Source organism: Spinacia oleracea, chromosome 2 (genome assembly GCF_020520425.1).
Source record: "Spinacia oleracea cultivar Varoflay chromosome 2, BTI_SOV_V1, whole genome shotgun sequence".
Classification (NCBI taxonomy): domain Eukaryota; kingdom Viridiplantae; phylum Streptophyta; class Magnoliopsida; order Caryophyllales; family Amaranthaceae; genus Spinacia; species Spinacia oleracea.
This window is the reverse complement of record NC_079488.1, coordinates 96,661,098-96,787,163: the sequence shown is the minus strand read 5'-3', so window position 1 is coordinate 96,787,163 and position 126,066 is coordinate 96,661,098. Positions and strand designations below refer to the sequence as shown.

Sequence of the window (126,066 nt, the reverse complement as noted above, 5' to 3'; positions counted from 1 at the left end):
CACATTTTCAAACCATACCTTGACGAGTTTGTAGTTGTTTCCATTGATGATATTTTGGTACATTCTAAGAGTAATGAGGAACACGAGGAGCACCGGAGAAAAGTGTTAGATATGTTGATTGAAAACCAGTTATATGCTAAGTTGTCAAGTGTAAATTCTGGCTTAAGGAAATATCGTTTTTAGGTCATATTATTTCTGAGAAAGGTGTATCTGTTGATCATGAGAAAGTAAAAGCAATCGTGGAATACCCTAGACCAACCAATGTCCCTGAAGTATGAAATTTTATGGGTTTAGCTGAAGGTTATCAAAAATTTATCTAAGATTTCTCTAAGGTTGCCTTACCCACAATCCGATGGGTTAGAAAGAATATCAAATTTATGGGGAATGATGATTGTAAATCTGCAATTTCAGAACTTAATAGACGTATCACAATTCCTATATCCTTGCCTTCCATCCGGAACTAAGAGATTTGTTATTTATATTAATACTTCTAAACATGGAATATGATGTGTCGAAATGGAACAGGAAGGTCATAGATGATTCTCTCGCCAACTCCAAGTCCCTGAATAGAACTACCTTAATTATGATCTTGATATACAATACCCTACCAGAAAAGCTAATGTTATTATAGATGCTTGAGTCAAAATCTTACCTAAATTCGATCCTACCTTTCTACGAGCCAACCAAGATGATCTGTAAAACCTAGAAGTTAAGATGTTAAGAATAAAGGAAATGTTTGTCTAAATGCGTTAAGTCAGTACCGAGACCAACTTTGATTGATGAGACTAAGGAAATATTTGTTAGGGAAGTCAAGTTCCTTAAGGATAAAGGAAACGTTTGCTTAAATGCGAGGCCAACTTTGAATTATGAGATTAGGAAAGCACAAATTAAGGATTTGCAATAGGAACAAATGATCGTTGTGAGAGTCATGACCATTAGGTTCGAGATTATTCTGAGCTATCACCATCAGCTACACGTACTAAAAGATCGTCTATTGACAACGAACATAGAACCATTGACATTGTTAGCATGCTTCAGGAACCCATGATTGGAGAAGATTCTTTGGCAAAACCACATGAAAAAGGCAGAAATGTTACCAATGGTCCTTGTAATTCTCTTTTCTAATTATTTTGTATGATATTCGTTGGCATTCCTTCATTTATTTATTATTTGTCATACATGTTTAGAGTTTATACCAAATAGGTTGACATGTGTATGATAGTGAGTACTGAGTAACCTGAGAGTTCAGGCATATTGAGATGATGTAATGAAAGGATGATAGGTTAGAGATTATGAAGAAGATTGACATTGATGCGTATGAGAGAATAAGAGTAAATTACTCCAATGACTAAGAGACAAAAGGGTCGAAAATGAAAGGTTATCAGACAACTAGGGGAGAGAGAAAATTTTAGTTGCCTATAGTAAGTGCCCAAATATATTTCGAGAAGGAACCATGATAGACCTTTAATAAGAGAACAAGATTTTAGTTTTCAATGAGATGAGAAGAGTTAATTTGCGGAAATCATTTTAAGAATGATAACATGAAAATGTTACCTTGGGAACCCCAATCTTACGTGCAAGAAACGATAATGTATGAGTATTATTGAGGATTAAGGTAAGTTATCATTATGCGTCATATTCTGGTATCAATGGAATTGGTGTAAAAGTATTTTTGAAGGTTCGTTGAGCTATTAAGAATATAGTAGAGGTTGTAAACCAAATACCATAAAGTTAGCTGAAATTATTTTGGGATTATCAATTGTATGAGATATCTTGACGAATCACAATTAAGACCTGTGCTTTGATACATTTAGTAAACCTGCCTACGTATAGTTTAAGAATTATGGAGGAAACAAATTTGAGGAAAATACAGGAGTTCATGAAGTTTTGAAATATGTCAAATTGGCAAGAAAGTAGTTTCGAAGGCTATGAAATGGCAATCTAGAGTGAACAACCTAGACTAATCTATGCTAAAGTATATACCGTATATTTTGAGTATATGTAGAAATCTAAACCAGGCTATGCTCAAAGACATAGTCACGTAATTTGGGCTGAGCCCTCCATTGTGAAAGAATTTGACTTAGGTGGGAAATTGTTGAACACCATTGTTTTGAAGTGAAATCAAAGAAACGCATGTTGAAGGACTAAAAGATGATTGATATGCCTCTAGTAAGGAAGCTAAGAAGTTAAGTAGAAATGTTATGAACCCAACATGAGTTATGACAAAAGACCCATCTGAGTTGACACATGGATAAGATCTTGAGGATTCTACCAAAATAAGTTATCAAGAATTAATCTGTCAATAAGGTTGATGATATCAATGAATGTTAGAAATTCGAAAAGAATTATGAATGATTGAGGAATGCAATGGAATTGGGATTAGGAAATCAACATATGACATGTCTATAGGACCAGGTAATATGAACTAAGTTTTCTGGGAGCAAGATTGTTCCAAATAAAGGCACGCTTGAGGGCTTAGCATTCTCCTAAAAAGGATAAGTAGCAACGCCACATGTCTAACGATGTATTTTTAGTCACGTGATTGGACTCAAACCCCTGCAACGAACGTGGTCAACGAAGTTATTTAACGTAGAAGAAAAGATCGAATATCGAAATCTAAACGAGTGAAGTAATGAAACTCAACGACAAGATCTCTGAAACAAAGAAGCCCAGTAGCAAATGAAAGCGAAATATCTTCAAATAGTTGCCAGAGAACGATATGATGTACGAATCTCCATGTTTTCTGTGAATGTGTAATATATCAACCATGCTTATGCGTGAGATCAAATGATTGGTTATGACATGCATGTTTTCGATTAGTGAATGACGAGTAGAACAATTAAATATGACTCGTATGATTTTAAGAATGGCAAGATCGACTGAGCTCCAGTTTCGAGGACGAAACTTTTTCTAAGGGGGTAAGGATGTAATACCCCGAAATTTTTAAACATGATTTTATTAAAATTAAAAATATTTATTAGCTTGATTTTGTTTTAAATAATTACGAATAATCAAATTTCGTTATTTTAATCGTTTTTACGATTTATTTTAAACGATAAATTTATAAACGAAAATTTATTTATTTTTCGTTAACGATAAATTTTATAAAGAATTATTTTAATTAAACATTTCTATTTTTAGTAAGTTTCAAAAATAGCAACAATTTCTGAAATTTTGGCCAAATAATGTGAAATTACCAAATTGCCCTTAGAAGAGCCAAAAACCCCTTTTTCCCTTTCTCTGCTTGCTCTCCACGTACAGAAGAAGAAGGAACATTTTCCTTCCTTCCCCTTTTCCTCCCAATTCAGTCTTGATTCATTTGCTTGAGCCCCAAGGCCTTCTCCCTTCTAGAATCATACCTAAATTACAAATTCCATCAAATTTCTGATACATTTCAATACCAAAATCAATTCCAAAACTGAAAATAAACACTCCTTAGTTCTTCCTTAATTCAAACCACCACCACCACCGGCAGCCACTGCCACCACCGTCCACCATCTGCCTCCGTTCAATACCACAATCACCACCGCAATCACCATCGCACAACCACCGTAGACCCCCCCTTCCCCCTCTCTCCTCCTCGCGATCCCCTGCCCCTCCCCTGTTTCCTCCCCCTTCTCTACCTCACAGCACCACCAACAACAACCACCTCACCCACCACTACCATCATCACTTAACCTTGCTGCAACCACCCCGCATCACCTTGACCACCGACCACCGCCACACACGCACCACCGTCGCCTGCTTCTCCTCATTCGCAGCTCCCCTGCCTCCATCTCTTTCTCTCGCTGCTCCACCAGCACCACGCCGCCACCACGCCGAAACCACCTCACCACCTATGGAGCAATCCCCCGCCTCCACCTTCACCGCGAACCACCACCCCTCCTCCCAGAATCGGCCGAAAATCACCCACAAACCTCCCCTGCTTCTCCCTTCTTCGAGCAACTCACCACCTTCCCTTCACTGCTACGCCGCCGCAAACCACCCACCATCACCGTCTCACCTTCGGCGCTACGCCGAACCACCGAGCCCATTCCAGCCGCCTCCTCCCTCCTCTTCGTGCCTTGCCCCTCCGTGCTCCCTCCCCTCTGTTCATACCTCTCCTTAAACAAAAAGGGAGAGAATCAGTTTCATTTGAAACCTGATTCATTTTCCTCCAACCCAAATTTAAGTTGGGCCAATTTAACCATTTGGGCTTTATGTAAGACCAATTTAAGTTTTCAGAATTTCTATGGTAGTTATGTTCTAATAAATTGATTTTATAATATAATTATTTACTAATAAATCGTTATTATTTTTCATGTTTAATTATCGATTTTAATAAAGTAAATTACTAGCTTTATGTAACAAAGATGGAATTTTAATAATATTCATGAAAAACGATTTATGAATTAATTAAATATATATTTCGATTGAAATTCCGATTAATAATATTTTCGAAAAGCATATTTTCATTAAAATTCGTTATTTATAAAATACTTTACTTATATAATTTATTAATTATAAAGTATTGATTTTAAATTATTTATCGATCTAGTACTAATTCAATTATTTACTATTTTTAAAGAAATTGGACTCGGAGCTCAGGACGAACGAACCAGCGAAAATCCTTAGCCAAAATCGTGGAAGTGAGGTAACGGCTATTGCTAGTACCCGCAATTCCCTTATAAATGCGTTTATGAAAATACAATGTTATGATTTATTTATGAATTGAATGCTTTGACATGTTTTATGAATTGCGGGAAATGAAATGTGATTTGATTGAATTATTTATTATAATATGATTGATTGAAATTCTTATAAAACGATCTTTATAAGAAACCATGAATGAAATGATGTCTCTATGATGCCAGGAAAGAAATGATATTTTATGGATCCCAGGATCTAAATGATGTTTTATCATGATCTCATGATCTAAAGGAATTATGTTACTTCTACTGAAGTAAAAAGGCTAAAACGTAAAATTAAACGAAACATGATAAATGAAAGTGAAATTCCTAGTCCGTTTGGCAGTATATGTTCACAGGTTACGATTCTCGGTCATGCATGTACCCATGGGGCATCCGCCCATTGAGCCAAGGCTCTCATGTTTTCGGGCCAAGGCCCCATGTTTATGGACAGCGGTCCATCGTGGAAGACGTTCCACCATGTCATACTTGCCACGACTAGCATGTGCATCCTAAAGTTATGAATGAATTAAATAAAGGACTTTATAAAATGTTTTACATTATTCTATTCTCCCTGTGTTATTAAATAAAATGAATTGAAATGAATTTACGTTGCTAGAATAGTTCGTTACTGAGTCTTCGGCTCACCGTTATTTTGTTTTCTGTTTTAGGTACCGCTGGGAACGATGGGAACGAGTAGTGGCGAGGTTTTCACTTCAATAATATTCACTTAGTTTATGCTTAATGTTTTAATAGTTTAATTAAAGACTCGTAGTAAGTTATGTACTTTTACCTTGGGAATACAAAACAAGTATTATGTTAATTTTGGAGTTTAAATAGCTTATGATTGATGGTTGCCTTGTAATTCCCAAGAGGGAGTTACGGCAGGTAATGTCCCGACCGAATTAGGTTAATTCCGCTGCTAATTATTCCCTAATAATTGAATTAGAGGTCGGGGCGTTACACGCTGACTACATCCTAAGGGAAATCCACCTCGGGATATGCGGAAACCACATCGGAGGCAGGACATTGGCACATAAAGCCCTTCGGGCTGGGTACTGGTGGCCCACTATGGTTTCCGAGGCAAAGCAGATGGCAAGGAAATGCGAGAAATGCCAAAAGTTCGCACCAGCCATCCATCAACCAGCTCAAACCCTACAATCAACACTGTATCCATTACCATTCGCACAGTGGGGGTTAGACATCATTGGTCCCTTCCCCTCAGCGACGAACCAGAAGAAGTGGTTGATTGTAGGAGTCGACTATTTTAGCAAATGGATCGAAGCCGAAGCTGTCTCCTCCATCACCGAACCTCAGGTCCGCAAGTTCATATGGCAGAACATCATCACAAGGTTCGGCATACCAAGACTGATGGTCTTCGACCACGGGAAACAGTTCGACAACACCCCGTTGCAAAAGTGGTGCAAACAGTTCGGCATACACCTAGCGTACTCGGCAGTCTGTCACCCACAAAGCAACGGGCAAGCCGAAGCTGCTAACAAACTCATCCTCAATGCACTCAAGAAAAGAGTCGAGGATGACAAAAACAAATGGTTAGAAGAGCTACCCGGAACGCTATGGTCCCTTCGGACCACTGAGAAAGAAGCTACCGGGCAAACACCGTTCCACCTTGTATATGGATCCGAAGCTGTAATCCCTGTGGAAATCGGAACAGAAAGCCTGAGGATCCAGGCATACAACAGGTATGATGGGCTCCAAGGAGAAAGCAACAACCAACTTCTGTCTGAAGCTCTCGATCTACTGGACGAAGCTCGGAACGATGCAAGGACACTCAACGCAACCTATTTGCAGAGGGTCAACAAGCATTATAACCGAAGAGTCAACGCCAGACCCCTAAAAGTCGGTGATCTAGTGCTCAGAAACGCCGCCTCGGTTCAGAAAGGACGGATCCATGGCAAACTCTCAGCCACCTGGGAAGGACCATACATCATCCATTCCGAAAAAAGGCCAGGCACGTTTATGCTGAAACAGTTAGATGGAACAATTTTGAAGAACCATTGGAATACCGATGTTCTCAAGAAATATTTTGTATGATCTCTGTCTGTAAACCAAGTAAGTTGTTTAATGAGAAGAGGAAAGCCATTGGCACCATGTGTTTCATTAAACTTATCTCTATATTTATTGTCCCCTTATATATATGCAGCCTCGGATCTGATCAATCCGAGACTAAAAACAGGTTGACTTTGCCCATTCCTTGATAAAATGCAAGAAATGACCAAATCATACACTTCAGGGAATCGTCCAGAATCCTCGGATTCGCGATAACCAAATAAAACTTGTTCGCCACAAACAGTTGCTCGAATCAAGTTATAAAACTCCGGCTCAGATCCACGGATCGCCGAAGGCATAACTAAGAGGCAGACTAGCGATCTCTTGCCCAGGTTTCCGAACCACAAGAGATGGGAAGAACAATCCAGACCTCTGAGCAGATCGACGGATTTGAAGAGTCTGGAAACTAAAGAGTCTCTTAGCAGATCTACGGATTTGAAGAACTCGCAAAACTAAAGAGTCTCTTAGCAGATCTACGGATTTGAAGAACTCGCAAAACTAAAGAGTCTCTTAGCAGATCTACGGATTTGAAGAACTCGCAAAGTTAAAGAGTCTCTTAGCAGATCTACGGATTTGAAGAACTCACAAAGTTAAAAAGTCTCTTAACAAAATCTACGGATTTAAAGAGCTCGCAAGATCAAAAGGTTTTCAGCAAGTCTACGGATTCAAAGAAAAGCTCGAAAGTACAAAATTGAAAAGCAGCCAAGTAACAAACACTCATTTTTCATTCAATATTTGGGGAAGTACAAATACATTGAAGACCTCAAAAATTGAAAACAAAATGAAACAGTTAAAATCGGCAGCCATCAACAGACAATACCGGCCTACCGAAGTACTAAGAAAGCAAAAAGAAATGAGTACAACGCAGCGCCGAGGCAAAAGGGGGAAAAGCAAGCACATATTCGGAAGTCCTCAACTGGAACCGACCGACTCTGAAGAAGACGACTGCCCGAATCCCTAACTCTTGGGAGTCTCAGGAGCGGCCCCTAGGGGAGCATCCTTCGAAGAACCCCCAGCAGTAGTATCACCCTCGGAAGTCGCCTTCTGGGCCCGAGCCTCTGCAAGAGCAGCTTGGCGTTCAGCTTCAGCTTCATCTCGATCAGCTTGGCATTCCACCAAGTGGTCCTCGGCCTGCATCCATAGGGGAACTTTCTCGTTCCAAGGGAAGTGAGGCATGTGCTTCGCAAACATGCGCCGAGCGCCCAGGATGCCGTTCCAGTACTGCTCTCTACACTGATCAGCAGTGTAGAGGTCGACCCGCTCCTGCTCCAACTTCCGAATATAGTCATCCTTTTCCCGAAGCTTCAGCCGAAGGACAGGCACCTTATCAGCTTGCTGCTGGATCAGCTCCCGATGCTGGACAAAATGGCAAAGCCTCAACTCTGCCTCTTTATGCTCCTTATCGGCCGCTTCAAATTTAGACTTCATCTCCTGGAAGAGTCTATCTTTTTCCTCAAGTTCGCTAGCGAACTTAGCGGCCAGATCCTTCTTTTCCTCAGCAAAGGAAGCGATCTTCTCAGCATCCTCTTCAACTCGGAAGATGAGCTGGCCAACCTCGGCCCCAATCTTCTCAGCAGACTCCCTAGCCTCGCGACTATACTGAAGGTATAGCTGCTTGACTTCCGTAAGCTCGGAGAGGAGTTGCCCAGCCTTCTGGTCCAAAATGGGAATATTACGAGCATAAGCCTCACGATATTTCCTCAATTGTTTCTCCTCAACCGAGCTACACTCGGAAGCGAACGAGGACCAGAAAACAGCCTGGGAACGAGAGAAAGATAAGCAAAAATAGGGAAAGCATAAAACAAAAACACAACTCAAAGAGAAAAACCTAGCAATTACCTCGTTCAGATAGTACTGGGCCATCATAGCTGGATTCCTCTCTTCAGCCCCAGGAACCCTCCACTGCGGGTTAGCACGAAGCAGATTCTCCCGAGCAGCTTCGGGGCCCACCAAGGATCCCACGTGAGCCAAGGGGTCCTCTCCCAAAATCGGAGCCCTGGCATACCGAGCCATCGCCTCCCTTACTTCTTCGGGGATCCGTTTTAGCGGAACATCCGAACAGGGATCAGCATGGATCAGCCTATCCAGGGCCGAGGTAGAAGTAGAACCCAAAGTTGAGTGGCGCCTCTTCCTCGTCAAACCTTGCTCGGGCTGCTCCTCCTCTCCAGCAGAGGGAACCTCCTTCTGAACCTCGGGAACCGCAGCTTCGGGGCCCGAGAGATCTATCATCTCCTTGTCTGGACTCTTCCCTCTCTCGAAGGGAAGATCAGCAAACTCCTTCTTCTCCTCAGCTACCTCAGGGACATCCGAACCAGGAACAAAATCGGCTTCAATCGCCTCCATCACCTCGGTGATATCCTGGATTTCGATCCCCAAAGCAGCAGATGGTTTCAGTGGAGAGGGGATGATATCTTCCTCGATCAGCGGCTGGTCCACGGGCGGCGGTTCAGCAACCACCACACTCTTTAACTTCTGCCCTGGCAAGGGCATGAAGTGAAGAAGATTCTTAGGAGGAGGCATGACTTCCGAAACCGCTTCCTACATAGCAAGCGTTCAAAGATTAGTTTCGGAAAAAGGGAGAAACGAACTACAAAAAACTCCAAGTCAGAACAAATACCTTCTCCGAGGGCTGAGAAGCCTTTGCTTTCTTCGGATGCGTGGAAGGCCTCAAAAGAGTGCTACCCTTCCTTTTGCGTTGATCCTAAAAAGGGGAGACCAAGGGTCAAAAAATGTAAAAGAAGAAAAAGGAAGAAATAGAGAAAAAAGCGTGAAATACCCGGTTCCTAGATAAAGAGATATCTATCCGAGCCGGAGATGAAACCGAAGGAACGGCACGCGGCACAGCGTCAGTCCCAGGACCCTAAAAAGATGGTCCAGGACCAAGACGTTAGCCGACGGCCAACCGAAAAGAAGAAGACAAACAGAAAATCGAGCCTATAAATGAACACTCACCGGGTCCGAAGTTGTCTTCAACACAGGAAGCACAACCTTCACAGGAACAGCTTCAACAGAGGAGGCAGAATCCCACGGATCAGCTCGAACTTCGGATATCCGAGCAACCCCCGAAGGAGACAACACGTAATCCTTCAGGCGAGGATTACGAGGGTTATCTTTTCCGAACTTGTACTCGGGAGCCGGGTCGTGAATAGTCTTCAAATCCAAAGAAATGCCCAACTTCTTAGGATCAATGCAGCTAAAGCCGTACTCTGCAAAAACAAAGCACAAAATATGTCAGCAAAACGAAGCAGGAAAGAGAAGGACAAACTCACTGAAAAAACGGTCTCAGCCGAAAGACACCTACCCCTGTCAAAAATCCTGCTGAGACCGGCAACAGCAAGAATGTCCTCCCGCAAAATGTAATTGAGATTCGGGAGCCAGCTAGACGGCAGTCGATAGTTATCCTCTTGAGCCAAGAACCACTGGAGGAGGTCCACATAGTGGCGATGATTCCGATCTGGAGCTGCCACACCCCTCATATCAGGATCAGGAGCCACGAACCACTTCGGAGGACGATAAAAGTTGGGATGCTTCGGATCCGTCGGCACACGAACGAGCAACCACTCCGTCTTCCAATTGTGGTCAGAGCTAAGGTAAGGGTACGCCGTGATGTAGTTCGGCTCCCCCCTCTTTCGGGACTTCTTGTTGACAATGGTCCACCAACCATACCCATCACCCTTGGAAGCATGGTTGAGAACCAGATCGTGAAGATCCCGAAAAATAGCGACAGAGCAAGGGAAATTGACGAAGTCACACACCCATCTAAATCCGATTATGTGCCTCATAGATTTGGGTGTGAGCTGGGCCAAACTAATGTTGTACGACACCAAAAGCTCGGATACGAACGGATCCAAAGGAAAGCGGAGACCATTCTCCAAATGATGAGTGTACACGGAAATGAACCCCCTCGGTGGATGAGTCACCCGAGGACGCTCTTGTTCAGGAAGCTCGCACCAGTACCCCAAGGCATGCTGAATTCCGTATAGCTCCTCGGCCTTCCGATGATAATTCCCCAACTTCGCTTCCACCAACCAGTCACCGCTGACCGATTTCTCCAACGGACCGTCGATCTTGGTGGTCTCGTGCAAAATTGAGGCATACCTGCCCTTCGGATCAGCTTCCGTCCAATGAACTGGAAACTCGGGGTAACGACGACGAGCACCCGAAAAGCCAGCTCTCTCACCAGAGGTTGCGCGTTCAGACACGCCAGACCCACCAACTACATCGTCTTCAGAAGCATCCCAACCAATCGAACGCTTCTCCAACGGCCTCGCCGAAGGCCGACCCCTCGAAGTTTTCGGTAACCTCCCCGAAGGCACGTTCTCCCTCTCACTAGAGGAGCCAACGACGAACTTGCTTTTGCCCCTATTCTTTGCCATGGTCGCGAAATCTCGATCTAGGGTTTAGATTGAGGGGTAGAAGGAAGAACGAAGAAAAAAGGAGAACTCAGAAACAAATTACCTTTTTCCGAAGCGGAATTCGCCGATAAAACGAACAACACAAGTTCCCGAAGTCTAAAGTTGGCCGAATTTCGTAGATCTGAAGAAACAAATTGCACTGCGATCGCCGGAATTTAGAGAGAGAATGGGTTTGAAAGAAGGAGTAAAAAGTTCGAAAAGAGCAAAGCACCCAGTATTTATAGAAAAGAAAAGGGGCGCATCAACTTCCTCAACCCACGATCTCCACGACACAATACAACTCCCAACACTTGTCATCAATGCAAATCATCCCTTTTCAAAAAAGAGAGGGAACTTTCGGACTTCTGACAGCTGGAAACCCACCCATTTAATTCTAAATGGACCGGGTCTGGGGGGCATGTTGTTTGGGGCTCCCAATTGATTCTCAATTGGGCCACTAAGTCCAAAGCCCAATGGCTCTAAACAAACAGCATCAAACCTACCAATGGCTAGTCATCCATCCATCAAGGCCCAAGGCCCAAAAGCAATAAATGACCTATGGGCATTTATTATGCAAACACTATAAATAGGCCGCCAAGGCTCACACCTCAAGGTACGTCCATTTTATCGCCTTAAGACTACTCTTCTAGAGAACTTCTCTCTAGAATCCGAGCATCGTTCTTACTTAGGCATCGGAGGGGCTTTCCTCGGAAACACCCCCGAGGCTAGTGACTTTGCTCTTGTGCAGGTGAATTCGGACTCTACTCATTCAAACAAGCAAGATCTTCAACACATACAAAAGGGCCTTCATTCGAAGCCCATTGTTTCCATATTTACAAAAAAATACTTACAAAAAATTGACGCAATTTTAAAACGTTTAATAAAAGAAATGTTATGTTAAGAATTCAATTATAATTTACACATTTAAATTAAACTGTTCAAACTTTGTCACTGTTTATCTTTTTCAGAAAGGAAAAACACAACCGAAATTAAAACTTAATAGGGAAGCTGTTATTTTTTAGTCAATTAATAGTAACCGAGGGTAGTTTAGTTTTTTAGATACGGGACACCAAAAGTGTGATTAGTGAAATTAATAACCCCACATCTTCCCTTATACTTCCTCCGTTCTTTTTTAAATAATACAATTATTTAGACACGTTTGCCAATACACAATTTCAAACATTAATATCTCTAATTGTGGATCGGAAAAAATTATAAAAAGTTGATATTAAAATAATATTTACTGATACGAATCTAATAAGACCCAAACGATTATGTTTTTTCTTATGTAAAAACCACTAAAAGAAGTCAAAGGTGCTTGTGTGAATAGTGTCAAAAACCTCATTGTGTCATGTAAATAAGAACAGAGGAAGTATAATAGAGATAAACTTTACAATTTTAATTTGAAATGTTAACATTTCACTATTTTGTATGTACATAATTTTATCTTATTACTGTACAGAGAATTAACATTTAACTTATACATAACTATAAACTATACGGAGTACAATTGAAATGTTATTTAGGTCCTATTCTTAATATGAATAATATTTTTTCTCACAAAAATTGCAATCGCAAGAAAATTATTTGATGAATGGTCAATGAATTAATGTCAAATAAAATATACCGATCTCTCAGTCGTTGATGATGTTATCGACTCCCAACTCTCGACGACAACTTCAACATTGTGCTTGTAGTTTTTGGCATCAAATTTTGTTAATGTTGTAGTTTGGGTTTTGGATCCTCTAGAGTTCTAAAATAACTCTACAAGGTAGAGTTGAACAATATCAACCATTGGATGAAAAATCATTGGCTCATATATTATCTTTCCAAAATCTTCCATATTTTTTCTCATCAATATCTACCTCATGATTTTCCCTTACCACTAATATGAGCCATTGATTTTAAAATGTATGGTTTAGATACAACTCTACCTTGTAAAGTTTTATTAAAACTCCAGAGGATTCGGACTCGTAGTTTGGTATGAGGGTTTGTGAGTGATTGTGAAGTATGATTGTTATTAGGTGATTTGAATATAATCATTCTATCTCTCTTTTAGTCAAATATAAATCATTGATGAACTGAGACCTTTCAATGTTCATATACATGCGCACGCATCGCGTGCATATAAGACTAGAGATGGCCAGTGGGTCGGGTTTGACTCAACCTACCCTGACACAACCCATAGTGTTTCACATGGGTCGGACACACTTATGACCCATGACACAACCCAACCCAACCTGAATATTTTTTTGATGTGTTGTGGGTCGGATTTTTTCAACACAGCCCATTTCGACCCACCCCATCGGACCCGACACAACCCGCCACGGCACACCCTACACACCTAACCCAACCCGCAAAACTCATCCTAATTTAAACAAATTTGTAAGTTTAAAATGCTAATAAATTCTAATTTTATTGTGTAAATATACATTAACCACATTTATGTGAGTAAGCGAATAACATAAAAATTAATTAATTTAGTTCATACAATTTTTATAACTTTTTATCGCTTGATTCATCGTCCAAACCCACATGATCCAAATCAATCCTAAAACACTAGTAAACCCACCTGACCCACCAGAATCACATCTGTCGTAACCCACCAAACCCTTTAGACCACCCGACCCGCACAATCCACCTCATCCCACGATCCACGTAACCCACGATCCATCATGTACTGTGTCCATTTTTTCCGACACAGCCCACGACTCGACCCACCCTAGGTTAACTGAGGTGGGTTGTGTGTCAACTATCCCATACCCACGACCCATCAAACCCACCCACCCACAACCCACCCAACCCGCCACGTTGACCATCTATATATAAGACTATAAGTATGGCAAAGTTCTCTACTTGTGTTATGGGAACTGCTAAGCAATATTGGGCACAAGCCGTACAAGCCGTGCAAATGTACATAGTGGACTATGTTTAGAACAACAAACCCAACACTAACCCCAATGTAAATTGGGAAGTACTGAAATGGCCCTGAACCCAAAATGGCAAAAACCCATTTTCTTCCTCACGCTTTCTAAAAAGTAAAAGTATAATTTCAAAAAGAAAAAATAAAATCATTAAAAAGCAGACACGTACTTCATTACGTGCCACCGTCTTACGACTCCAGAATGCCACGAGTCGTTTCCTAAATCCTACCCGATAAACCGAACCACCGAAACCCAATTAAAAACCCGGGACGCCAACCGCTTTGATATAATAATAATAACTGAAAATCTGAGAAAACAGAGAAAGAAAAACAGAGTAAGATTAAGAAGAAAAAAAAAAAGGTTGTGCAAAAATGATGAATTTGTTAGCTATAAGTTTGATTGCAACTTCAATTGTAGTTTCTGGGTTATTCTCACCAAATCCACAAAACAACGGTGGGAATAGTGACCAAATCATCGTTAAAGGAGGCCACAGAGCGGTTGTTGTTGAATACGGCGATGACGTCGGCGATGGAAAAACAAAAGTTTCTATTTCTTCACCAAAGTCTTCTGAAGGTACGGGTTCGGTCCCGATTGATGAGCAGATTTCCCGGGCAGCAGCTTCGGTGGCGGGGGTTGCCCAAGACGTGAAGGGGAAGGCTCGTGAAGTGGTAACGGACCAAAATGTGCCTCATGGGGCTCGGCCGAGGGAGCTTATATGTGATGCTTATGGGAAGTGTAAGCATAAGATTGCTGGAGTGTGGAGTAAGACGAAAGAGAAGGCGGCCGAGGCGGAGGAGACGGTTGAGGAAGTGGTGGAGGATGTAGTGTATAAGGCTAAGGATTTAGCTTCCAGGGCGGGTCATAAGGCGGAGGAAAGCGCTGAGGGTGTTCGAGATAATGCGAGAAAAGCAGGGGAGGCTGCAGAGAGAGTGAAGGATAAAACAGGTGAGAAGATAAGAGAAACAGGGGAGAAAATAAAAGAAAAAACAGGGGAGAAAATGAGAGAAACAGGGGAAAAAGTGAGAGAAACAGGAGAAATTGCAAGAGAAAAGGTGGAGAAAATGAAGGGGAAAACAGAGGAAATGGTGGAAGAAACAGGGGAGAAGATTAAGGAAAAGGGTAGGAAGGGGAAGAAAGAATTTTTCGATATCGCAAGGCGAGGGAAGGAAGTTATAAGCGATGCAATGTGGTATACAAGTTCAATTGGGTATGTTTTAGTGAAGGAGATATTGGGTTCAGTATTGGGTGTGGCTCAATTAATGGGGATTGCAACAGCATATGGGATAGGAGTGTGGGTGACATTTATAAATAGCCATGTATTAGCAGGGATTTTGGGAAGACAGCAATTTGGTATGGTGCAGAGTAAGATTTACCCTGTTTATTTTAAGGCAATGGTGGGGAGTATTGGGTTGGCTTTACTTGGACATTTACTGGGACACGGGGGTAACATGTTTCATAACAAGGCTCATATGCTTCAGGGTTATAATCTTATGACTAGTCTACTTTTTGTTTTGGGTAATTTGCTGTTCTTGGAGCCTCGTGCCACTAAGGTAAACTATTCAACAACTTAACTAATGTAATTTACCATAATCATGCATAAAGTGTAATTTGATTATTTGTGCAGGCTATGTTTGACAGGATGAAACTAGAGAAAGAGGAAGGGAGGGGAAGAAACCGTACTGCCTCCCCTACAAGAGTCATAGACACTGTGGTCACTGATTCTGCTGGTCCTGTTCCAACAACCACCACCACGACCGCCGCCACCACCACCACAACACCACCGGAAAGCATCACACCTGTGGGAAGATCTGAAGAAGATAAAGCCAAGTCCAAGCTAGCCAGGCTAGATGAGAGACTGAAGAAGCTCAACTCATTCTCATCCCTTATGAACATCATGACTTTGATGGGTCTCACTTGGCATCTCGTTTATCTTAGCCAACGCCTTCGAGCAAACACTTGCTGAATTTCCATTACATATGAATCAAGTTTTGAAGTTTGCTATAACTGTGACTCGGTGGATGTCCATATGTTTGTATCATGCTATGTATATGGCTTTTTCCAGGGGTTTAGGGATGTATTTTCTGTTGTTTGTTTTGCAAAATCTAACAGGTTTGATGTAGCAGTTTGTGCAGAATAACAGTTAGTCTTGGATTTGTAGTTTCTTGTGAATTTGTGATGTAGTAATGTTACAATTTCTCCGAGTTCTAACTACTTGTATGTGGTGTAGCAATTTTACATCTTGTGTTTCCAACTGAAATTCTAAATGTGACGGAACTTATGAAGCAGTTCATTGAAGCGTGCTCAATTGGTAATATAAATGTCAATATGTACAATTAGGGAATACAAGGAAATGTCAGTCATAAAAATAACAAAAATTGTGCGAGGAAGGAGGAAAAAACATCCAAATATTGACTAAACTCCCACCGCAATACCCCAAAGAGACTATACAGTTAATGGGCGATGATCCCGTTCCAAGTTCCAACCTAAACCAGGTTCCTGACATGCCGGATATTAGCCCGAGGCTCGGAGGAGGTGAACAAACATCTTGAGCAGAGGAGGAGGTCGACAAACACAGGTGAAGAGCTTCTCAATTATGAACGTGTAATCTAAATGTTGTCCATGTGCCTGTCATGGTTAGAGAGAACTCAATAAGATACAGATAATATACTCCGTATCATACACTATATAAACATAGATTGCTCGTACTCTAAAACAAAACAATACAATAGTGAACTGGAAGTTTTAGAGGTCATGGAAATGCTTCAACATATAAAAGCTGAAGAAAGTTCAATACAATATAAGCTCTTTGTAGCTGATGGGGACATAATATGACCTACAGTTGTATGAAGATAACAGTCTCCAACCTACTGGGTTATAGGAATTGCAGATCATTCACCAAATCAGCAAAAGAGCAGAGGAATCAAGGCAGGCTAAAAATAACAGCGCTTCCGTCTCTTGGAATTTGGGAGACTGTCATATTCCTATTACAGCCAATTGTTAGGGAAGAACAATATTGTATTTTATTTATGTCTCTTAAGCAGTCATTCCTTATTTGAGCAAACTAGAGATAGTTGGGTACAATGTAAATGTCACATAAGCACTAAGCAGGGTAGGGATTCGAAAACGTATGCAGTCCTGTACTCCTGTCCTTCCGATACCACAGGCTAATTCTTAATTTGACACAGTTCATTATGCAATGACAATCTACTACAAATAATCTACTATAAATAATCTTCCAAAGAAACAAGCAATGCAACAGGACACAAGGATGTCATAGTGATTAGTAAAAGAAATACATGAAAGAGTTGATGCTGAAGGCATTATGGCAGGAATCAAGTTTGTTAATACTTTTTTTGGTGTAGAGAGAGCTACAAAGGGCAAGGTAACAAATGACGTAGACGGGATTTGAAACCCAGGTCTTGGGTACCAGCCCCTCAATACTTTACCTAGTTGGCATCACAAGTTTGTTAATATTTGATTCGGCTTTTAAATGAACCCGGCTATTTAAGTAACTCCGTCTTTTCAACAATAAAAAAAAAGTGCTACAAAATATGTTCTAAGCGGAACAGAAAATAAACCTCAAAGAGATGCAAGTGTTCAATTCGTACCTGAAGCCCTTGTCCACGAGGCTTGCATAACAAGCTGCACTGCAGCAGTAAGAACTCCAACAAAGATGATGCGACAGGGGGCCAAGCATACTGAAGTCAGTTTAAATAGATTCAAGACCTTCTCTCGCATCCAAGCTATGAGTAACTTGAGATCATCAAATACACGATATCTTCAACTTATCTGATATCATAGAAGTCCAAGAAATAATATCTTGCTAGGGTTTTGAGTAGGAAAACAATCAATGTAATGTGAACAGATCCGAAGAAGCAAAAAGCTTGAGAAACTAATAACACTTGGATAATGTGCGGATGAGCTAGTTTAGCCCGGACAATCAACAGTAAGTGTCATTGTCTAGAGATACACAATCCTGATTTGGTGATTGCTCCATAATATTGGCCTACATTCTTGAAGCACATCACACTGTTGTCAGGATCTCCAACTTGATAGACATGGTCTCTCGCACCAGGCACCAGCTATCTTATAATGCTATATTATATTTTACACTCATCTCCATCATTATTTACAAGGGACCAAGAGTTCATCCAAATACTTCACTATATACAAAATCAGTTTTTTACTTACAAAACAGCACATTTCAAATGTCGGTGTCGCATCAATCCATAAGTATCACCGAGGGGCGAATGAAACAGTGATTTCATCAGGAAGACCAATATTTTGAGCCCAGGTTTTAGACTCCAAGTAATACTTAGAAATCCAACCAGCCACTCGACCCATGTCTGGCCTTCTGCCAGGATCCTCAAGAACACACTCTAATGCGACCCGGGCCAACCCATCCGCCACCTCAACTGGATACGAGTCTCTCAACCTCCTATCAACCCACTGTCTCAACCTCCCAGTTCCACTTCCCACCGCTTCTCTCGCTGTTTCAATCAAAGAAACCTTCCGAAAAGCCCCACTTCCTGAATCAACATGCACCTTCATAGGCTCCTCACCGGACAATAACTCTAACAGCACCACCCCAAAGGCAAAAACATCTGATTTCAATGTGGGAATCCCTGTCGTCTGAAACTCAGGCGACATATACCCTCTCGTCCCCACAAACTTCCCCACCGCGCTACCCACCCGTTTCAAAACATGGTAATTCGAACTATCATCATCATCTTCTCCACTGATTGCCTCAGGAACCTCTCCACATAATTGGGCAGTCCCAAAATGACAAATCTTTGCAACTAAAGCAGGCTCCTCACAAATAACAATTGAGCTACTTTTAACATGATTATGAATAAAACCATTCTTAAACCCAGCACAATTATGCATATAATCTAACCCATCAGCAATCCCAGCTATAATTTGAACCCGGGAAATCCAATTCGACAGAACTGTAAAATTAGGGTTTCTAGGGTTCCTCAAACAATCACTCAAATTTGCACCACAAATAAACTCATAAACAAGATATAAATAATTCCCACTAACTGAAGCACCGTGAAGCTTCACCAAACTAGCATGATGAGACTTACAGAGGAGAGACAGTTTTCGCCGAAGCTCCGAATTGTCAATGGGCCGTCGAAGCTTGCGCTGGGTAACAATCAATTGCTTCTTATCAATTAAACATTTCCAAGAGGTTGAAGAAGAGGAAGATGAAAAGGGTCTCAACAGGAAATTGCTGGTTGCAGATCGAATTTCAGAGAGATCATAAATATGGGGATTTTCAGGGAGTGAATCTTTGAGACTTGATAACGAAGCCCTGCTGGAAATTGAAGATGATTTTGAGTTGAATTCGTTGCTTCTGCTTTTGCTTTGGCTGTGGCTTCTGCTTGAGGGTGAATTTAGTGCAGTAGGATTAATATTTGTATTTGATGGGGTGAATTTTCCGGGTTGAATGATGCTTGAGTTCTTAGATTTTGATCTGAACATAGAGAAACACATTAGATTAAATCTGGGTTTTTGTATTATAGTGAAGAATGAAAATGGAACATGGGGATTTTGAAACTCGGAATGACATTAAAAAAAAAATGAAGTTTGATGATTTGATGAAACAGAGGAATGGAGGAAGGAGTAGGAGAAGTAGTTGGTCAAACATTCCCGTGACACAAGAGAAGAGGAAACTTGGGAGAAGATTCCAGCTTGCCCAAGGAGACGACTCATGTTTCTTTATCAAAGATTACGGGTAGATATTACTGGATCCGTTTCTTTTTGTTCTTTACGTTTTACTTTTATCAAAATTTGTGTCCAATGATTATTTTAATCAATAAAATTCATTTGGTCAAATCTCTCACATTTTTTTTTATTGGGGCACTAATTTTTTCTCATTTTCCAAATCATGTTTTTAATAAAAGTGAAAACATTATAAATAAACCTAATTTTCCTTGTTTAAATAAAAAAAATAGAGGAATCTCAATGCACATTAATTAGAGGTTAATAAACATGCAAAAGGCCAAATGTAAAGACCAAAAAGAAACGGAGGGAGTATTTTGTCCGTTTTAAAATAATAGGTACACTTACGCATTTTATAACAACCAAGATCAATGATTGAAAAGTAGAATAAATATGGGAAAAGTGAAATGTAGAAAATTAAAAAGAAAAAAAAAAGATTGAGTGGTATGATGTAAGAAAAGATGAATAAAAGAACAGGTTAATTAACTGGAAAATTATGAGAAAAAAAATAACATAAAAAATAGATTGAGTAGAATGTTGTAGGTAATATTTGGGAAAAAGAATAGTATGAATGCATTTGGGTGTACAATCTAAATCGTGAGATGGATATGGGTTGTGCATCGTGCTAATCATGTGTGCCTTGACAAGCTTGACCCATGCCCTATCCATTAGCTACATGCGGACTAGGGATGTTAATGGGCCAGATTTATACCGAGTCAATCTTCACCAACATCCATATGTTTTTCGAATGGCTCCACCATGTCACCCGCTTAATCCATCATCCACATCAATGTGTCACCCCCATCCATCCATCCATCCATCCATCCATCCATCCATCCATCTGTCATCAACAGATGAAATGGGGGTATCGAGTGACTAAGCTAATAGATGAATACTTTATATCTTAAAAAAATTACATCAACTCTAACATATATACTTCAACAATGAAAAAATATTTATAAGATCGATCTATTTTGAGATCCTGATGCCTAGTAGGTATTGTGCTTCTCCTAGATACTTGATCGAAAAACATTTCCCAAGCCAAATCTTGACAGAATACAACATAAGAATGTTATTCCAGACAAATAATATGTCGTCGTCATACAATACTAGGTAAGAAATATTTCTTCCACTAACCTTGTTGAATACACAAGATTCGTCTGCATTCTTGATAAAGTCAAACTTGCTTACTGATTCATCAAAACGTATGTATCAGCTCCTTGATACTTGCTTTAACCTATAAATTGTTTTCTTAAGCTTGCATATCTTTTTAGAAGTCTTTGGATCCTCAAAGCCCTCAAGTTGTGTCATAAACACAGTATATGTTAAAACGCTGTTTAAGAAGGCAATTTTGACATCCATTTGTCATATTTCATAATCGTAATATGCATCGTTTGCTAAAATGATTCGAACGGACTTTAGCATTGCAACTAGTGAAAATGTTTCATCATAATCCATATCGTGGACTTGCATGTACCCTTTTGCAACCAATCTAACTTTAAAAACTTCTAGTTTTCCATCTTTGTCCTTTTTTAACTTGAAAACCCTATGGCTTGATAGCCATATGACAATCGACCAAATCTCATGCTTGGTTTGACATGGAGTCTATTTCGGATTGCATGGATCCTCGCCATTCCTTAATTGGATCTAGGGTTAGTGATAACTTGTTTGCAAGGTCGCAGGCTCATCGTTATCTAGCAATAGAATTTCATGGCTTTCATTCATCATGATCATGTCGTATCTATCTGGCTGAACCCTATAACTTTGCGATCTACGCGGGGTAATACAACTCCAGATGATTCTTGATCCTAACCAGACACTTCTAAAGTTTTGTGAGTTTCATCCTAAATTCCATTTCACCATTCGATAGATTTTATTGTTTTAGGTTATGGACAATCTAATCGTCTTGCGGAATAAACCTAAATGCCAAGATCCAAGTATAATCACATAAACAATTAGCATAATTAGGAAACCATACATAAGTGATGCGTTTCTTCCCTAAGCTACGCCCGAATCAAACAAGAACCTAGTTTTTTACTCCAAACGCCGACCCTCCAAGGTAATCACAGTATGTTCATACCCGCCTTGGTATTACTAGATTAGATTAATAGTCAAGGTAAAGTGTATAGGATTCGGGTTCTCACTTAAATATAGAGCCCTAGGTCTATATTTATAGAAGTAGGAAAACTATAATTCAATTAGGAATAGAATTCCGGTAGAACTAGGATTTAGGAAGTCTATCCAAAATACAATTCTACCTTTCGTTGAATTAGGAAACAACACAAAAACCCACACACTCCTTGCACACGGAAAGGAGTGGATTGCCGCAAGTTACATGAGCGGCAAATGACTTGAGGCCCAAGCATATGGCACGCCCGCCCATGTGATGTGCATGCGCGTCGCATGCGTTGAGATGCGCATGCGTACTGTGCCCATGCTGCTACTTTGTGTGCTCATGGGCATGTGCGCTAGGTAGCCCATTGTCACGTGCTGACTATTTCCAAGCCTTTTGCACGCTGCCCACTAGCGTCACAGTCCCGTCGGATCACTAGTCAAGGCTACCCGATGTTTTAGCTATGCTAAGTGTGCTACGAAAATGGCTAAGTAAGGAAACTTTGTAAGCAAGAGAGTTTGGAAAGGTTTTTCTATTGCTTGAGAATGAATACACTTGTGTTGGATGATTTGTACAAATGAATGGGGAAGCCTATTTATAGGCACCCAAGTCCCTAGCCTAGAACATTCTACACTCTAGAATATTCTACACTACTCTTTACAAAGAATACCCTACACTATTCTAGAATGTTCCCACCTCCAAAGGGAACCCTCTATACATGGAGGTCTCTAGAATACTCTCCCTAATCTGTACAGCAAGGTTCTAGACCCTTCCCATCTAGAACCATCATCATCCAAGCAAGCTACACACTTCCGGACCCATCTAGAAGTTTTCGGTGCACTCTCGTGCATAGCTGCTGTAAACCGGGCCCATCCGGGCCTCAAACCCAAAATATGGCCCAACCATTGTCTTCATTGGGCCAAAATACATGAGACCCCAAAGTTTCAGACCATTTGGATATCGTTTGGTCCCCCAAACGACCCATTATCCGATGGACCATCGCGTTGCCCGATGGTGCCCAACGACCTTGCCGCCACCCTTGGCGGTGCACCGCGTTGCCTTGCGATGCTTGTTGCCTTGCATGCTGCCACATCCGATGGTGTGGGAGGCCATCCGTGACATTCTCCCCCACCTAAATTCTTGACGCCCTCGTCAAGACATCCCGTTGTGCGTGCACACGACCCGTACCATGCACCTCGTCCAATGCTTTGCCGCTGCACGACCCCAACCTTGGGCACCTCGCCCATACGATAGGCACCATGCCTACCTTCCTTGCTCCTCCCATGGAGCTTCACACGATCAGCTGTCTCTCGTGCCCATGACCCGAACCACACGTCCCTTTTCCTTGGACGTCCCTTGGTTGCCGTTGCACGAGCCTTCAAGGAAGAGATTCTCATGCATTCTTCCTTGTCCCTTGCGAGTCGAATGTCGACGTCGCTGCCCTTGTGTGTGATGGTTAGCACGCCATCACCCACTCGAAATGGTAGGACCGAGTCTAGGAACTCCATGCCTAGCACCACATCCTCATCATCCATGTCGACCACCATAAAGTCGACCTTGCCCTTCCACTTCCCCAAGCGGATATGGACGTCCCATGCCTTGCCGTAGACCAGCGTTGCCTTTGAATTGACGGCCTTCATCTCGCCGCCGACCCGAGTGAACTTCACCCCTAGTTTCTTGGCTGCTCCCCGCGCAAGAAAGTTGTGGGTTGCCCCTGTATCAACGAGCACCCGACTTGGTTCCTCGTTCACTTCTCCGTGCACGACCATCAAGTTTCCACCCGACTTGATGCTCGCTCCCTTCATTGTCGTGGGTGCCATCTCCCGTGGCACGACTATGTCCTTAGGCCTGCTTTCCACGACCCCATCATTACGGAGCCTCATGTTTGCGAGCTGGACCTCCTCGTCCACTTGCATCGCCCCTAGCCTTCTCTCGGCAGTTGGCTCCTCCTCCGTAGTGCCGACCATGGCACTCATCTTTTCCAACTTTGGTCGGACGGGGCAGTTCCTTGCAAAATGTTCACCTTCACAAAGATAACATTTCAAAGGCCTAAACGACTTACCTCCGTCACGACTGTCCCTCTTCGCTTGGGCCTTATCCTTTCCATGCTCCGCATGCTTGGCCCTCGGTTGATGCGATGCTTCCTCGTCGCCTTCGTCCTCCTCAAACCTCCGACCCTTGTCCCGTCTCGAACTTGGCAACTCATATAGGGACTCTGCCACTGCTATGGCCTCGGCAAGATCCTTGGCTCCTCGTCGCCGCACCTCTTGCTCCGCCCATCGTTGTAGCCCATCCATAAAGTAAATGAGTTGGGTCTTCTCCGGAAGATCCGATATCTCTAGCATGAGTGAAGTAAACTCCTTCACATACTCCTTGATTGATCCGATATGCTTCAACCCACGCAGCTTCTTCATCGCGATTTCTTCGGAATTCTCCGGATAGAACTGCCTCTTGAAGTCGGCCTTGAACTCGTCCCACGTCTTGATCGAGCAAAGACCCTTCTGGATGTCCAACTCACGCCTCCTCCACCAAAGGATGGCATCCTCCGAAAAGTACATGGTGGCGGTGGAGATTCTTGTAGCATCGTCATCCAAATGCATGGCCTCGAAGTATCTCTCGATGCTCCACAAGAAATTATCGATAGCCTTCGAGTCACGCTTGCCCTCGAACTTAGACGGCTCCGGAACCTTCATCCTTGGTCCCTCCCGCATAGTAGCACCCCCGGCCACTGCCGCCTTTAGTAGAACCACGTCCCCCTTGACGGATTCTAGTTGCTCCTTCATGGCATTGTAACGCCCCATAATGGCATCCCTTAGTTGTGCCACCTCTCCCCGAAGTGTGGCAGCAACCTCATTAATGAGGACGTTCACGGCTTCCCTTGCCTCCTCGGCCGCCGTCGTAGCCCCCAACTCCAACACTTGGACTCGACTATCGAACCCCTCGATGTCTTGCCCATGGCTAGCAGCAAGCCCTTTCAACTCTTCGAGTTGCTGCTCCGCAATTCCCATGCTGTCGACGAGGTCCGCTGTCGCCAGCTGCACTTTATCCAAGCGACCATCAAGATCTGTGGTCGATGGCTTCCTCTTCTTGGTGGGATCCTCCACCACGCCAGATGCACCAACACTATCCTTGATCGATGCCATCCGATCAGCCCTCCGATCAGAATTTCGTCCACACAACAGCTAGCACTTCAACGACAACGATGTTGCGTCCCAACGAACGTTCCCGCTCTGATACCACGTGTCAAGTGCTGACTATTTCCAAGCCTTTTGCACGCTTTAGCTATGCTACCCGATGTTTTAGCTATGCTAAGTGTGCTACGAAAATGGCTAAGTAAGGAAACTTTGTAAGCAAGAGAGTTTGGAAAGGTTTTTCTATTGCTTGAGAATGAATACACTTGTGTTGGTTGATTTGTACAAATGAATGGGGAAGCCTATTTATAGGCACCCAAGTCCCTAGCCTAGAACATTCTACACTCTAGAATATTCTACACTACTCTTTACAAAGAATACCCTACACTATTCTAGAATGTTCCCATCTCCAAAGGGAACCCTCTATACATGGAGGTCTCTAGAATACTCTCCCTAATATGTACAGCAAGGTTCTAGACCCTTCCCATCTAGAACCATCATCATCCAAGCAAGCTACACACTTCCGGACCCATCTAGAAGTTTCCGGTGCACTCTCGTGCATAGCTGCTGTAAACCGGGCCCATCCGGGCCTCAAACCCAAAATATGGCCCGACCATTGTCTTAATTGGGCCAAAATACATGGGACCCCCAAGTTTCAGCCCATTTGGATATCGTTTGGTCCCCCAAACGACCCATTATCCGATGGACCATCGCGTTGCCCGATGGTGCCCAACGACCTTGCCGCCACCCTTGGCGGTGCACCGCGTTGCCTTGCGATGCTTGTTGCCTTGCATGCTGCCACATGAGATGTTGTGGGAGGCCATCCGTGACACCATGCACTTGTTGCAGCATTGCTTCGACCATGGACGCGTGCATGCGGCCTATGTCCTGTGCTTCCTGCTCATGGTTCGAGATTCGTGTTTCCGATTCTATTTTCATTGCAATATTATATCTGATTCAGAAAATGTTTTTGTTTCCGGTAATATTCCATTTTCAGCAATATTTCCGTTTCAGGTAATATTTTCGTTTTTTTTCGGTTGGCCCACTGAGCCCAACATCCATCATTTTCGAATACATACGACTTCTAGACTTTTTACCGAATATTATTTTGTTCGTCTAAATGTTTGATCCGTTCACATACTACTTGTGCGACCCCATGAATACAATTAAGTGTAAGTTGTGTAATTAATTATATTAATTCCATTTGATCTAAAGCGGCCTACAACTAGGCATTCCGATCACTTGATCTCACTATATAATTAACTCATTAATTAATCTGAACCGCATTTACTAGACTTCGCATAAAAACATTAAATGCATATTTGAAGCAAGGACATATTTTCTTCAATCTCCCACTTGTCCATGTATTTCCTAATTCTAAATTGTTTCACTTGATGTATACTCATTAACATAAGGTGAAACTAGTCATCCTTATTATGTTTAGGGTTATTTTTCGATGCCAGAGTTCAACTGATCAAGTAAACAGATGATTATAGCTTATGTTCTGTTGTGGGGTTTTTCCGGTGAGATACCTTGGAGGTTTCTTGGTAACTTTTAAAGATTAAACAAGATTGTATTTTTATAGAGAGAGAAAGTAGAGAGAAGGCAGAGCAGCAATTGCTCTAGAATGTATTGATTGTGACCCCTTTTTCTAGGGAAGTGGGAATATTTATAGTACTAGGTTTTTGTGGGAATGACCTAATATTCCCCTTACATGATTGGCTGGGGAATGGGAAAAGGACACGTGTCCTTTCTCCTTACAATTCTCTGATCCCTTGTAGCAATAGTGGGCTATTTGGGCCTATTGTGCTTAGTAATTCACTTGGGATACATACTAATTAAGCCCTTTTCCAGGTATAGGTTTTATACGTACATTTATACATACTTAAATACATACATTGTAGATACCTAGATTAATACTCATGCCCCGGAGTAGACTTTGCATGATTTCTGCTTAGGGGGCGCAATACGTGCCAGGTGTCACATCTTCATTGGTGCACGAAGGCATGGTAATTTTGCCCACAACATTTGCCCCTCAAGAAGGGCATTTCTGGAAACACTTTCCGGGTATCGCTTCTTGATCTTTGATTTGCATCTTCATCTTTGGGTCAGGTGTTGAGGGGGTGACACGTGTCACCTTTCTCTATTTTGCCCCTCCCTATATATAGAGGGGGGGGTAAATTTCATTTTTTTACATTTCGTTTTCACAGAGCTTTCATAGGCGATTTCCGGCGTGTTCCTACCACCATCAGGCGATTTCCGGCCACCACGAGACTCATCCTTTTCCTCGTCAAACTCATCCTGTTCTTCGCGAAATTCATCCCGTTCTTCGCGATACTCATCCTGTTCTTCACCAAGTACTTCGCAGATCTTTCAAGGTTAGTTTTCGCCATTCTTGTTTTTGTTATCCTCTCGTCATTTTTCTCTTTGTTAGCGGCCGACCTCTTAGTACTAGGTAAGGGTTTAAAGGTTTCATTTAAGATTTTTCCGCCGTTCATCTTTTGTCGGGGCGGACGTCCAATCGCGTCTTTTTCTTCATTGTTGGTCACCCCTAAGCCGTGCTTCGTTCACTATGCAGAAGGCATGGCTAGAACCAAGCAAACGGCAGATCCTACGCGCCTGCGCTTGCGGGAAGGAGCATCGACACCTCCTAGGGAGAGATATTCTTCCACCGCCTCGGCAGTCGACGAAGAATTTGCCGAATTCTTTCAAGAGATCGACGAGTACGTCGAGGCGGGGGAGCAGGCGGCAAGCTCGTCGGAGGGTACAGCGAGCCAGGCAGTGGGGGAGCCAAGCGTCGCTCCATTGTCATCGGCCGCCGAGGAGCAAGAAGCTGCTCCCCAGCTTATTAGGCCCAGAGGACGGGAGGAGGCCCAATTGCTTCCGTCAGAAATTCACCCAGACGTGGGCTGGATGCGGTGGCTAGACAGGCACGGAGCCAAGATGAGGGATGACCTCTGCGTGGGGGAAGGGTACCAAATGCGCGTGCCGGCCGGTCTGGACTCGACCGTCAGCCTGCTTGCCGAGGGAGAATTCCCTGTGTATGCCGCGTCAATCAAACTCGGCATGAGATTCCCTCCACACCCCTTCGTTGTGGAGGTGTTAGATGGTTTTAATATTGGGGTGGCCCAGCTGACCCCCAACTCATGGGCGGATATCTTTGGCTACATTGCCAAATGTGCGCTGAACGACGTGGAGCCGTCCTTCAATGCCTTTCTGCATCTGGTCTCCCTCTCTCGTTCCCCCAGTGCCGCCAAAGGGTGGTTTAATCTGAGCAGCCGTGGTACCTACCAGACAGTGGTCGGCAAGCTCAGCAAGTGGCATATGTGGAGGAAGAGGTGGGTCGTGTTTTACACGGACGACCAGGAGATGTATGAGCAAATGAGCCGTTGGAACTGTAACGCCAACTTCATGGATCGTGACGAGCCCCTTCCACCCCTTACTGCCGAAGAGTGGGATCAGATAATGGTCCTGTTCAGGGCCAACACTTACCACTTAACAGTGGATAAGAGTTTCCATGTGCCGGTCGAGTGGTTGCCGCACATTAGCCAGTTTCGGAACGAGGCTTTTCTAGCGGCCGTAGGCTTAGGATATTCCATGACTCGAGGTTGTATGCCAATTTATGTGCCGCTCTGCCTTGGTCTTATTCATTTTTCTAACTTTGGATTTCTTTTGTTCTCAGAGGAAGGAATGAGCAAGTTGTCGGCGGTGGATACCGGGAAAGGCGATATGACCGATTGGATGGCGGACATCTATGAGGCCAAGATGCAGAAAGCCAAGGCCGAGTTGGAGGAGAAGGTGAGTATTCTCTTAGGTTGTTTTTTGCAAGTTAAGCTTCCTTCGTCCATTGTCTATAGTGGACGTCTATTTAGTGACGAGCCGATATCCTGACATGTGACCCATGTTTGCTAATGTTGGCCTCGTCACTTTTTAATGACGGGCCCCTTTGTGAGTGTTTTTCCTGTGGTTGCCAAGGTGCGCCTCGTCACCTTTTAAGACGGGCCACCCCCACCCCTTTTTTACAAGTGACTCGTGGTTGATAGGGTACGCCTCGTCATTTTCGAGACGGGCGTCCTTTTTTATGACGAGCCATTTTTATATGAGTGTTGCACTTGATAAGGTACGCCTCGTCATTTTTAAGACGGGCGTCCTTTTTTAATGACGAGCCACTATTTAATGACTTGTGATTGATAAGGTACGCCCCGTCATTTTTAAGACGGGCGTCCTTTTTCAATGACGAGCCACTATTTAATGACTTGTGATTGATAAGGTACGCCCCGTCATTTTTAAGACGGGCGTCCTTTTTCAATGACGAGCCACTGTTCTGTGAGTGACTTGTGATTGAAAAGGTACGCCTCGTCATTTTTGAGACGGGCGTCCTTTTTAATGACGAGCCACTGTTCTGTGAGTGACTTGTGATTGATGAGGTACGCCTCGTCATTTTTGAGACGGGCGTCCTTTTTAATGACGAGCCACTGTTCTGTGAGTGACTGGTGATTGATGAGGTACGCCTCGTCATTTTTGAGATGGGCGTCCTTTTTAATGACGAGCCACTACATGGTGAGTGACTTGTGATTGATGAGGTACGCCTCGTCATTTTTGAGATGGGCGTCCTTTTTAATGACGAGCCACTACATGGTGAGTGACTTGTGATTGATGAGGTACGCCTCGTCATTTTTGAGATGGGCGTCCTTTTTAATGACGAGCCACTACATGGTGAGTGACTTGTGATTGATCAGGTACGCCGTCATTTTTAAGATGGGCGTCCTTTTTAATGACGAGCCACTATATGGTGAGTGACTTGCGATAGATGACGAGGCCTAATATTTGACTGTCCTTTCTTTTTTAGCAAGCTAAGGACGCGGCTAGGGCGTCAGGGAAGAAGAAGGGGACGACTCTGTCCCAGCTGAAGAAGAGAGCTGTGCCGGCTGGCTCGGAGACTCCGAGTACCTTCAAGAAGCCAAAACCCCTACCTCGCCGTCTCGTGAAGAAAGACGAGTCGAAGGTTGCTGAGGGGGGATGCCCTGATGACGAAGAGATGGGCGTGGACAAGCCGTCTCTGGTGGTGGACTTGGTGTCCAAATCGAGGTCCGGTGGGCATCCGGACGAGCTGGAGGACCCTCTTTCGGGAATCCCGGCCGACGTCCGCTCTCAGATACCGGCGGAGGTGGCCCGCCGAGCTAGGTCTTCGGGCGGTAAGTATTATTCGAACGTCGTTCAGACGTATCGAGCCTCCTCTGGCAGTTCTTCTTACTCTCCGCGTCATCCTAAGGCCGTTGTTTTTCCTATAGCCAAAGACAAAGGGAAGGATGCAGCTGCTGCCGAGGATGAGAACGTACCTGCTACTCCCCACTATTCGTCAAAGGATAGGGTGGCTATATGCCGCAAGGTTTTTAAGGCCGTCCCCGCAGAGTATGTTGCTTCTCTTCCTGGCCGCAAGACTGACGCCCAGTTTGGTGCGATCCAGGCCACTCTTCTCGACGTAAGTCTATTTCCAACTTGCTTGTACTTGTCTTCTCTTTTAGAGTCATTTACTAATATGTAGCTTCTTTTGCAGTTGTTCTGCCGCATGGAATTCTGCAAGAGTTGGAAGACCCGCACTGCTGAGGAGCTCAAAGCTCAGGTGGCTGAGTCCACCCACCATGGCGACTATGCGTTCAAGTCCATTGAAGAGGTCCGCCTGCAGATGCAGACGACCATAGACCTTCAAGCGAAGGAGGTGGCTGCGTTGAGATCTGACAAGGCCGAGCTGCTTAAGAAGATCTTGGCGCAGGACAAGGACATGGTGGCAATGGTCGAGGAGGCCAAGACAGCGGCGGCGGAAATACGGGCGCTTCAGGACCAGTTGCGGGAGTACCCTCAGGTCAAAGAGGCGGCTGAGGAAGCCGAGCATCTTCGTGGGGAGCTAGAGACGGCCAGATCGCAAGTTCGCACCTTGCGTGAGCGTCTTCTGGAATCCTATGATCAGGGGGAACAAGCGACCAAGGACGCTGTTAAGCACGCCTGGGAGAGCCACATGTCAGAGTATGATCTTGGGTGGTTCCAGCGGCGAATGGAGCACAGTGCCGCTGTGTTGGCTGCTGAACGTCTTGGTCAGCCGCCCCCTGAGTTTGTATCATCTGATGACGAGGACGATGCGGCCGCTCCCTGATTTGCTTCCTTTCCTGCTTTTTTAAAATTTTATTCAAGCGTTCCCGTGCCTAAGGGCAAAAACAATTATGTTGTAAAGTTTTGGCGCTGATGGCGTCTGTATCATTGTGCCTGCTGAGCACACAACAATTTTCTTTCTTTTTTATGGTCAAGAATTCTGAGCTACTTTTACACGCCTTTCTACGGGCGTTGTTTTATAAGTAAATAGGTTTTTTGATGTTTCTCTTATCTCGCATTTACTTGCTCTTCATAATTTGATTATTCCTTAATCAATAGGCTTAATAGGCTTAATCAATAGGTATGATTGCCAAGGTGCAACCGAGTGTACACTAAGCACGTTGATGCCGCAGGCAACTGAGTATGCACTAGGCCCTACTTTGGTCGTCACTTTCTTTGGCGAGCGTGTCTATAACGATATTGATTGACGCAAGTCAATCAATAGGTATGATTGCCGCTAGACATGCTCGTCAAATGGACTGTACGGCCAAACGTTCGTGCCGCCTAACTTTGAGCAAACAACCTTTGTTTCGAAGTTAATCGTGCCGCTGAACTTTTGAGCGGACAACCTTTGTTTCCAAGTGGTTGGTGCCGCTGGCAACTGAGCATGTGCTAGGCCCTACTTTGGTCGTCACTTTCTTTGGCGAGCGTGTCTATAACGATATTGATTGACGCAAGTCAATCAATAGGTATGATTGCCGCTAGACATGCTCGTCAAATGGACTGTACGGCCAAACGTTCGTGCCGCCTAACTTTGAGCAAACAACCTTTGTTTCGAAGTTAATCGTGCCGCTGAACTTTTGAGCGGACAACCTTTGTTTCCAAGTGGTTGGTGCCGCTGGCAACTGAGCATGTGCTAGGCCCCACTGTGGTCGTCGCCTTCTTTGGCGAGCATGTCTATAACGATATTGATTGGCGCAAGTCAATCAATAGGTATGATTGCCGCTAGACATGCTCGTCAAATGGACTGGCCGGCCAAACATGCGTGCCGCCGCGCTTTTTAGCAAACAACCTATGTTTCAAAGTTGTTCATGCCGCTGGGCTTTTGAGCGAACAACCTATGTTTCAAAGTTGTTCATGCCGCTGGGCTTTTGAACAAATAACTTACGATTTAAGTTTATTCGTGCCGCTGGCACTTATTATGCTGTACTGGTCGGCCAGCGGCTTGCTTATATTGGGAGGGGAGTTGGATAGGTGATCAGCCTACAACTTGGTGCTAATCTGGGCCACTTCTTAGGCTTCAAACAATTAGTCTTGCTGAGTTTTTGCTAATCTGGGCCACTTCTCAGGCCGTCATACAATTAGGCTTTGGTTATGCATTGGAGTGTATATGTTTATATTCATTGTGCGAGCAATAAATATTACGAGACAAATAGAGTAGTATTATTTATAACTTTGCAAGGCGAATTTAGCCGGTTACAAAAGTAATTACTACCCTACTATGACCATTAGAGGCCGCCCCTTGGGCAATGGATCGTGGTAAGTAAGACAAGGCTTAGCACATATCTAGAAGAAATATTTCTTGAGATTGTCGGCATTCCAAGTGCGCGAAATAGGGCGGCCTTGCATGTCTTGAATGCGGTAGGTTCCATCTCTAACTTCATCATAGATCTCGTAAGGTCCCTCCCAAGTGGGCGTCAGCTTACCTTGTTCATTTGCTCGTCCTGTGGACTCCATTTTTCTGAGGACAAAATCTCCCACTTTGAGCACTCTATTAGAGACTCTCTTGTTGTATTCTCTTGCCATCCTTATCTTGTACAGCTGTTGTCTGAGCGCTGCATTTCCTCTAACCTCGGGCAGAAAGTCCAAGGCTGCTTTCATTGTCTCCCAGTTAGCATTTTCGTCATACAGCATGACTCTCAACGTTGGCTCACACATTTCTATGGGTAGGACAGCCTCGGCGCCATAGGCTAGCAAGAAGGGTGTTTCACCGGTTGAATTCTTAGCCGTGGTGCGGATGGACCATAAGACATTTGGCAGCTCATCAGCCCATAGACCTTTGGCTTCGTCAAGCTTCTTTTTAATTCCTTCAGAGATAATTTTGTTGAACGCCTCAACCTGACCATTGGCTTGGGGTCGTCCGACTGATGCAAAACAGGTGTGTATACCGTGATCTGCCAGCCACTCTTTCAGCTTAGGCGTCTCAAACTGGGGCCCATTATCGAAGACGATAGCCTGTGGAATCCCAAAGCGAGTCATGATGTTCTTCCAAATGAATGCTCTCACATCAGCAGTTTTTATGTTTTTGAGCGCTTCTGCCTCCACCCATTTGGTGAAGTAATCTACAGCAACGATGACATAACGCCTTCCTCCTGGTGCGGTCGTGAATGGGCCTAGGAGATCCATCCCCCATTTAGCAAATGGAATTGGGCTTATAATGGGCGTCAGAACTCGTGCCGGTTGATGTATTAGGTGAGAAAAGCGCTGACATTTGTCACACTTCTTGACCAGTGAGATTGCGTCCTCCTTAAGGGTCGGCCAGTAATAGCCGGTTCGAAGTGCCTTTTCAGCCAAAGCCCTTCCACCAATATGCGAGCTGCACAACCCCTGATGAAGGTCTTCTAGAATTTCCTGCCCCTTCTCAGGTGTTACACATCTTAACAAAGGACGGGAGTAGGCCTTTTTGTAGAGGGTGCCGTTCCACATTTCAAACCAAGAACATTTCTTTTGAAGTTTTGCCGCTTCCCTTGAGTCTTCGGGCAAGACTCCATTCATTTTGAAGTTTACTATGTCATCCATCCATGTGGACGTTCTGTCAAGAGTTTCCACTTCCATTTGCTCAACACTTTTGTGCTCTTTTACCTCCCAGAACACGTGCCGAGGGGTATCACAAGACGCGGAACTTGCCAACTTTGACAGGGCATCAGCTTGGTTATTTTCCGAGCGAGGGACTTGCCTTACTTCAAAACTTTTCAGTGGCTCTACTTCCTGATGGACGGCCTGCATGTATTTGACCATAGTCGGATCCCTAGCTTCGTAGGTCCCATTAACTTGGCTCACAATCAGTTGGGAGTCAGATAGTGCTACAATCTCCTCGGCGCCTGCCGCCTTACACATTTTAATGCCACAAAGCAGGGCTTCATATTCGGCTTCATTATTTGACGCCTGGAAGTTAAATCGCATAGCATATTCAAAAGTATCTCCTTCTGGGGAGTGACAGATTATCCCTGCTCCACATCCATTCTGTGTGGATGAGCCGTCTACATACACTGTCCACACTGTGCTTGTATTCTTGGAAAAGTCTGGCCTCGTCATTTCAACAATGAAGTCGGCACATGCCTGCCCCTTGACAGCTTTCCTCGGCTCATAGGTGATATCAAAGGCGTTCAGCTCTATTGCCCAATTCAGCATTCGTCCTGACGCCTCCAGCTTTGTGAAGGGCAGTTTGAGCGGCTGATCGGTGTAGATCACTATTTTGTGAGCTAAGAAATAAGGACGGAGCTTTTTGCTGGCCATGAACAGAGCTAAGCCAAACTTTTCCACTGTAGGATATCTAACTTCAGCATTTTGAAGAACATGACTGACAAAGTATACCGGCATCTGTATTCCCTCCCTCTCTGTCAGTAGAACGGCACTCAACGAGTGCTCGGACACGGCGAGATACATGTACAAAGTCTCTCCTAGCAAGGGACTAACAAGACGAGGCAAGGTGTGTAAGTGCTCCTTTAATCTGACCAATGCCGCCTCGGCCTCGTCCGACCATTCAAACTTGGCCTTCTTTCTGACAGACCTAAAAAAGTAGTGGCACTTGTCTCCAGCCCTGGAAAGGAATCTGCCCAGGGCGGCCAAGCAACCTGTGAGCCGCTGGACCTCCTTCACTGTCTTTGGTGAGCTCATATCAATTACTGCCTGGATTTTGTCTGGGTTGGCTTCAATTCCTCTTTCATCAATCAAGAAACCTAAGAATTTGCCTGCCGTCACCCCGAACACACACTTCTTAGGATTCAACCTCATGTTGTAAGCTCGAATAGTCTCAAATGTCTCTCTGAGATCAGTTATGTGCGCCGCCCTCAGCTTACTTTTTACGATCATATCGTCAATGTAAGCTTCAATATTCCTGCCGAGCTGCTTAATGAACACAGTGTTAATAAGACGCTGAAAGGTGGCCGGTGCATTTTTTAACCCAAACGGCATCACCTTGTAGCAGTAAAGGCCTTGTTCAGTAACAAATGACGTTTTTTCCTGGTCGTCAGGCCACAACGGAATCTGGTGAAACCCTGAGTAGGCATCCATAAAGCTCATCATGGCATGCCCCGCTGTAGAGTCGACGAGCCGGTCAATCTTGGGCAATGGGAAACTGTCCTTTGGACATGCCTTATTGAGGTTGGTGTAATCAACACACATTCTCCAGGTACCATTAGGTTTTTTGACGAGGACCACGTTAGCAACCCAGTCGGGGTACTGACTAGGCCTGACGAACCCAGCCTCCATCAACTTCTGTATTTCCGCGGCTGCCGCCTGATTTCTATCTTCCCCATGGTTCCTTTTCTTCTGACGAACCGGTTTAAAGTTTGGGTCCACATTCAGCTTATGGACGGCCACAGCAGGGTCAATACCCGGCATTTCGTCCACCGTGAAAGCAAAGATATCTTCAAATTCTCTCAAAAGGTGGACCAACTCTGCCGCCAGCGGGTCGTCAGGAGAAATCCCGATGGGCACTACTCTGTCAGGTTTGTCTGTGTTTAAAACCACATTGAAATGGTCCCCAACAGGCTCTGGGCGTCTCTCTTCCATGTGCCCTGCTGAGATAGTTAATGTTTCTTTGACGACCTTGGGTTGCGTGTCGCCACATTTTCGTTTGTTGCTCGACGTCCCTTTCTCTTCACCCGTCCCCCATGCTTCTGGACTCAAGGTGGTTAGGTAGCAATCTCTAGCTTGTTGCTGGTCACCATGTATAGTGCTGACGCTCCCATCGTCACAAATGAACTTAAGAAGCATCAGATGAGTCACAATGACAGCCTTTGCCCTGTTCAACGTGGGACGCCCCAAGATGATGTTATATGCCGTCAGATCTTTCACTATGAGAAAACGGACATCCATTTGCCGAGATTCCTTTTTATTTCCCATCCTCAGAGGAAGGGTAATTATGCCGACTGGGTGGATGACACTACCTCCGAAGCCTATAATGGGATAGTGGATTTTCTCAATTTTTGAGGGATCATGTTGCAGCCGATTCAAGCACTCTAGACTAATTATGTCCGACGAACTTCCTGTATCAACCAAAATACGCCTAACCCTTAGGTTAGCAACTTTTAACTCAATTACCAAAGGATCGTCATGCGGGGTGGAGATTTTCCCACGGTCGGCCTCGCCGATTTCAACTTTTGGAAACGGGTCAACTGTGGCCTTGCCGGACAGCATCACTTGCCCCAATCGCTTGGCATAATCCTTCTGGCCCCTCATGGTCGGCCCGCCGGCGGCCAATCCTCCTGAGATGACTGCCACGCACTCTGGGTCGGTACGATTCCCATCTTCCTCCGAGGGAGGGGATTTGTTTTTCTTGTAGAAGGGTTTGCCAGAACCTCCCGTGTTCCTGCTGATATAACTTTTTAAGAACTCCTTGGTGGCTAGGCCGTCCAATGCCCTTTTCAAGCTCTTACATTCATTGGTGTCATGCCCAATGTCACTGTGAAAGTGACAGTACAGTTTGGGGTCCCTACTTTCTGGTGGTGACTTCATGGGAAATGGACGATCAATGTCATATTTGGACCCGACGTCCATCAGGATTGTGTACATGTCTGTGTTATACTCGAAACGCTCCCGATCATAAGTTCTGGGCCGTTTCTGACCTGCCGCTCCGGGGGCCCTGTCTGATTCTTTTGCAATAGCCCACGTCCCGTTAGGCCGGTTCTTCTTTTCAAATTTCTCCTTTTTTGCCGCTAGCTCGGCGGTATCACTTCCTCTGGGGTCTTTCGGGACGCTGCAAATCTCTGTTGCATGAATGAAGGCCTCCGCCTCATCCAGCACTTCTGCCATTGTTCGGACGCTTTTCTTTACCAGATCAAACTTGAAAGAGCCATTTTTAAGCCCTCGAATGAAGTTATCGAATGCAACACCATCTGGCAAATCCGGAATTTGCCCTGCCTCTAGATTGAATCTCTTCACATAACTCCTCAGGGACTCGTCCTTCCCTTGCTGAATCCTACTCAGATGCATGCTCGTCTTCTTCTCTTCCTTGTGATCCATGAACCGAGTAGAGAACAATAGCTCGAGCTCCGAAAAAGAGCGAATAGTTCCGGCTGGAAGTCTCTCGAACCACTTAGAGGCTACTCCTTTGAGTGTGCCCGGAAAATACTTACACCAGGTTGAGTCAGTTGTTCCTTGGACATACATGTGATGCCGGTAAACCAAGAGGTGCATGTCCGGATCTGTGGTACCATCGTAAGCATCAATGTTGGGCGGCTTGACTTTGGGTTCCCTCGGGGCTCTCATGATGGAGTCTGCAAAAGGGGTGGTGTGCCCTAGGGCCATGTTGGACACCCCCTCCTGAATGTGATATACAGGGTCTTGACGCCTGGAGTAGGGTAGCCGCAGGGAGGACTCGCGTCCGCGAGTTTGACGGGTTGGACGGGTGGCCCCTGGACGTGCCTGGCTCAGATGCGTATAAGTTGGATGAGGGAGAGGTCTATCCGGCATGACGGGGGTTGACCCAGTGTCAGAAAGTTCAGACTCAGAGTCGGGCAACTGCTCTGCGCGTGGCTGCTCACGTCCTCGGGACGTTTCTCCGATCAGCCGCCGTGGCATTCGGCGTGGTAGGTAAGACATGGTCTGATTGGGCTGACTTGTTGGCGGCTGTCTCCTTAGGTCCTCGCCTGTCAGCCTGGTCCAGACATTTGGGGGGCGCAAAGAAAGTGTTGGCCTATTGCTTGCCGGCCTCTCATGATTTGCAGCCACAGCAGTGGTGTAAATCAGCATACTCTTCTGTACCTCAGCATTAACTGTCTTCCCTACATCAGCTTGGAACTCAGCCAAAATAGCCCGAAGAGCACCCACAGAGACAGGCATATCAGGGTTCTCCTCTATTACCGTATCCACCCGAGGATACAGGTGTCCTCCAGGAGGGGTGCGATTGGCCTGGTCGTCCTCCTCGCTGAGCACCTCTACCTCGGCAGTGTGACGAGGGGTGTGCCCGGCCGCAAATGTACGTGCGGCATCTTCAGTGATTCTTGTGGCCGGCGTATGATGTTCAGTCGGCATTTCTCTTTCGAGGGGTGGCCGCTCTACGCGCGTAGGCCGCCCAGCATCGTTGTCCTGTCGTTGATCTTCCATGTTACCGTACCTCCCCACAGACGGCGCCAAATGTTGTGGGGTTTTTCCGGTGAGATACCTTGGAGGTTTCTTGGTAACTTTTAAAGATTAAACAAGATTGTATTTTTATAGAGAGAGAAAGTAGAGAGAAGGCAGAGCAGCAATTGCTCTAGAATGTATTGATTGTGACCCCTTTTTCTAGGGAAGTGGGAATATTTATAGTACTAGGTTTTTGTGGGAATGACCTAATATTCCCCTTACATGATTGGCTGGGGAATGGGAAAAGGACACGTGTCCTTTCTCCTTACAATTCTCTGATCCCTTGTAGCAATAGTGGGCTATTTGGGCCTATTGTGCTTAGTAATTCACTTGGGATACATACTAATTAAGCCCTTTTCCAGGTATAGGTTTTATACGTACATTTATACATACTTAAATACATACATTGTAGATACCTAGATTAATACTCATGCCCCGGAGTAGACTTTGCATGATTTCTGCTTAGGGGGCGCAATACGTGCCAGGTGTCACATCTTCATTGGTGCACGAAGGCATGGTAATTTTGCCCACAACATGTTCCATCTGAGCATGACCATGCATTTTACAGTTTCTAGCTCTACGAGTGACCTTGTACAGCTTTTGGCATCTCTTCTCAATTAATGGGAGGACAATCTCGATCTTGCAATCTTGAGGTTAGACTTCGTTAGATAGGTGATTACACGAGCATTGCCTTTATAGTCTCATTTTATGGTGCGACGGTTAACAACATCAAATTAAGTAGTTCTCAAACAAGTAACCTTGAATCACTCAGTTATTGAGGATTAGTGTCTAATTAATTTTATTAAATTTACTTATGATAGACTTTTTACATCTCTTACAGTAAAGTTTCGTAGGTCTGTCTGATACTAATCTTTTCAAATAAATATCTGTGCAAATTATTTGTAATCCCCCGTAATTTATACATTTTATTAATATATTTTAACGTATAGTTAATTATATTTAAATAGAATTTACGAATTTTAGAAATAAATATTTAAGTTACGAATATTTATTTTTATACGTTTTAAATATTTCAACAATTTATGAAACTAAAATAATTTTAGAATTTTATGTTGAAAAGAATTTGAATTACGAAAACACGTGAATTTAGAAAATAATCCTTTTGGATTCAAACACTAAAATTCATTCCCAATTCTAGACCAACTTGGTAAGCCCAAAATAAATAAGCCCATAATTCCCCACCCTTGTTTTGTTTCACGTGAAACTCAACTCCTCCTTGCTTCAATTTCACGTGAAACCAAAAACACCAAAACCCTCAAACCTTGCTTCCTCCTTCACGTGTAACCCTACTGGCTGTTGTACCAGCCACCGCCGTCGACCCAGCCACCGGACCACCGTCATCCCTCGTCGGTAAACTCCTCTCCTTCTCTTCCCTCTTATTCTTCTTCCTTTCCCTCTATTTCGGTTTCTCTCATTAATCAATGGCTCTGTTTTGATGTCTATGTTGCTCGACAGCCACCTAGAGCACGCAACCACCACCACCGAGTCGCTGCTGGTGCGCCGCCCTTGTCGCGCCGCCTTGCTGCACGGTAGTCTCCCCTCATTTCTTTCCTCTTTCGTTCTTCTTTTCTGTTTCATTTTCGTGCTCCTCCTCACTCGTATTCCCCCTGTTTTCGGCAGCAACCACCGCGCACCCCAGTCGCACCGTCGTTCCGCCGCTGCCTCACTTATGCTCCGTCGCTGCCGCACCTATGCTCCGCCGGCCAACCTCCTCTGTTCCCTTTTTGGTTAATCCCCTAAAAACCCAATGTGAATTAAATGTTTAAATTATGTAATTTATGTTTCATTGAATTAAATGTATAGTTTTTATTAGTCAATTATCAATTTCAGATTTATATATTTTACATAATTGAAATATTAAATTTCAGATTTACATAATTTGATTGAAACGAGAACTTCAATTATTAACACATGAATTTTTAAGATTTTAATAGTTTTAAAATCATGATAGAATGGTTATGAATAATTAAAATTATTATTTTTATGTTCTAAGCATGATAATTTGGTTTTGGGAAAGCTTTAAATGATTTGATATCGCTGAAAATTTAAAGTATGACGTTTGCGAAGAGTTTTCAACGAATTTCAATCATTGATTCAATAATTATGATGCTAGGAAATCAAATGTTCAAGTTTTAATGTTAGGGAATGTCCTAAATATGTTTAGGATGTATTTGGAATGCTTTGTTATTGTTGTGAGTGATTAGAAGTTGATTGGGAATATTTGTTGGTTGTTTTAGGCGGAGAATTCTCTTTAGGCGACTTTTGAAAGTGTTAAAGTGGCCTATTAGTTGTTTACACAAGGTACGTACATACCTGTGTGCTTGGAATGTGTGCTAATTGTTGAAACCTTGTTGAACTTATTGGTTAACTTGGTTGTGTTGAGATGGTTGTTGAACTTGGTTATGTTGATATTATTGACGAACTTGGTTATGTTGAAATTGCATGTTTAATACTGTTGGACGGACATATTGAACCTATATTGCATTATGAGAATTGTAACATGTTAGTATGGATGATTGATACAAACATGTTGGCTGGGAACACTAGATTATATTATATACATTGATTCAGATCGATTGATCGTTGTTCCCTTTTTAGCTTTTCACTACTTTATGAGGGCTGTGGACCTTGTTTAGTAAGTTGAAACCTTATACCCATATACAGGGGTTGATCATGGTTAAAGAAAAGGTTGGATTAATTGGAATGAGTCTTGATTGATGCCTTGGTGATCACTTACTTAATTCCAAGATTAAAACAGTTGTGAACAAATGTGATTGTTGAGTCATAACAGAGTCTCAATTTGTAAATCATGTAAAGTGAAACTGAGTAGCAATAGCTTTAGACTGTGCACGTCTAAAGTGACGGACAAACAGGAGTTGGGGTTCATGGTGGTAGCCCATGGCCTTTTCTGGGACCGGATTGATCACCGTGTTCTATTTTATTCAAACGTTCCTCGATATCGCAGGTCACTGAGGTTACGGAGTCGCGCCCGTACCTCGTCTTCCTTGGGGAAGACTTTTGGTTGGACAACTCGGTCCATTGTCTATTTCAACTAAAATAATATCATTGTTATAAGTCTAGCCTAGTCTAGTCAAGTATGGTCGTCAAATTATCATGTTTTGTCTGCTCTTATTTATGTTCATTAGTATCATGTTAGGGTTATTCGTTTAATAGTATCATGTTAGGATTATTATTGTTTTAGTATGTAGTACTCAGCTTTGCTGATTACGTGCGTTGTTTGTGTGTGTTGATCATGGCTATGCCTTATTGATCCTGTGATGACCCATCTTTGGTGAGCAGTCTCTAAGGATCAATAAGCGTTGCCCATCTACAGGTTTGAAGATGATGCATCATTGGGATCGGGATTAGAGAGCTTGTATTTAGATTTGTTTTTCTAAGTGACTTGGTTTGTTAATTTTGACTTGAAACCTGCCGTACTATCTATATTTCCTTATTTTCGTTAATTGGTTTTTGAACTTAATATGTAATCGATTATTTATGAACCTAAAAGTTAGTTTTATGTTTTCCGCTGCAAAATTCTGGATAAGCCGTTACGTTTTTACACGGGCGATAATGCCTTGATAATTCTCTACGTTTTATATTAAAAGATTATTTTAGAAAAGAGAGAATTGTCGGGGTGTTACAAAGTGGTATCAGAGCTAAGGTTTTACTTTAATAAATTTTTAGGCGCCTAACTATCTAGTTATTTAAAATAAATTTCTTAAAAATCGAGCTTCTACGGATTATAGTGTTCAAAATTGGTACTTTTTTTTTGGGGGGCCGATTTCCTTTTATCCTGTTTGAAAGTATATAATATTTCTTATTTAAGTTCGAAATCAAATTATTATTAAAGTTAAAGTGATACTTTCGACATTTTTATTTTTCTTATTATTTATTATTCAAAAAAAAACAAAAAAAAATGAGTACATTTTTTTTAGTTGTTTCAAGAGTTAGAATTCGTTATTAGAAAATATAAATCTTTTTCGAATTAATAACTTTATTTTTGAATTTATTCGCTACGCATTTCCTTAATTTATTTTACTTTATTTTATATTTTTATTTATGTTATTATCCTATGTTATAATTTTATTATATTATCGTCCTTTTATTTTGTTATTTAAATTATTCCAATGCTCTAGTTTATGAGAGATGGGTAGTATAAGAAGGGCATATAAGATAGAATTATATGTGCATTAGTAGCTAGCCAAGGAAAGCATAAGAAATTGATTGTTATGTATGTGCGTGTGCTAATTGTTTAATGTTACATTTACATGTGCATAAAGAATTGTTTGATTCCACCAAACTTATTGATCATTGAACCTTGTTTATGTTTTGGCTGGAAAATCGTTAGTGAGACCTTGAATTGTTTATTTCAGGAATAAAATGTTTCTTTCCAAGTACACCAACATAGGATCCTTCGAGAAACTTGATATAGAAACCCCAGATATTTACGTGAAGAAAATCATGTTTGGATGTGAATATTATGCTAAAGTTCAAGGGCAACCTATCTTAATGAGAAAGGATATCATAGAAGCCACTATCATTAATTGCTTACCTAACCAAATGTCATACCTAGAACTCAAAGATATGTTTAAAGACATGCATTCTGATAATGGAACTCCAAACTTGGCTAAATATGGAACTTGGGATGGTAGATGGAAATATGATTCAGAAATTCTGACCACCATTATTGAAGCGGCAGAAAGTGGGTTTAGAGACGGTAAAATCGTAGGGAGTCATGTTGGAGATTCAGTTACAGAAGAACCTATGGGAATAAGGGTAAATAATGACCTAGAGGAAAATGATGTAGCTGTGGAGAATGAGAATGTAGGTGTTGAGGCAGAGAATCCTAACCCAGCGGCTCATGAGCCAACCATTGAGATCTCTAGTGATTCGGATGCAGAGCTCGAAAGTGAACAGGAGATGGCAAGTGAGCCTAATCAAGATGAAGACATGGGTGAAGATGCAAACCCCGAGGAAGACCCAGATGAAGACCCTGAAGAAGAGTTCGATAATCTTGAGATCTAAATTTCACTCCGCAAGTTTCAGGAGCAATGGATAGGCAAGAGGCCACAAATATTTTGAAGTCATAAATAGTTAATTAGCTCTTTTATGTTTTAAAGAATAAGTAGCAAAGCAACAACAGTTTAAGGTTAAAGTTTATTGAAGTTTGAAATGTTCTTTATTATTTTGAAGGATCAATAAACCTTTATGGAGTTAGCAATAAAAGTTAAAGTTTTCAAGGAATTGTTCTTTATTCTATTTTGAGAATTCCATAATTCGCCCAGCGGTAGTTTATATTTATGTCATAGAACCTTTATTTTATTTTGAGGACAAGTACGTTATTATGGTTTAGAAATTGTTATTAATATTGTTTTGAGGAATAAAATTTTCTTTAGGAAATACAAGTTTCTTTTGAGGAATTAAAGTTAAATATTTAATTATCCAAGTGGTCAATGATTTAGTTTGGGCACGCGAAGAGGAATAATTTCTTTTATTATTATTATTATTATTATTATTATTTGTGATGATTGAATTTGATTTGTTTCCCTCGATCGGATGTCCTTTATGTGAATGTCGTTCGCAAATGATAGAGGAGAATCATTTTGCAATGATTGTTGCACCTTCGTAAATGATTTTATGTGAATATTGTTTATTGAGGCGATCTCTATGGTCAAATCAAATATTGCTTGATATAGAATGACATGTAAGTGAGGTTTAGAACCTAAGATAGAGTATATTAATTTCAGGCCGTGTTATAGAATGACCAACAATAATGACTTAGTTGTTGCTATTCGCCTCTTGGCGGAAAAGCTGATCCAAGAGAGAACTGACCATCCCGATCCTGCCGGGGGCATGTTTGAGAGACTAGCCAAAGCTAAGTCACCATACTTTAAGGGGCAAACTGATCTTACTTTTTAGAGAACTAGGTTAGAGAGTTTGAGAAATTGTTTGGGGCTGTGAACTGTCCTGAGAATATAAGAGTGGGTCAAGTTGTCATGTATTTGAAAGATGAAGCTGATTTATGGTGGAGAGAGAATAAAGTTAGGCTTAGCGCTGCTGAGAGATTCAATTAGGATTCAATTGTTACTGCCTTAAGGGAAAGTTTTACCCTACTTTTTATGAGAAAGCAAAAAGTTTAGGAATTCATAAACCTTAGTATGGGGAGCATGACCATCGATGAATACTATAGCAGATTTATAGCATGACCACCTTAGGATTAGGTGGGGAAACCTTTACATGTTTGGATATTGTGTATGGGGAAGCTGCTCATATTTATGGTTTGCAGTCTAGAAGGGACAAGAAAAATATTGTTGTTGGGGAGAAAAGAAAAGAGTTTAATGTTGGAGAAAACCAAGGGAATCAAGAGAAATATGAATGAAAATGGGAATGGGAATGGAAACTTTCAAGGAAGGAACAAACGGGGTCACAACAATAGGAACCAATCTGAGAGAGTGTATCACTGTAAGATGTGCAATAACAACCATCCTGGTAAGAATTGTAAGGGAGAATTAATAAACTGTAACTATTGTCAGAAAAAGGGGCATAGGAAGTATGAGTGCTTTACTAAGCAGAAAAAGGAACAAAATGGTGATGAGAGTGGTAAACAGGTGAAGTCGGGATTTAACCAGTCAAGAAATTAGAGTTCGAAGCCTATAGGGTCGCAAGACAGCCAAGGAAACCTCCATAAGTCTGCTAATTAGAATAACAACTATAATAAGGCTCCGGGCAAACTGTTTGTGATAAGTCGAAATGAAGCTGAACGACCTGTTGACTTAGCTTCTGTTACTTTTCTATTAACTCCGTGCTAGTTAGAAAGTTATTTGATTCAGGGAAAGCTTATTCTTTTGTTTCGTCATCTCTTATTAAGAGTCTGGAGTTAGTAGATTTTGAGGTGATTGATCTACCCGTAAGTATTCCTACCGTTGTAACCATAAGGTGTGCCAAATTGTTTAAGAACTTGCCTTGTGAACCATTTTTCGGTTGTGTGAGCTAGATGTGAGTTAAGAAGTCGGAATGAAGATCGAGGATGTTCCAATTGTGAATGAATTCATGGATGTGTTTCCTAGTGAGATTGCAGGTATGCCACTTGCTAAGAGCCGTTGAGTCCCCTATAGACTTAGTTCCTAGAATGACGCATATATCTAGAGCACCATATAGAATGACAACTCCTGAAATGAGTGAATTGAAGACATAGTTTCAAGAATGGTTCGATGAGGAATATATTGGGCCTAGTGCATCACCGTGGGGAGCTCCTGTGTTGTTTGTTAAGGAGAAAGATAAGAGTATGGAATTATGCATCGATTTTAGGGAGCTAAACATCATCAAGAACAAGTATCCTTTGCCTAGGATAGATGACATATTGGATCAATTGAATTGGGCGAGTGTGTTCTCGAAGACTGACTTGTTTTTGAAGTATCACCAATTGAGGATAGCTGATAAAGATATACCTAAGACCTCATTAGGACTCGTTATTGTCATTATGGGTTTAGAGTAACGTCCTTTGGGTTAACCAATGCACCTGCACTAATTATGGATTTGATGAATGAGATTTTCTACGAATTCCGAATTAAGTTTGTTATTATGTTATTGATGATATCCTGATTTATTCAACGAACGAGAAAGAGCATGACAAACACTTGAGGATTATTTGGAGACGCTTAGAAAGAATTTTTTTTTATGTGAATGAAGTATACGAATCTTGAAGTCATCTGTGTATAAGTGACACCGACAGAAAAGTGAAGGACTAAATTGATTGAGAACTATGTTACGTAAGGGAATAAACCTAAGAGACGATTTGAGTGGTCCAGGATCGTTAGAAATCATTGTTGTCTTGAAAAGATGAAAAGAAATATATGAATTGGTGAAGAGCTAGGAGTTGTGCCAAAAGTTATACACCCATGAAAGGCATAATGAGGTTTGGTAAAAAGGAAAAGTTGACCAGAAGGAGTCTCTGTAGATCCTACTAAGATTCAAGATGTGAGTGAGTGACCTATTCCAAGAACGTGTCCGATACCTAAAGTTTCCTAGGCCTAGATGACCATTATAGGAGGTTGTGAAAGACTTTTCGAAGAGAGAAAAACCATTGACCAACTTGTTGAAAGAGGAATCGAAATTCGAGTGGAGTGAGAAATGTGAGAAAGCTTTCTAGATTTTAAAAGAGCGTTTGACCTCCGCACCTGTTGTCGCGTCAATTGAAACTTTATGAAACCAATTACCCTACCCATGACCTAAAGCTAGCTGCTAGTGCGTTTGTTTTGAATGATTTGGAGACATTATCTTTATGGGGCAACATCTGAGATCCTTACCGACCATAAAAGTCTGAAATTTTGGCAAAAAGGTCTAGTGAATCTTGGGAACGACATTGAAATGAGTATTTTTTCCATCCTGCAACCGATAGACAGACTGAGATTACTACAAAATATATGTTGAGATTTTGTGTTATTGACTTTAAGGGTAATTGGGAAGACCAACTAGAGTGATTGAATTTCTTGCAACAATAGTTACTCTGCGAGCTTTAAGATGGAACCTGTTGAGGCATTGTGTGGAAAGAAGTGTTGAAATCCCACTTGCTACGATTTTAGTGGAAATATAGCTTTGGGGGCATGATTCGTTGAAGTAGAAATATCCAAAGTCATTCTCTGGGATGAGTTACGAGGGCGTAACTCGTTTTCTTTAAGGGGGGTAGAATGCGATAGAAATTCGCGCTTTTACCTATTTTTATGGTGTTTTTATGCATTTTTATGCTTATTTTTAGCAACTTATTCATGCTGATGCAAAGTACATAGATTCTCCGCACAAGAAAATGTGTTCGTGAATATTACAAGTAACTTTAAGTTGGCAAAAGAGTGCACATTAGTGGCACAAGTACTTCTCCAGTAAGAATAAGTTGAAAATTTTTGAGAAATTGGTGAATTTTCGTGTCAAGTTTCGTGACGAAACTTCTTTTAAGAGGGGTAGATTGTAATCCCCCGTAATTTTATACATTTTATTAATATATTTTAACGTATAGTTAATTATATTTAAATAGAATTTACGAATTTTAGAAATAAATATTTAAGTTACGAATATTTATTTTTATACGTTTTAAATATTTCAACGATTTATGAAACTAAAATAATTTTAGAATTTTATGTTGAAAAGAATTTGAATTACGAAAACACGTGAATTTAGAAAATAATCCTTTTGGATTCAAACACTAAAATTCATTCCCAATTCTAGACCAACTTGGTAAGCCCAAAATAAATAAGCCCATAATTCCCCACCCTTGTTTTGTTTCACGTGAAACTCAACTCCTCCTTGCTTCAATTTCACGTGAAACCAAAAACACCAAAACCCTCAAACCTTGCTTCCTCCTTCACGTGTAACCCTACTGGCTGTTGTACCAGCCACCGCCGTCGACCCAGCCACCGGACCACCGTCATCCCTCGTCGGTAAACTCCTCTCCTTCTCTTCCCTCTTATTCTTCTTCCTTTCCCTCTCTTTCGGTTTCTCTCATTAATCAATGGCTCTGTTTTGATGTCTATGTTGCTCGACAGCCACCTAGAGCACGCAACCACCACCACCGAGTCGCTGCTGGTGCGCCGCCCTTGTCGCGCCGCCTTGCTGCACGGTAGTCTCCCCTCATTTCTTTCCTCTTTCGTTCTTCTTTTCTGTTTCATTTTCGTGCTCCTCCTCACTCGTATTCCCCCTGTTTTCGGCAGCAACCACCGCGCACCCCAGTCGCACCGTCGTTCCGCCGCTGCCTCACTTATGCTCCGTCGCTGCCGCACCTATGCTCCGCCGGCCAACCTCCTCTGTTCCCTTTTTGGTTAATCCCCTAAAAACCCAATGTGAATTAAATGTTTAAATTATGTAATTTATGTTTCATTGAATTAAATGTATAGTTTTTATTAGTCAATTATCAATTTCAGATTTATATATTTTACATAATTGAAATATTAAATTTCAGATTTACATAATTTGATTGAAACGAGAACTTCAATTATTAACACATGAATTTTTAAGATTTTAATAGTTTTAAAATCATGATAGAATGGTTATGAATAATTAAAATTATTATTTTTATGTTCTAAGCATGATAATTTGGTTTTGGGAAAGCTTTAAACGATTTGATATCGCTGAAAATTTAAAGTATGACGTTTGCGAAGAGTTTTCAACGAATTTCAATCATTGATTCAATAATTATGATGCTAGGAAATCAAATGTTCAAGTTTTAATGTTAGGGAATGTCCTAAATATGTTTAGGATGTATTTAGAATGCTTTGTTATTGTTGTGAGTGATTAGAAGTTGATTGGGAATATTTGTTGGTTGTTTTAGGCGGAGAATTCTCTTTAGGCGACTTTTGAAAGTGTTAAAGTGGCCTATTAGTTGTTTACACAAGGTACGTACATACCTGTGTGCTTGGAATGTGTGCTAATTGTTGAAACCTTGTTGAACTTATTGGTTAACTTGGTTGTGTTGAGATGGTTGTTGAACTTGGTTATGTTGATATTATTGACGAACTTGGTTATGTTGAAATTGCATGTTTAATACTGTTGGACGGACATATTGAACCTATATTGCATTATGAGAATTGTAACATGTTAGTATGGATGATTGATACAAACATGTTGGTTGGGAACACTAGATTATTTTATATACATTGATTCAGATCGATTGATCGTTGTTCCCTTTTTAGCTTTTCACTACTTTATGAGGGCTGTGGACCTTGTTTAGTAAGTTGAAACCTTATACCCATATACAGGGGTTGATCATGGTTAAAGAAAAGGTTGGATTAATTGGAATGAGTCTTTATTGATGCCTTGGTGATCACTTACTTAATTCCAAGATAAAAACAGTTGTGAACAAATGTGATTGTTGAGTCATAACAGAGTCTCAATTTGTAAATCATGTAAAGTGAAACTGAGTAGCAATAGCTTTAGACTGTGCACGTCTAAAGTGACGGACAAACAGGAGTTGGGGTTCATGGTGGTAGCCCATGGCCTTTTCTGGGACCGGATTGATCACCGTGTTCTATTTTATTCAAACGTTCCTCAATATCGCAGGTCACTGAGGTTATGGAGTCGCGCCCGTACCTCGTCTTCCTTGGGGAAGACTTTTGGTTGGACAACTCGGTTCATTGTCTATTTCAACTAAAATAATATCATTGTTATAAGTCTAGCCTAATCTAGTCAAGTATGGTCGTCAAATTATCATGTTTTGTCTGCTCTTATTTATGTTCATTAGTATCATGTTAGGGTTATTCGTTTAATAGTATCATGTTAGGATTATTATTGTTTTAGTATGTAGTACTCAGCTTTGCTGATTACGTGCGTTGTTTGTGTGTGTTGATCATGGCTATGCCTTATTGATCCTGTGATGACCCATCTTTGGTGAGCAGTCTCTAAGGATCAATAAGCGTTGCCCATCTACAGGTTTGAAGATGATGCATCATTGGGATCGGGATTAGAGAGCTTGTATTTAGATTTGTTTTTCTAAGTGACTTGGTTTGTTAATTTTGACTTGAAACCTGCCGTACTATCTATATTTCCTTATTTTCGTTAATTGGTTTTTGAACTTAATATGTAATCGATTATTTATGAACCTAAAAGTTAGTTTTATGTTTTCCGCTGCAAAATTCTGGATAAGCCGTTACGTTTTTACACGGGCGATAATGCCTTGATAATTCTCTACGTTTTATATTAAAAGATTATTTTAGAAAAGAGAGAATTGTCGGGGTGTTACATTATTGTGGCATTTCCATGCCACATAGTTCAAGAAATAAAACTATTAGTCATCCGACAATCCAGTAGTCTAGGATTTTCTATGTGTCCACCTTTATAGAAAACTTCCAAACAATGACCATTTTCAACTTTTCACATTCAAGTTCACTTGACGTGCATTTAATTTCTTTGTCACAAGAATGATCCTGGAAAACTATCTTTAATGTTGGACTCGTCATTTAATAAAATACAATTAAATGGGAAAATGAATAATTTATTTCATTTCTATGAATGGTTAACCATAAATGTCTTAAAAAAGTATTTAAACTCTAAAAACATTTAAAAGACATCAAAGTCATTCTCCAACATGCTTGATTCCTATAGTTGTAGTGTGCGAGTTGTGTTTCGTTTGCGGCAGTGGTTTATTTAATGGATCTGATATGTGGTCGTCAGTTCTAGTCTTGTTTTTCTCGACTTCTTCTCTTTTAACGAATTCTCGTAGAAGGTGAAATTTACGAAGTATGTGATTGACTTTTTGGTAGTGTATAGGCTATTACGCCTGGACAATAGTTCCGTTATTATCACAATAAAGAGATATTGATTGGTTTTTAATGGAGGTTCTCCGATGATTTCTGAAGCCATACAACTTCTTTTGCTGCCTCATGTGCATCAACGTACTCCGCTTCAGTTCTAGAATCTGCAATGGTGCTTTTCTTAACACTTTTCCAGCTTACTGCTCCTCCTTTGAGGCAGAAGGCAAACCTAGAATGTGATCTAAAAACATCTATGTCGGTTTGGAAGCTTTCGTCCGTAAATTCATTTATAATCAATTCATCACATCCATCGTAGACTAGGAATATTATCCTTGTGTCTTTTCAGGTGCTTAAGGATGTATGTCAGCAGTCCAATGTGCCTCTCTTGGGTCTAACTGGTATCTACTTGTAGCACTTAGTGCGTACTGAACATGAAGGCGTGTACATATCATAACATACATTATTGAACCAAGCAATGAAGCATATGATATCTCACTCATCTTCTTACATGCATCAGGTGTTTTAGGACACTACGTCTTGCTAAGAACCATTCCACGAGACATGGGAAGGTGACCTCTCTTGGAGTCATCCCTATTAAACCTAGTCAGCACCTTATTGATACAAGTGCTCTAACTTACTTCAGTTATCTTTCTAGATTTATCTCTGTAGAAATTGATTCCAGTTGGTACTGTGCTTCTCCTAAATCCTTCATCGAAAACCATTTACAAAGCCAAATCTCGACAGAGTTTAACATAGGAATGTCATTTCAGATAAGTAATATGTCGTCGATATACAATACTAGGAAAGAAATATTTCTCTCATTGACCTTCTTGTTTACACAAGATTCGTCTGTGTTCTTGATAAAGGGGAACTTGTTGACGACTTCATCAAAACGTATATTCCAGCTCTTTAATGTTTGTTTTATTCCATAAATGGATTTCTTAAGCTTGCATACCTTTTTAATATTCCTTGGATCCTCAAAACCGTCAGGATGTGTCATAACCATAGTTTATGTTAAAACGTCATTTATGAAGGAAGTTTTGACATCCGTTTGAAATATTTCATAGTAGCCACCTTGAACTTGAACTCTTGGAACTGTAGAACCTTAGTCCTTAGAACTCGAACTTGTATGATATGAATCTTGAATTTCGGAACCTTGAATTTTGAATTGTATATGTCCTGCTTGGAATGACCGTGATTGGTAGGAACTTTATAGTTTGAATCTTGAATAGGGACCTCGAGTGGTTGCACTTTGAACATACATAGACCTTGAGGGGTCTTACTAATGAAGTAGGTCTGGATAGCCTAGGCGTTGAGGTAGACTGTGAGTAGTCGCCGAATAGAATGCTTGAATTTCAACATATATCAAGGGTGGTCTATGACTGAAGCTGACTCTTGTTAATCAAGTTTTGAATTTGAGCCATCTCTCCGCTAGGGATGTGATCTAACTTTAGAAGATGCGCGGGCTTGCATTGTCTAGCCTTCAGTTGATTCTGTAGACTTAGGGTAGATCACTGATTTGCTTGTACTTTGTACATATTTAGGAGCTAATAGGAACTCTTTTGTGTACATAATTAACGTAGTTAAGTTGCATATAGGTTGCAACTAAACTTAAAAATAATCTTCTATAACCAACTAACTAAAACTATTAGCATTCATAACATTTCCTTTCATCAATGCTTAATCAACCGAGTTCATTGCCTTTTCAAGTTCTACAATTTTAAAATTTCATTAAGAGAATATAAATCGATGCAAAATTAGTTACTTCAATGTTTTATCGGTTATTACCTAGTAATTATAGTACAAATAAACAACTCCGTATCATCTATTTACCAAAAAAAAAAAAATTACACAAACAAGCAATATATCCAGCAAGTCAAACCAGCAACTAATAACAAATCTCCAATTGCCAAACATGGCTTAGTAACTTACATTGGCCTTGACAGGCCAAAAGATTATTAGATTAAATTATCTCCACCTACATAATAACCGAGCGAGCCATAACAATGTTATACAATGTTTCTATCTAATTTCCATTTGGGTGGCTTCTACATACATATGTGCAGTGCAAAATTATAGTAACATAAACCCCAAACTTAAATAATTTCCTACAATACTACACTAGAGTTTGTGTACAGCATACTACAAGTACAATCTTACTAAGCAAATTATACAACACGGGAAGGGTCGCCACCATAAAAATTGTGGGGGCGCTTCGCCAATGATACTCGACACTAGTTATGAGGCTCGGTTTTCCTTGAGCAACTTCAACACGTATTTCATGGCTATATGGTAAATCCTGTGCACAGTGCTTAATTTCTTGCAAATATATAGCAGCAATATAATACCATTGATAACCTTGGAGATACATCATAACTTGGTGTACACTAACAAAAAAACGAAGCAGCCTAATTTTCTTCTTTCAGAGTCAGCTTTTGGCAACACATTTGCATTTCTTCTGTTGCTCTGTAAGTTCCTGTCAGATGCGAAGTTGTTGGTCAAGTGAAACGAGTTATAACGAGGATGAACAAATTTGTTTCTTTAATTTGTGAATTTCAGTAATTTTACAGATGTAAGAGCAAGGGAAAATACTCCGTACTTTTTTTCCAACAATTAAGAACATCAATGCTCAATCAAGCCTTTTCCCAGGCTGTCCAAGTGCAGAGTAAAATGACAATAGTTAACATACCTGTATCTGCTTTTGCAGATTCTTCACATATTCCACAGCCTCTTCTAACATGTCTGCAGTATTTGTTTGCTGCCAAGAAGATAGTGTATCAGAGACGGGGAAGCCAAAACTCTGAAAAGAGCTTCAGAAAAGTGTCAAGAACAAAAATAAAGGAGAGTATAGATCATGCACACACAAGAAAGAGCACAACTGTGATCAAACAAATGATTCTTCTTTGATCTTCTTGGAAGGAAGACAGTGAAAAGAAAACAAGAGGGCATAGAAGATTTAAAGCTCTCTAATTAAAATAAATATTTAAAAAAAAAAAAACAAGCTTCAGCGATAATGCATGGACCTTGATTTCTTACAGAATACAGCCAAAGCACAAACATTGGCTACAACTAGATCTATCTCGAGATATATTACCGGGTATATGTTGATATGGATGATGGTATTACGTACTATAAAAGCAGTAGACCATATATCAGTATAATTGAAAATATCTGAAGTGCTAGTTGTTCAATCCACTTTGTTCTCCACAAAATAACTATGATAGTATGTGACAGTTCTCAGTTCAACCTTATCCATTAATTCTCGATGAGAGAAAATATAGAACTTGTAGCCTCATAATATCTATCAGAAACTGTTATACACTTGTACCACTATTAAACAGATTATGTGAAAAAATAAACATTTATGAATTTGCTCAGTCAGTCAGAAACCAGCAAGGTTATATTCTAAACCACTATATAGGCGTATTTTATATAAAATATCAGCAATAAAGAATCAGAGTACAAGGAGTTAAAGATAGCAAGAGGATGTCACTCAATCGCATAGCAAAGGAGCGCTTGTCAGACACTGCCTTGAAAAATCATTTTGTGAGGAAATAATCAAGTAATTTTTGTTTGAAATGGCCTTTTATGATAGTTTCAGTTGTTGTGAAGTTAGGGGGCTGAGGTGGTTAGAGAACCCCACCCAGTTCCTAAGGTCGAAGCCTTACAACCAAAAAAGGTTTAGTGGGGAGTTTTTAGGAAGAGCAACGAGAGAAAGAGACAGAAATGAAACATGTGTCTCACACCATGATCATTGCCAAAAAAATAATGGGAAATTCTGGCCTTTTCACTGAATACACTATACAGGCAAAAGGGTAAGTTTTGTGCACCGAAAATTTCACTTAAGGTTGTTTCCAAAAAAAATTATGAAAGTAGTTCCTAACAAATTGACCTAACACATTTTCATGGGTTAAGGGGAATGGGGAATGTGAATGGCACACAGTCATGCAAGCATCAACTGCATTACCACAGAAGCTATTAACAAGACAATTGGATCTTCTTGAATTAGAAACTGTTCAAGCAAAACCTTTGCTTGCACCATTTATTAGATTACAAATTGCTAATAACCAGATTATTTTCCAGAAGACAAGGTGTTGAGAGAAGTGGCAAAGCCAGAGAAAAGATAACATTAGAGATGTCAAATTTGGATTCCACACGATTGTAATCATACCACTACAACTCCATGCAAATGTGTTGTCACACATAAAAAAGATAATCAAATGATAAAAGTACAAGAAATATCTAATCTGCCTACTTGACTATAGTAACAGCAATTGAAAACCTAAGTTACTGTTGCTGGTCAGACCCAACCTTCACTTTCATAATCAAATAGCACACTAGGCATAAACCATCTAGGAAGCACATTGACCATACAACCTCTAGAATTGCAACATACATAGCAAACAGATTTTGAAGTTTTGACCATGCATTCTGTGAAGACAGTTTGCAGATTTATTAGTTTTGTGAAAGAAGAAACTTCTCTCATGTAAACATGAATTACGGAGTGTTAAAAAGAACAGTTTCCAACATAACGATATGAAAATCTGAAATCTTTATCATTTGTAAGTTTTATACCTATAACCATGTTCCTCGAGATTTGAATTTCAAACTGCACCAGTGCAATACATAAAGAACCTTAAAGCAACAATCAGATGCTCAATCTCACCGACGCTTCTAAGCTATGTACATTGACATTAAAACGCTAAGCCCAGTTGCATACCAAGTACCAACTGATTTTTGAAAACTCAAACCAACACATTGTTCATCATTTAAGGAGTCTATTAGCTAGGACTTCATCATCTATCTCTACCAAAGTTTGAGAAGAAGCATGTCTGTACATTTAAATTTGAAACTTCTAATAAGAAAGTAAGAAGCACATTCAGCAACAAGCTTTCCCAACAAACACAAGATCTTTCCCCTAAGCTCTATTAGAGTGTGCACACAACTCTGAAGTCTGAAGCAATAAGTTACTTCAAAGAAGAAAGAACAACCCGTTGCTCAATTAAAAAAGTAATCTCTCTCCAAATGAATGCTTCTCTTTTTTATTCTTTGAATGATGTCCTGCCCTCTCTCGAACTTTTTTTTTTTTTTCACTTATCCTCACCAATTTCTTATGTCTAGCACAATAGTACCTTCATCCCTTTCACTTTTTCTGTGAAAGGCTCGATCTACTTTCTTTCTGACTTGTGAATCTGTAATTTCCCATCAGGTACAAGTACAACTGTGTCAGAGGAGTCCCTCTGTAAGAAACAAATGTCAAACGAGTCACTATGTTCTTTTGTTGGTTGATGGCTCAATATTAGGTCTAAAGTTCTGTTACCTGAAAGAAACGAGTATATCGGCTGATCAGAGAGATTGACGGATGGTCAACAAGGTTTGTTAGGGTTTGAAGGTATATCAGGTGCTCATATTCTCAATCGCCTGCTAAGACTTGAAACTCAGAACTTCCTATTATCCTTTAGCATTTAGATTCTGTATATTTGGTCACAAGGAAAGCTACACTAAGTCACTAACTGGGAATCTAGGATAGTGTCCTCAAAGACTGACCCCTAAATAAAACCACTATTAAGTAATACTAATAGCCTTTTCATGGTGAGCTTGCAACAAATGCCAACCTAAGTTGTCATTTAACTTACCTTCATTTCAGCCAGCTCCTTTTCAACTTCCAATTAACATAACACACTCATGAAATGTAGCCCTGCTCTTAATTAAAGCTTTATTTCTATATATTTCGGATTAGTGACTATTTGCTAGCACCGAGAACCTAAGATCTTCAAGTTGAAAGATGTGCTCTTGCCACAAATGCACCCCAATAAAAAAAAAAGGACAGCTGTGATCCTCAAGGAGTCAAGGTTAATTACACTTGCAAATCATCATACTAAAAGGACAATGAGTAGCAATCTGATGCTCAATTACGCCGACACTTTCCACCACAAAAAAACCCTGCATATCATCGTTGATATATACAGGCCTCGGCTACTGGCTCAGACGCGGACACAAATGCTTTCATGAAACCTTCCCTTCTCCATTTTTCTTTTTGAGCGAGTATTTCATGAACTATTGATACTCTTCCACCATGCTTGCCAAATAATCTGAGGACTTAAATTGATGCTTTATGAATGAGTCAAATCATAATAAGAACGGATTCGTGGATAAGAAGTTATAGAACTTTAGAAGACCTCAAGCCCAATAAGATCACATTATGACTTTCTTTCTCTGCCATCAAAAGAAGACCAAAATCTATCACCAAATGAATATTGGGTACATGAACCCTCGATCAAAGAAAGTTACAACCTGCTGTCTCAGACATCAAGTGAAAAACATGGCTTAAGGCTTACTCTACAAAAGAAAGCCAATATGCTAAAAAGGGGGACATTTTTTTTTAATAATTCATTACTCCTTTAAACTCAAAACCCTGCTGCCTCAGTTATCAGGTGAAAACTAAACTTTAAAGCTTGCTTACATAGAAAGGTAATATACTAAAAATGCAAAAAAGAAAAGAGAAAAAAAAATTAACTTTTCTGACTTAAAACCCGCAGTCTCAGATATTAAGTGAAATACATATCTTAAGCTTAGAGTTACGCGCCCTCACATAGCGGTAAGGAAAATACGTTCGGGCCTCCATAAACCCCTCCATTGGCAGGAATCTTCTTACCTAACTTCGTAAGAAAATATCTCCGGAAATTAATGGTTGTTATTTTGATAGTTGTATTTTCTTCCCCCGGTAACACTGACGGAAAAAACAATTAAAACAAATAAATAATCCTTACTGAAATAGAGTCAAATATGATGAGAACCGTCCTCCACTTTCCTGTGAGCAACGTGGCCTATGGCCTGATACTAGAAAGTTTGAAATATTTCTGCTATATCACTATCTGAAAAACTGTTCAGGCCTATGACCTATCTCCAGTAGTCCAGTACCCTTAAAATTAGTTACATGTATAATCTATGTTACTCAGATTGGGTACTTGTGTCCGGCATGGGTAGGTATCCGATTTAGGTATGTGTCCAACTGCCCGACTCGGCTATTTTGTGAAAGTATTCATGATTTTGGCCAAAAAAGAAGTGTCCGAGTACCGGACCCATATCCGAGTATTGAGGATCCAACACAGGTCCTTGAGGTGAAATGAAGAGTCCGAGTAACATAGCCTATAATATTTACAATGAGACAGCAGTCACTTCCAAATTTCTATTGCCAAGTTTCGAACCCAAAGCAAGATGTGTAAATCAAAGCTAGGAGAACCAGCCAAAAGGAGAATGCCGAGAAAAGCACCAAAGGCAAATGACTTCTCCATTTAACTGGAGACAAGAGAAGGGGAAAACAGTCCAAGATCCAAGCAAGCCCATGGTCATTAGTGCAGAGCATGCTGGCCCTACCTTCTCTAATGCAACTAATACTGCTGCTGAAGACCCCAAAAAGGCGGGATATAGAATATCCAAATCCAGGCCACTAGTCTAATCAAGGAGAAAGGCCTTTAGACTCACAGAAATCTACATGACATTTCTGAACCGCAGTTAGAAATTGCATTTGAAAGGAAGCTCTTCGCATGCATAATATGCATAGTTTTGTCATTAGCTTGCACAGTTGCAAGCGAACAAAATGAACATTATTAAATTGATCATTCTTACGAGAAAAAGTCACATAGAATATAGGATAACACAATAACGTAGGAAATTATAACAAAATCCCAAAATATCAGCAACTGGCAAATTTCAGTTTACATCATCCTTTTTTTCCAGACATGGACAGGAAAGCTCAGTAAAACAGTTGGAAGTAGCAGTCTAAGGAAACTACGAAAGGCGGACAGTATTTCATTAAAACAAGGAGTTTAGACCATCACGACCTTCACAAGCATATCAATATAATGATTAGGTATCAGGATCCAAAGCAAGATTGTAAACATGTTGCATGAATCAAATCACTTCATTAGTAAAGCATTTTGACAATTTACTGCCACTGACACTATTAACAACATTCCCCTTTAACTTACATAATAAAAGCAAAGCAACAATCTATATGCACAATGGGATTAGAGCCTGAAGCACAAACATATGATTACAAACAATGTGATCAAATCAACAAACACACAACAAAATAGAGTTCGCATTTTCTGAATCATATCAAAACTGAAACATACCTTATCCATGTTTGGAACTAGCTCTTGAAGCTTCCTTATCCGATCACTGATTCTCGTCCTTCGAACCTAAACCAATCGGGAAAAAACAAACATTTAGCTCCCAAGTCCCCCAACCATCAACAATACTTATGGAGCTTCATATAAATCACAAACCATCCAATTGAAAAGATGGCAATCAATATCTTACCCTCTCAGCAATGCTACGAGGATGGGTGGCACAACCCCGTTTCGCCCGAACCCTACAGGGTACTGAATCCTCCAATAGCTTCTCCATTTCCATCTCAACCAAGCTACTTGCTGTACTCAATTGGCCACTGTGATCCCCTCTCTGCAATTCTCAAACAAAAACTATCCAATTGTCAAATTTCAATAACTTCAATCCACCAATCAAACCAATTCACTAAAAACACCCTTTCTAAATAATCCCCTAAAGTCAAATTTCATAAAATCACAAAATTCCACAACCCAACTGCCAGTTTAAAAAATACCCACTTGATCCAACCCAAAATAAAAGTCATTGCATAAATAAATCCCACTTGAATCTATTAACAATAGGTAAAAGAGGAGAGATAAAATATGTACCCTTTGAGATGAGAAATTAGGAGAGTGTTGCTCAGAATCATTGTCCCTCAACCTTTTACCAGAAGATGAAACATCAACAGAAGATCCTCCTCCTCCAAAATCATAGTTTGAAGGAATCCCAAAGCTTGAAAAATAACCATCAATATTTGCACTCAAGAACTCCGCCGGAGAGCTGTTCATCCTCTGAAAAGCCACCGTATTGCCCGGCGGTTGGGCCCCACCACCGCCTTCAAAGAAACCCGGATCAGCAGCAGCAGAGATGTAAGAAGGAGCAGGCCGAGACGCCGGTACCGAGCCCGTCCCACCAGCTGAAGTCGTAGTACCGGCGGTCAAGAGCTGGGTAAGCCCACCTTGGTGGGTATTGTGTGGGCCCGAGAGCTTAAGCGAGTCATCATCTTCAAGGAGGGCGTCTAACCAGGTTGCCGGAACTGACCGGAATCGAGCAAGTCCACTCGCTCGAGTCAGCTCGCTTCCACCTCCACCACCAGCAGTACCACCGCCGCCACCAGCTGTGTCCTGCATCTTTATTCCTCTGCTTTCTCTCTCTATAGATACTTTCTCTGTCTACCTCAAAGTCAGTAGCTTTTGGGTACAGTGAGAAGCCCACTTGCTTGCCTCTGTTTTTTTTTTCTTTTTAAATAAATTAAAAAGGATAAGAGGGTGTGGTCTGGCGCGTGAGAGATAAACGTTACCGTTTTGGGAGGGAAAAAGGACAACGAGTTGATCTTGTGCTTTAGGAGATCCAACAGTTAGATGCTTTACGATTCGTAAGCGTTCATTTCACGTACCAATCGTTTGTAAGCTAAGTGAGGCGCGAATGTCCTCATCCTATGTGGTACTGGACCAAAGATGGCCGTGGGCCGTGCTTCGGGCTGAGCACATGGGCCGGGCCTGACAGGCTCACATGTGGGCCGGCTCAGGCCAAAAGTTCAAAACAATGCCCAGACCCGGCCCGAGCCCACATGTTTTCGTGCCGGATCGGGCCGTTGTGTCTAAGGCTAATTTTACTAAATTTAGCTTGCTTTGTCGTGTAGGGTCGAGTCGTGTCGTGCCTTGTCGTGCTTTTTCCAAAACATTAAGGCCCATGGCTATGATTTCGTGCCCGTGTCGGGCCGGGCTTTTTTCGTGCTCAGTCCGGGACGGGTTTTTCCGGTCGGGTTTCTGGCCCGGCCCATAGCCATCTTTAGTACTGGTGAATGGTGATTATTATACTCTTCGATTATAAATAGAAGTTGCGTCTGCATTTCACGCGTCGAAATAAAGTATTGCGTATAAGAATGGAGCATAGTCAATATGTGTGCTGTGTATGGTATGTAGGATGAAAATCATGACCAGGTTATGTAAGAGCTAGAGAGGTAGGTCGTTACTCGTTAGATAATGATTATGCCAAATTGTTGGAGACGACGTCAAAATACTATACTACGTATGAGAATGGAGCATGATCAATATGTGTATTGTGTACGGTATGTAGAATAAAAATCATGATTGGATTATGCAAGAGCTAGAGAGGTAGGTCATTAGATAATGATTATGCCAAAGTCCAAAACCGGTGGAGATGAGTAATGTGTGTATGTAAAACGTATGCCTTTGAATTCGACTTATAGCGTTATAGCAATAATTGTGTACATGTGCCTCACAAATAAATGCGAGTGCGTAGCATACAAAGAAAAGAATTCCATACATATTTCCGTGTATTTATTAAAAAAATGTAATGTTTAGGAGTGTCACATTGGATTAATGGATCGGGTTTGGGTCGGATTTATCGGGATTTGGGTTGAAACGAACTCGGTTGGAACAGATTTAATTATTTGGCTATCGGGTCGGATCATATCGGGTTTAAAACTTAACGGAACGGATCGGGTCGGATTTTTATGAACTGGTTCATATCGGATCGGGTTGTAAACGGGTCAGATTGTTTTCAGGTTGGGTCGGATAGGATCGTGTTGGAACATGACGGATTATTAACAGGTTTAGTCGCATTATAATGGGTTCAGGTTCAGTTTTATATTGGGTCGAATTGATATCGAATCGGATAATTGGGGAGCAGACTGAAACGGGTCGGATTGAAACGGATTTAGTCAGGTTACATCGGATTCAGGGTCATATCGGTTCGGGTTCTTATCGGATCGAGTTAATCGTGAACTAATAACTAATAAAGTTTATTACGTCGTATTAACGAAAATTTTAGTACTTAACTAATAAAGTAATAATTAACGAGTATGATTTGTAACGAATTAAAAAGTATAACGTATACATGTGATTACTTTAACAAACTAATAATAAGTAATGGATTGATGATGATAGCCAGTTCAATCTAAAACTTTGTAAGACTATAACTATACAAGAATAAATATATAACTACATAATTGTATAACTATATGATCGTGTAGGTTCGGGTTAAACTGGTTCGGGATTGAAATTGGTTCGGATTAAACGGGTCACAAATTGAAACAATTCAGATTAAACGAGTCACGGGTTAAACGGTTCGGATTACATGTATCATAGATTGGAAACGGTTCAGATGGTTTCGATTTGGATAAAACGAATTCCGATTGTCACAGATCAGTCTTTAACGGGTTGGGTCGGAATCTGGTGGATATAATCGGATCGGATCTGATCGGATTTCGGATTCTAGTTCATGGGTTCTAAACGGTTCGAATTTTAAACAATCGAACAAACCAATCGAGTTTAATGAGTCGGATTGAGAATTGACACTAAATGACTCAAATAGTGATTTTGGACTTTTTACCTTTGAAACAGACGATGAAATACGTTTGCTAAATTGGATATAGTAATGCATGGCAAACTTACGCGTTTGAACACTATAACTAATAATACTGAGCTTTGTGATTTTCGGTTAGATTTGAGCTTGTAATTGGGCTGTTGCCTTCTTTTCTTCCCCTTTTGGTAATAAAATTCCTTAATTGCCACACACACAAAAAAAAATCAATTATTCATTGTTTTCACTTTTAGTTCAGAATGCAAGTCATTTGTTTGGCAAACACTTCGATTAGGCACATAAAGTAGACTCATTTTCTTGTATACTTTATCATGCAATTAGGCGAAAATGGCACTCAGGGCTTGTTTGTTTAGAGGGATAAAGAGTGGGGATAAGGATATTTTATCCCTTCACCCTCTTATCCCTTGTTTGTTTACAGGGATTAATTTTTTCACGAGGACAGGGATAGGAATTAAATGTTCCCTTATCCCCCTGATTCTGTACCTGGTTGGGGGCAGGTATTAGAGAAGAGATTTCTCCTTGCAATGTGAAAATACAATTATGTCATTGATGAGATTTCCTTCCAGTCTTCCACTTCCCTGTATTCCCGCTTCTTTTTTTCCCATGCTGCAACAACTTACAACTCAATCTTGCATTTCACCGCCAACATCAACTTGCCGGAAGCCATAAGCAAGTAACCATTAACTTCTAATTGCTCATATTAATCCCAAAAAGCTACTCAATAACAAAAATCTTTTTAAAAATCCAAACCTTGATCTTGTAATTAAATTAATCTTTTAAAATCAATAACAAAAATCAAGAATTGTCACCTTCCTAAACTTCTTCACCGGCTGCTCTTTCACCGAAGACCGAAGATGACGGTGGTCCAACGCCGGAAACTTTGCCACCACCACCTCCATCGCCACCGTTCATTGTTCTCTACCTTCTTCTATTCTTCTCCTTTCTCTCTCCTAGGTCAAATCAAAAGGGGATTTGGAGAAGATAAAAAAAAAAGTGTTGATATGGAGAAGATAAAAATAAAGTGTTGATATGGGTTCATGAATTACAGAAATGTAGAGAAGTTGAATTGGAGGAGAAAGAAAGAAATATTTACTGAAGTTGGATGGGTATCAAATATCAAATGAATAAGGGGCAATATAGGAATTTGGTGTTTTATCCCAATACATTTTCACTACCATGCCAAACAAGGAATAGGGATAAAATCAATGAATTCCCTATCCTTGTCCAATTTTTTATCTTTATCCCTATCCCCATTCTGTAAGTACATTTCCAGATTTTCACCCCCTACCCTCAACAAAATATCCAGATTTGTGCAACGGAAATACACAACAATAACCATCATTCAACATGAGTGCCAGCGCTGGCGAGTCACACCTATGAGTAGTAGTAGTAGTAGTAGTAGTAGTAGTAGACTAGTAGTAGGCAGTAATATTCGTATATAACAATGAAAATCCAAAAATTGCAGAACTAGAAATCATTCTCCAGTTATAACAGCACCTGCTACTTTAAGCCCTAGAACTACAGTAAATGTGAAAAAAGAGAAGTATCAATTTCAGAGCTAGCAACGTGAAAATCGGTGGCACTAATCTCATCCCAGTATTTGAACTAAAAATTACATGGAAATGTTGGATATCTAGAGAACCCAACAAAATTGCACATTCCCACAAATCTTGTACTTGTCTATCAACTAGACTATTCTCAACTGAGCGTTTCTTCGTCTGACCACCTTCCCACCTATTACGGGGTTCATCTGAGACAGGATCCCTTCCCCTAACAGAGTGATTCATTCAATACAAAAGATTAACCAACCTTGCACTTCACTAATCACACTTGATGTTCCTGTAAATCCTTCGTACAAAAAGATTGGAACCCAGGTACCCAACCGCTCCTGACATTGACAAACAAGTTAATAACACACAGAAAATAATAAAAGCAAATTTCAAAGGATGACTAAATACAATCATCTTATAGTTGCATCATTGCCGCTTCTCAAGATGATGAGATGCCACGTGCATTTTTAAGATGAACTCTCAAACATTAACTTCAATTTCCTTCCTCGGAAAGTTTTGCAAATTCAGGGAGTTAAAATAACATTCTTTATCCAGTAGCAGTATCTACAGATTTTAGGATGGAAGAATTGAATGCATTTTCAAGAATGTTAGCATGAACTTACCGCAAAGAATCCCCAAACCAAGACAGAACATCATTGTATAGCCAAAATAAAAGCTGAGTTGAAAAAAGCCTGACATCTTGGTCTTGACATGATAGTAATATATAGAATACAGGAACACATATATCGCAGTGGATGCAGCAGAGAAGAATGAAGTCCACTGCCAATGATAGTTCTCAGCATTCAGCAAGAAATATGCTCCCACGATTGTCACACAAACAGTGACAATGATCAGAATCAGAAACACAAGCAGCATGAACCCGTAAACATAGTACACCTGAAAGGGACATCAGAACCAACCATAAGAAAGGGTCAACATACATGATAAAAATCACTAGTTCACTACTATAAAAGTCAGAATAAAAAGCACCATAAAATGAAACCTAGTGTATAGAGCCCCCATCACAATCACCTGGTTATCACCAATGTGTCTACAGGTTTTCCGCCCTTGTTACTACAAACAACTGTCGACTTCTGAACATGGAAAGTACAGGTAAAAGTCTTCTACAGGGTGCAGTTCTGAAGTCACATGATAAATGGTTCCAACAACCAATGTTTCCTGAGGGTGCAGATTACAAGTTTATGTTGCTTTGGTTTAATTTGGTTTGTAAGAGCTAGTGTAGCTTGTTCTAGTAGTTTGTGTTATGTAAGGGATCTAAATTCCCTGGTAGCTTATGTTTGTAAACTTAATTTCAATTAATGTACATTTGAGCCGATCTTAAAAAAAAATATATATATATAAATAAAAATACAATCACCAGATGTCACCAACACCTAATACAACATATCACCACAACCTTTGGGTCTATCTCAACATTTAGTTTAACTGCTGACAGGATTCCAACCTTTGGTGGCCAGATATGGCCAAAGCATCTCTGAATCTGAATTTTACTGCCAAATCCAACAACCTAAGAATTTTGGTGGCCAAAGAAGGCCCCAGATGATGTTCCCAGGACTTGGTAGTTGGTACTTCCACTAGAATTTTCTCACTCTTACTACACTCTCTTAAGGCATGACAAACCTTGATTGCTTCCATAACCACCATGCTAACTCCACCTCACATTCTAACCCCACTGCTGGCACCATCAACCTAACACCACCATCACCAGAGCCAAGACCAATGCCAGAGACCTCTTTGCCCCTAGGCCCTAGCCCCCTACTCCATCTTCCAAAACTCCACAAACTTGACCTGTCTTCCCCGACTCACTACGTAGACCAAAATCCACCAGCCACCCTCCCTTTTGTCCACAATAGAACTATGGCGTTAGGTGGTCAAAATGTCAAATATTACCATAAAAACCTCTATGAAGCGGCATTGCAACGGAAGCAACAACGGTTGTAATTAATTCCCAACCAAAAACCAACAGAGGGTTTAGAAACCCTTTCCCTTTCCCTTTCCTTGACATGCATACCAATTACCAATCAGTAAAACCCTCCCCCAAGAAACATGATCCCCAGAATTCCATGCCCATGAAGCATACAACAGAACAAATGACATGCAAGCAAAAAAAAAAATGACAGGAAAAGAAAGTGAATAACATATCCCTTGCCAAACTTCAATAGTATTAACACAAAATGTTATACAACGAAGCCTATAACAGCCCAGGGTATCTCAAAAAACATGAGGTCAGAACATGTTTAAGACTTCAAAGACAAAATGAGGAAAATATGAGCATTTACCTTGTAATTCCAGAAAGAGGTGAACACAAAATACATCTCAATGAAAATACTTCCAAAGGGAAGCAATCCCCCCATTAGTGATATTACTGATGGTGTTAGATACCATTTCTTTTCTGGAATAGGTCGGGGAATAGTCTTCACACGGCATGGATTATTAGGTGCACCATTCCAGTTTCTTCCAACAACTGTCCCAAGAAGTGCAAGTGGGAAGGAGATAAAAGCCCAAATGACAAATACTACTACAATAGTCCCAAAAGGAATAGCAGCTAGAGATCCATAAAATATAGCGATCGTGTTCAAAATGAATCCAATCCCAAAGCACATAAACGGGAAAAGGGAAGCAGTGAGAATCATTGCCTTTATCCAGTTTTTACCTGAAGCATAAGCGAAAGGGAGTCATCAGTAACCTTAATATAACACAGCTAAGAATAAGCAAAAACTGCTAGAAGAAAAACAACAGTGACTGCAAGAATGCAATCCCCCAACCCCCCCCCCCCCCCCACTTCCCTCGCACACACAAAAAGGAAAAGGAAAAAGTCTGGCATGGTCTGCAACATACCGCCATTACGTGAATACATTCCACCACTGACATAACCTGATATGAAAGATGTCAAGGCATAACATACAATGAAAGTCGTGACAATAGCTCCCCTCCTGTAAGACAAAGCACATTCAGAAATTATTTTTCTAAATTGTTAGGATTGAATAAAAAAGGAATAAGAAATCCCTATCTAAGGACCTTCACTACGAAAACAAGGGACATATTTAGGAAGGCATTACATTTCAAACATACAAGTCTTCACTAAGTATACAAGGATGTTCACCGTTCGGGAAAATTTATCACACAGTATCAGTCATGAAAATGAGGGAATGCTGATTGAGGAAAACGCAATCAAGTACTATTTGCCTATTAGGCATAAGATTCTAAATGATCAGCGGAATCTTGCTACATAGAGTAATTTCAGAGGTAGAGTTCTGCACATAAAATCTCGCATCAACATACCCAATATACAACGTTCCGAAAATTGCCAAAAGGATGACAAGGAGAATAAGAGTTGCCATTTGAGCTCCAGTACCAATGACAGCTGTAAGCAGAGCTAGGTAGCGAGGAGGCCGGAAAACATCTCCATGAACAAGTTTCCAGCCGGACTCTTCACTGACATCCCTTTCCTGATGAACCATAGTATATTAGGCTTTAGTATGACCCCAATGGTTGGAGCACATAAAATCACCTAAAATAACAGAAGTCTTACCAAGCTTTCCAAGTCATCATCTTCCCTTGCATACTTGGCATAATCGTTCCTAAGAGTCCTCATCAATATCATTGAAACCAGACCAGTCAGGAAAATGACCATCATGAAGGAATTGAAAATGGAGAACCAATGAATCTGCAACAAGAAAAGCATCCTTCTTAAGGAAAAGTGTTCTGTTCCTTTTTTATTACGTGGGGGGTGGGTGACAATCTTATCGGGTTTTCCAAGAAAAAAGAAATTCACAAGACATTAAAATCTCGTCATTATTAAGATCTAAGGAAATACGACTTCTGTATTTGGTTAAACCCATGTACATTACAATATAAGCTAACTGCCCTTACATATTTCCATTTTCTAGTTTGGAAAATATATACTGTTGTTCAAAAAAGGTTGAAAAAAGAACCTGGTGCTCAAAAAAGGGGTAATCCAAGTAGACATCAAAACGCCTGCCGAAGGTGACATCTGTTGGCATCCATTTAACAGAATATGTCATGTCATACACCTTCCCGTCTTCTACTGCCTTAGCACCATCTTGGGTAAGATTAACATGGATGATCTGCACATATTGGAGTTTTAAATTTTTTTTAAAAAAATGACTCGAAAAAACTAAAATGAGAAATAAAAATAGGAAACAGCGATCAAGGAAGATCAGGAATTAGTTTACATGGTTCCCATTATATTTGATGATGAAGTTTCTATGTGTGTACAGTACGTGCTTAGCATTCTCGCCATTTTTGTCATAACGAAGCTCTCCCACAAAACCTACATACAAAATAATCAGATAAACAGAAGCTTAAAGAAAGTACCATTCTACAATTGCAGCTGAAAATAAAGATATTAAGGAGACATACCCCACAGAGGTAAGTCATCTGAGATGCATTGAGCAGCCACGTACCACCAAAGAGAAAGCAAAATGTCAGCATAGAGTTTAAGCTAATATAGCTGAGGAGGTATCAAACTCCAAGGGAAAATGTCATTGTGTTGCATAGATGGAAAAAAATATAAAAAATATAATGCTACAATTTTAGTGTAAATTTAATAATTAGCATACCAATGAACAACTCGAACCAGTATGAATTCTCGATTGCGTCTCTGAATCGTGTAGCTTTATACTGGTCAAGTTCAAGTTCACATATGGAAGTCCTGTCAACATTCTCTGCCAAAAGGAAATGCTATTGATATCAGAACTTGCTGCTTCTAACAAGGACATCCAATCATGGATAAGAGAGAGGAAACCACAGAAAAAAGCATCAAAATTAACATCTAGTCTTCAGGAAGTATACATACTGCGAAATTTAAAATCAATTCCGCTGTCCACAAGTTCATTGCCACCGAGAACCTCACCCAGACCACCCCACCTGTGGGCAACCTTGCCCTGTGGATGGCAAAATGGAAGGCTGAAGTAATTGTAGGTTTCTTGCGGGTTGTTGTATGGACCAACTTTGTTCACCCACAAAACTACCTGCTCATCTGGCTCATACTACAAGAACAAAGAAAAAAGGCACATCAACTTCTCAATGAGATACAGAAACACAAGTACACGGAAAAGACACGACATGAGTACAGACTACTGATACAGTGACATAAGAGAAATTGAGCGTTGGTGTTGTCTCATGCTGAGGCACACAAAAATAAGGAAGACATAGAAGACCTGACCCTAGTAAACAGCAAAGGTTCATGGTGCCAAATAAATATAGCTCATAACTAACATGCAGAATCAATTAATTTAATCCACAATTGGCCGAATGACTTTAACATGAACGCATAATTAGAAATATTTTTCAGCTTTTCATGGTATCAACTATCAAGCAATAGGTTTACAAATATCTGCAACTCCAGACTGTGAAGGACACTGAACATAAAAGAAATAATTTATGGGAAATTAAAATAAGCTCTCCTACTTTATTGTAGTTGAGTTATCCTATATGGAAGATTTTCCAGGTAACCTCTCATCAACTTCGTTAACAAAGGATCACTGCACAATTTAAAAGATCAAGAATCTGTATTAATGATTTCTTTCATGTGATTGGCAACACTACGCTTCCATGTCTCAGTCGGTCCTTCTCTGCCCTCCGGACCATTACCAAATACATAATCATGATAAGAACAGGGAGAAGTTAGATTTTGTAAAACAAAATAATTCTGCCGCTGAAAATGACCTTTTCAGTGTTCCCAAGCACACATAGAATACAGAAAGGTGAAGGATTAAAATTTTCAAATATCCACTTTCCACACCCAGAATATGCATTTAACCATTTACAAGGTAAGAAGGCTCTCAGCCTCTCCCCCGTCTTACACTCTATCTTCATAATGATTCAAAGAACCAAATAATTCTATGAACCCCATCACACACTCCCCCCCCCCCCCCAGGGTTTGAATCTCTGATGAGGTAACCAGTCTAACCATTGTGATAAAATGGCTGAACCACTTACGTGAGCACTGCGGATATGTTTTGAATGTCATGGCCAAATAGCGCGCTCATGATAATCCGAGAAACCTTTACAATGCAGACCGAGATTGAATGCACTAGTCTACTTCCGAACCACTGGTAAAAAACTCATTTTGTTCCCCAGCCCTCAAGAAGCTACTCCGTATTAATTAAACATTCTCCCAAATGCTTGAACACATCTAAATCAAATCAAGGGCTAAACTACTGGCACCAACCACATAGTTTCCACGAGAGATAGCTCTAGATCAATCTTGTGGACCGAACACATGACATACTACACAAAAGCATAAAATTCCATGCCAGAATTGATTTTGGTGAAAGACAGGAAGCTATAATCGTCTCAATTCTGGAATGGAATTTTAACATCTTAACAGCTTAACATCTACAAGATTCTAACCCAAATTCCAAAGACTCTAACCCAAATTCTTTCAATAATTTTTCATTAAAGCTAAATGGGTATCTATAAATCCAACAAAACACTAATGCAATCAAAACAAATACTAAATTTACATAAACCCTACAATAGAACATAATTCTAATCTACATCAGCAAGAACAAACACAGAAGCAGCAAAAAGTTGAGATCTATAGATAAAACCCAGTTGGAGGTAAACAATCGAAGCTCAATCGAACATCAAAAGAAAAGATCAAGTAAAACCCATGCCAGAAAAACAAATCAAATTAACTCCATATCAAAAAAATCAAGTTTTTATTTAATTTCAATTACAAGGAGAATTGGAGTGAGGAAAGCGAAGGAGTACCAACCTTGTGATCTGACTCAGAAGCGAAAGATGGTGAAGAGAAGAAAGAGAAAGTGAAGAAGATGAGGAAGGTGAAGATGGATCGTGCGGTAGTGGGCATGGCTGAGGAGAGAGATCAAACCAAAATCAACGGTGGGGATCTTCAGAGGCTGTGAAATTGAAAGGAAAAACAGAGGAAATCAAGGTCAAATTAATGGCATTTAGATGGGTATTTTTTGGGTTTACATGAAGTCAGAGACAGTGCTCTCTCCTTCCCTGACGTATCTGGAAATGGAAGATGAAGAAGAGAGAGAAAATCATGTGCTCGCCGAGATTGACCTATTTCATGTCCAGACTTTTACTTTTACTTTTATCTCTAAACTTCTTTCTAATGGGATTATTCTAATCGGATTTTCTTTTTTTCCAATTTTGGAAGAGAAATTGGTAGGAGACACTCTCAGAATCCGCTCTTTCGATCTGCTAATTAAAAATGTTTATTCTCTCCGTATTTAATTAAAAAATATATTTTCTATAATCGAATGTTTAATTAATGCACTTTCTTTTTTATATGTCATGGTCCCTCATTTTTATGTTCCTCACACTTACTCACATCATCTTTTTACTACAATAAATAAATTCACTTACTATCCCATTTTTATCTTATTTTAATAAATTGAACACACTTTTCTAAAGTTATGTGTCGGTCAAAGTGTATATTTTAATTAAATACGAAGAGATTAACGGAGTATTATTACTGAGTAATAATTAAGAAGACTACTCTGAATTAACTTACATAATCAATAGTAGAATTTGAAAATTTTGTTAAATATAACCTAACAAACTTAGCACTTTACGGGTTACAACCTCAAATTTCTATTTTTTCTTAATTACAACCTAAAACTTTATACTTCACTTCAAATTACAACCCTAAGCCACTTTCCGACAAAAACAATCGAAAAGTGATGTCATTAATACATTTTCAATTGATTTCCAAGTAAAAATAATACATTAATAAAAATAATAATTAAGAAACTTAATTTATTTCCCCAGTTATTTCCGCCCAATCACAACAATAACCCCACCCGATTTTTTCTTCTCGACTCATCGAGTTCATCCCTGTTTGAGTTTTCATCCACAAACTGTTGGGTGTGCCTCGAATCCTTATTGAAGGATGTGAGGTTGTTATAGTGGAAGAACCGACTTCAGATGGACATATCACATGAACTACTCATTATATTGAGTTGATTCAAGTTGGAGGTGAAAGCTTGGTTCAATAGCTTTCCAACACATGGTCATAAGCTCGTTTTGGATGAGAAATGAGGGAGTTATGACTATTTAACGATAAGTTGTCCTGAAGCAGGGGAGGTTCGACCGAACCTGTTGGAGGTTCGGCTGAACATGTTGGAAGTTCGGCCGAACCCTTTGATGGTTCGACCGAACATGAAAAGAGTCAGTATCTTGGAGAGTTTGGAGGTTCGGCCGAACATGTTTGAGGTTCGGCCAAACCTGTTGGAAGTTCGCCTGAACCTTTTGATGGTTCGACCGAACAAGAAAAGAATTAGTAGCTTGAAGATTTTGGAGGTTCGGCCAAACTTTGGGTTGGTTCGGCCAAACCTAACCTTGGTTCGGCCGAACCCTGCGGGTGAACTGTTTTCTTCTCCGCAAGCTTCAATCGACGTGGTCTTTTCTTGTCCCTTAGATTGTTTTGATGTCTAACACTATAAATACCAAATGTAATGAGATTTTCAGAATTAAGAGAGAGAAACACAAGTGAGGTTGAAACCCTAGATCTAAGCATACATAGAATTCTCTCTTCTTCACCTTTGAGAATTCCTCTTTGCAATTCCTTCTCCATTGAAGAGTAATACAAGCTCCAAACCCTCCCCCGTGGTGGATGTAGCTCATTGAAGAATGAATCACCTTACATATTTGTGTGTGTTTTAATTTCTTCAATTACTTCTTCTCATTTTTCCAATATCAAATTGTCATACAAATCAACATTTAAGCCCAAAAGGGTCATTTAATCATAACACAAACAACAATGGCATCTAATTCCTCTTAATTGCTCTGCGATGAGTAATCCCACACAACCATTTAATCAATAAACCATATTTACCAATCAAATCGCCATTTATAGAACCCAAAATTAAAAATATACTTTCTTTGTTAATTATACCCAAATCGACCATAATTTCTTTGAGTTGTAGGTTGTAATTAAGAAAAATGAAAATTTGAGGTTATAACCCGTAAAGTGCTAAGTTGTGTTGGGTTGTATTTGACTAAGTTTCCTTAGAATATTCACAAAGATGTCTTACAAAACAACTTGCGTGGACCAGGTTCATATAAAATCAGTGTGGACCAGGGTAAAATATAACTATCTACCTATTATATCACGGGAAATTAAAAAACACACGACTCATTTCTCTTCTCGCTCATACATTTTCTCTCTCCGCCCATAGCTCAGACATTTTCACATATTCATTCTTTATATAATACACATTTTCACATAGTCATTTTCACATTTTCACGCTGACATTTTCAACGTCTAAGCAGTAGTAATGTTACTAAGTGTCAGATTTCACCATTGTTGGATGAAAATCTGTTCGAAGAATTTGAGAGAGAGTTTTAGGAAGTAGAGTATTATTGCTTGAATGAATAATTAGGCAAAGTGTTTACAATGTATGCTATATATACACTAATCTAAACTAACACCAATGAGGTGTACTAGCTAATCAGGAGCTTCTATTTGTACACTTCAGCATCAATATACTAAGCTGACTAATATTACAAGGATGATCAGCATTGATCATCATCTAACAAACCTAACAACCTTCTAACAACCTTCCTTGTTTGTAGGGAAAGTAGTTAGAGTTGTTTCTAGAAGCTTCATAATGCATGTGCATGGTTAAACATGCAGCTCGTGCTTGCTTACAAGAGGGAATACCAACACCCCCCCTCAAACTAGGCATGAGATCAGAGTTGAGCATGCTAAGTTTGCTAGATAGGTTTCTATGTTGAACTCCAGGTAAAACCTTAGTGAAAATATCAGCCAGCTGGTTTTGAGTGGGCAAATAGGACAGTTGAAGAAGTCCTTCCAGAACTTTGTCCCTTGTGAAGTGACAATCCACTTCAATGTGTTTTGTCCTCTCATGGAAAATGGGATTGGTAGCAATGTGAATGGCTGATTGATTATCACAGTGAAGCTCAACTGGTTTGAGATTGTTAACACCAAGTTCTTCTAGTAATCGAATTGTCCAAGTCACCTCACCAGCAGCCTGTGACATGGCTCTGTACTCTGCCTCAGAAGAACTTTTAGAGATGGTACTTTGCTTTTTAGATTTCCAACTGATGGGGGAGTTACCAAGCAAAAGAATATAGCCAGTGACAGACCTCCTTGTGGTGGGACAAGCTGCCCAATCTGAATCAGAAAAGGCTTGTAAAGTAAGCTTGTCAGTGGCTTGTAACAAGATACCTTGACCTGTAGTCCCCTTTATGTACTTAAGGGTATGAATGAGAGCATCAACATGCTGCAATTTAGGAGAGTGCATGTATTGGCTTAATGATTGGACAGCAAAGGAAATATCAGGCCTGGTGTGAGTGAGAAAGTTTAACTTGCCAACAAAACACCTGTACAATTCTGGATCATGATAATCAACTCCATCAGTGGTGAGTTTCAGATTGAGAGGGAATGGAGTAACAACAGATTTGGAGAGATCCCATTCACAATCATGGAGAAGTTCCTTGGTGTATTTCTTTTGGGTGAGAATATATCCATCATCAGTGTGGCTAATTTCAATTCCTAGAAAGAAATTTAAGAGACCAAGATCCTTGATGCTGAAAGTAAGATGCAGATGTTGTTTAAGTGCAGAAATAGTGTCTTCATTAGAGCCAGTGATGATTATATCATCAACATAGACAGCAACAACAGTAAATCAGTAGAATCCTTCTTGATGAACAAAGAATAGTCATTTTTTGATTGAATGTAGCCTTGAGATTTGAGTTCACAGTGCAATCTTGCAAACCATTGTCTAGAAGCTTGCTTGAGCCCATACAATGATTTATTCAGCTTGCATACATAACCAGGTGGAGCTGGAACCCCTTCAGGAATCTTCATGTACACTTCTTCTTCAAGTGTACCATGTAGGAAAGCATTATTGATATCCAACTGAAACAATTTCCATCCTTTGCTGGCAGCAAGACTAATTAAACACCTCACTGTAGCCATTTTAACAACAGGTGAAAATGTTTCATGATAATCTATGCCATATTTCTGAGTAAATCCTTTAGCCACTAATCTGGCCTTGTACCTCTCAACTGATCCATCTGCATTCTTCTTAATTCTATAAACCCACTTGCACCCAATTGCTTTCTTTCCCTTAGGTAGGAGAACATAATCCCAAGTTTTGTTGTGCTGCAAAGCATCAACTTCTTTGTTCATTGCCTCAATCCACTTAGAATCAGCAGCAGCTTCAGAATAGTTAGTAGGTCCAACAAGCTCCATATGAGCAGCAATGAGCAGTTTGTGATTGTCTGGCAGTGTATCATATGCAACAAGATTGCACCAATGTTTAGGAGGTTTATGGCATATATAATCATTGAAATGAGAGGGAGGTTTAGAAATTCTGGTAGATTTTCTTGGTTCTAGGAGAGATACTGTAGGAGAGATGGGAGGAGAAGTATGTGAAAGGGAAGAAGAAGTGGGTGATGATTCTGGATTGGACAAAAAAGGTCCAGAACTGTGAGTGTCAATTTCTTGATCAACAGAAGTGTGTGTGTTTGAGTCTGATGTATCTGATGTTAGTATATCTGGTGTATCAGAAGTGTATGGAGTTTCAATAGGCAAGAAAAATTGAGTAGAGTATGCAGTGGATGGATTTTGAGAAAAATGAAAAGGAAAGTGATGTTCATAAAAAGTAACATCCCTTGAAATGACAGATTTCTTTGTTGTAAGGTTGAGAACTTTGTAAGCTTTATGAGTTGTGGATAACCAAGTAAAACACAAGCATCTGCTCTAGGATCAAATTTAGACCTATTGACTTTAGGTGTGCTGATGTAACACAAACAACCAAATACTTTCAAGTGTGAAAGATCAGGAGGTTGTTTGAACAACCTTTCATAGGGAGTACTGAATTGAATGCTTTTCAGTGGCATTCTGTTAATGAGAAAAGTTGCAGTAAGAACACAATCACTCCAATACTTATCAGGCAGTTTGGATTGAAAAGAAAGTGCCCTGGCAGTTTCAAGTAAATGCTTATGTTTCCTCTCAACAACTCCATTTTGTTGAGGAGTGTAACTACAGCTCTTTTGGTGTAGAATTCCTTTGCTGAGAAACAATTCTCTCATTCCACCTTCTGTCAGATCAAGAGCATTATCTGATCTAACCTTCTTGACAGTAAGATCAAACTGATTTTCAACATACAAAATAAAATCACTCATGATTTTAACAGAATCAGTTTTATTTCTCATTAAATGAGTCCAAGTCATTATGGTGTAATCATCTACAATTGTAAGAAATTGATTACATTTGGATGAGTCATATACAGAGTAGGGACCCCACACATCTATGTGCAACAAATCAAAAGGTTGTACTGACTTAATATTACTTACAGAGAAGGGAAATCTTGTCTGTTTGGCTAAGGGACAAATTTGACAGAAACACTCAGCTAAACAACCCTTGACATCAATGCCTTTAATATTCTTTATTTTGCCAAAAGAAATATGTCCTAGCCTAAGATGCCACAGTTTGGCTTCTTCAATTGCTGAAGTACTTGAAAGAGCATAGTTATTGGACTTTGAACTGTCTGATAGTAAGTCTTCATCTAAGCAATATAGGCCTCACTAGTAGAAAAAAACCCCTGTTGCAGCCCCCTTGTTGCAGCGTACATGTATAAATACGCTTCAACAACCAGTCGGTCAACGCGGGTCAAACCCTTTAAAGGGTTATCGCAGCGTACATTTTAAATGTTCGCAGCAAATGTGTTTGTTGCAGCGTACAAAATAAAAGCCCGCAGCAACAACCCGACTTTATCGCAGCGTACATGCTATTGCCCCCTGCAACAAGTCCGCGTTTCAAAATTTTTTGCTGCAATAACGTTATTTCGTCAATAGCTTTTTCACTTAACAAAATATCTCAAAATTTTATTTTCCAGCGCTCTCTCAACTCCTTCTCTCCAAGCATCTGGCCTTCGAACTCAGCCGTCGAACTCAGCCGCCGTCGAACTCAGCAGCCGTCGAACTCAGGCGTTGCTCGGCCCTGCGTCGCTGTCTTCGCCGGTGGGTCTGTGTTCTCGCCTCATCTCCCCCATCGCGTTCTGTTCTCGCCGTCACAGTCCCAAGTATTTCGATCTCTTACTCTCTCTTGCGCGAATCTGTTTGAGGAGGTATAGTTTTCCAACTTTTTGTGTTTGTTTTTCCCTAATTTCGTATTTTTAGGGTTTGCTTTCAGTCAATTCTTGATTTTTCCCCCAATTTCGTATTTTTAGGGTTTGATTACATAAATTATTCTTATTTTTTGTGTTAATTAATACATTTTTTTCCGATATTGATTGTTAGGGTTTGATTTTTTTTGGTAGCTTATAATTCATCTGTTGACCGGTTTCCTACTGAAAAGAAGAAGATTGTGGTGAGTGGGAATCCGGTTAGGTTGTTAATAAAGAAGTTTGTGTCAAAAGCCGTGGCAAGGACGTATTTTTTCCCTAGGTTGGCTAAGGTATCAGAATCGGAGGCGGTGGTGCTGCTGGTGCTTGGGGGATCCTTTGGGGCTAATTCTATGAACATTGCTCTATTCAATATTTATTTTCAGATGTTGGAGCAGCGGCCAAATTTGCATATAATTTGGGAGACTGGTGTTGAATCATTCAATGAGATGGAGAGCCTTGTTCGAAACCATCCTCGATTGGTATTGGCACCGTGAGTTTTCGATTCCCATTCCATTTTAACTCACCATTATAGCTGTTCCAATGTTCCATTGATGTTTATTTATGAGAAAGCTATTGTCATACTGTACTAAGTTGCTAACTAGCTGAGTAGTTTTACTCCTCTTCAATTGCTTCATATAACTATAGATAATCCTAGCCTATGTTGATTTACAAATTACAATTTGTCAAGATAAATCCGCAGGCTACATGCCAAGCTTGTACACCAAATGCATAAGATTTTGGTTCCTTGGAGAGGATATTTTGGCACTGCTGTACCACAAGTGTCCTATCTTCACCATAGATAATAAGTCATTGTTACGTTAGGTTAGAGCATCTTTGCTCGTGTTCCAATTCACTGTTATCCTGTAAAGAAATTCATATAATAACTAATAAGTGGTGACTAGAGAATAACCTATCCCAGAAGCAAGTTTATTCCCTCAGCTCTTGAATACTTGATTAATTTTAACAATGGCCTTTTTAGCTGTTTTGAAATGAAATGATTGTCACATTCCTTTTGGGGTTTGTGGTTGTCAGTTGTCACCCTTCCTCTCCTTATCACATGGGCCTCATCAAAATGTGTGATAATCCCCTATGTTATAGAATGAAGGAAGTATATGTTTTATCTTTTATTCAGTACCCAATTCTGTTCCTGGAAGTCAATGTTGTTGATCCAAATCTTTTCTTTGGTTTACAGGCCTGCTTCAACTGTCAATTTTGTACTTGACTTTTTGTGTTGATTTTGAACACGAAATCATTATCCGTAAACCTCTTTTGTCTGTTTCAGATATATATATATATATATATATATATATATATATATATATATATATATATATATATATATATATATATATATATATATATATATATATATGCTTGCGTGTGTGTCTCAAAACTTTTACTATCATCTTTAGGATCAGTAAAGTCCATCTGATTGTTCTTTTTTTCCCGTACATGATCTGAACATAATTTTCGTTTTTTATAAGGTTTTTGCGTTCTATGGACATGGGATATGGAGCTGCAGATCTTATTGTTTCTAGGGCTGGATCGATGACTTGTACTGAACTACTAGTTACAGGGAAACCTGCCATCCTGGTAACAACCTTTGCTTCCTTTATGGTCTCTTCAATTTTTGAATTGCTATAAGGCTTGTTTGGTCGTTATAGGTCATATTAGGCTAAAATGAGGCTTTTTTGCTCCCAAATATGAAATAAAGAACCTTAGGACTCATTTTAAACATATTAAATGTTTTATATGATTAGTTTTAACTTTCCAAGACTTACTCCAATCTATTTATGCACATTCGAGACTTCTTTGGCCGTTATATATAGGTCATATTTAGGCTAAAATGACATTTTCGCTCCCAACTTTGATCTAACGAACTTAAAAACTAATTTCAAACTTATTACATGATTCATATGATTATTTTTAATTTTTCAAGACTCAATCCGATCTATTATGCACATTTGAGACTTGTTTGGTCGTTATAGGTCATATTTAGGCTAAAATGAAGCATTTTCGCTCCCAACTTTGAACTAAAGAACCTAAGGACTCATTTTATACTTATTATATGTTTAATATGAATATTTTTAACTTTCTAACACTCATTCCAATCTACTTATGCAAATTTAAGGCTTGTTTGGTCGTTATAGGTCATATTAGGCTAAAATGAGGCTTTTTTGCTCCCAAATATGAAATAAAGAACCTTAGGACTCATTTTAAACATATTAAATATTTTATATGATTAGTTTTAACTTTCCAAGACTTACTCCAATCTATTTATGCACATTCGAGACTTCTTTGGCCGTTATAGGTCATATTTAGGCTAAAATGACATTTTCGCTCCCAACTTTGATCTAACGAACTTAAAAACTAATTTCAAACTTATTACATGATTCATATGATTATTTTTAACTTTTCAAGACTCAATCCGATCTATTATGCACATTTGAGACTTGTTTGGTCGTTATAGGTCATATTTAGGCTAAAATGAGACATTTTCGCTCCTAACCTTGAACTAAAGAACCTAAAGACTCATTTTAAACCCTTTACATGATTAATATTCTTAGTTTTAAGTTTCCAAGACCCTTTCCAATCTATTTACGCACATTTAAGGCTCATTGGGTCGTTATAGGTCATATTTAGACTAAAATGACATTTTCGTTCCCAAATGTGAACTAAAGAACCTAATGACTTATTTCTAACTTATTACATGTTTAATATGCTTATTTTTAAAGTTTTCAAATACTCATTTCAATCTATTTATGCACATTTAAGGCTCATTGGGTCGTTATAGTTCATATTTAGACTAAAATGACATTTAATCTAATGCTCCCATCAAATTTTTGTTTTTGAAGGTCTATACTACAGGAATGCGCCTTATGCTAGTGAGGAAATTGATGTGGTTCGTGAGCAATGGGCTAAGTTTTTTACCAGAAAGTATTTATTATTGGCCTGAGCGCGTTTGATCGAGTTGGCTTAGATGTTATAGAACAATATTTTGTATTAAAATGTATGCGTACGTTGAAATTGGAACGTACATATATTTAAATGTATTAGTACGTGCACTTTGGTTTTGGAATATATACAAAACTACAGTTATTGTTTATATATTTGTTATACAGGTTGTGATATTCTATTATTGTTATGACAGGTTTCTATATTTGGTGCAAAGTCCCTAAACAAAATTAGAATTTTCCCGCCAAAAGTGCTTTGTTGCAGCGTACATATATATGTGTACGCTGCAACAAGGGTCTAAATTTAGGCAAATTTTCAGACTTGTTGCAGCGTACAAATAGATGTACGCAGCAACAAGTGGAGTTTTTTGCAGCGTACACTTCTTTGTACGCTGCAACAAGTCACTATTTTTGCCAAAATTTTGACACTTGTTGCAGCGTACATGCATATGTACGCTGCAAAAAAGTACTTTTTGCAGCGAACATTGTACGCTGCAACAAGTTCAGACTTGTTGCAGGCCCCCCAGTTGCAGCATACGATGTACGCTGCAACAGGGGTCTAAAAGCCCGCTGCAATAAGGGTTTTTTCTACTAGTGCCTTTGTCCAACTTACCAAGCAGAATGTGCTTGTTCTTGGAAAGGTCCTGTGCAAAACATTCACCATGTGTAAACAAAATTGTGCACTCAATATCACAGCATAGTTGGGAAACACTAATCAGGTTAAACTGGAAACCTGGCACAAACAACACATTCCTAAGTGTTATATTTCTTCCTAGATCAACTGTGCCTTTGTGTGTTACTTGAATTTCTGCACCATTAGGAATTGTGATTGTATGACACTTATCATCAACTGGTTCTAGATTGCTGAACATACTTTTGTCTGAACACATGTGATCACTTGCTCCACTATCTAAAATCCATTTAGTTTTGAATTTAGAAAATAAACAGAATGTACCTCTCAGCTGAGTAGCAGTTGCTAATCCAAGTGAACTAGAGCCTGAGTGTTCAGCTTGATTAGCAGTTTTCTGAGTGTTGAGAAAGCTTAAAAGCTGATTGTATTGCTCTTCTGTGAAAGTTGCATGAACAACTCCTGTGTCTGACTCAATTTGGTTTTCTTTCTCAGTGAATTCTTCCAACTGAGCTGCTGCTGCTACTCTTTTTCCTCTGCCTTTGAAATCTTTAGGATAGCCATGTAGTTTCCAACACTTGTCAACAGTGTGGTTTTTCATCTTGCAATGTTCACAGTACAGATTATTTCTAGAATAGGTAAAATTCCTTTGCTGATTTCCACTGCTTGCATTCTGAACACCAAAACTACCAGAGTTAGAAGCATAGGTAGATTTATATGGTCTATTGTCAGTAAACTTCCTTGCAGTAAACACAGTTGATTCCATATTATGAGTCCTGTTGCTGTTGACTTCTTTCTGCTGCTCTTCTTGCAGGAGTAGTCCATATGCCTTTGAAATTGTTGGCAATGGAGACATCATAAGAATAGTGCTCTTTGAATGATCATATTTCTGATTCAACTTCATCAGAAATTGTATTAACCTCTGATCATGTTGAGATTTCAAAAGTTTTTGAGTTAATGTGCAGCTGCAACCAGTACAAACACATGATGGAAGTGGATCAAGGCCATCAAGCTGGTCCCAAAGAAGCTTGATCTTGGTAAAGAAACTTGAAATTTGCTCATCATCTTCTTGATTCAGATCACAAAGTTTCTGTTGTATTGTGAACAACTGTGGACCAGAAGATTGACAAAATCTTTCCTCAAGATCCAACCAGATTTCTCTAGCAGTTTTCAAGTATAGCACACTCCTTGCAATTGAAACCTCAAGAGATCCTAGCATCCAGGATATTACCAAATCGTTGCACCTGTTCCAAATTCTGAAGTTTATTGATCCAACAGCTGGCTGATTCATAGTTCCATCAACAAAACACAACTTGTTCCTAGCAGATAAAGCAATCACCATAGACCTTTTCCAGTCATTGAAGCATTTGCCATCAAATACTATGTTAACCAATTTCGAGGTATTAAGATCATTGTTGCTGAGATAATATGCAGAGTTTGGATTAAGAGAAGAATCCTGATCATCAGGCATCTTTGAAAAAATTTCTAGATAGAATTTCTACAGAAAATCAAGAAGGAAATTGCTGAGCAGAATGAAATCGAAGAAGAAACTGATGATTCAGTTTGAGATAATGACTTGATCAGTTTGATCAAGTAATCAGAGTGAAATTGCAAAAGAAAACACTCACCAGGATCTAAAGATTCTGCTCTGATACCATGTCAGATTTCACCATTGTTGGATGAAAATCTGTTCGAAGAATTTGAGAGAGAGTTTTAGGAAGTAGAGTATTATTTCTTGAATGAATAATTAGGCAAAGTGTTTACAATGTATGCTATATATACACTAATCTAAATTAACACCAATGATGTGTACTAGCTAATCATGAGCTTCTATTTGTACACTTCAGCATCAATATACTAAGCTGACTAATATTACAAGGATGATCAGCATTGATCATCATCTAACAAACCTAACAACCTTCTAACAACCTTCCTTGTTTGTAGGGAAAGTAGTTAGAGTTGTTTCTAGAAGCTTCATAATGCATGTGCATGGTTAAACATGCAGCTCGTGCTTGCTTACAAGAGGGAATACCAACACTAAGTACTTAGTAACCTAATTTATTTGCATCTTATGTTATGTTTTTTTTAGAACAATTATAACAAAATGAGTAACTTATAACAAAATAAAATAGGGACTATAACTGTAAGAATAGCTATTCAAAGTAGACTTGCTAATGTGATAGACTAACAAAAATGGAATACATCATGATCCTATTTGCATCTTCTGTAAGCATGTTAATGAATCCATGGAGCACATTTTCTTCATTTGTCCTTTTTCTGCTGAGGTTTGACAGGAGATTCTGAGATGGATGAATCATAGCAGAACAAGCTATGAGTGGTCTCGGAAGGTGGAGATTGCTATTGCCCAGACTAGAAGGAATTCGGCTTTGCATCAGCTATACAAGTTGACCTTCATAATTACTACTTATCATGTTTGGAAGGAAAGAAATTAAATGCTAGGAGATTTAAAAATTGTATTACTGATGCCTTATAGACTTACTAGTCTTATATGCACGCGATGCGTGCGGGATTATATAAAAGCTTAAAATTGTATTACTACCACTAAATACAAATATTGGATTGAACAAATGTTCACAAAATTTCTATTTAAAAAAAAATTAAGGTTATACTAAATGATCATACATCAAAATAGTGAAACAAAGTAATCATGCCCTTTACATGACAAAGAATTTAAATCTTAGTACCAAAATAAAGAATTAATATAGAACATCAAACTTTAGGAATTAATAGAACCCTTCTATAATAATCAACCACAAAACAACATAATTCCGAATTATACAATTGCAACCATGACGAAAAAAATATAGTTATAGAAAAAGGCACTAACTTAGTTATGCCATATGCCAGACCTCTAGTTAGTGGGCACTAACTTCCCCCTTTTCGGAATGTCCTAACTCCTCCCTCTCACAGTCTCAGTGTCTCACCCATCCTCAATTCTATTTTGAAATTACAGAGAAATCCACCCAAAATAACTTAATGAACTATACTACACAGAATACAATATAAATCCACAAAAATAGGCAAATAGTTTCGATTCGCCACAAATTGTCTCCAACTTCAAACACCAAAATGGGGATCAGCTAATTTCGCACTATTTTTTTTCAATAAATTTGACCACCCTATTGTTGTAATCCAATAATCCATCTGGGTATCAAATTAATCGCTCATTTTTATAATCTCAGTGATGTTTGAAGCATCCCCATATATTCTGTTTTGTAATTTAGCCACAAATTCGCAGCAGATTTGGTTTGCCAACCACCTGTTCGATCTTATTCCTCAGTGAATCTTCATGAGTTTGCCAAACCAAAAGAAATTCCAATCAAATGGCATTATGTTATGCAATATGACATCCTTTAACATCATCACAGAAGAACTCACCGTATTTCCCAACAATCCTGACCTTCTTGGTTCTCTTGGCCTATATGCAGCAACAACATCCAAGGTTAATTAAACGGATATTTCTTGTTCAAATAATTGGGTATTGGAATCAATTGAAAGATTAAAGCAAACATTAAAGATTCAACAAAAACCCAGAAAATTAATAGGCAAAAAAAAGATAAAAATTGAAAGCTTACCCTGGTGAAGATCAAGGCGATGATGAGAGAGAAAGAAAGGAGGCAAATGCTGCAAATTGGTTTCTCAAAAAGCATAATTACTTGATTAAGTGGTTTCATTGCTACTACGAACGAAAGATTTGAGGGTTTTTTTTTCTCTCTCTTATTCTGATCGAAAGTGAGATCTAAGAAGAATGTGAACACTCATCGCATTACAACAAAAACTATGAGTACATGAAAATAATAAAGGAAATGAGGGAAGATTTTACCTTCAGATCTGAACTTCTGATGGAAATAGAAAAGCGAATACGGTGGCTGCTGCGCTAAGGAAGCGGCGGAGAATACGTTGGCCGGCGACTTCGTTGTCATCCTCGTCGCTTTCCTCTGCGCATTAATCTGCATTCTCGGATGGCTCCACCGCTTTGCTAGAATCCACCGCATTAAACGAAAAGAATCCGATCTCAAAGGTAGAAGACGAAGATGAATCGAAGAATGGAAGATAGAGAATGAGAGAAGATGAAGAATTGCCGAGGTGCTGCTGCACTCAAATGGAATTTTTAGGGTTTGAAATAAAACCGGGGAGGGTGTTTTTGTAAATTGCTAGGTGGACACGAAAAGTCATTTTACTAAAAAGCCCTCAGGAGCTGGCTTATATAATAGAGATAGTCTTGTTAGAAAAATCCAGTATGTGGTCTTTGTCAGGTGTTTTATGAGCCACAAACTCCATGATGTGGGGTTGGATTTGTAAGTGTCTTTGAGTTTTTGTCTGTGGCGCCTCTTTGAAGGGTTGCTTGGTTGTAACTCTTCATGGTTGTATAGTTTCTTGTTCCATTTTGGTTAATAATATTTTCTATTTACCGAAAAAAAGAGTAATTATAAAATAATTCGTATTTTTCTTGTTTGTTCCAACTTCAATACACACACTATGCTGACACTTGAGTTAGAATGCTAATATATTCATAGAAACTATTGAACCGTTCATCAACTTAGGTAGTTATTTTTTTTTTACACAGAAACGAAGCAATATATTACATTAAGTTAAAAGGATTCCAAAGGAACCTATAGTTTTTAACAGAACTTAAACAACCTAAAGGCTTGGCCCTGTCCCTTTTGGAGAATGATCTCTTATGCACGGCTTAGTCAGTTATTCAGGAGAGTAAGCAACTTCTATTAGCGAAGGGGGCGGGGGCTCTCTTGCTTTGGACAAGATGGCACATAAGAAAATATTATATATTCATCAACATAAGAAAATATACCAAATATAACTACTACAATAATATATACCTCGACAGAAAAAAGAATATATATGTATATATTTATTTTGACTGTGATTGCCTTCTTTCTTTCGCCCACGTCCTCGTCCTCTTCCATTTTCTCGTTATCTTCATTTCCCAATTCTTCTTCTTTCTTAAATTTAACTTTTCTAACTTTTCGCTTCTTAACTATGTTTACCGTATAGTAACTGTAACGATAAAATAGTAAATGCTAAAATTATATTGTCATCCTAAAATCATATAAGTACTGCTTGAGTGTTGATATAATCCCTACTAAAACAATATAGTAGATGTGGAAAACATATAATTATTATTAAAAATAATAAGATTAACATAAAAGGAAAACTAATTTATTCCCAATAATATATCCTAATAAAAGTATTTCCTATAATGGTTACATAAGTAATATAGTCATTGTTTAAAGTTTATGTATTCAATGTATAAACTATATAGTTACTAAAATAATTACATAGGAAAAAAATAAATTATATAGCCATTATCTGAATCATATACTTATTGAAAAATTTATATAATTATCAAACAAAAAAATATTATCAATTAAAAAAAAGATGAAACGAAACTATAGAAATCATATAGTTACTATGTAAATTACGGAACTCATGTACTCGCAATTTTAATTCTTTACCTGTTAAAAAGCTTTTTTTTATCGTTATAAAAAGTCTGAGTTGCAAAACTCGTTTACTAAAGCTCTTTTGGTTTGAGCTCGAGCTCGAAATATAAACGAGCAAGCTCAAGACGAGCTCGAGCAATTATTTAATTAAACGACCCTGGCTCGAACAAAAGAAAATTAAAGCTCGTTCAAGCTGAGCCGACTCAAACACAAATATTTCTTCACAAGCTTAGCTCGATAAGGTTATTACTCGACTCGACTCATTTGCGGCCCTATATATATGGTATTTGTAAAAGATTCTCGTTTCTGTTAAGTAAACTTGTGTTAGATTTTTTCCTAAATTAATAACCATAAATTTTGATACGCAATAGGTAATTTCCAAAACTATAACCATAGATTCCGATTCTTTATCAATTAAACTATTGGTCAAATATTTTCTCTTTTTACAATTCTCTATCAATTAAATTACTGGTCATTTTTGTCAAAAAAAAAAAATTACTGGTCAAATATTCATGATAAAATTATTACCAATTAAGTGCATACATGTATTCAGAATTCTCAACATTTTATTTATGCATTCACTGAAATCTTGGTCAAATAATTTCATAGTACTCATTTCAAGAAACTTAAGAGATAAAAAAACGAAAAAAAGGACATGGATTATTCGTAATAAAATCTTACTGTTTGATATATCGATCACCAAGTGGGCTTCTTGGTTGATTTGATGACATTGATGGTTCATATGATAATCTTGATTGTTTTTCCTTCGTTTTTGTTAATCCTTGCTCTATTTTTTTTAATCACCCTAATCCTTTTTTTTTTTAAAATTCCTGGTGCAGAAATAATGTAATTGATTGAAGGAAAAAAAATGTGTTTTAGAATATCTTTATTGTTGTGATTTTGTAGGATATTTTCTTATTTGTTCACAATTTTGTACAAAGTTATTATATTCATTGCAGATATGTGAAATATATGTTTTACATAATTAAGAGTATAATATTTTTATGGTAGTAAAATAGATATTATTGTCATCCTTGTAATATTAAGATTGAAAACAGATATGTTAGAATCTTTTGGTCAAATAATTTTGTAGTACTCGTTTAAAAAAAAAACCCTGCAGTATATTATTATTATTATTATTGCTATTAGTCATGGGGCAATAAAAAGGAACGGAAGGAGTATGCACCAATGAGGAGATCATTGTAACATTTGTAAGGCGTCGAAATGAAGGGTACTTCTCAAATTCCATTTCTTCCATATAAGTATAACTACAAAAGTTACAGTGAAAAATTGTGTATTTCCTGTGACAAAAATTACATATTCTCACAATCTCACAAAGCTTAGCTTCGCCTTATCTACCCTAGCATCCTCCTTCCCAATTCCTGATATAATTTTCTCGTATTCACAGAAATCCCATTTCCAAGTTGGTAATAGCAACCCAATATGTTTGTGAGACGAGCTGCATAACTTAGTCGCACTTGATGTTTCTGTAGATCCTACGTACAAAAAGGTTGGATCCCATGAATCCAACAGCCCCTGATATTAAAGATGTAAGACAGGGTTAAGTTCATGGGTAACACACCTCAAATTCAAGATAGAAGCATTATAGTGGAATTCAATGACTATCCTTGCTATACAGGAATTTACGTTAGAAAGATTTTAGAAGACACTTACCACAAAGAATTCCCAGCCCAAGGCAGAACATCAAAGTGTAGCCAAAATAAAAGCTGATCTGGAAAAAACCCGTCATCTTGGTCTTCACGTGATAGTAGTAAACTGCGTATAGGTAGACATAGATGGCAGTGGACGCGGCAGAAAGGAATGAAGTCCATTGCCAGTGGTAGTTTTCAGCATTCAGCAAGAAATATGTTCCCACAATCGTCACACAAACAGTAACAATGATGAGAATCAGGAATACAAGGAGCATGAATCCATAAACATAGTATACCTGCAAGTGGTAAGAAAGCATGAGCCGCTGGACAAAAGTACGGGAGTAATTATCAACAACAACTGCTGAAAAGAAAGGACACCTTGTAATTCCAAAAGGATGTGAAAACAAAATACATCTCAATGAAGATGCTCCCAAAGGGTAGCAATCCACCCATAAGAGATATAATTGATGGAGTCAGATACCATTTCTTCTCAGGGATGGGTCGAGGTATAGTCTTCACCCGACATGGATTGTTTGGAGATCCGCTCCAGTTTCGTCCAACTACAGTTCCAAGGAGTGCGAGAGGGAACGAGATAAAAGCCCAAATGACAAAAACTACTACGATAGTCCCAAACGGGATGGCAGCCAAAGATCCATAGAATATAGCAATAGTGTTCAAGACAAATCCGATTCCAAAGCACAAGAATGGGAATAGGGAAGCTGTCAGAATCATCGTCTTTATCCAACTTTTACCTGACAAGACAGAATATACATCAACAGATTTATAGCAGTAACATTGAAAAGGAAAGGTAGGTCGATTAAGTTTTAAGAGAATTATCACATACCACCATTACGAGAGTACATTCCACCACTCACATAACCTGATATAAATGATGTCAAGGCATAACAAACAATGAATGTTGTGACAATGGCTCCCCTCCTGAAATAAAGATAATAGTGCTATTTTTAGAAAGTAATATGTGTAACAAGGGGTGGCTCTGTAGTCTTGTACGCAAGAACAGTGTAAACATCTCAACCTTTCGATGTGAAAGCAATAAAGAATAAGCAGTCATTCAAACCATTATCTAATGGTGCACACCAGATATGAAATAGACATCTTAGTAACACATAATTCCAGTGTAAGATAGCTTGATATCAAGTATCTCATATACATACCCTATATACAACATTCCAATAATTGCCAGATTGATAACAAGGAGAACCAGAGTTGCCAGCTGGGCCCCGTTACCAACAACAGCTGAAAGCAGAGCTAAGTTGCGCGGAGAACGGAAAACATCCCCATGAACAAGTTTCCAACCAGACTCTTCACTAACATCCCTTTCCTGATCATAAATATCCAAGTTCAGCTAAAATAGGAAAGTTGGTGTGGGCAAATGATGGAAACAACAAGAGAAGAGTCTCACCAAGGTTTCCAAATCATCATCTTCCCTAGCATACTTCGCATAATCATTTCTAAGAGTACGCATCAATATCATAGACACCAATCCAGTCAAGAAAATGACCATCATAAACGAATTGAAAATGGAGAACCAATGGATCTGCCAAATTAAATTAAATTAGACAAGACCATTCAAAATAGGATATTAAATTTCAGTTAAAAATACTAATCAACTCCATAATACTTTTCACTTTTGGCTACCGTTGCAAAAACTAACAATTCCTTAATACGGAGTACGCACAAAGCTTAGAAGACATTTATTTTAGGATGAAGAGAACATATAGCTAGTTCCAAAAAGCATAAACAAAAATAAGATTCTGAAACTCAGCCACATGACACGGAAAAGAATCCGAAAACAACAAAGCAAGGACTCTCGATTTCAGCATGCCAACAGTAAGATTAAAAAGCATAATCAAACTTCAGTTGGATGAGGTGTGCAAACCTGGTGTTCAAAGAAGGGATAATCCAAATATACATCAAAACGCTTGGCAAAAGGAACATTTGTAGGAATCCATTTGACTGTGTACGTCATGTCATAGACCTTCCCTTCTTCCACTGGCTTGGCACTGTCCTGAGTGAGATTAACATGAATGATCTGCAAAATAACAATTCATATTCAGGTATTCTGTTATATATTTATACTGCAAAATAACAATTACAATTTGGAAAGAAGGTCTAAAAAGGAAGCTATATAACTGAAATACAAGGGCAAGCGAAGTTACCTGATTGCCATTATATTTGATTATAAAGTTTTTGTTGGTATATAGAACACGTTTAGCATTTTCAACGTTTTTATCAAAATGCAGTTCTCCCACAAAACCTGTGCGAGTATAGAAGTTGTAGGTAATTGAAACAGGAACTAATTATTTTAAAAGAAATAAAATGAAATGAGTAGCCAGGGAAGAGCAGAGTGCATACCCCATAGAGGTAAATCATCTGGAGTTTGTTGAGAAGCCATGATGGTCAAATGGAAAACAAAAGTCACAATCAATGTGTCAGTGAGAATAAAAGAAAATTATTTAGATACTAGACTGGAATCATGATGCTTAACAGTTCATGGCTTTCATGACTATATGACATACCAATAAAAAATTCAAACCAATAGGAATTTTCAATTGCATCTTTGAATTGTTTGGCCTTGGTAGGATCAAGTTCAAGCTCACATATGGTTGTCTTGTCAGTATTTTCTGACAAATAAAATAAACAAACACATTTTAGGATCAGGTAATAGTGTACATATTTCACACAGCCATAGACAGATGAACAATAAAAGACTAACAGATATAGTATCTGCTTAGGAACCAAGACTTACTTCCAAACTTGATATCAATTTGGCTATCAATAAGTTCGTTTCCACCAAGAACCTCACCCAAGCCACCCCACCTGTGCCCAGAATTCCCAGATGGACGACAAAATGGAAGGCTGAAGTAATTATAAGTTTCTTGTGGATTGTTGTATGGACCAACCTTGTTCACCCAAAGAGTTACATGCTCCTCTGCTTCATACTATAGGAATTCAAAATAAGAACACAAAAAGAAAAAAGAACAAAAATGAGTTACTAATAATTAGGAAGCCATCAAGAAAGTAACAGAAAGTTGCATGCTCACAAGCAGACACGAGCAATGTAAGTCATTCACAAGACCTCACCAGTCACTATGATGGAGGGCAAGGATTTCAGAGGCCTTGACAATTTGAAAAAATGAAAAGGCATAGAGAAGGGGTGTGTGTGTGGGGGCGGGGACATTAGCTTCAGATTGTGGACACATTAAAGAAGATGGCAGTGACTTCATTCTAGCAATAGCTTCAACATCACCCAGATTATATAGGCTGAGAACTTAACAGAACAACTGACACAAATAAGAATCTGTAGAACATCTACTAAACGTTCCAAAATACTGAAAAGGGCAATGTCATAGTAAAGTATGAGTAGAAAACATTGTTCTGAATAGTCTAGCGGAATCAGACCATCTTATTTGATAAAATCTCTCTCGAATGCACTTCTCTATACATATCCATTATCCAGAGTGTCAGGCCAATGTTGTTTCGCCTTTCCTTGTGAAAGAATGCATACCTCTGCAGCTCTTATTATGCTCATTGGTAGGCTCCTATCTTCTAACAGTTTCAACAGCTCTTATTATGCTCATTGGTAGGCTCCTATCCTCTAACATACTTCTTCTCCAGCCCAACCCCACCACATCTCCCCGACTTCTCTTCTAATTGAAACATCACGAGCCAGTGTCCACGGGCAAGGGTAACTCAAGATCATCTAATCTAAACCTAGCTTTCTTCAGTATGAACCCGTACAATACAAGTCATTACAAAAAAAGGCTAAGAACTTATCTGAATATGTACACACTGTTGCAAAACAGTATGATCATGCTTATCTGACTCCCACATGGCCTCTTTTGCTTCAAATTACTAACTTCCTATTGACTTTTTTCATTTTCCAACGAAATTAGCGATAGATTACATGTTTCTAATTCGAGACATTGGAAATTGTAAACTAAATTATTTGCCGAAAAAATCAAACGGGCATCACAAATTCACGATAACACATCAAATCAACCAAAATAAAAAATCCCACAATCACAAACGCAAAAATGCAAGATCTGGAATGAAATTACAATCAAAACTCAATCAAACAAGAGATCAAAATCAAACACAACAATGCAACAAAAAAGAACCACCAAAAAACCCGTGTACCTTGTGATCCGACTCGGATGCTAAAACGGGCGAAGAGATGAGAATGACGGTGAAGGCGAGGAAAGAGATAGATCTGACGGTGGTGGTGGTGGGCATGGTGGTGGAGGAGACAGAATGTGGCTTCAGCTAACGGTCGGATCTGCAAAAGGACGAGTTGATTTGGAGGAGAAATGAGCTTCGGAGAAGAATTTTTTATTATTTTTTATTTTATTTAAAATTAAGTTGATACTCCCCCAGTTTCATACTTTGGTGTTTAATTAAGGTCTTAATTAAGGTCTTACCTTTCAAAAAAAAAAAAGTCTTAATATTTCCCTTAAAAAATACGTAAGTACTAAATGCAGTACAAAAATTCCTAAATGTAGAATCATATGACCCCTTTTAAATTGAAAATTCTCAAAAATACAAAAGATGGACTGCCGGTTAGAATTTCTGGCGGTAGGAAGGGACTGCCGGTTGGAATTTCCGAAGGTAAGAAGTGACTGCCGGATAGAATTTCTGGCGGTAGGAAGGAACTGCCAGTTGGAATTTCCGGCGGTAGTCTCTTCCTACCGGTAAATATTTCCGACAGTTGGCCCGGAGGTTTATTTATGCGTCGGAAAATATCTTCGGATGTATGATTGTTGTTATTTTCTAGTGTTATTTGTTCTACAATAATATTCCGGTAAAGAAATTGGACAAGAAAAAATATTTTGATTGCAAATATTACGGATCGTAAAATAATCATCATTTTGTAAGTTATCATTATTGTCCATCGATTTATAGAGTACTAGATTAGATCCCGTGCACGCACGGATTTTGATATTTTTTTCACAAAATATTTAACTGAATATCTCCCAAACTACTGCATAGTTATAACATTTTTAACATACCCGTTTAAATTTATTCATCTAATATGCATATTTAAAATGTTAATATGGTCATTTGACCAAAATATTGAGTGATATATTTTGCATTATTAATATAGCGATTTGACTAAAATATTACTAATTTAGAATCATTATTATTACGTCGTATCTATTATTACCATAATTTATAAACTAAATTTTGTTCCATACATAAATAGTTTACAAAAAGGGTAGAGAATAAAAATAAAATAAAACAGATATTTTTTTTAGAAAAGTAAAAAATCGCATCAGGAATTGACACGTGTCATTCTTGGTGTCTCTTTTAGTATAGAAGTAATAGATGTGAATGTTAAGTTGTTAATTTACAAGTCACTAAATACAAGAGTGATTATATGTTATTTTTTGTATAGGAATAAGTTTAGATTAGAATAAGGATAATTTAAGAAAAGTAGTGCTATGTATTTAAGTAATATTAAGGTATCTCATTTAGGTAATATACGACCTGCATTTAGTACCCTCCAAAAAATATGGTGTTGATATTGGTTGACTATGATTAGTTGTGGATTGTGGAAGGGTTTTTTTTTTTTTTGGAAAGTTAGCCTAAGGCATCTATCTACACTAATATATTAAAAGGCGTTCTTAAAAACGTATACGTGTCACGTATACATTTTTTTTATACGTCACGTCACCACTAATCAGTATTATGACATGTCATTTGCAACCAAAAAAATGTGTAGCAAGGATCGAACACTATACCTCATTTGTTAAAAGTTACACTTCTTATCATCTTAACCAACTACAAACTTATGTTGTGTCTTTCCATATAAACAAATATATTCACTTTACAATAAATAATAAATTTAATAAAAGTGAGTGCAAAATCAGTATTATGACATGTCATTTGCAACCAAAAAAATGTGTAGCAAGGATCGAACACTATACCTCATTTGTTAAAAGTTACACTTCTTATCATCTTAACCAACTACAAACTTATGTTGTGTCTTTCCATATAAACAAATATATTCACTTTACAATAAATAATAAATTTAATAAAAGTGAGTGCAAAAAAAAAAGGAAATGATTTATAAATGTAGAATTATTACTTTACTAGCTTAGGCCTCAAATTACAAAAGGTTTGGGGTAATAGAGTGTAATAATGATGAAGAGGGGAAACATTGACGGAGATTAAGTAATTAATCAACTAACGATGAAGAAAATGATTCAGTTTTGTTTTGATTTTCTAATGTGGGGTTTCAGATTGGAAAGGTTGTTGGTCGGTCGCTAATCTTGTGTCATCATCGTCAATTCGTTGAAGACACCATCTATATGGACACATATTTACAAAAAAATAAACCCGAATAAATGTCAAAACCCGGGCAACGCTCGGGCCACACAGCAGTTTTATATCAAATCAAGTTTGGGGATAAGAGTTTATACAAATTATATTAGGGATAAAAGTTTATACAAATTAATTATGTGCAACACCGAGTATCTCACCTTGCCACATTATGGTCTACGGTCTACCGTATTGCCTACCCTTTTCACATGAGAAATTACAAAAGCATCAAAAGATTTAGCCAACTTGCTTAGAGTTTTGGACTTCAAGCTAATAAAATATACTATCTCCGTCCCTTTATATTTTTTTTACGTGTGTTATCATGCCCGCGATTTAACAAATAATTAATGTGAGCAATTTTATTTTTTGTACTTAAACAGAGTTAAGAAAACAAACAAGGTCCAAGTTATTATATTTTTCACCGTATGGAATCCAACTTTATTTTTTTCACCGTTTGAATTCTAGGATATACTTTTTGGCCAGGTTCAACTAATTGACACTTAATAAACATAGACCCTTGGTTAAATATTACCTTAGAACATTAGTTAAAAAAAGTAACATCCTTAAATCTTGGCTCTTTAGTTTTATGAATGAATCTAGTTAATTTATATATGTGACTGCTTGACTATAAATTGTAAAATAATACAAAAATTTAAAATTTTAATTTTAAAATTACAATTAAAAACTACTCTAATTTGTCACTTTTTCCTACTGTATTTTTTTTAAAAAAATTGGTGCTACACATGTACTTCACCTCTACACTGAATAAATTTTCGTTAATTTTTACGGATTTTTTATGAAATACCTCCGAATTTTGGCGTAATTCATCAAACGCTAATCAAGTTTGGATAATGCATAAAATGCCCCTTAAATAAAACTTAATACCCAGACCCTTACTAATGACGCGCCGTTAGTGCTCCATTAACCTAATTTCAAATTCACCAAATACCCCTATTTTAATGTTTATTTCACCAAATACCCATATTTTGAAATCTGATTCACCAAATACACATATCTTTGGAGTAACAATTTTAATGCTCAACAAACCCTATAAGGCTATAATATTATTCCAGCAACTTCCCATTTTGACTGACAATTACTTATTTCTTAGAACAATTCCATACCATGAAACTGGCAATAGTTAATCCCAGGCATGATTTTACATATGTATTTACCAATGTGAGTGACTTCCACAAGATTCACAAGTAATGAGCAAAAATTACTTAGCAAAAGGACAACTTTCTTTAGATAACTTATACGGAGTACTCCGTAAATTCATTCTGCTAGTTTGGATTCCGTTCTGATGTTTCCTGTGTATTTGGTATTATAGGAGTTTAAACTTTGGATGGTTTTGTCTTTAATCATAATTGCTTACTTTGGCGATAGGTGGTACAACAATGTCTTTCTATACTTTAGCAGAACCACGAAGAATGCTAAGAGGATGTTTCTCGCCAACCTTGTTTATCTTCCAGTAGTTATGTCAGGGCTTATGTTTCATTGTAAGTATAATAATTTGTTGGTGATCTGATAATGCAAAGTGATTAATATTTGGAGTTTAATTGTACAAAACTAGCAGGTATACTGTGGCAAATATTGTTTGCCCCGGTCAAGTCGCGGAGCATGCTGTTGTTGCTTTGTATCTTGTTTCATTAACCAAGAGTCACGTGGAGTTTGGACTTTGGAATTCTTAGGAGATGTATAAAACTAGCGGGCCCCACAAATATATTAGGGATCCCAATATATTATACTCCACAAGATTGAAGTTCCCTTCCTTCGCATATACATATATATACGAAAGATTAATCCCAAAACACCATATACAAAAAACACAAACCCTAAAACCCTATCAGAGATCTGAGCAGTTCCTTTAACTTTGGGGGACGTTCGTCACTTGAGAGCCTGTACCGGTAGTGACACGGAGACTAGTCGACGTAATGAGCCTTCCAATATTGGAAGGCTCATTACGTCAATTGAAATAATGAAAAATCATTTCATTTTTTAGTTGAAATTTTAGGAGGTTCCCGAAAAAAGATCGCGAAAAAAATAATCCCTAAAGTAGAGCGAAATTCGCTTCTAAGAAGACATGAACAACAAGCTTGGAATCAAACCCGTGATAATTGGGTTTGCAAATTGAAGCTATGACCACTAAGGCACTCGGTTTATTTGTGTTATAGAGCTGCGTTTACATGATTTAACTTATGTTTGTATTATTTTTATTTTTGAAAAATGTACATATCAGTTGTTTATCCGGTCCAGTAAGGGTTCACTGGTACCGCCACTGCCCGTCTCCCACACCCGACTCCCACTTTTCCACACTTGAATCACAATCCACCACATCACTATCGCTATTCCGTACCACAACACCCAACCCGAGCCAACATCACCAAAACATATTGACGTCAACAAAAACCTTGAAGTACCCCACAAGCCCGAAACAAGCTTCCTTGTTGGTATCATGACCATAAAATATCACATTAGCTTGCTCAGCCCATCTGATCGCCAGAGACATTGAAATTTGTTAGTTAGTTTTTCTATGACAAAATAGAAATCAACAACATATTTATCTATTTGGAAGCGTGAAGAATTAAATGGCTTGAGACAATAAAAGAAACATAATCAAAGTGAAAATGAGTAAAGTTACCTTCTTCTACCCCCAACAATCCTCCTCTCCTCAACATTATTAATCTCTTGGTGAATAAATATCTAAGTCTCTTGAAATTGTGTCATGTCCCTAAGGATTAGATTCAAATTGGACAAAACTGAATGTATAAGCAGGACAATTTGGTGTACCTGCCCATTGGAAATCCAAGCACAATAGATCATTAAATTCAACAATATAATTAATGGAAAACTAATATTAATAATAGTCAAACTCCGTAGTTGAATTCTCCAGAACGATAGGAGGAGATAGAAAAAGATGGACCTCCCTTCCACATAAGCCATGGTTGGCAGTTTGCCACATACCAGACAATCCACCCGATGCTTTCATCAAAACACCACGATACGGGTGACACCGCTCTTCCATTTTGGATAAAATTAAGTACTCCGTATTGTATTCGAATTGTAGCTGCAACCAAGAATCAAATAATTAAGGTCCGATACCAAATCCTTAAAATATGAATTGTTCATAAATCATAATTGTAACTGAAAGGTTAAACCAAAGCCACCATTTGAATCGTGAGCACCAAATTGGCGAGTTCAGAGACTTTTATATGAAGAATAATATTGGGTTATACAAAGAGTTTTTCTCAATAATTCAATTCAATTTATGGTCCCAATTAAATTATCTGAAACAGTCAAATTAAAAGTGGAAAGATGAGAATTTGACTGATTAAATAAGTCCATTGAACGATACATTGAATTTGAATTAAAAAATGAATTAATTAGTAAATACATTTTAATTGGGTTGAAGGGGAAGAGGAAGAGGATTAAGTAGTCCGAAAAAACATATCATAAGGAAGAGTGAAGAGGGAGCGTTGAAAACAGAGAAAGAGAAAATAGGAAAAGAGTGACACGTGGAGATATGGGGTTAGTGGTTTAAGTTTTTAAATACTAGGTATAGATAGACTAGGTATAGATTTCACATTGTTTTTTTTTCTTTTTCCCATCATCTAGTACCAAAAAAAAAAGGTAGATTAGGAATTTAGGATCATAGAGTTGTTATTGTCATATTCTAATATGTAGGTAACAAAACAAATAAAAGTTGGAGTACTTTAGTAGTTTAGTGTGATATGGTGAGATACTAGGAGAATAAGATCACAGATTCACAGTCCCAAAGTCCCCTCTTTCTGCTAAATCACCAAGATTGGTTCATCATTAACGTCTTTAAAACCCCCCACAAATTCTCAAGACCCAGAAAAAACAACTTTACCCATTTCAGAAATAAAGAAATTCCAACACGTTTTCCAGTCTTCCCATTTCTAGTGCTACTACTGAAAACAGAGTAAGAGAGTCAAACTTAAAAGTCCCATTTTTTCAAAAAGATCAAACTGTTAGCAGATTCTTCCCGATTTACGGATTTGCTGTTTCCAGAAAGAATTCAGGGTTGTTCTCTCCTCCCTTTAAAAATGGGGTCATCATCAACTGAGCTTCTCATTAACACTCCCCTTCTGATGGCTGACCACCAACAACCACCGGACACCGTCGTTGGCGCCGTCGACCACAAGAATCAACCCGCCGTACGATCAAAACATGGGCGGTGGTTATCCGCTTCTTTTATCATCTGTAAGTCTAATAAAAACTCATTTTTCTTAAAGTTACCATTTTTGTTGTGTTGATCAAAACTCAAAAGGGTTGACTTATTTTTTTGGTTGGATTAATAAGGGGTGGAGATGGCGGAGAGGATTGCGTACTATGGAATATCGTCAAACTTGATAAGTTTTTTGACGGGGAAATTGGGACAGTCAACGGCAATGGCGGCTGTTAACATCAATGCTTGGAGTGGGGTTGCTTGTTTGCTCCCTATTTTGGGGGCTGTTATTGCTGACTCTTTTGTGGGCAAGTTTTATACTATTATTGCCTCTTCCATCATTTACATCTTGGTAAGTTTCTATTTTGTTATCTTAATTTAATTTAATTATGTTTAGAAGTTCAATTGAATTGAGAGCTTGTAATTGGGAATTTCGGTGGATGTTCATGAAACTGTTTGATTCTTTAGTTGATCAAATAGAGAGAAATTGATCACGATTAAAAATGAGATTTGATTGGATTTGCAACTCTTTATTCACTAATTTGAGCGTAAATTTTGTTGTATGCACAGCAGCATAGGTTGATAATGTTGAATGTGAAATGGTGAACTATGTCAACATAATAATCTAGCTGACTAGCTGACTAGCTGACATGGTTTTCTGGTTTATTAATAATTGAGATGCAGTTAATTGACAAAAATATAGACACATGATGTCAAATGTCAAGCATAGGTTGTAGGTTTGTAGACTTCATTTGGTGTTAGGCGACTAACAGTTAGCCATTTAACCTTACGCAATAAAGAAAATGATATTTTGATTTATGATTCAGTGAATATTTTTTGGTGACCACCATAATTAAGATTGAGTCCTTGTCTTTCCTTTGCTTTAAAGCAGAAGTGGAGGTTGACTAGTTGAGCGTGTCTATGTGATTGAGATGGGTCATTTGATGATATTCTTGATGAAGTTCCTTAACCACATAAATCTAAAGATAGTATATTTTTTGGTAGATTGATTTTGTGGATTAGATTTTGATAACTTATTATGCTAATCTTGTTTTCTATTCATCTCACCTGGATGGCTAACAGGGGCTGGGCTTGCTAACTTTGTCAGCAATGCTGCCTTCTCTTAGTTGCATTGATGGTGGTCCCGGAAGCTCAGCACATTTGCAGACAATAATATTCTTTGTTGCCCTATATCTGGTGGCCATAGGACAAGGTGGGCATAAGCCTTGTGTTCAGGCTTTTGGGGCTGATCAGTTTGATGGAGAAGACCCCTCGGAGAGCAAAGCGAAAAGCTCTTTCTTTAACTGGTGGTATTTTGGTGTTTGTGTGGGTGGTTTGTTGGGTATTGGAGTCTTGAGTTATGTACAGGACAACCTTAGTTGGGGTCTCGGATTTGGAATTCCATGCATTATTATGGCGTTATCTTTGGTCATATTTCTGCTTGGAATTACGACTTATCGCTACACTATGAAGGTTGAAGGGGAAAGTCCATTCAGTAGGATTGGAAGAGTATTTGTTGCAGCAGCTCGGAATTGGAAGGCTACATCTCCCATGGTAGGTGACAATGAACATGCTCATAGAATCAAGCTCCATGATGGGTCTCGACAATTCAAGTTCCTTGACAAAGCTTTGCTTGTGACAGAGATATCAAAGAGTGAGGTTGAAGAGGCAAAGGCAGTCCTTAGGCTGTTTCCTATATGGGCAACAACATTGGTTTTTGCAATTGTCTTCTCACAGCCCCCAACTTTCTTCACCAAACAAGGCATAACATTGGATAGATCAATCGGGTCTAACTTTGCTATACCAGCTGCAGCGTTACAGTCTTTTATAGGCATCTGCATTGTTATTGTTCTCCCGATTTATGATCGTATTCTTGTGCCAGTTTTCAGAAATATTACTGGAAATTCTTCTGGCATATCAATGCTTCAGAGAATCGGGACAGGGCTGTTCATTTCCAGTATTTGTATGGTAGTTGCCGCCATCACAGAGAAGAAAAGACTCGAAACTGCTTCTCGATATGGACTTATAGATATGCCTAATGTGACGATCCCAATGAGTATTTGGTGGCTGCTTCCACAATATGCCTTGTTTGGAATATCAGAGGCATTTACCATGGTTGGCCTGCAAGAATTTTTTTACGACCAGGTCCCAAATGAATTGCGTAGTGTAGGATTATCTCTGTATCTGAGTATATTTGGCATAGGAGGCCTTTTAAGTAGCGTACTGGTTTCATTGATTAACAAGGCAACCAGTGGGGGAGAGAGCTGGTTTTCGAATAACTTGAATCGTGCACATCTTGATTACTTCTATTGGCTGCTTGCTGGTCTTAGTTCCATAGGACTGGGTCTATTTGTGTATTTTGCAAAGTCATACATATACAACAAAAACAAGGCTCGTCTATAGAATTCTACTTCATGTTGTATGCAGAATGTAAGCTAAGAGCAAAACGTAAAGGCGAGGTCAGTGACTTATTTATTGCTGGTTGGAAGTAATTTTAGAGCTCATGTACATGAATGTTTCCGTTTCCCCATGTGTAAAAGTTGATGTGGAGCAACTTTTAAGTGAAATGCACTAGTAGTTGCCATGAGAATGTTGAGAAAAACTGCAAATGTGTACTTGTTTATTCGACTCTAGATATGATGAATTATAATTCTATTGCTCGATGTTTCTGGTGCACTAAATGGTACTCCGTAGAAGGGATTGTATGCGTCTTAGGGTCTATTGCTCGCTGTTCTGTTAGTTTTCAGTTGACAGTTAATGGGGGAAAAGAGGGGGTTTTCACTTTTCAGTTTTCACTTATCTTATTTACTTATATAAATATGTAAGTTGCAATGCTTAATCTCTAGTTTTGTATTGCATACAATTGCGTAATCTGTAAAAAGTAAAGAATTCCAGAGTAAAGTCCAAACTTGATTTCTTTCTCTTTGTCTGGCTGACTATTCATCTTTACTATAGTAGCTGCTTCTGTCACAGAGAAATTAACCTCGGGACTGCTTCGTGAACAAGGCAAGATTACCGTACATGTATTATGATTTATGAACTTCCATGTATTTTATTTTCCTCTCTGCAAATTGTAGTTATACTATCTACACTAAGCATTTTTGTGGTTTGCTTCAAAGGATATTTTCCTGTGCTTTCAGATTGATAAGTTTCCTTACCTTTATACGGGGATGGTCCATGAGCTATCCACAATTACCGCGAGGAAAGTCCACGAGGTTTATCCAAAAGCTGGCTTCCCTCTGTTGTAAGTCCTTTGACTTGAATACAATATGGATCCAGTTCTTGCTTCTTGTTGGTGCAAAACGTAAATGCAAGGGTGTTAGTGAATTCAGCACTACTGCATTAGTAGCATTTGGAATGAGATGAAACAGAAACCAATGAACCAATTTGGCTTAGGGTCTTTTAAAAAAAAAAAAAGAAGTAATGAACCGGTTTGGGCTTTATTTTTTGTATTTTTTTTAATTTCCATAATATTTACTGTAGTACTTTTTAGTTTAAAGCGAAGTTAATTTATTTTCAGGTAAAATAAGGCAATAATATTAGTAGAACAAACTCTTTGTTTGGTCACTATCCCATGAATGTTATGGACCTGTCTTAACTGTTAGTCTGTTACTGTGTGGTTCCCGTTCTTCCACGTGTGGTCTCCTCCCGGCTCCCCATAGTAGGTGTGGTTTATGGTTATCATCATCTCCCTCATCCAGAGAGGGCCATACTCCCCATTACTTAAATGCACGTGGGGTCAGAATAAACATTGGGAAATCCAGAAAATGGATGCTTTTGGTAAAGTCTTATTACTCCCTCCGTCCCGGAATACTTGACCTGTTTTCCTTATCGGGACTTGACCTGTTTTCCTTATCGGGACTTGACCTGTTTTCCTTATCGGACCGTCCCTTAATACTTGACCTGTTTCTAAAAATGAAAATATTCTAACAATATTATATTATTTCTCACTCTACACCTATTAACCCACCTAACCCCTACTCCATACAAAAAATAATTAAAAATTCAACCCCTACTCTCCCCCAACCCCACCTCTTAACACACCTCCCACTAACTACATTAAAATAATACCCCACTATCAACTACTACTTATTAAATTAAATAAGTCAATTCAAGTCCCTTAAACTCTGTACCGGTCAAACCGGGTCGAGTATTCCGGGACGGAGGGAGCATATGTTTTACTCAAAATCTTGGATCATATCCCGTCTACACATACTCTTTTTGCCTCGAGGAAGTCCAAAAACATGCCATGCATGTATTGGCAAATACATGCCAACCCAAAAAAAAAAGATAAATTTAATTGTGAAATAATTTTGGGGGGAAATGGATAACGGAATAGTGAAATTGTATCATATCCCGTCTACACATACTCTTTTTGCCTCTATGTAACACAGCAAAAATCATTGTAGGAAACTGACAGAAAGGACGCACACTCTCTGACAGAGGCAGTCTGTTTGCATCTGCTGCAACTTAATTGCAGATTGGGTTGTCTTAAACTGTAAATGGCAACCTCCAACTCTAAATACAATGCCATTGTCGTTGTAGACTCAGCTTCAGCTGAGACTGAGAGTCTCCCTTATACACCCCTTCTCACAGCAGAGCAGCAAGAACAAGACACTGTCCCTGGCGCCGTTGATTACAAGCACCGTCCCGCCATCAGATCCAAGCATGGCCGCTGGATTTCTGCTTCTTTCTTCATCTGTAAGTTGATCTTTTTTTTTATATAAAAATAAAAAAATACTACTTCCTATGCAGAAATTTTATCCAAACATTTTATTTTCAAAGGGGTGGAGATGGCAGAGAGGATGGCATATTTTGGGATATCAGGAAACTTGATAAGCTATTTAACGGGGGAATTAGGACAGCCAACGGCAATGGCAGCTTCGAATATCAATGCTTGGAGTGGGGTGTCTAAATTGCTACCTATTTTAGGGGCTGTTATTGCTGATTCTTTTATGGGCAAGTATTATACCATTGTTGCTTCTTCCTGCATTTACATCTTGGTAAGTACTCAATGATTGACTGCTATATTAACTAAATATATAATAAGTGTAATGCACATGCCTTTTTTTTTTTATGGTCTAACTAACTGCACAGCTGCACTGGATAGTTTAGCCTTTTATCAAAATATTATATTATTGATCTTAACAGGGGCTGGGTCTGATGGCTTTATCAGCAATGTTGTCATCCCTTAGCTGTCTCAACAATTCACAGATAATAATATTCTTTGTTGGGCTTTATCTGGTAGCAATTGGACAAGGTGGGCACAAGCCTTGTCTTCAGGCTTTTGGGGCGGATCAGTTTGATGAAGAAGATCCAACGGAGCGTAAAGCCAAAAGTTCTTTCTTTAACTGGTGGTATTTCGGTGTCTGTTTGGGTGGTTTGTTGGGTATTGGAGTCTTGAGTTATGTACAGGACAACCTTAGTTGGGCTCTCGGATTTGGAATTCCATGCATTCTCTTGGTAATAGCCCTGGTCATACTTTTGTTAGGAACTATGACTTATCGATACCCTGTGAAACTTGAAGGGGAAAGTCCGTTTACAAGGATTGGAAGAGTGTTTGTAGCAGCGGCAAATAATTGGAATGCTAAACTTCCTGTGGATGGTGATGGTGATGGTGATGCAAAACCCCATGATGGATCTGTACAGTTGACATTTCTGAACAAAGCTTTAATTGCACCTGACACCGTAAAGAGATGTGTAAAAGCTTGCAGCAAGAGTGAGGTTGAAGAGGCAAAGGCAGTGCTTAAGCTGTTTCCTACATGGGCCACAAATTTGGTATTTGCAATTGTTTACTCACAAACCACAACTTTCTTCCTCAAACAAGGCATTACGTTGGATAGATCAATCACGTCTAATTTTGCTATACCAGCTGCAGCAATGATGTCTTTTTCTGGCATCTGCATTATTGTGTTTCTCCCGATATATGACCGTGTTCTTGTGCCAATTGCAAGAAAATCAACTGGAAAGCCTGCTGGGATATCAATGCTTCAGAGGATTGGAATCGGGCAGTTCATTTCCATAATTGCTATGGTAATTGCCGCTGTCATAGAGAAAAGAAGGCTTGAAACTGCTTCTGAACACGGGCTAATGGATTTGCCTAATGTGACGATCCCAATGAGTATTTGGTGGCTTCTTCCACAATATGCCTTGATGGGAATATCAGAGGCATTCACCATGGTTGGCCTGCAAGAATATTTTTATGACCAGGTTCCCAATGAGTTGCGTAGTGTGGGATTGTCTCTGTATCTGAGTATATTAGGGTTAGGAGGTCTGTTAAGCAGCTTTCTTGTTTCATTGATCAACAAAGTAACCAGATTTAGAGGTGGTGGAGAGAGTTGGTTTTCTAATAACTTGAATCATGCACATCTTGATTACTTCTATTGGCTGCTTGCTGCTCTTAGTGTCTTACAGTTGGCTTTCTTTGTGTATTTTGCAAAGTCATACATATACAACAAAAACAAGGCTTCTTCTTAGAAGTTGATATAATGCGTCTTTATGTTGTACGGAAAATGTAATCTAAGACCCTGTTCTTTTGGACTTAATTGCAGTTCCATTCAGTTCAGCCAAACAAAGTTCAAAAGAACACGCCTAAGTGCAATTATATATGTTCATATGATATTTTTTTTTTCAACTAAGGAATGTTGGATTTCCACCGTCCCTACGGAATGTTGGATTTGGTGTTCGGTTGAGACGTGTAGGAGGAAAGAGTTGGTTGCATACTCCCGCGATCTGGCTCGTGGGCTTGTTCATTTGCTCGAGTATGAGTTATAGGAATGTGCAAAGGCATGACAAGATATCAAAAATTGAAAAATATTGTATACTGATGGTGTACTGTTGTGGCACTTTCATTCTCCTGCCGTCCTTCAATATTGTGCAGCAATTCTATGTTTGAATTTTCTAAAACATTGATCCAATTACAAAATTTATCTCAACAAAATTACAACTTTGTCCATAGTATTAATACCTAGTCTATCTTTACAGTCTATAAAAAACTAAACCATTAGTGACTTACGCTGGAATTGGGATTGGCTTAAGTGGTTCGAGGCCTGTGCGAGGGCAGCTCATCGGATTTCTTTTTACCTATATATATATATATTATATATATATTATTATTATATATATATATATATATATATATATATATTATATATATATTATTATATATATATTATTATATATATATATATATTATATATATATATATATATATATATATATATATAATATATATAATATATATATATTATATATATTATATATATATATATATATATAATATATATATATATATATATATATATATATATATATATATATATATATATATATATATATATATATATATATATATATATATATAATTAGTGACTCACGCACATATCATGTTTAAAACTTGATTTTTTGGCAGAAATTCGACAAGGTGTTTATTAAAAAGTAGCTGAATTTGTTATAAATTACTTCTTTTTATTCCACTTTTGTAAGAAATGACTTTTTTGAAAAAATGGGGACAAATTATAACCTTTGTGTGTGTGTGTTGTACACATTTTAAAACCTATCCTTAGCAAGGTATACGGTAGGTCAAAGGCCCTAAAATAAAAAAGGGTCAACGATCAAGCCAAGCCTGGTCAAGATGCAAGCCCAAAACAAAGAGTAAAAGAGCCCAACAGAGGACAAGCCCAATAGAAAGGCAAATCCCAGAAGAAGAAGAATGACATCGCTAGTTACAAGGAAGTTAGGAAATGCAGAAAAGGTCAAGGCTGACATGGCCACGATTTCTCAATTGCTCTCTCCCCCGTATAAGCAGTTATGGGAATAAACCCTACTCTTCTGAAAACCGCTCTTCAACCGCACGTCTCTCACTAGGAGTATATATACACTCAAAACCGGCATTCAATTGGACATCATCTACACACAAACAAAGTATTTCTTACTTTCAGAGCTTTTCGTAGTTTTAGCCATAGGCTTAGTAGCCTAGCTGTAGCGTTTCCCTCATGCATCGAAGCACTTCCAGCAGTTTACGTTCTTTGTTTTCCAAACATTCAACCATGGAGGTACATCTCTTCGTGAATGAATGTTTGTCCAGTTTTTCATTACATATTAATCAATGATATTTGTTTAACTTTGTTTGCGGTTTTACTTAAGCATTTCATTTCGCATTAACTTTGTCATAAAAAGTTCTTGTATTTGGTGATTTCCTACAAATTACTCGTTCATCACGAGCGAAGTCTCTACATAATAAGGCCAACCGTCGTTTAAGGGCAGTACCCCTAGACACCCTAGTTTTTTTTTTTGATAATAAACATACTACAATTAAATAATAGAGATCAGTGAAGAATCACTTTGATCCCTAACCAATTGAGGTTGGCATGAGTGGTTAAGGGCCTCTTGCTCCTTAACCAAGGTCTCGGGTTCGAGCCTTGGGAATGGAAAAAATCTCAACTGGGAGGGATGCTGCCCATCGAGGTACTCATGCAAACTCCCACGGGAGATTACCTCGCCGAAGGCGGTGGGAACTCCTCGTAGTAGAACCAAAAATCACTTTGATCCCTAAACAGCCCAACAGAGTTAGGAGAAGGAATTACAACATCAGAGATTTGCTCTCCACCAATAGAGGATGTGAAGTTAGAATCAGCTAATAAAAATTCCTTACAAACCATGGGAGGGGTTAATAAATTACAGCTATGGAAAGCCAAAATGTGGTTCTTTCTTGCACTCTTCGCTAATGCATCAGCCACCTTATTGGTAGAACGGTCTTCAAAGATCAAAGTAGTACTTTTCTCAAAGCGTCAAGCCTAGACACCCTAGTTGATTTTGCTCATTTTGAGCCCTAGTAGGAGGAAGTCTTAGACAACACTAGACAATACTAAGAATTAAATAATTATATATGTGTTTTCTGCAATTGTTGTTTTCATTTGGTACCAAACAACATAGTTGGTAATTAAAAGCAGGATGGTTGTATTTTGTTATTTGGTACCAAACAACATAGTTTGGTATTCACAACTCACAAGTCAACATGATTACATACTTACATTACCATTTTGTACCAAACAACATATTTTGAGTCAGAGATCAATGTTTATTTTGTGGGTCAAATTCATTAAATAAGTTGAAGTTTCCTTAATATTATTTTTTGTTATTGTCTGAGGAAGCCTCCCCTAGTAGTGGTTTGGACCGACTTAACTAAATCTCTGGACATGGTTCAAACTTCAAGGGTTAACTTTCAATTGGTGCCGCCAAAAAAAAAAGCAATTGAATTTTCTTAATTTGGGGAAGGTTCTTAATAATGGCAACTTCGGCTGAGCTCCTCCCTTACACACCCCTTCTCACGGCGGAGCAACCGCGACAACCACCAGAAGGATCCACCGTCCACGGTTCCGTTGATTACAAGAACCGTCCGTCCGTTAGATCCAACCATGGACAGTGGTTATCCGCTTCTTTCATCATTTGTAAGTCTTAATCAAAGCAAAATTCATTTCCAATTAGTTTTTACTTTCCAGAATTAATTGAGAATTGTTTCAAAAGGGGTGGAGATGGCGGAGAGGATTGCATATTTTGGAATATCTGGAAACTTGATAAGCTATTTAACTGGGGATTTACGGCAGTCAACGGCAATGGCGGCTTCTAATGTTAATGCTTGGACTGGGGTATCTTTCCTGCTTACTATTTTGGGAGCTGTTATTGCTGATTCTTTTTTGGGAAAGTATTATACTATTGTTGCTGCTACCCTCATTTACATCTTGGTTAGTATTCTTTCACTTCAATTGTTAATCTAATTATAATTGACATTTATGTGTAGTTTTTTATTTATTTGGTGGGTATTTTTGAAATTGGACATAAATTGCAGGAAATTGTGGGATTTTATTCGAATTGTTAAGTTCTCGTTTGATTGTTGTCATTTTGTTGTTGATATTGTTGTACGTTTGATTGATGAGAAATTGGACGATTGTTATTAAGTGAATCACACAGACTACATATTGTTGATGACTTGGTTTTGTAGTTGAAGTGATGATAGAACACTCAAAAGATAGAACTTTTTTGTCTAATCTCAAGGCAATTTTTCTTTGGTACTCCGTTTAGGGAAATTCCCAATTTATCTCCTTGATATGTTTTGTTGGTTTATCAAGGAGATTAACTTGGAAACCCTCCTCCGTTTATTGAGTATATTGAAGGGTGTTATGTATAGGTGCGGGTGGTTTAGGAATAACATGTGGGGTTGAACTTACTAATCCAATCTAGGGATCAACTATGAGTTCTTCTCAGTGGAAATTGATTAGAGGGTTCAAGTGAAGGTGTGATTATTCTTTGCGTAAGCGTTGACTCTTAAATTTTAAACTGGATTGCTTTTGATATTTGAGTTTTTAGGCATCTGAATTCTGATTGATTAAAAGTTTGTAATGCTCGTGATAACATCGGCCTTCATTCTACTCTGACAACTCTTTTTTGGTGTGGGGGGTGGGGTTGGGTTCATTCATTGACTAGTTTAGGGTTTAGTCTAAGCTGGTCTCCATATGGCTAATTATGGTGGTAATATCCGAGTGAGTATCAGATTAATAATGAAGTGCCATCTGCTTAAGGAGTGACCGAGTGAGTATCAGATTAATAATGAAGTTGGCGGATTTGTACTGGTTTCCAGTTCTTCAAGATTCAGTCTTCAATCTTTATACTTGAAAAACAATATAATCACATTATAATTTTCAACGGAGTGTGATTTTGGTCTAGGTTCACTATACAGTGTTGTTTTGAAGCATATTACTATGCTAAAGTAGTACAGAGTATATTTGTTTTACATCTCACCTGGATGGATTACCAAATGCAGGGGCTGGGCATACTGACTTTATCAGCAATGCTACCTTCCCTTAGTTGTCTCAACCAAGGGAGGAGCAACGAGGGTCCTCCTGGATGTTCATCGAACTTGCAGATAATAATATTTTTTGTCTCCCTTTATCTGGTAGCTGTTGGTCAAGGTGGGCACAAGCCTTGTGTCCAGGCTTTTGGTGCTGACCAGTTTGATGAAGACGACCCGAACGAGAGCAGAGCCAAAAGTTCTTTCTTTAACTGGTGGTATTTTGGTGTTTGCATGGGTGCTTTCCTTGGTACAGGAGTCTTGAGCTATGTTCAGGATAACCTTAGTTGGGGCCTTGGATTTGGAATCCCATGCATTATCATGGTCATTGCTCAGCTCATATTTTTGCTGGGAACTACAACTTATCGCTATACTATGAAAGGTGAAGGGGAAAACCCATTCAAGAGGGTAGGAAGAGTGTTTGTTGCAGCAGCACAAAACTGGAATGCTACATATCCAGAGGTGGGTGAAAGTGAAGAGGTTCTAGAAACCGAACTCCACGTTGGATCTCGACAATTCATGTTCCTCAACAAAGCTTTGCTTGCGCCTGAGATGTCAGCGAGAAATATTAAAACTTGCAGCATGAGCGAGGTTGAAGAAGCAAAGGCAGTACTTGGGTTGTTCCTTATTGGGACAACAATATTGGTCTATGCAATTGTCATTGCACAGCCTGCAACTTTCTTCACCAAACAAGGTATTACATTGGATAGATCAATTGGGTCAAACTTTTTCATACCAGCTGCAGCATTGCAGTGTGTTATTTACATCTGCATATTTATCTTTATCCCGCTTTATGATCGCTTGCTGGTGCCAATAGCCAGAAAATTGACCGGAAAGCCTGCTGGCATATCAATGCTTCAGAGAATTGGAACTGGTTTGTTGATATCCATATTTACTATGGTAATTGCTGCTGTCACAGAGAGAAAAAGGCTCAACACTGCTTTGCAACACGGGCTAATTGATTTTCCTGATGTAACGATCCCAATGAGTATTTGGTGGTTGCTTCCGCAGTATGTTGTGTTTGGAATTGCAGAAGTATTTACCTTGATTGGCCTGCAAGAATTTTTCTATGACCAGATACCAAATGAATTGCGTTGTGTCGGATTGTCTTTATATCTAAGCATATTTGGATTAGGAAACCTTTTAAGCAGCTTGCTTGTCTCTGTCATCAACAAAGCAAGCAGTGGAAATGGGGGAGAGAGTTGGTTTTCGGATAACTTGAATCGCGCACATCTTGATTACTTCTATTGGCTCCTTGCAGGTCTTAGTGTAATAGGATTGGCTCTCTTCATGTACTTCTCAAAAGCATACATATACAGCAAAAATAAGGTTCGTCTATAAAAGGTGATAGAATGTTGGAACTTTGTTAGCTAAGTTCAAATGTAAATGCTAGGTTTACAGTTACTAGTCAATTTGTCATGTTCTTTTACTCACATTTTATATTCAGCTCTCATACTGTAATTTCTATGAGAGTATTTTTTTTGTAAATCATCACATCTACCTTATGCAATTATAACAATGGAAGTGCAATAACATGTCCATGTAAAAGTACACTATAATTTCATTTGATGCAAGGGCAGATTTTATGGGTCATTGGCTCATTGCTAATGTGCTAGTGCCTACGAGGAAACACTTTGATGCAAAGGCTGATTTTTTTTTTGGAAAAGAAGTTATCATTGCTCATGTGCTAGTTCATATTACGAAATACTTTGATGTAAATGCAGGTTTTTTGGGTCATTTATTAGGTGTAGTGCCTAGTACGAAATAGTTTGATGTAAAGGCAGATTTTATGGGTAATTGTTTATGTACTTGTGCTTACTACGAAATACTTCTTAGAAAGTACAGTACTTAGTTGTAAATTTGTTTTGGGCATTACTATTCGACGCCCATTTTTACGCAAAACACCCACCTTTATTTAAGGAAATGTCCCTTTTGTCCCTCTCACCCCACTCCACTCTCACTCACCCTCACTTCCCCATTCACTTACCCCACTTACCCTCACCAGACCCACCAGCAAATTCCGGCAACCATTATTTTTGTCGGCCCCGCCTTAGCCACCGCCATCATTTGCCCGTCCACCACCACCTCAATTCATATCATTGTCACTTCCTCCACTCCGTGAGCTCAACCACTAGCACCTCCACCGTCGCCGCCACCACCACCACCTTTTATCGTTATCATCGTGATTGAAGTGGAATTTGGCCGAGAACATAAATGAATTTTTATTATGTTTGTTTATCTGTTGACTAGAATTAAGTTTGTTTTTTATTTGTTGACTATAATTAAGTTAATTATCAGTTAAGGAAAACAAATCACTTGGGTTCATTTGGAAATTTTATTTATTGACATGATAATTAATAAATGACCTTAAAAAAAAGAACCTATTTAATAATACAAAACATAATAAAAAAATATTAATTATAAAGGTAATAAATTTTGACGAAGAATAATTGAGGAAAAACGCATAATAAAAAAAAAGGTGATGATAAAGATCGCAAGTTGCGACAACATTTAGTTGTCGCAATCTTACGTGTTGGAGTTTAATTGGTACATGTATGCGCCACGTAGACTATACGTCATCCTACTATTTTTACTATCAATGCAATATTTTTACTATGAAATTAGGTAAATACGGTAATCAATATAAAGAAGGAAACAAATTAGAATATTAAGATTTTCCTAACTTTTTTTGAAACATGAATAATAGAATATATATGTTAAATATTTTAATTTCCTATTTAAATCGCGACATATAAGCATGCCATGTCATCATTGTGACACGGCTTAAAGGTCGCATGTTGCGACCTTTATCATTTTCGAAAAAAAAATTACGGAATAGGGTTCTTAGCCCTGTTCCATGTAAAACACGGAATGTCCGTGTTTTAAATGAAATAGGGTTGAAATTCATATTACTTACTGTTAGGTTATGATACATATGACAATTCATAAATCATGCGGAAAAACCATTTAGCCAGGAATACATATTATTTACACATAATCATATAGCATAGTTTAGATGCATACTCTTTGTTGCGTGCCTTCCCTAGCTGCGCCCGAACCGAACAAGAACAAGTCTTTAGGACTCCAAGTGTCGTCCCTCCGTAGATAGTCCACAGCACGTCCGGATCCGCCTTAAGATTGACCAACTAGAATCGCCCTTAAGGTACTAATAATTTTCGGCACTTTTAGGCAAGGAATGTGACTGAATTTTTCTCTCAAAAACTCACTTTGAATACTTGAATACTTGTTATAAATTGTGAACCCATACCACATATTTATAGGGGTATGGAAAGAGAATTGGAATCCTATTAGGATACGAATTAATTAAATTAGAATCCTAATGAAACTCTTATTTAATTAATTTATCAAATAGGATTAGGAATTTAATCATTAAACGAATCCTGTACGTTTTAGGTTTCGTATGTGAACACAAACACCCACGCACGCACAGCAGCCCACGAGGGGCGCCATGCGCGCGCGCACAGCCCGAGCATCGCAGCCCACGACTGCCGCAGCCTTGGGCGCGCGCTGGGCCTGCCTTGCGGTGGGCCTGGCGCAGCCTTGGGCTGGCGTGTTGTGGCGCGCGTTTCCCTTGCTGGACGTGGGCCTGGCTTCGTGCTGGGCCTTCGTCTAGCAAGCTCGTCCGATGCTAATTCGTACGACGCGCTTCCGATTAATTTTCCGATTCCGGAATTCATTTCCGATACGAACAATATTTAACATTTCCGATTCCGGAATTAATTTCCGTTTCGAACAAATATTTAATATTTCCGTTTCCGGAATTATTTTCCGATTCCGATAATATTTCCGATTCAGACAATATTTCCGTTTCCGGCAATATTTCCGATTCCGGCAATATTTCTATTTCCCGATACGTACCATGTTTCCGTTTCCGGCAACATGTACGACTTGGATAATATTTATATTTCCGATACGATCCATATTTCCGTTTCCGGCAATATCATCGTTTCCGGAGTATTCTTTTCTTGCCTGTGACGATCTCAGCTCCCACTGAAACCAAGATCTGTCGATTTCGAATATCCATAGATGGAGTATTTAATGCCATTAAATACTTGATCCGTTTACGTACTATTTGTGTGACCCTACGGGTTCAGTCAAGAGTAAGTTGTGGATTAATATCATTAATTCCACTTGAACTGAAGCGGCCTCTAGCTAGGCATTCAGCTCACTTGATCTCACTGAATTATTAACTTGTTAATTAATACTGAACCGCATTTATTAGACTTAACATTGAATGCATACTTGGACCAAGGGCATTATTTCCTTCAGTCTCCCACTTGTCCTTAGGGACAAGTGTGCATTTCCTAATTCCTTTGTCGCTCGATGCTTGCTCTTGAACATAAGGTAAGAGTTGTCATCCTTATTATGTCCAGAGGTGTTCCTCGGTTTCAGAGTTCAACTGATCAAATAAACAGATAATCATAGTCTATGATTCATCCGAGCACGGCCATGCATTTCACAGTTTCTAGCTCTCCGAGTGGCCTTGTACAACTTTTAAGCATCTCATCCCGATTTATGGGAGGACAATCCCAATCTTGCGATCTTGAGATTAGACTTCGTTTGATAGGTGATTACCTGAGCGTTGCCTTTATAGCCTCCTTTTACGGTGCGACGGTTGGTCAACGTCAAAGCCACCAGTTCTCAAACAAGTAATCTCAAATCACTCAGGTATTGAGGATTTAGTGTCTAATAATTTTAATGAAATTTACTTATGACAAATTTTCATCTCTTACAGTAAAGTTTCATAGGTCTTGTCCGATACTAGTCTTCCCAAAGTAAGTATCTATGCAAATGATTATGACATTGCCATGTCCACATAGTTCAAGAAACAGAACTACTAGTCATCTTGCATTCTAGTCGTCTAACATTTTCTATGCGTCCAATTTTATAGAAAACTCCGACTAGGGACCATTTTCAACCTTTGACATTCAAGTTCACTTGATAGACATTTCTTAGTCACAGGACTGGTCCTGACAGTCTATCTTGAATATATCGTCAAATTGAAGGGACTCATCATTTAATAAACCACAAATTAAATGGAAAAATGAATTCTCTTCATTTATTGTGAATGATTAACCAATAATGTTTTACAAAGATTTAAACTCTAAAACTTTAAAACATTAAACAGAGACATCAAAGCCATTCTCCAATATGCTTGATTCCCATAGCTGCAGTGTGCGAGTTGTGCTTCGCCTGCGGCAGAGGTTTAGTCAGTGGATCTGATATGTTGTCATCAGTTCCAATTTTGCTTATCTCGACTTCTTTTCTTTCGACGAACTCTCGTAGAAGGTGAAATCTACGAAGTACATGCTTGACTCTCTGGTGGTGTCTAGGCTCCTTTGCCTGTGCAATAGCTCCGTTATTATCACAATACAGGGCTATTGGTCCTTTAATGGAGGGGACTACACCAAGTTCACCTATGAACTTCCTTAGCCATATAGCTTCCTTTGCTGCTTCATGTGCAGCAATGTATTCCGCTTCAGTTGTAGAATCCGCAATGGTGCTTTGCTTAGCACTTTTCCAGCTTACTGCTCCTCCGTTGAGGCAGAAGACAAACCCAGACTGTGATCTGAAATCATCTTTGTCGGTTTGGAAACTTGCGTCCGTATAGCCTTTAACAATTAATTCATCATCTCCACCATAGACCAGGAAGTCATCTTTGTGCCTTTTCAGGTACTTCAGAATATTCTTGGCAGCAGTCCAATGCGCCTCTCCTGGGTCTGACTGGTATCTGCTCGTAGCACTGAGTGCGTACGCAACATCCGGGCGTGTACATATCATAGCATACATTATTGAACCAATCAATGATGCATATGGAATCCCATTCATTCGTCTACGCTCATTAAGTGTTTTTGGGCACTGATTCTTGCTTAGAGTCATTCCATGAGACATGGGTAGGTAGCCTCGCTTGGAGTCCGCCATCTTGAAACTATCAAGCACCTTATTGATATAAGTGCTTTGACTAAGTCCAATAATCTTTTTAGATCTATCTCTGTAAATCTTGATGCCCAATATGTACTGTGCTTCTCCTAGATCTTTCATCGAAAAACATTTCCCAAGCCAAATCTTGACAGAGTTCAACATAGGAATGTCATTTCCGATAAGTAATATGTCGTCGACATATAATACTAGGAAAGAAATTTTGCTCCCACTGACCTTCTTGTATACACAAGATTCGTCTGCGTTCTTGATGAAACCAAAGTCACTGACTGCTTCATCAAAACGTATATTCCAGCTCCTGGATGCCTGCTTCAATCCGTAGATTGACTTCTTTAGCTTGCATACCTTTTTAGCATTCTTTGGATCCTCAAAACCTTCAGGCTGTGTCATAAACACAGTTTCTGTTAAAACGCTGTTTAAGAAAGCAGTTTTGACATCCATCTGCCATATTTCGTAATCGTAATATGCAGCGATTGCTAACATTATCCGAATAGACTTTAGCATTGCAACTGGTGAAAAGGTTTCATCGTAATCCACACCGTGGACTTGCCTGTAACCTTTTGCAACCAATCTAGCTTTGAAAACTTCAAGTTTCCCATCCTTGTCCTTTTTCGGTTTGAAAACCCATTTGCTTCCAATGGCTTGGTAGCCATCTGGCAAATCGACCAAATCCCATACTTGGTTTTCAGACATGGAGTCTAATTCAGATTGCATGGCTTCTTGCCATTGCTTGGAGCTAGGGCTCGTCATAGCTTGTTTGTAAGTCGCAGGTTCATCACTTTCAAGTAATAGAACGTCATAGCTCTCGTTCGTCAAAATACCTAAGTACCTTTCCGGTTGAGATCTATATCTTTGCGATCTACGCGGGGTAACATTTCTAGTTTGACCATGATTCTCACCAGATTCTTCTAAAGATCTCTGAGTTTCATCCTGAATGTCATCTTGAGCATTCTCTAGAGTTTGTTGTTCGACTCGAATTTCTTCGAGGTCTACTTTTCTCCCACTTGTCATTTTGGAAATGTGATCTTTCTCCAAAAAGACACCATCTCGAGCAACAAACACTTTGTTCTCAGATGTATTGTAGAAGTAATACCCCTTTGTTTCCTTTGGATATCCCACAAGGATACATTTGTCAGATTTTGGATGAAGTTTGTCTGAAATTAATCGTTTGACGTATACTTCACATCCCCAAATCTTAAGAAAAGACACATTTGGAGGCTTTCCAAACCATAATTCGTATGGAGTCTTTTCGACAGCTTTAGACGGAGCTCTATTTATAGTGAGTGCAGTTGTATTTAGTGCATGTCCCCAAAATTCTAATGGAAGTTTGGCCTGACCCATCATTGACCTGACCATGTCTAGCAAGGTTCTGTTCCTCCGTTCCGACACACCGTTCCATTGTGGTGTTCCAGGAGGAGTCAATTCTGATAGAATTCCACATTCTTTCAGATGGTCATCAAATTCATAGCTCAGATATTCACCGCCTCTATCAGACCGCAGTGCCTTAATCTTCTTGTCTAATTGATTCTCTACTTCACTCTGAAATTCCTTGAATTTGTCAAAGGATTCAGACTTATGCTTCATTAGGTAGACATAACCATATCTACTGAAGTCATCAGTGAAAGTGATAAAGTAGCTGAAACCACCTCTAGCATTTGTACTCATTGGTCCACATACATCTGTATGGATTAAACCCAATAGTTCATTTGCTCTTTCTCCAACTTTAGAGAAAGGTTGCTTTGTCATTTTGCCAAGTAAACATGATTCGCATTTACCATAATCCTCTAAGTCAAATGGTTCTAGAATTCCTTCCTTTTGAAGTCTTTCTAAGCGTTTCAAGTTTATATGGCCTAATCGACAATGCCACAGATAGGTGAGATCTGAATCATCCTTTTTGGCCTTTTTGGTATTTATGTTATATACTTGTTTGTCGTGATCTAATAAATAAAGTCCATTGACTAATCTAGCAGATCCATAAAACATCTCTTTAAAATAAAACGAACAACTATTGTCTTTTATTAAAAAGGAAAATCCCTTAGCATCTAAGCAAGAAACTGAAATGATGTTTTTAGTAAGACTTGGAACATGGAAACACTCTTCCAGTTCCAAAACTAGCCCGGAGGGCAACGACAAATAATAAGTTCCTACAGCTAATGCAGCAATCCGTGCTCCATTTCCCACTCGTAGGTCGACTTCACCCTTGCTTAACTTTCTACTTCTTCTTAGTCCCTGTGGATTGGAACATAAGTGTGAGCCACAACCTGTATCTAATACCCAAGAAGTTGAATTAGCAAGTATACAGTCTATAACGAAAATACCTGAAGATGGAACAACTGTTCCGTTCTTCTGATCTTCCTTTAGCTTCAAGCAATCTCTCTTCCAATGCCCCTTCTTTTTGCAGTAGAAGCATTCGGATTCAGAAGTGGGTTGACTGACCTTCCTCTTTACAGATTTGGCGCCAGTTTGCTTAATTGGGCTGGCCTTGTTGCCACCTTTCTTAGCATTCCTCTTCTTTCCAGATTTCTTGAACTTGCCCCCACGCACCATAAGCACATCCTGCTTATCACTTTTGAGCGTCTTTTCAGCGGTCTTCAGCATACCGTGAAGCTCAGTGAGCGTTTTGTCCAGACTATTCATACTGTAGTTCAGTTTGAACTGATCATACCCGCTATGAAGAGAATGGAGGATGGTGTCTATAGCCATTTCCTGAGAAAATTGCTGATCCAGCCGACTCATATTCTCAATGAGTCCAATCATTTTGAGAACATGTGGACTTACGGGCTCGCCTTTCTTAAGCTTGGTCTCAAGAATTTGCCTATGAGTCTCGAATCTTTCGACTCGAGCCAGATCTTGGAACATGTTCTTCAACTCACTGATGATTGTGAAAGCATCTGAGTTGATGAACGTTTTCTGCAGATCCGCACTCATGGTGGCGAGCATTAGACATTTCACATCCTTGTTGGCATCAATCCAACGATTGAGGGCTGCCTGAGTGACCCCGTCGCCTGCGGTTTCGGGCATTGCCTCTTCTAGGACATACTCCTTTTCTTCCTGCATAAGAACTATTTGCAAGTTCCTTTGCCAGTCAAGGAAGTTTTTCCCGTTCAACTTCTCCTTTTCGAGAATTGATCGAATGTTGAATGAATTGTTGTTTGCCATATTAAAAACTACAATTGAAAAGAATAAACAAATAAATAACCATTCACAGTTTCTCTTAATAAACTTAAATTCTAGCATACATGCATAATTCAATGTTTATTAAGCATTTTATTCAATTTATGTGTTCCGGCAGGTGTGAATAAAATGATTCCAAGATCCTAAAATCATTGAAGAACTAAGCACAGTTTGTCGACTTAATACTAAAACATCTTAGGTAAGCAAAAACCTTTTGCTAATAGTCTAGAAACTATTCTTGGTTGATAGGTACGTCTAAGAACTTATTAGGTAAACCTATCGATTTTGCCACGACATAAAAGGACTCCTTACTTATATCGTTGAGTTTCACCAAAACTAACATGTACTCACAATTATTTGTGTACCTTGCCCCTTTAGGACCAATAAGTAACACCTCGCTGAGCGAAAACTATTACTAGATTGATGTAAAGGATATCCAAGCAAGTGTATATTTTGGCATGGCACCTTATAACTCAATTTTTAAGTTTGGAACTTAAGGCTCTTACTATGTTGGTTAGATTTTAAGTGAACTAAAATCCTTAATCATGCAACATAATCAAGCCACAATCTCATGCATAATTAAGACATATTTAAAGCAATAAATAACTTAAAGCATGCATAAGATAAATGTGATCTAGTATGGCCCGACTTCATCTTGAAGCTTTAACTTCAAAGTCCGTCTCGAAAATCTCCGTGGGAGGCACCATTTTCTTCAAATAGGATAAGCTATAATTAAAACTAATTACAACTATTTGATGGTACGCAGACCATATTTGAATTGAAAAACGACTTTGGTACTTTAGACCAATTACATTCAAATTAATGGTACGCAGACCATATTTTCTATCCTATTTGGGCCATACTAGTCACTTCATAACCTACAAAACAGTACATATACAATATATACCATTCACCCATTCATTATCATGAATGGCCCACATAGCTGGTTAGTAAAACACATTATGCATCACGTAAACATTTGCAGCAATTAATCAAGGGCACCAATAATCTACCAATTATTCAGTCCTTATTAATTCTAATCAAGTTGTTTTAAACTTAAGGTTTTGTAGACCTAATCAAGAGTTTATGACTAAAAGCGCTCCCACTTAAACCAATAAATTCATATGCTTTACTAATTTTAAACATAAAAATGTATTTCTAGTCTAACCGGAAACATACAAATTTAATTAAAATTTAAAGCTCATATAAATTTATAATTGAATCCAAAAAGTTTAATTTAGTTTCAGTCGTATTTAAATTAATTCATGATTTTAATTTTAGTAAAATAATTAGAATAAATAAAATTTATTATAATTATAGTATTCAAAATTAAAATCCAATAAAATAATTTAAATTATTAATTTTAAAATTAATTAAAATTACGTAAACTGAAAATTTCAAATTAAAATTTCAAAACGATCTAATCGCAACGCAAACACCCTACGCATCGCACGCCCTTGGGCCACACGCACACAGCCATCGCTGGCCATGTGCGCGCAGCCCATATGCTGCGTCGCATAGCTGCTGCTTCTACCCTTCGCAAGCCATCGCACGAGTTGGTGCTCGCTGCGCGCGCGCCAGCGCTCGATGCACGCGAGCATGTGCTCGCTGCGCGCGCGCCAGCGCTCGATGCACGCGAGCATGTGCTCGCTGCGCGCGCGCCAGCGCTCGCTTCGTGCACTCGCCAGCGCATGCTGTGCGCGCTCGCTAGCGCTCGCTTGGTGCGAGCCAGCGCTCGCTGCGCGCGGCATCAACGCTGGGCGCAGCACTCGTGGCACGCGAGCTTGCGCTCGCTGCGCGCGAGGCTGCGCGCGCTTGCGCGAGGCAGTGCGCGTTGTGGCGCAGCTCGCTTGCTGCCCACACGCGACTGCCGTGCCTTGCTTTCGCCCACGCCCATTCGTCCATTGCTCATAGCCCACGACACAAGGCAGGGCTGCTGCCTTGTGCTCGTGCACCATGCCTTTGCTCATTGCATTCGTGCCGCATGGGCGACGAGCTCCCTTGCTCGTCGTCACATGCCCGCACTATACAACACCCCTTAAGGGTAACACGTAGCGTCCATTGCTTTGTGCGTGCAAGTTATATGAACGAATCGCATAAAATTTAAAATTTATATTTAAAATTAATGACAAATTAATAAATAATATTAATTTCATAATTTTAGGGCGAAAAATCGAAAATTTATTATTCAATTGATTTCCGATTATCATGGATTCAAGCCTAGGTCATAAAAATTTAAAATTTATCATAAATTTACATTTTTTATGGTGGTTTTTAATCATAGGTATCTAATTAAATTATAATTGATTATGAAAATCAAATTAATTCTAAATTATTCTAATTTTCAACAAATTAATCATAATTACAAATTAGATTGCATAATTAACAAGGCTAGGCATTCAAACTTGTTAAACATATACAGTAGGTCAATCAAAAATTCAAGATTTATCAACAAGAATCGCAAATATTTAATTTAACATCTTAAATTTACGAAATTTTGCATTCGAAAAACTAAAACCTTCGAAAAGTCATAGTTAGGCTTCGAATTTGAGAATTCTGGGTTCGGTAGAAAAATATTGTTTTTGTCAAAATTTTAGAATGCCTTTTACATGCGGAATTGACACAAAAATCACTCGATTTGGATGAGTAACGAAGAAACTGCCGAAAAACTGCGTACGTATAATTAAATAAACGCAATTTGCAATTAATTAACAATTACGAAAATTAATCACCCCTTTTAATTCTTGCAAATTTGTAATATTTAACCATGTTCATGCAATTTAGATTATGAAAATAATAAGAGGCTCTGATACCACTGTTAGGTTATGATACATATGACAATTCATAAATCATGCGGAAAAACCATTTAGCCAGGAATACATATTATTTACACATAATCATATAGCATAGTTTAGATGCATACTCTTTGTTGCGTGCCTTCCCTAGCTGCGCCCGAACCGAACAAGAACAAGTCTTTAGGACTCCAAGTGTCGTCCCTCCGTAGATAGTCCACAGCACGTCCGGATCCGCCTTAAGATTGACCAACTAGAATCGCCCTTAAGGTACTAATAATTTTCGGCACTTTTAGGCAAGGAATGTGACTGAATTTTTCTCTCAAAAACTCACTTTGAATACTTGTTATAAATTGTGAACCCAGGCCACATATTTATAGGGGTATGGAAAGAGAATTGGAATCCTATTAGGATACGAATTAATTAAATTAGAATCCTAATGAAACTCTTATTTAATTAATTTATCAAATAGGATTAGGAATTTAATTATTAAACGAATCCTGTACGTTTTAGGTTTCGTATGTGAACACAAACACCCACGCACGCACAGCAGCCCACGAGGGGCGCCATGCGCGCGCGCGCCCAGCCCGAGCATCGCAGCCCACGACTGCCGCAGCCTTGGGCGCGCGCTGGGCCTGCCTTGCGGTGGGCCTGGCGCAGCCTTGGGCTGGCGTGTTGTGGCGCGCGTTTCCCTTGCTGGACGTGGGCCTGGCTTCGTGCTGGGCCTTCGTCTAGCAAGCTCGTCCGATGCTAATTCGTACGACGCGCTTCCGATTAATTTTCCGATTCCGGAATTCATTTCCGATACGAACAATATTTAACATTTCCGATTCCGGAATTAATTTCCGTTTCGAACAAATATTTAATATTTCCGTTTCCGGAATTATTTTCCGATTCCGATAATATTTCCGATTCAGACAATATTTCCGTTTCCGGCAATATTTTCGATTCCGGCAATATTTCTATTTCCGATAATATTTCCCGATACGTACCATGTTTCCGTTTCCGGCAACATGTACGACTTGGATAATATTTATATTTCCGATACGATCCATATTTCCGTTTCCGGCAATATCATCGTTTCCGGAGTATTCTTTTCTTGCCTGTGACGATCTCAGCTCCCACTGAAACCAAGATCTGTCGATTTCGAATATCCATAGATGGAGTATTTAATGCCATTAAATACTTGATCCGTTTACGTACTATTTGTGTGACCCTACGGGTTCAGTCAAGAGTAAGTTGTGGATTAATATCATTAATTCCACTTGAACTGAAGCGGCCTCTAGCTAGGCATTCAGCTCACTTGATCTCACTGAATTATTAACTTGTTAATTAATACTGAACCGCATTTATTAGACTTAACATTGAATGCATACTTGGACCAAGGGCATTATTTCATTCACTTACCTAGGTAAGAATAGAGTCAATATGAGAGTGATGGATAACTCAGTTGGTTAGAGCTTTCATCCTGATTCCAGATGATCCTGGGATCGATTCTCAACCCCGCCCTTGTGGCTCATTCACACCCAAAAGAATAGAGTCAATATTCCTATTCCTACCAGAATCCGGGTATGCAATACGCAATGAATATTTGCATGGAAGTGCATGATCTACCAGAATTAGAAATAAAGAAATCCAAAGAAAAGTCAAATATTCATCCCAGGACAAAAGTCAAACTTTATCTCTTTCCTTATCACAAACACTCACACCAGTCACTCACAGTGACACATGTTGCATATGATTCTTTCTGCATTAAATGCATGAACAACATGCTAATTTTGGGGGCTGCCAGTTTGGCAAAGGTGGTGCCTAAATACGGAGTAATATAAATGGCAACCTGTGACACTAAATTTAATTCCACCACCGTCGTAAACTCTGCTTCAGCTGAGTTTGACCCTCTTCCTTATACACCGCTTTTAATGGCGGAGCAACCGCAACAATACCAACAAGACACTGTCCCCGGCGCCGTAAGATCCAAGCATGGACGGTGGATATCCGCTTCTTTTATCATTTGTAAGTTGAATTAACTTACTAGTTTTATTCAGAACAATCACCCAATTTTATTGTCATTTTTATCCGAAATTAATTAAATTTTATTTTCAAAGGGGTGGAGATAGCAGAGAGAATTGCATATTATGGAATATCAGGGAACTTGATAAGTTATTTAACGGGGAAGTTGGGGCAGTCAACAGCAATGGCCGCTTCGAATATCAATGCTTGGAGTGGGGTGGCTTGTTTACTTCCTATCTTGGGAGCTGTTATTGCTGACTCTTTTCTAGGAAAGTATTACACCATTATTGCTTCTTCCCTCATTTACATCTTGGTTAGTATCACTTAATTTCACTCCACTTTCTCTCTTATGTTAGATACTTTTTGTTGGGTGCAAAAAATAAGTTGCAAAGACAGTGATTTAGACGAGATTCGATCTTATATCTTGGCACTATCCCCAAGTTTTTAGCCAACTAAATGAGTTGATGTCCACTGTGTTATTGAACTTTTTGCGGGTATATGTGAAACAAAACAAAAATTTTAGGAATTTGTGGATTGTGTTTGTTTGGTTGTTCAAAATTTCAAATGTAGGGGGGAAATAGGAATTGATGTTGGTGGATTTGAGAAACAGGAATGTAAAGTGATTGCATTTGCAACTCTTCATCAGAAGTTGAATTTATTGATGTATGATTGATTATTGATGAGAAATTGAAATGGTAAAATATTGAATCACATCATATCATTCACATGAATCTCATCTGTTAGACTACTCTATGTTAAGGAATAATCCGTAGTGATTAGTGACTTGCAAAACCATTGACTTATATATCTAGATTTTGAACTAAATTATCCGCAATTTAGAAGGTGGACCATGGTGCACATAGAGCATGGTGCACCTTAAGAAAACTAGTATATAATTGAAAGAACATCTGATTACGAGACAAGAACGTGAGTATTTTTTTTTTAAGTTTTTAATAAATAGTAAAATAATATATTATTTTTATAACAAAAAAGTGAAATATTATATCGCATGTTCTTTTGCCGTAGTGTCATGTTCTTTTGCTTATGCACATATGTTCTTTTGGTGCACCATGCTCTATGTGCACCACGGTCCACAGTCCACGGACTGCATTTGTATCTCCCTGCCAATGATATCCATACATGGAAAAGGACACTTTGTTGACAGCGTTTAAGGCAACACCACAAGGTATTACCAGTATACCACTACAACTATGGAGTTCTTCAAATATACCTAGTTTGTTGCAGACTTGCAGTGTTTCTGCCTTAGGAGTGTCAGGTGAAGGCATTTACCTGTTTGAGAAAAGTGGAGTGTGTTTATGTGGAAGTGAAACCAGGTTGCTGGTGCTATTCTCAGTTCTGCAAAATTCATTCTTCTTATCCAAGATATAATCACTTTTTGTGTGTGTGTGTGTGTGTGTCATGGAGTGCGTTTATGTGGAAGTGGAACCTGGTTGCTGGTACTATTCCCAGTTCTGTAAAATCCATTCTTCTTATTCCAAGATGTAATCAGTACTTAATATTTTTAATTTTTTTTTGTGATGGAGTGCTTTATTTTGGAAGTGGAACTTGGTTGCTGGCGCTATTCTCAGTTCTGTAAAAATCATTCTTCTTATTCCAAGATGTAATCACATTTTTTTTTTTTTGGTGATGGAGTGCGTGAATTGGTATAAATGCGCTAGGAAATCAGGTTTTGATCACTTAGTATGCTACAATATTAATTTCCTATTCAATATTCATCTCATCTGGACGGCTTACCAGGGGCTGGGCTTAATGACTTTATCAGCAATGCTGCCATCTCTTAGTTGTGTCAACCAAAAAACAAGCAACAAGAGTACTCCTGGATGTTCCCCTCATTTGCAGGTAATAGTGTTCTTTGTTTCCCTCTATCTAGTGGCTGTTGGGCAAGGTGGGCATAAGCCTTGCGTTCAGGCTTTTGGTGCTGATCAGTTTGATGGAAAAGATCCCACAGAGAGCAAAGCCAAAAGCTCTTTCTTTAACTGGTGGTATTTTGGTCTTTGTATGGGTGCGTTGCTAGGTATCGCAGTCTTGAGCTATGTTCAGGACAACCTTAGTTGGGGCCTTGGGTTTGGAATACCTTGCATTATCATGTTTATTGCTTTGGTCATATTTTGGGTCGGGACTATGACATATCGCTACACTATCAAAAGTGAAGGTGAAAGTCCATTCAAGAGGGTTGGAAGAGTATTTGCTGCAGCAGCAAGGAACAGGAACGCTACACTTCCTGTGGTTGGTGAAAGAGAAGAGGCTGATAATGAAGAAATAGATTTCTGTGATGGATCTCAACAGTACAGATTTCTGAACAAAGCTTTAATTGTAAAGGGAGGTGTAAGAGCTTGCAGCAAGAGTGAGGTTGAAGAAGCAAAGGCAGTACTTAGATTGTTTCCTGTATGGGCAACAACATTGGTCTTTGCAATTGTCTTTGCACAACCTGCAACTTTCTTCACCAAACAAGGCATAACATTGGATAGATCAATCACGTCTAATTTTGCTATACCAGCTGCCGCATTGCAGTCTTTTACTGGCATTTGCATTATTGTGTTTCTCCCGATATATGACCGTGTTCTTGTGCCAATGGCCAGAAAGTTAACATGAAAGCCTGCTGGGATATCAATGCTTCAAAGAATTGGAATGGTCCCAATGAGTATTTGGTGGCTTCTTCCACAATATGCCTTGTTTGGAATTTCAGAGGCGTTTACTATGGTTGGTCTGCAAGAGTTTTTCTATGACCAGGTCCCTGACGAATTGCGTAGTGTGGGGTTATCGCTGTATCTGAGTATATTTGGCATAGGAGGCCTTTTAAGTAGCTTTCTTGTTTCGTTGATCAACAAAGCAACCAGCAGAGGCAGGGAAGAGAGTTGGTTTTCGGACAACTTGAATCGTGCACACCTTGATTACTTCTATTGGCTGCTTGCTGGTCTTAGTGCCATAGGATTAGCCCTTTTCGTGTATTTTGCAAAGTCATACATTTACAACAAAAACAAAGCTCGTCTATGATAATATTGATGAACCTTTTCCCTTTTGTTAGCTTCATTTCCTAATGGCAAAGTAATTTCCTATTAAAGCTCATATTTGGCAGCTACTTTTGGTTGAATAGTTCAAGTGATACTATATTTAGTAAAAGTTAAATCTA

At 39.2% G+C, this 126,066-nt stretch overlaps 12 protein-coding genes and 1 pseudogene across 14 annotated transcripts; 7 read left to right on the top strand and 6 right to left on the bottom strand.

Annotated features, from left to right (window-relative positions):
* The first annotated feature begins 14,140 nt into the window (after window positions 1–14,140).
* Window positions 14,141–16,290, top strand: LOC110787583 (uncharacterized). The gene is made up of 2 exons (XM_021992212.2): window positions 14,141–15,605; window positions 15,680–16,290. The coding sequence occupies exons 1-2, from the start codon at window positions 14,427–14,429 to the stop codon at window positions 16,016–16,018; spliced, it is 1,518 nt and encodes a 505-aa protein (XP_021847904.1). The 5' UTR covers window positions 14,141–14,426; the 3' UTR covers window positions 16,019–16,290.
* A 51-nt stretch (window positions 16,291–16,341) lies between these two features.
* On the bottom strand, window positions 16,342–19,764 carry LOC110787608 (lysM domain receptor-like kinase 3). Its single transcript, XM_021992231.2, has 2 exons — window positions 17,664–19,764; window positions 16,342–16,680 (listed from the first exon to the last, which is right to left on the bottom strand). Exon 1 carries the CDS (start codon window positions 19,549–19,551, stop codon window positions 18,292–18,294), a length of 1,260 nt encoding a protein of 419 aa, XP_021847923.1. The 5' UTR covers window positions 19,552–19,764; the 3' UTR covers window positions 16,342–16,680; window positions 17,664–18,291.
* A 9,912-nt stretch (window positions 19,765–29,676) lies between these two features.
* Window positions 29,677–45,676, top strand: LOC130467657 (uncharacterized). The gene is made up of 4 exons (XM_056836234.1): window positions 29,677–30,218; window positions 30,315–30,505; window positions 30,581–30,920; window positions 45,549–45,676. The coding sequence occupies exons 1-4, from the start codon at window positions 30,062–30,064 to the stop codon at window positions 45,674–45,676; spliced, it is 816 nt and encodes a 271-aa protein (XP_056692212.1). The 5' UTR covers window positions 29,677–30,061.
* A 6,906-nt stretch (window positions 45,677–52,582) lies between these two features.
* LOC110787607 (transcription factor bHLH81) lies at window positions 52,583–60,086 on the bottom strand. Of its 2 annotated transcripts, none has more exons than XM_021992230.2 (5): window positions 59,438–60,086; window positions 59,043–59,183; window positions 58,856–58,921; window positions 53,407–53,475; window positions 52,583–53,193 (listed from the first exon to the last, which is right to left on the bottom strand). In XM_021992230.2, the coding sequence occupies exons 1-5, from the start codon at window positions 59,957–59,959 to the stop codon at window positions 53,146–53,148; spliced, it is 846 nt and encodes a 281-aa protein (XP_021847922.1). In that variant the 5' UTR covers window positions 59,960–60,086; the 3' UTR covers window positions 52,583–53,145. The 2 variants fall into 2 exon arrangements, with proteins under 2 accessions (XP_021847922.1, XP_056693383.1); XM_056837405.1 differs by having other exon boundaries at window positions 53,407–53,517; window positions 59,438–60,066.
* Window positions 60,087–63,596: 3,510 nt separating this feature from the next.
* LOC110787606 (transmembrane 9 superfamily member 1) lies at window positions 63,597–70,825 on the bottom strand. Its single transcript, XM_021992229.2, has 12 exons — window positions 70,494–70,825; window positions 68,568–68,760; window positions 68,332–68,436; window positions 68,132–68,149; window positions 67,945–68,042; window positions 67,684–67,836; window positions 67,281–67,415; window positions 67,031–67,197; window positions 66,587–66,681; window positions 66,028–66,401; window positions 64,351–64,624; window positions 63,597–64,065 (listed from the first exon to the last, which is right to left on the bottom strand). Exons 1-12 carry the CDS (start codon window positions 70,587–70,589, stop codon window positions 63,998–64,000), a joined length of 1,776 nt encoding a protein of 591 aa, XP_021847921.1. The 5' UTR covers window positions 70,590–70,825; the 3' UTR covers window positions 63,597–63,997.
* Window positions 70,826–77,029: 6,204 nt separating this feature from the next.
* LOC130467110 (uncharacterized) lies at window positions 77,030–78,546 on the top strand. Its single transcript, XM_056835566.1, has 2 exons — window positions 77,030–77,377; window positions 78,372–78,546. The coding sequence occupies exons 1-2, from the start codon at window positions 77,238–77,240 to the stop codon at window positions 78,529–78,531; spliced, it is 300 nt and encodes a 99-aa protein (XP_056691544.1). The 5' UTR covers window positions 77,030–77,237; the 3' UTR covers window positions 78,532–78,546.
* Window positions 78,547–80,450: 1,904 nt separating this feature from the next.
* On the bottom strand, window positions 80,451–81,940 carry LOC110787593 (uncharacterized). The gene is made up of 3 exons (XM_021992220.2): window positions 80,797–81,940; window positions 80,575–80,751; window positions 80,451–80,485 (listed from the first exon to the last, which is right to left on the bottom strand). Exons 1-3 carry the CDS (start codon window positions 81,938–81,940, stop codon window positions 80,451–80,453), a joined length of 1,356 nt encoding a protein of 451 aa, XP_021847912.2.
* Window positions 81,941–83,515: 1,575 nt separating this feature from the next.
* LOC110787582 (uncharacterized) lies at window positions 83,516–84,625 on the bottom strand. Its single transcript, XM_056835565.1, has 4 exons — window positions 84,314–84,625; window positions 84,066–84,229; window positions 83,869–83,908; window positions 83,516–83,775 (listed from the first exon to the last, which is right to left on the bottom strand). Exons 1-4 carry the CDS (start codon window positions 84,483–84,485, stop codon window positions 83,711–83,713), a joined length of 441 nt encoding a protein of 146 aa, XP_056691543.1. The 5' UTR covers window positions 84,486–84,625; the 3' UTR covers window positions 83,516–83,710.
* A 2,543-nt stretch (window positions 84,626–87,168) lies between these two features.
* Window positions 87,169–92,012, bottom strand: LOC110787605 (transmembrane 9 superfamily member 1). The gene is made up of 12 exons (XM_021992227.2): window positions 91,763–92,012; window positions 90,372–90,564; window positions 90,142–90,246; window positions 89,978–89,995; window positions 89,782–89,879; window positions 89,502–89,654; window positions 89,025–89,159; window positions 88,777–88,943; window positions 88,446–88,540; window positions 87,980–88,353; window positions 87,624–87,897; window positions 87,169–87,485 (listed from the first exon to the last, which is right to left on the bottom strand). Exons 1-12 carry the CDS (start codon window positions 91,856–91,858, stop codon window positions 87,418–87,420), a joined length of 1,776 nt encoding a protein of 591 aa, XP_021847919.1. The 5' UTR covers window positions 91,859–92,012; the 3' UTR covers window positions 87,169–87,417.
* A 5,509-nt stretch (window positions 92,013–97,521) lies between these two features.
* On the top strand, window positions 97,522–100,795 carry LOC110787603 (protein NRT1/ PTR FAMILY 5.10). The gene is made up of 3 exons (XM_021992226.2): window positions 97,522–98,167; window positions 98,267–98,484; window positions 99,216–100,795. Exons 1-3 carry the CDS (start codon window positions 98,011–98,013, stop codon window positions 100,533–100,535), a joined length of 1,695 nt encoding a protein of 564 aa, XP_021847918.1. The 5' UTR covers window positions 97,522–98,010; the 3' UTR covers window positions 100,536–100,795.
* Window positions 100,796–101,272: 477 nt separating this feature from the next.
* On the top strand, window positions 101,273–104,995 carry LOC110787601 (protein NRT1/ PTR FAMILY 5.10-like). 2 transcript variants are annotated; one of them, XM_021992225.2, is made up of 4 exons: window positions 101,273–101,376; window positions 102,542–102,833; window positions 102,918–103,135; window positions 103,284–104,995. In XM_021992225.2, exons 2-4 carry the CDS (start codon window positions 102,635–102,637, stop codon window positions 104,607–104,609), a joined length of 1,743 nt encoding a protein of 580 aa, XP_021847917.1. In that variant the 5' UTR covers window positions 101,273–101,376; window positions 102,542–102,634; the 3' UTR covers window positions 104,610–104,995. The 2 variants fall into 2 exon arrangements, with proteins under 2 accessions (XP_021847917.1, XP_056693381.1); XM_056837403.1 differs by lacking the exon at window positions 101,273–101,376 and adding an exon at window positions 101,795–101,912.
* A 2,289-nt stretch (window positions 104,996–107,284) lies between these two features.
* On the top strand, window positions 107,285–110,552 carry LOC110787600 (protein NRT1/ PTR FAMILY 5.10-like). The gene is made up of 3 exons (XM_021992224.2): window positions 107,285–107,581; window positions 107,658–107,875; window positions 108,952–110,552. Exons 1-3 carry the CDS (start codon window positions 107,419–107,421, stop codon window positions 110,317–110,319), a joined length of 1,749 nt encoding a protein of 582 aa, XP_021847916.2. The 5' UTR covers window positions 107,285–107,418; the 3' UTR covers window positions 110,320–110,552.
* Window positions 110,553–122,571: 12,019 nt separating this feature from the next.
* Window positions 122,572–126,066, top strand: part of LOC110787604 (uncharacterized) — a 5,656-nt pseudogene continuing 2,161 nt past the window's right edge.

Coding starts and splice junctions, on each gene's coding strand:
- LOC110787600 (XM_021992224.2), top strand. CDS start 107,419: ATGGCAACTTCGGCTGAGCTCCTCCCTTACACACCCCTTCTCACGGCG. Junction 107,582..107,657: donor ATCCGCTTCTTTCATCATTT/GTAAGTCTTAAT, acceptor TTGTTTCAAAAG/GGGTGGAGATGGCGGAGAGG. Junction 107,876..108,951: donor CTACCCTCATTTACATCTTG/GTTAGTATTCTT, acceptor TACCAAATGCAG/GGGCTGGGCATACTGACTTT.
- LOC110787582 (XM_056835565.1), bottom strand. CDS start 84,485: ATGCGGTGGATTCTAGCAAAGCGGTGGAGCCATCCGAGAATGCAGATT. Junction 84,230..84,313: donor TCAGAAGTTCAGATCTGAAG/GTAAAATCTTCC, acceptor CATTCTTCTTAG/ATCTCACTTTCGATCAGAAT. Junction 83,909..84,065: donor TCGCCTTGATCTTCACCAGG/GTAAGCTTTCAA, acceptor TGCTGCATATAG/GCCAAGAGAACCAAGAAGGT.
- LOC110787607 (XM_056837405.1), bottom strand. CDS start 59,959: ATGCAGGACACAGCTGGTGGCGGCGGTGGTACTGCTGGTGGTGGAGGT. Junction 58,922..59,042: donor CTCGTAGCATTGCTGAGAGG/GTAAGATATTGA, acceptor CGATTGGTTTAG/GTTCGAAGGACGAGAATCAG. Junction 53,194..53,406: donor ATCTGCAAAAGCAGATACAG/GTATGTTAACTA, acceptor CGCATCTGACAG/GAACTTACAGAGCAACAGAA.
- LOC110787603 (XM_021992226.2), top strand. CDS start 98,011: ATGGGGTCATCATCAACTGAGCTTCTCATTAACACTCCCCTTCTGATG. Junction 98,168..98,266: donor ATCCGCTTCTTTTATCATCT/GTAAGTCTAATA, acceptor TGGATTAATAAG/GGGTGGAGATGGCGGAGAGG. Junction 98,485..99,215: donor CTTCCATCATTTACATCTTG/GTAAGTTTCTAT, acceptor GATGGCTAACAG/GGGCTGGGCTTGCTAACTTT.
- LOC110787608 (XM_021992231.2), bottom strand. CDS start 19,551: ATGTGTTTCTCTATGTTCAGATCAAAATCTAAGAACTCAAGCATCATT.
- LOC110787605 (XM_021992227.2), bottom strand. CDS start 91,858: ATGCCCACCACCACCACCGTCAGATCTATCTCTTTCCTCGCCTTCACC. Junction 90,565..91,762: donor CATCCGAGTCGGATCACAAG/GTACACGGGTTT, acceptor GAATTCCTATAG/TATGAAGCAGAGGAGCATGT. Junction 89,655..89,781: donor TCAAATATAATGGCAATCAG/GTAACTTCGCTT, acceptor GTTATTTTGCAG/ATCATTCATGTTAATCTCAC.
- LOC130467657 (XM_056836234.1), top strand. CDS start 30,062: ATGGGCGTGGACAAGCCGTCTCTGGTGGTGGACTTGGTGTCCAAATCG. Junction 30,219..30,314: donor CCGAGCTAGGTCTTCGGGCG/GTAAGTATTATT, acceptor TTTTTCCTATAG/CCAAAGACAAAGGGAAGGAT. Junction 30,921..45,548: donor TGAGGAAGCCGAGCATCTTC/GTGGGGAGCTAG, acceptor TGTGTTTCCTAG/TGAGATTGCAGGTATGCCAC.
- LOC110787593 (XM_021992220.2), bottom strand. CDS start 81,940: ATGCCTGATGATCAGGATTCTTCTCTTAATCCAAACTCTGCATATTAT. Junction 80,752..80,796: donor AACTGCTACTCAGCTGAGAG/GTACATTCTGTT, acceptor AATGGATTTTAG/ATAGTGGAGCAAGTGATCAC. Junction 80,486..80,574: donor GAATGTGTTGTTTGTGCCAG/GTTTCCAGTTTA, acceptor TGTTTTGCACAG/GACCTTTCCAAGAACAAGCA.
- LOC110787583 (XM_021992212.2), top strand. CDS start 14,427: ATGATGAATTTGTTAGCTATAAGTTTGATTGCAACTTCAATTGTAGTT. Junction 15,606..15,679: donor TGGAGCCTCGTGCCACTAAG/GTAAACTATTCA, acceptor TTATTTGTGCAG/GCTATGTTTGACAGGATGAA.
- LOC130467110 (XM_056835566.1), top strand. CDS start 77,238: ATGAACATTGCTCTATTCAATATTTATTTTCAGATGTTGGAGCAGCGG. Junction 77,378..78,371: donor CCTCGATTGGTATTGGCACC/GTGAGTTTTCGA, acceptor GTTTTTTATAAG/GTTTTTGCGTTCTATGGACA.
- LOC110787606 (XM_021992229.2), bottom strand. CDS start 70,589: ATGCCCACTACCGCACGATCCATCTTCACCTTCCTCATCTTCTTCACT. Junction 68,761..70,493: donor CTTCTGAGTCAGATCACAAG/GTTGGTACTCCT, acceptor TTGTTCTTGTAG/TATGAGCCAGATGAGCAGGT. Junction 66,402..66,586: donor AATGTATTCACGTAATGGCG/GTATGTTGCAGA, acceptor CTTATGCTTCAG/GTAAAAACTGGATAAAGGCA.
- LOC110787601 (XM_021992225.2), top strand. CDS start 102,635: ATGGCAACCTCCAACTCTAAATACAATGCCATTGTCGTTGTAGACTCA. Junction 102,834..102,917: donor TTCTGCTTCTTTCTTCATCT/GTAAGTTGATCT, acceptor TTATTTTCAAAG/GGGTGGAGATGGCAGAGAGG. Junction 103,136..103,283: donor CTTCCTGCATTTACATCTTG/GTAAGTACTCAA, acceptor TGATCTTAACAG/GGGCTGGGTCTGATGGCTTT.